Source organism: Triturus cristatus, chromosome 2_1 (assembly GCF_964204655.1).
Source record: "Triturus cristatus chromosome 2_1, aTriCri1.1, whole genome shotgun sequence".
Lineage (NCBI taxonomy): Eukaryota > Metazoa > Chordata > Amphibia > Caudata > Salamandridae > Triturus > Triturus cristatus.
Genome location: NC_140581.1, coordinates 162,659,498 through 162,803,676, shown reverse-complemented (window position 1 = coordinate 162,803,676; position 144,179 = coordinate 162,659,498).

Genomic DNA, 144,179 nt, shown 5'->3' with positions numbered 1-144,179 from the left:
GTGGCAGGTGCATTCTTCAAACCAAAGGGCATTACCACAAATTGATAATGAATGAATGAATGAATGAAGATGTTCTTATATAGCGCATGGCTACCCGGAGGCATCCCAGCGCTGCGGAGAGGGTCAAGGAGGAGATGGAATTAGGGGTATAGCCAGGTCTTAAGTTGTTTCCTAAATGACTGATGGTTGGCTTCCTTGCGGAGGGAGAGAGAGAGGGTGTTCCAAAGTCTCGGGGCATTGTAGGACAACAGGCGACCTCCTGATCGGGCCTTTCTGATTCTGGGGACTTCCGCTAAATGAAGTTGATAATGCCCACTAGGGGTAGAAAATGCAGTCTTTGGCTTTGTATCATCAGCTAGTCTGATCTGCCAGTAGCCAGCTGTCAAGTCAAGTGTGCTTAGAAACTTGGCTGAGGCCAAAATATCTATCAGCTCATCTGCCCTTGGGATGGGATAGGCATCAGTCCTAGTGACTTCATTGAGACCCCTGTAATCCACACAAAACCTCATCTCTCTCTTTCCAACTTTGGTGTGAGGTTTGGGCACAAGGACTACTGAACTAGCCCAAGGGTTATCTTAGGGTTCAATGACTCCCAAATCTAACATCTTTGGACTTCCGTCCTGATACAGTCCCTGACATAATCAGGGTGCCTGTAAATCTTGTTTTTAACAGGTAGACTGTTCCCAGTGTCCACTTCATGAGTGCACCAGGTAGTCTGACTTGGAGTCAGAGAAAACATATGTCTGAACTGGCTAAGAATGTTTCTGCAATCAGTTTGCTGCTGGACAGTGAGGCTGCCTGCCAAGGCTACACCATCTACTGATCCATCATCAGGGTTCTGAGAGAGCAGGTCAGGGAGTGGGTCACTTTCTTCCTCCTGTCCGTCATCAGTAGCCATGAGCAAGCCCATGTCTGCCCTGTCAACATATGGTTTTAGTCTGTTGACATGGAGTACCCTATGGGGACTCCTGGGGGTTCCAATGTCTACCAAGTAGGTAACCTCCCCTTTCTGTTCAACAATTGTATGGGGGCCACTCCATTTATCTTGGAGGGCTGCTGTGGCCACAGGCTCCAGCACCCACACATTCTGCCCTGGCTGGTAAACAGTCAGCACAGCCTTTTGGTCATGCCAGGCCTTTTGCAATTCCTGTCTAGCCTCAAGGTTTTTAGTTGCCTTTTTCATGTACTCTGCCATCCTGGAGCGGGGACCAAGTACATAGTCCACTATGTCATGTTTAGGGCATTTGAGAGGTAACTCCCATCCCTCCTTCAACAGACACAAAGGACCCCTAACAGGATGGCCACACAAAAGTTCAAAAGGGCTGTAACCAACCCCCTTTTGAGGCATCTCCCTGTAGGCAAATAAAAGGAAGGGCAAAAGGATGTCCCATCTGCGCCTAAGCTTTTCTGGGAGACCTTTGATCATGCCCTTTAAGGTTTTGTTGAAGCTTTCAACTAAACCATTGCATTGTGGGTGTTAGGGTGTGGTGAATTTATAATTCACTCCACACTCCTTCCACATTGCAGTTAAGTAACTTGACATGAAGTTTCAATCATTCAATCAATCAAGGAAATTTGTAGAGTGCACCACTCACCCGTGAGGGTCTCAAGGTGCTAGGGGAAGGGGGTGCTGCTACTGCTCGAATAGCCAGGTCTTTAGTAGCCTCCTGTAGGTCTTGAGTCTGCTGTAGGAGGATGGGGAGGGTGTTCCAGGTCTTGGCGGCAAGGTAGGAGAACGATATGCTGCCGGAGGTCGCTCTTTGGATGTGGGGGGACGGTAGCGAGGGCGTGGTCTGCTGAGCGGAGCTGGTGATTCGGGGTGTAGAAGGTGAGTCGTCTGTTGAGGTATGCTGGTCCGGTGTCGTGGAGTGCCTTGTGTGCATGGGTGAGGAGCTTGAAGGTGATCCTCTTGTTGACGGGCAGCCAGTACAGGTCTCTCAGGTGGGGGTGTGATGTGGCTGTGTCGAGGGATGTCGAGGATCTGGCGGGCAGAGGCGTTCTGTATGCGTTATAGTTTCAGCAGTTTGGCCGTGGCTCCCACGTAGAGGGCGTTTCCGTAGTCCAGCCTGCTGCGGATGAGGGCTTGGGTGACCGATCTTCTTGTGTCGGTGGGGATCCACATGTAGATCTTGCGGAGCATGCGGAGGGTGTTGAAGCAGGAGGATGAGGAGAGCATTGAGTCGAGGATGAACCCTAGGTTACTTGTGTGAATGGTCGGTGTTGGTGCTGTTCCCAGGGCGGTCAGCCACCAGGAGTCGTCCCAGGCTGAGGGGGTGGAGCCGAGGATGAGGACCTCCGTCTTGTCCGAGTTCAGCTTCAGGTGGCTGTTCTTCATCCATTCGGCGACGGCTTTCATTCCTTCGTGGAGGTTGGTTTTGGCAGTGAGGGGGTCCTTGGTGAGGGAGAGGATCAGCTGGGTGTCGTCAGTGTAGGAGATGATGTTGAGTAGGCCTGGGCGGTAAATTCCGTTCCGTTCGCGGAATTTGCGGAATTTGGGTAATTTCGCGTTCCGCGGAGAACGCGCAATTGCCCAAAATTCCGATTTCCGCGACTTCGCGAAATTTTTGCTTGTTCGCGTTCTCAAAATGCGTGTTCGCGAGATATTTCTCCCCGAGCACGCAAACAGCGATCGCGAACAGGAAAAAAGCATCGCGAACAAGCACTTCCGCGTGTTCGCGGAATTTCTGCGTGTTCGCGGAGATTTTTTACCGTTTCGCGGAGATTTGCGTAACGCAATTACGCAAATTCCGCCCACCCCTAATGTTGAGGTCGTGCAGTCTGGTGACGTGGACGAGCGGAGCCATGTAGATGTTGAACAATGTCGGGGTGAGGGATGATCCTTGGGGTACGTCACAGATGATCTTGGAGGCTTCGGAATGGAAAGGGGGGAGGCAGACACTCTGGGTTCTGCCGGAGAGGAAGGAGGTGGTCCATTCCAGAGCCTTGAATTGGATCCCTGCGTGGTGGAGGCGTGTGCGTAGGGTGCGGTGGCAGACCGTGTCGAAGGCGGCTGATAAGTCCAGGAGGAAGAGGGCCGCGGTTTTGCCGTTGTCCAGCAGGGCCCTGATGTCATCAGTGGCGGCGAGGGCAGTTTTGGTGCTGTGGTTGCTGCGGAACCCGGACTGGGATGGGTCCAGGATGTTGTTCTCCTCGAGGTAGCGGGTCAGCTGTTTGTTGACGGTTTTCTCAATGACCTACGCCTGGGAACGGGAGCAGTGAGATGGGCCAGAAGTTCTTGAGGTCTCTCAGATCTGCCTTGGGTTTCTTGTGCAAGGCGTTGATCTCGGCGTGCTTCCAGCTCTCCGGGAAGGTCGCAGTCTCGAAGGAGATGTTGATGGCCTTGCGGAGATGGGGTGCGATGGTGGCGCTGGCTTTGTTGAAGATGTGGTGTAGGCACAGGTCTGACGAGGAGCCGGAATGGATGGTGTTCATGATTTTGATGGTGTAGTCATCGTTGATGTTAGTCCAGGTGAGCAGGGGGTCTCTGTGGGTTGTGGCCGTGGGGTCTGAGGTGTTGTTGGCTGTGGGGGTGGTCAGATTGTCAAAACTGTTGTGGATGCCTGCGATCTTGCGATGGAAGAAGGTGGCAAGGGAGTTGCACAGATCTTGCGATGGTGGGATGTCGTTGGTGTTGGAGCTGGGGTTGGAGAGTTCCTTCACGATGTTGAAGAGCTCTTTGCTGTTGTGTGCGTTGTTGTCGAGGCGGTCCTTGAAGGAAGTCCTTTTGGTGGATCTGATGAGGTGATGGTGTTGGCGCATGGCGTTCTTGTGGGCTGCGTTATTCTCCGGTGTCTGTTCGCGGTGCCATTTCTTCTCTAGTTTTCGGCAGGTTTGTTTGGAGGTCAGGAGGTCCGCGGAGAACCAGCTGGCATTCTTGTTGGTGCATCTGTTGGAGGGTTTCTTGATCGGGGCGAGAGTGTTGGCGCAGTCGTTGATCCAACTCCTGAGGTTGCTGGCTGTGGCGTTGAAGTCGGCGGGTGGGTTTCAGGTGAGGGCGGTGTTGACCTGGACTTCCCTGATTTTGCTCCAGCTGCGGTGGGGGATCTGTTGGGTGCATTGGTGCATGGTGGGTTTCCAGAAGGTGAAGTGGATGCAGCGATGGTCGGTCCAGTGGAGTTCAGTGGTGTGGCTGAAGGAGACGTAGGAGCTTGCAGAGAAGAGGGGGTCGAGTGTGTGGCTGGTGGAGTGGGTGGGCGTTGAGATGAGCTGCCTGAGCCAGAGGTTGGCGAGGTTGTCGATCAGGGTGGTGGAGTTGGCGTCGTTGTTGTTTTCAAGGTTGAAGTTCAGGTTGGCCCCCATGTCAGATACTACCTCCTTAGGAAACCCACTCTTGAGAATATACCCAAGAGAGCCCTTGCCACCACAGGTGCTGTAGTGGTCCTAAGTGGAATGGCATGGTCCACCACCACCAGGATAAATCTGTGCCCAGATGATGTTTGAGGATCCATGGGACCAACTATATCAATCCCAACCCTCTCAAAGGGAGCCCCCACCACAGGTAGTGGTATCAGGGGGGCCTTTGTGGTTCCACCTGCCTTCCCACTGGCTTGACAGGTTACACAGGAGCGACAAAACTCCTTGGTGTCTTCAGACATGTGGGGCCAATGAAAGTGAGGAACAATTCTGTCCCAAGTCCTGTTTTGGCTCAAGTGTCCTGCTAGGGGAATATCAAGGGCTAGTGTCAATAGGAAGCCCCTAAACTTCAAAGGTATTACCCACCTCCTGGAAGCACCAGGCTTGGGGTCTCTACTCTCTGAATATAGGAGTCCATCAGCCCAATAAATGTTATGGGTACCATTAGCATTCCCAGCAGCCTCATCAGCAGCTTGCTTTCTGAGGGGTTCAAGAGAGGGGCAGCTTTTCTGCACCTGGCCCAGATCCGCCCTGGAAGGGTCCCCTGTCCCCAAGAACTCAACCTGGTCAGGTTCAAGCTCCTCTGGGACAGTTCCTTCTTCATGTCCCAGATCATCTCCCTCAGGAGGCTGATCTGTATTCTGAGTCAGGGGGAAGGCACTGCCTTAACCCTACTGCTCCTCCTCTTGGGAGGCACCTGGTCCATTTTTCCAGAATCCAGGGCCTGTTCAATTCTAGACATTTTAGCCTATGACCTGGTCACAGCAAATACATGTGCAGGGATCCCTACAATTTCTGCATGTGTCCTGAGCTCCACTTCAGCCCAAGCTGAAGTTTCCAGATCATTGCCAAGCAAGCATTTAACAGGGAAGTCTGCACTTACCACAACCTTTTTGAGGCCAGTTACCCCTCCCCAGAAGAAATTAACAGCTGCCAGGGAATGGTCTGTCCTGACATTGCTAGCATTGGTCACTTGGTACATTTCACCAAGTATAATCTGCCCAGGATCCACAAGATCTTTTGTCACCATTATGACTCTTGCTCCTGTGTCCCTGAATGCCAAAGCCTCTTTTCCATTAATCAAAGGCTGCTGTCTGTATTAGCCCAAGTTACTGGGACCTTCAAAGGAGGTCATGTCCATGCCTCCATCACAGATCAGGACAGCCTGAGCTGGAACTCTGACTAGGCCAGTGTCCATCTCAGAACCCAGGGTTAACCCTACTACACCCTTACTCTGAGAACTACCACTACCAATTGTAGCTGTACTAAGGGGAACAGTTGCCTTAGGGGCAATGGTGGCTGGAGTTGAGTCTTTGGACTTGGTGCAATCACTAGTCCAATGTGTTTTCTGTTTACATATCTTGCACCATGGTTTCTTTTGGCCTTTTCCTTTGTTAGATTGGGACTCCCCCCTGAAGAAGATTTTTTGGGGACCTTGTGAAGACTTCTGGTCATACTCTTTACCCTTCTCCCCACCCTTGTCAGAGTTCTTAGAATCTTGCTTCTTTGGGTCACCACTTTGGTTCTGAACCTTCTGCCTCACCCTGGTTCTGACCCATTTGTCTGCCTTCTTTCCCAATTCTTGGGGAGAGGTCAGATCAGAGTCCACCAGGTTCTGATGCAACAGCTGATTTTGACAATTATTAAGGATCTACTCCCTCATAATTAAGTTGTAAAATCCTTTGAAATCACACACCTTGCTGCCAAGCAACCAGCCCTCCAGAGCCTTAGTAGCACAATCTGCAAAGTCCACCCAGTCTTGATTCTGTGCCTTTTGGGTATCCCTGAACTTTACCCTATATTGTTCAGTGGTTAGGCCAAACCAATCAATCAGTGCACTCTTAAAGCTTTGGTAATCATCATCATCCTCTTCTCTTACAGCGAGGAGCTTGCCTCTGCCTTTGTCTACAAAGGAGAGCCACACGATTGCTGCCCACTGCTCCTGGTGGACCCTCTGTACTTTACAGGCTCTTTCCAGTGCAGTAATCCATTTGTGGATGTCATCCCCACTCTGGTAGGTAGGGCCAATCTTCTTTAGGTTTCTATGGTCATAAGACCTTTCCCTAACACTAGGGAAGTTGCTGCCACCATGGGACTCTAGCCCCATCTTTTTTCTAGCTCTCAGAAGCTCTAGGGATTCCCTGTCTAAAGCCAACTGCTGTTTTCTGATCCTAAGCTGAGCTTCTTCATACTGCACCAGTCTCTCTTTCCTCTCCTGGGAGGTTTCCCTCCTATGAGAGGAAACAGAGGTCCCTACAGATGTGTCAGAATGGACAGACTCCTGAGAAGGAGATATGGATCTTCTAGGCACACCACCAACTCTCCCTGGTGGAGTAAAGAGGGGGCCATTGTGGCCATCCTCCGCCTCTTCCAGGAGAGCTGGATTTCCCAGGTCAAGATCATTGTCATCTTCCTGATCAGCTTCAGAGGTCAGGTCATGGTTATCTTCATCCCTTGGCCTTACCTCATTCGCTGTCCCACCCACTCTGCCTACCCCTTCAGACCCTGTAGATCTTCTGAGATCATTCAACAGAAGTACCTCTATGAGGCGTTGGGTGTTTGCACTTTTACCTGTCTTCAGTCTCCTAGTACTACATAATTCTCTCAATTCCCAGAATGGGATGTTATCATACTTGGAGGGAAGAAGCTCACTGGATTCTGGCAGGGGCCCACTGTTTCCTGGCCTTGAAGACATCACTAGTGAGGTGTGGTGTATGCACTACCTACTCTAGTGTGGCCTACTAAATGCTCTTGAGTTGTAGAGTGTGCTAAGCACTTGACACACAACTCTAAGTTCAGTAGAACTTACTGTATTTTAAGCTTGTATTAAATGTACCTTAGGTACCTTTAGTGGTTTTCAGTTAGGCACTCACTTGAGATTATCTGGTAAAACAATAGCAAGCTGGAATCCCACACGCTGCACACCAATGTGAGAAGTTAGCCTGGTACATGCTGTCCACTAGTTATAGTGGGCACCTTGCACCAGTCCAAATAACCCCTTATTGATGATAGGTCAAAGACAACCTTTATTGAAAGCTATCCTAGTGATAGCTATGGAGAGCAACCTTCAGGCTAAGTCTTGAAGGAATGTAAAGCAGCTTGTTTTACCAGTCTATAATCTCTTGAGTGGCTAAATGAAAGGAGACCACACCAGGTATATATATAAAATATATGTATTTATTCCTAAACACACCCCTCTAGTCTCTTTATGAGGCTAGAGGCAAAAGCACATAAGTTACACTTCAAATATTACAGTAAAATAGCACAATCCACGTTAGGCCCTAGGGGCGGACCAAACCATATACTAAGAAAGTGGTATAAGAACCACGACTTAACTAGACACAAGGCCTAGAGCCTGTAGAATCGCTGGGACCCCAAGGAACCACCCAAGATAGAGTCACAGGGGACCCACGGGGGCCGTGTGCAGTGTGAGTACCCAGCCGCGAGCTCCCGTTAGCTGCAATGGGGAAAGTTGTGGTTAGATTTTTAATGTTAAAGGACACTTAGAAATGGACTAGGACCAAACCCTCTTGGACTTAGACAGTTCTAAGGTCAATACCCATGGGAGCACCGGAGTACTCGAGTTACCTCACCCAGGGAAGCCGGGTGCATAGGTGTCAAATGGTGTCGGGTCGCGTCGTCGTTTTCAATGGCAACTAGCGAAGAAGTGCTGCTGCCGGGAAGATGCGAAGTGTCCGAAGAGATCCAAGCCTGGATCAGAGATGTGAAGAACCTGAAAGCAGAGGGGACAGAGTCTGGGTCACTTGCCAGTGACCAGGGGCACGATAGACGAATGCCCACCGATATCAGGTGTTTCAGGTGAAAGAGGTGAAGCTTGACTCTTCAGCCACGAGGACCAGGAGGTGTTGAGGATGACCAGGAGCTGTATTTGAGCTGCTCCATGAAGGGTGTCGAGTGCTGCAGTGTCGGTGCCCGGATTGGACACAACAAGCCTTGGAAACAGCAACCCATGCAGAAAGGAGAAAGATGCTTTGGTGCGGACCAGCAAGGTCCTGGGGACTCCCCAAGCAATGGCGAGTCGGGACACATCAGGAGCAACCTGGGGAGCCCAATTGAAGTAAGAGTTGCCTTCACAGGGACCCACCAGTCGACGGACCATGTATCGCGAAGGTACCTTGTGCGGGAATGCAAAGAGCGGGTTCATGGAACACTCGTGGAGTGTACGCCCACAATCTTTGGTGCAAAAGGTGCTCGGGGTCTGGGCTACAACCAACCCAATGCACTGCCTCGAAAATAATCGGGAAACTGATGCACTTGCAAATGTGCACGGTGTCCAGGGGTTCCGGTTCCACGGTACCCACGAGGGTTACGGGTCTCAGCTTTGCTGGGGACTCGGGTCAGCCTCGGGGAAGTCTGGAAATCTACCTCTGGTGTTGCAAAGTCCTTGGTGTCCAGCGGGAGCTTCGGAGATGCAGACTGGACAGATGCGTCCTTGGTGCCTGCAAAGCAGGGGAGAAACTCCTTTACCCCAAGGGAGATTCTTCAGGCATCTGGCATTGAACAGATCGTCAAAGATCCAGGATTCAGTTGCAGAGTTTCATCCAGGAATATCTAAAGGTCTGGTTACAGAGGTTCCTTCTTTATACCCAAGGAAGGGGTTGGATTAACTCAGGGGACCCACTTATGGGAGGGTTTGGAAAGAGGGGTGTCTACACCCATTTCCTTTGTCCAGTTTTGCACCAGAGCAGGGGCTGGTAGCCCCTGCAACCGGTTTGAGCTGGACTATGCACAGGGACACCAAATGTGCCCCCAGTGCAGGACTTCAAAGCACTCTCAGAGTGCACCCACCCAGCCCCAATACACTAAAGCCTGTCTGCGAGGTGGTAACACCTTCCTGTGACAGGGAACCTATTGGCCAGGCCTCCCCTGCCGGAGTTTCGGGCAGCAGCAGGAGGCCAGACTTGTGTCTGTGGCTGCAGCATCCATTTTGTGATGCCAGGGCTCTTTTAAGCTGGTACCGGGTATACCGGTGCTGTCATGTCTTTCCCTCTAGAAGGGTGGGATCATACTCCCAGTTACTGGTGTGGGGGTATGATTCCAAGGTGTTTGACACCAAACACAACATGTTTCCGTGCAGCCAGTCCAAAGTTAGCATTTACCGTTTGGTTATAATGCACTTAAGAGTATATGGGCAGGCTGCTTCACAGACAACCCCGGAGAAGAGATTCCGAAGGCTGCAGAGGGGTTCTGCTCATGAATGGGCACCCTCTCACACAAAACCAAGCACCCTGCCTTCATAATTGATAATGCCTGCCATAGGGGTGACTGATAGGTTTATATGTGCAGTGATAGGTGAGATATAGTGAACCTATATCTCTGTAAGGGGTGCATGCACCACCTTACCCAGGCTGCAGTAGCAGACCTGTGGTGTCATTTTGGAGGGCTTTCCAGGGCTGGTATAATACATGCTGCAGCCCCTGGTAGGCCTCTGGGGTACCTAGGACCTGTGTACATAGCATACCATGTACTAGGGACTTATAAGGGCACCCCAGAATCCAATCTGTGGTGTACCTAAGGTACTAGGAATCCATTTAGAGTGGAAGCAGCTAGGCTGGGGTCCTTAATAGCAGGGCTCCAGCCAGACTAAAGTTGAAAAACAGTGTTACAGCAGCAAAAAGTGGGGGTAACCATAAGAAGGAGATCCTACTCCAAAAAGTGGGGGTAACCATAAGAAGGAGATCCTACTCTCCTACACCAGCTATATGCAAATCAGTCTTGACCCTGTGCCTCATGGGTACAGTCCAGCCTGAATTGCCAAGCCAGGTCTTCCATGGACCGGAAACAAGCATCCTGTGACCGGTTTTAGTGTAACACCCCTCATCAGCCAGGCTAGCTTGAATCCAGTGGCAAAGTGAGCACGGGACCCATGTCTGGGCATACCCTGCCAACTTAGGGCGAACAAAGCAAAAACAAGGAGATGATGGACAGAGCTCTGAAACTTTTCTGACACTCACCCCCAGTCACAGATCTGGGTTGACTCCATCATCGTTCTTTAGCTCACTTTACCTCCCCAGTTCAGACCCAGCTATATCCAAATCAGCCTTGACCCTGTGTCTCATGGGTACAATCCAGCCTCAATTGCCAAGCCAGGTCTTCCTTGGACCGGAAACAAGCATCCTGGGACCGGTTTCGGGGTAACACCTCATTTCAGCCAGGATAGCTTGAATCCAGTGGCAAAGTGAGCAAGGGACCCACGTCTGAGCATACCCTACCAACTTAGGGCGAACAAGACAAAAACAAGGAGATGATGGACGGAGTGCTGAATCTTTTCAGACACTCACCCCCAGTCACAGATCTGGGTCAAATCCATCATCGTTGTTTAGCTCACTTTGGCACCCCAGTTCAGACCCAGCTATATGCAAATCAGTCTTGACACTGTACCTCATGGGTATAGCCCAGCCTGAATTGCCAAGCCAGGTCTTCCCTGGACCAGAAACAAGCATCCTGAGACAGGTTTCGGTGTAACACCCCTCATCAGCCAGGCTAGCTTGAATTCAGTGGCAAAGTGAGCAAGGGACCCATGTCTGGGCATACCATGCCTACTTAGGGCGAACAAAGCAAAAACAAGGAGATGATAGACAGAGCGCTGAAACTTTTCTGACACTCACCCCCAGTCACAGATCTGGGTTGAATCCATCATCATTCTTTAGCTCCTTTTGCCACCCTAGTTCAGACCCAGCTACATCGAAATCTGTCTTGACCCTGTGCCTCAAGGTTACTGTCCAGCCTGAATTGCCAAGTCAGGTCTTCCCTGGACCAGAAACAAGCATCCTGGGACCAGTTTCGGGATAACACCCCATATCAGGCAGGTTAGCTTGAATCCAGTGGCAAAGTGAGCAAGGGACTTTCAATAGTGAAAAACGAATGACACAGTATTTCACTATCAGGACATGTTACACACACCAGTACATGTCCTGCCTCTCACAGACGCTGAACCCTGCCCACAGGGGTGACTCACATGTAATAAAAGGAAAGGTTAGGGTTTGGAAAGTGGGTGCTCTTGCCAAGTTGGCATGGCAGTAAAAACTGCGTGCAGACACTGCAGTGGCAGGTCTGAGAACCTTTCGAAAGGCTGCTCGTGTGGGTGGCACAATCAGTGCTGCAAGCCCACAAGCAACATTTGATTTACAGGTCCTGGCAATCTCAGTGCACTTTACGAGGGACTTACCTGTAAATCAAATATGCTGATCAAGGAAACACCAATCCATAATATAATTTACTATTGGAGCACTTGCACTTTAACACTGAACAGCAATGAAAAAGTGCGCGGAGACACTAAACCAGCAAAAACAGAGTCAAAACCAGGAGGCCAGAAAGCAAAAAGACAGGAGAAACACGCCAAAAGATGCCAGGTCTAACAGTTATTTTGACCCTTTCATGAATGGTTTGAAACAATCTACAGCCACTTTTTGAGTATGATTTCTGATTCTTTGCACTTTTAAGTTAAGAGGGCATGTCCTTCCTCCTGTAGTTCAGGGCCACTCCACATATAGTGTAGTGCGTTCTTTGTCTTCAGCTTCTGGGTAGTCTTTGTTGAATGTCTGTTGCACTGGCAGTTGGGTCTTTGCTTCCACGTTTATTTAGCATTATTGCCTGCAGGTGACTGAGCGGGCTGCCTCGGTGGTAGGTAGAATGGTGCTGACTGCTTCTACTTCTTGAATCTTTTTTTTGCTGCTCTAATATTTTCTAATACATTTCACTTGTTTCTGCATCTTTTTTTCAGCAAGATGTGTCTTTACCTGTTGCCTGCTCATTGGAATACACACACATTGTTGTGAACTCTACAAGGAAGAGAATGATATGGAGGTTATTGTTGTATTACTAAGTTGAATCCTCATTATGACTAGAAACAATATTTACGTCAACACATGATTTTCATATGTCCATTGGCCTGGTTAAGGAAAATATATTTGATCACACAGCTTATCCTTGTGATGTATTACTATTTCAGGGTTTAGTCAAGCTGTCTATGTAAGTTAGGTAGACAACCCTATGTGTTACATTTTGATGTCAATCACCAGCATGTCTCTTTCATTTATTCAAGAAAGATGCACATCATATAAAATCTTGTTTAAACTATATTGATCAGCGCATTTCTGATTCTGAAAAATGTAAAACTCAATAGGTTTCAATATTTGGCATTTTGCAATGTGTATTCTTATACTCTAGCGATTTTATTTGTTTGGGCTTGAGAAGGTGGCAGAAATGGGACAAACTATGCATGGGTTGTAATAGAGATACATTTGAATTAATTAAATGAATGGAAGACACCTTTTAGATTAAGAATAAAGATTAAAGAATAATTGTTGCATAACCAATGTTGCACAGAATAGTTTAAATCGTTAGCGTTTCGATCCCTTACAGACAATCATACGGGTCTTCATCAGGACAGGAGTAACCTTGGCAGCAACCTGACAATCCTACTTGTGGTCAATATCTCAAATCATCCATGAAATGTGGTTCTGATAACCTTGAGCTCTTCACTGCTAGATGCAAATATTCAAACAATAATAGAGAGGATCAGGAAAACGTAATGTGCTGGGCTCACTTTCAGTGCATCTGAATGGCTTCTCTCACTACGCGTGGCCTGCCGTATGATTGTCGGTAAGGTAACAATTTTAGATTTTACCCTTATTATTCATTGTCGGACTGTCTAAATCAGAATATTAACAATGTCGAATTCTGATGATGATCTATTGCACTTTGGTTTGACCCTCTTTGTATATATTGTAAATATCGTCTGCACTTCAATGTGTTGCATGCTTTTGATTCACTTGTTTGCACCTGCAAAGCACCGTCACTTGGAGCGCCTAGTTCATTTAAACTATTCTGTGCAATATTAGTTATGCGAAATGCAGATTAAGTTTTGAATCACAAGATAAATTCATGGTGATGTGATATATTACATATGAACAAATCTTCTGTTGTGGCCACCTGTATTACTGTAATATGTTTAACTCACATTTGCATGAGTTCTAGGGGAACATTTTCCTTCAATGGTTGCATTACCCGTGTTCCTTGGAATAGTGGGTGCCCCAGGTTTTATATGGATGGTACAACCTCTTGACAGCATAAGTCACTACAATAAGCAGCCGAAAAAAACAGCTTATCAGTCGGAGACTCCAGAGCAGAAAGATGTTCAGCTGGACCGGAGCTGAAGAGGCAAAAGGTAAGTATCTACTTGGAGGTACCATTTTATTTTAGAACTTATTTTTATTGGCATTTCTTATACAGCAATTTAAAACACAGACAGTGAAAACATCTACATACAGCATCTTCCTCCGAATCAACATGGCGCTTCAAGATATATCACTTCAGGAGTGCTTTGATCAATGATTAGCATGTTAATCACTGTGCTGCATTTCCGTGATCAGGTTAATGGTACCCAAAAATCTTAGTGTGCAATGACACATTCTATTACTAGATGTACTACTTGGAGGTACCACGACAAACAAATACATCAAGACAGCAGGGACAAAAGGGGAATATCCCAACCATGAGGGAACCTAAATGGGCAAAAACCAGAAATGTGGAGGCCCTCTATAACTGGGTGTGAAATGAGGGAAGTGGGGAGCCACAACAACCACGCAGCATATTGCCAGGCGTCTCCACTTTATGGTTTTGGCCTTAAATGCTCGCTTTGTCTAACCTCACCCGCTAGTGCTCCTGTAACCAGGAAATAAGTCTGTGAAGTCAAAACTCTACTGTACAGTCTGGTATTTGTGAGTTTCCACTTCTGAATTGTTCACCAGAGTTTCCAACCTGTGCCTACACTCTGTTGAAGTACTAGAATCCATTCATAAATAAATTAAAAACATGAATTCGAAAAAGCAGATAAGGAGTGGGAATGTTTCCAATTTTCTAAGAATACTGAAATGAGCAATGGTGATGTTGGCATCTTAAGTAAATGGAAGAAACAAACCTATTCATGGTGTTACAAACCACAAAGCCACAGTCAAATTGAGGTAAGAAAAATAATCATTAAAAAAAAAAATCTTTATCAAAAAACATCATTGCAGCCAAGACTGTTCAGGAGGATAAAGAATCTTTAAGTAAGTAAATTCTGCAAAGATGGCTAAAGCCTTGTGAGGCAACAATGGTCTGAAACGGGGCGATTGCTGTCCCCAGTGCTGTTTCCTTTATTGCTAGCATATGCTGTATCAGTTGTAAAAGTTCACTGATTCTTCCCCAAACTAGGAGTCAAATGAATTTTACTAATCCTTCATGCAGATACTAGCTCTTAAAAGACAAAACCTCTGCAGGAAGACCACAATATTTTTACAATCATCACTCAGTACCCGCTCAAAAATGTATTATTAGCTAAGGAGAGAATCAAAGTCCTGTGGGAAAATTCATCTTTCTGGGGCACATGTATAATTTGTAGTGGCCGCTGATCCAAAGGTAACAATTGCTCAGAGCTATTGCCATGTCTTCTTCACTATCATCCAATGGACCTTCATAGTCTTAGGCCAAAAGCATTTATTTTGGCAGCTAATACCAGGGAATATTTTAATCCAATACACATGCAGATGAAATCTTGTTAACTTACGGTGTGTTAAATAAGGAATAAGGCAAGCTAGTTTTTAGGAAATCTAAACGTATTGAAATACTTGATGCAAGAAATGACTTCCGATATGATTAGGAATCAGGAACCCTTTAGAGTTTAGAGCTTCTTACAAAAATGAGTATATGTCATGTGCATTTTAGAAATTGTGATCTCATCAAATTCATGTACTTGACGTCACCAGTCTGTGGACATGGGACAATGAAGTGTAGTCTTTATGGATTAGATCGTGAATCATTTGAGTATATCCTATTGAGGTGTCCTAGTTAGATTGACTACAAAAGGAAATAAATAGCACCATTTGCAATGGAAATATGCATTTCCTGCCCCACTCTATTGGAGCAAGTAGGTGTGTTGTCCTCGGTGTTGTCACCTTCGGCGTTGTCTCCTTCGGCGTTGGCTTGGTTGGTTGTTGTGAACTATGGGTCCTCTGGCATACGAGTTTCCCTGCTTTTAGAAAAAGTAGACTTAGTTTGCCTCCTCCTTTTTGAGGAACTGATCCGGGACTCTTGTTGGTATTGATGTCCTAGGACATGTCTTAGCACTACTCTGTAATAGTATGGATTGGCTGTTGTGCTGCCCTGGGACTTGGTTGAAACGTCTCGCTTTAGCATACCCCCACTTATTTAGTTGATCCTTGGCTGACCTTACTTTGACGCATCCACCCTAATGAAGGCTGTAATGGCATCAGCGTTATCACCTTGGCAAAAGAGTTGGTTTCTGTTCTTTTGCACAACCTCCTCTTTGTGCCTCTGCTTCCATTAAACACTATTCCTTCCCCTACACTCTTGTGTCCTAGATTCCCTGCCGCCCTTTCTCTTGGTGTTGTTTGTGCCAGGAATGGGGTTGGTGGAATGCTCCGGATGCCCATTCATGAGTGGGATTGCAGGAGTTGGGTCTCAGCTAGAGACAGGAATGTCAGTCCTGATGAATTGGATCCCTGACCCTCAGTTCTTTATCTCGACTGAGGCTGCCTAAAGGATGACAGTTCAAGCCATGCATGCTGTCACACTGATTCTCGACCATGCTCAATGTCATCTTGCTCATGGGGTGTTTACATTTTAAGTCCAATTATGGCCTTCATTCTGTTTCTGTTTTTTGTGGCTGTTCTCCCATCAGGTGTTGGAACAGCATCTCTGACACATGCACTTTCTTCAGTTTCGTATGATCTGGGTGCTCTTAAAGCTTCTCTGGTCGTAAAAACCGAGAGCAGCGTCAAAATGCTAGACTTTCCATACTGAAACAAGAAATGGATTCAAGTATTGCACCCTAGCAGAGGTCATTCTAGTGCAAACACACTTTCAATAAGTGACTTTTCTCACTCCGGTTCTTTATTTGGATATGCCACAATGGCCTACTCACCTTCTTGGACCTGGTAGCACATCCTTCTCCTTGGTCCTCCTCTCTTAGGATCTGTTGGGGGCGATGGAGGCACGTGAGGCCATCCCTTGGTCTTTGGCATGTCCATGTCTGCTGTGGCACACCTTTCATTCCCGGAAGTAGGACATCGTTTCAGTACCATCACAGCACATTGTGGACATATTCAGTGGCAAGATGGCTCAAAGCGATATAGTGCCCTTACAAGTGCTGTTGTTCATATAAGGACTACCCCTAAAGTCCTGTCCATCTCTTTTAATTCGAATGTTGTGGCTTCAAGCCTCTCCAACTTGATGGTAACTTATGTTATCCAGGATTCATCATTTGATGTATAATAATGATGGAGTTTTTGTCCAGTCTCACTGCCTTCATCCCTCTCCTCTATATCCTGTGATTAGAGTATTAGGTGCATGGCGAGCCTTCTTGTAAGCCATTGTGCACCTGACATCATCCTCCGTTCATTCCAAGCCCGGCATGTTCTGCATAGTGCCTAATTTAATGGGGAGACTACATGCATTTCACTTACTTTTGTTTTACTTCAAGATTAGGGCATTTGCATGGGTGCCCTCATTTGCTGTCCTTTAATCAGCTTTTGCTCTGTGCTATGGAATTCTCACTAATAAGCTGTTATCGAGATGTCTGGTTTTCAATCTCTCAACGTTAACTTTGTTTCCTTTTTCCCATGAGCTCCATTGGTTTTGTGCCTCCCTTGAACATTGTCAGCGTGGCCTCAGGTTCTGGTGGAGTGGCAGAGTCTTTGTCCTTCCAGTTCTTTTGCATGTGGGCCCTTCTCTTTGCTATATTCGCTTGAAGTACCTTAGCTTGGACACTCTGTTGGTGGCCTGTCTGTCCTGTGTGAGGCAGGGGGCTGTGAATGAGCTTTATATGCTGCACCGATGGTACATTCCTTTAAGTAAGGCTGCTATGGGTTTGACCATCAGCTTCTGAGTCTTGTGTTTGATCAAAGGTCAGCAGTTTTGTACTGGCACGACTGCTCAGCATTTCCCATTTTACTCACAAAGTTGGACTAAAAGGGTAGTGGTGCTACTGCAAACATGAAGGGTCCGATAGCAAAAAAGCTTTGACTAGTGCACTAACAGCGCCTGCATGGCTGATAAGGTAGTGCTTGTTACAAACACCTGTTACCAACATATTAAGAAAACACACTTGTGGATGAGGTCATGTTTGCCAAGAATGTCTACGTTTATGTGTTGCATTTCGTTGAGGTAGTGATGTGGGATGTTGTTTTTGTGCGGCTCTGTTTAGGTGCTGCAGTATTGCATTGAAGTACAGGTGTGTTTTGATGTGGTTGCTGTACTGCATTTTGTTGAATCTGATTTGTAGTGATGTGCCCAGTTATGTTTTTGGTGCTCTCTCATTACTTTAGAGAGGTTATCAAATCCTGATACATTCCCGGCCAAATGCAGCACATTCCTGTAAGGTTCCTGTGACAAACAAACTTAATTCTGTCTGTGGTGGTAAGTCAGCCCAAAACTGTGTCAGATACAAGTCTTAAATCAGCACTTTCAGTGCTCACTTTATGTGATATATAAGGGGAAACAACGGTTCCTGTGGACTCATAAAAAATGATTCAAGCAATATAATTTGCACAATCACAATAAAAAGAGGGTAGAATAATGTCAGAGGGCAAGGAACCACCAACACATTTGTACAATTATGACTTGTTTTATAAACACAAGACTTATTATATACATTGTTTAAATTTACAATAGAACAGATATGTGTCCCAAAGTGAAAAATGGAACCTAATCGTAAGTGACAGGGTGTATATTTATATACAAGGTTTCCATAAATCTTTGTAAACAGCAACTGTATATAATAATACGCACTGGGCAATGGTTCGCTCTTTCAGCTTGTCGACGGCGTTTCGACCCTCTATCAGTACGGGGTCTCCTCAGGGCTAGTGATGCAGGGACATCTATAATGAAATAATAAGAGCATAAGGCCCATGTACCGGCACAAATGCGAGAAATAAAAAAGGGAGGACATGGAGTGTGAATTACCTGGATTGCTTAATGCGCAGCCTTGTGAACTAGTGATGTGCCACAAGTGAGAAGTGAAAGGGTATTACTCACAAGAGGACCCGTCCGGGTACTGCCGGGGGGAAAAGGGAGAGAAGGAGAGTATGGTTAAGGGAAAGCGGTGAGACAGGGCAGGATATGTGATTGCACTTTGATTCAAAAGGTGCTCTTACCTCAGTGTGAGGAAAGGCTGGCAGTCAGTGGTACGGTTTGGCCGACCGGCACTTTACATCAACTCGCTATAGCCATAGCGGTATGGTTAATCCCTGGTAAGTTCTGGAAACAGTGACAATGCACTGTTTAGGTCTATGGATTTAATAAAAGGGGAGGTTGGTTTCTAGAGAAGGCGGTGAGCATAAGGTATTGCGCTCTTCAGTTATAGTTATTCTTACCTGGATGATATTCTGTGCGCGAAGAATCACAGCATCTGTATTCCCAAGCTGCGTGAGTCAGCTTCAAGGACAGTACAATGACAGTGATCGCTTTGGAAAACTGCTCCTTTATGCAGTGTTTCCCGCCTTTTTGCATTGAGAACTGACAGGCCTTGCTAGGGATAGTGGAAAACACCGTTCAATCCGTGCTCGGTATCCGTGAAGGATATTATTATTATTAAATTAATTTTATAAGGCGCACAGCTACCCCAGACAGGGTTTCCCGGCGCGAGTATTTTCTAGAATCTAGACTAGGTAACTAAGCCAATTGCTGGGTGAAAAGCCAGGTTTTAAGGTCGCGTCGAAACTTGAGATAGGAAGATTCGTGTTTCATGTGATTAGGAAGAGAGTTCCAGAATCTGCGTCCAAGGTATGAGAAAGAGCGTCCACCCATTCTAGCCAGTTTAATTCTAGGAAGTGCCAGGTTACCTAGACAGGAGGAGCGCAGGGCGCGAAGCGGAGTGTAAGGGTGAATCAGTTCCTGCAGGTATGTAGGTGCTAAGCCTTCCTTGATTTTAAAAATATGGCAGAGGGCCTTAAATTTAATTCGACTTCCAATGCAAAGCCGATGAAGGTTGTCAAAGAAAGGGGAGATGGAGGTTTTTCTTGGGACATGGCAAAGGAGACGGGCCGCAGAATTTTGGACCACCTGGAGCTTATTCAACAGTTCTTTGTTGCTCCCCAAATAGAGTACATTCCCATAGTCCAGGCGGGAGATGACAAGAGCCTGGACCACGGTTCTCTGAGTTGAAACGGGGAGCATCCAAATGATCTTTCAAAGCCATCTAAGTATAGAAAAACAGGTACCGGCGGTGCTGATTGTTTGTTGCCGCATAGAGAGTTGACTGTCAATGATGAACCCTAAGTTGCGAAATTGAGCAACTGGCTTGGGACAAGGACCCATTTCTTGGGGCCAGTGATGAGGGTTCCAAAGATGTTTATCTTTACCCAAAATGATGACTTCGGTGTTCTCCCCATTCAATTTCAGACAGTTAGCATTCATCGATTCCGAAACTTGACGTAAACCGTTCCGTAATGAGGATACAGGAGTGTCTTTAGAAGAGGATAAGGAGAAAATGATTTGAGTGTCATCTGCATAGGAGTATAATGTGAGACCTGCGTCCTAAACGATGGTAGCAAGGGGTCTCACATAGATGTTAAAAAGCACTGGGCTCAAGGTGGACCACTGGGGAACTCCATATGCAGATGAACGTGAGGTAGAAGAGGAGCTAGATGAAAAGACCTGAAAAGTACGATCGCTGAGGAAGGAGGACAGCCATAAAAGGGCAGATCCTTCCACTCCTGCTGACTGAAGGGATTTCAACGGGATGGAGTGAGACACAGTATCAAATGCGGCACTCAGATCTAATAAAATGAGTGCCATAGTCTCACCCTGATCCAAACAAGCACGTAATTTTTCAGTTACTCCTAGTAATGTAGTCTCTGTTGAGAAATATGTCCTGAAACCAGATTGGGAAGGATGTAGAAATTTAGCATTTTCAATATGGGTAGTTAACTGAAAATTAATATGTTTTTCCAAGATTTTGGAAAGTACAGGTAGAAGTGAAATGGGACGGTAATTGGCTGAAACCGAAGAGTCAGCATTGGGCTTTTTCAACAGGGGGACCACCATTGCGTGTTTCCAATCCGAAGGGACAGAGGATTCACGTAGAGAGGAATTGAGGAGCCCCTTAAAGATTCCCAATACAGCAGGAGAAAGTTGTTTCAAGATGTTAGCCGGTAAAGGATCCAAAGGGGAGCCTGACTTTACCCTGGTTAGGCAATTGGCAAAAGAATCATCATCGAGGAAGGGCCACTGTGAGATTTTTAATGTGCCAGGCGGATTCATGTGATTGTTATCTGGGCCCAGTTTATCAGGGGCATCAGGAACAGAACAATTTAAAGTACTATAAATTGTTTTTACCTTGGTGATGAAAAAATTAGCGATGTTATTACATCTAGTAGAATCAAGAACCGGAGGTAGAGGAAGAGTGTTTGCACCAGCCAGTTTTTTAACCATGCAAAACAAGGCTTGAGGGTGATTTAAAACATTATTGATGGTATTTAAGACATATGAGGCCCTTGCAGCCTTGCAAGCGGAATGGTATATGTGAAGGGCTGCCTTATAATCAGCTTTACAGCTGGAAGCATATGATTTGCGCCATTTCCTTTCCAGGGATTTGCACTTAGATTTCAGGATCCTCAAGTCATCGTTAAACCAGGGGACCGAAGGACGATGAGAGGAGCTGTTTTTTGATGTAAAAGGCAAACAGAGATTAATAGAAGAGGAAAGCCAATTGGAAACCGCCATATTCAAGGAATTGAGCGGGAGTTCTAAATCTGGGGAATTTGCTTCCAGGAGGCTATTTAACAAGTCTAGGTTTAACTTATGCCATGGTCTCTTATTCCCATTACTATAAGTGGATGAGGGGAAAGGGTTTCCAGAGACATTGAGTTGGAAGTGGACGGCATAATGATCTGTCCAATTTAGGGGAAGAGCAGGAGTATTACAGACTAGAGCAAAATTCGATAGAATAGGGTCCAGCAAGTGCCCTGCCTGATGTGTAGGTCCCTTATTATGAAGCATCAGACCAAGAGCTTCCAAATCAGCTAAAAAGTAGAGGGGTCTTCCAAATGAAGATTAAGATCACCCAAAGTTAAAAAGTTAGATGCTTGTAAAATAAAAGGGGCGATTACATCTGAAAACGAGGAGGACCATTGTCTCGCATAGCCAGGAGGGCGATAAATAAGCATTCCAGATATAGTCAATTGTGGAGAAATGGCAAGTTTGAATAATGCGGCCTCACAGCCTGAAAAAGTTTGAGGTTCGAACTTGCAAGAATACCTAGACTTAAAAATGATCCCTATCCCACCTCCTTGCTTCTGTCACTTCTTACCATAACATAGTCGGGGGGGAGGGCACAGGCAATGTCTGGGCCAGAACTGGTATTGAGCCAGGTTTCGGTAATGAACAAGGCATCCGGATTTTCTGACTGTAGAAAGTCATAAATATGCGCTTTGTTTTTAGGGAGGGAGCGAAAATTAAGGCTCCAGAAATGGAGAAGGTTACCTGCACCTGAAAGAGACTTTTCTTTTAGATTGGAAGAGGCGGAAGCTTTTAAAATAGCCTTCATCCGTTTTTTAGGACCACGGCCTAAAGCAAAGCGACAGTTGGGACGAACAAATCTCTGCAACTGAAGATTGGCTACGGAACAGCAGGGCAGGATCATGCCTCTTAAGGACCGTATCTCATCAGCTGTATAAGTTACAAAATTAGAGGTGGCAGGCTCTGGCAAAGTATATTTACTGGCCGCTGGACGCGCCTGGGCGCGGACGGGCGCAGACGGGCTTGCCTCTGGCACGCTTCCGGCGCGCCTATGGCGCGCCCGTTGCGCGCGCGCTGCGCGCTTGCATCCGGCTAGGTGCTAATCCCCGTGACGCTACCAGGAAGTAGAGTGAAGTCGAGTCGAGTTATGCCAGCGCCATCTTAAAATGGGGAAATGAGCAATAGAACAATAGTGCAAACAGCGATTGTGGGTTATAGCAGCCAGGGATAGGAACTAAAGAGTTTCAGTGTATACAGTTTTAAGGTGCGAGTATGCGGGGCAAAATACAAATCACATAGATACACAAATAAGTTATGAATGCTAAAATAACAATAAAATCGGCTTTAAAAGAAGGACCAGCAAGTAAATATATCAGCAAGTCACAATGACGGCGTCAGTGAGCAGATAGAGCAGTAGTTACCTACAGTAGCGCGCTTGCATCCGGCTATTGAAATAAGGGCCGGAGCAAGCTAATAGGTGCTAATCCCCGTGACGCTACCAGGAAGTAGAGTGAAGTCGAGTCGATTTATGCCAGCGCCATCTTAAAATGGGGAAATGAGCAATAGAACAATAGTGCAAACAGCGATTGTGGGTTATAGCAGCCAGGGATAGGAACTAAAGAGTTCCAGTGTATACAGTTTTAAGGTGCGAGTATGCGGGGCAAAATACAAATCACATAGATACACAAATACGTTATGAATGCTAAAATAACAATAAAATCGGCTTTAAAAGAAGGACCAGCAAGTAAATATATCAGCAAGTCACAACGACGGCGTCAGTGAGCAGATAGAGCAGTAGTTACCTAGAAAGTATAGAAAGGATAGAAAGTAAAGAAAGACCTCTGTGTTCTTGTGGCACAAGTGTAAATGCTGCGCTGCTGTTAAATGCAAGTGATATTGTGAGGCATGTAATATTGTGAGACATTAACTAAATTCTTATGCAAAGGGAACAGATACAGGAATTTTGATCATGATCAAGGACAGTATCATAATTATTAGTCATCATTTACAAAAATCATACTTTTGAGAGAACTTCATATTACATTACATATGATTTGGTATAAGTAAAACCATTTGTTAGGAATAGTGTGAGAGATAAAATTAAACAGTGAACATTAAAATACTTCATATTTCATACCAAAATGGCATTTCACCTTTGGTCTTGGATTAGTACACGAATAATCAATATTAAGTTCTTATTGGAGGGTGGTGACATACCCCCTCCATTCCTCAGCAGAGTTAAGACCATCATCTATTGAGTTGACCCTGTCAATCCAACGACACTCATTGCATTGTAGTATGTGTGTCACCTCCCCTCTCTGGTAGAGTGGCGACATCAATTACTTGCCATCTTAGTTCGTCTGCAGAGTGATTTTTCTCATTGTAGTGCGACACCAGAGGGGCATTGGGAACCGATCTACGTATGCGACTACGGTGTTGACTAATACGTGCTTTGACCTGTTGCTGCGTTTGTCCAATGTATGGGAGCCCGCAGGGACACCAAATACAGTACACTACGTTTCGTGTGTTACAGTTGGAAAAGGTTAATAGATCATGCTTCACATTGCCATGTTCAAATGTGGCAGTGTTAAACGTGAGATCACCGGAGACACAATTGACGCATTTGTGATGCCCTTTGATTTTGGGAAGGCCCCAAGTGCTGATAAGTGTATTGGTATTGTTAATCTTGATATTTGTGGCAGATCTGACAAGATGATCTTTGATATTTTTCCCTTTCTTGTATGCAAATAGTGGCGTCTCTATTGTGGGGTCAACACTTTGGATTATGTTCCAATTTTTTGTGATCAGGTTGCTCACTTGATTGGTGTGAGTGCCAAAGGTCGTAACGCATACAATCTTTTCAAGATTTGGTTTGTTTTTTGTTTTTAGCAGTTCCTCTCTAGGGCAATGCCAAGCCTGTTTACGTGACTTCTTAACTAGTCTATTTGGATAGCCTCTCTTGACTAGTTTCATTCTTAATATTTCAGCTTCTCGCATATAGTCAGCTTTATATGTGCAGTTACGCCGCACCCTCAAAAATTGGCCAAATGGTAAGCCATCTCTTAAGGCACGGGGGTGTTGGCTGCGATAAGATAGAAGGGTGTTTCTTTCAGTATTCTTTCTGTGGATGGAGGTGTAAAGTATGCCACTGTCATGGTTAATATTTAAGTCTAGAAATGCTATACTGGATTCATGTATCGTGGACGTGAATGAAAGATGAGTTTGGATAGTGTTGAGGTATGTGACAAAGTTATTAAATTCAGTTTCACTGCCTGCCCAGATCAGAAAGATATCGTCTATGTACCGCTTCCAACATTTAATGTTGGAGCGGTACACATTGTTGTCATTTAGGGCAAATTTGTGCTCAACATGGTCCATATAGATATTCGCCAGATTGGGAGCAAAAATTGCTCCCATACTGGTACCAGAGCACTGTTGATAATAGGTGCCACCTGATATGAAGTAGTTGCTCTCCAAAGCAATGCGCAATAGACTGATAATGAAACTGGTGGGTACCTGGGTAGGTCTAGATTTGCTGTCTAAGAGTTTTTCTATGACCTCAATACTTTCATTCTGGGGTATGTTAGGGGGTATGTTAGTGTATAAAGAGCTTATGTCCTGGGCAGCTAGCAAGTCAGTGCCAAAGTTAAAGGGCATACCGTCTACCAGATTGACCATGTACATAGTGTCTCTGACGTATGTGTCTTGTAACGGGACAAAGTCCTTGATAAAATGGTCAATGTACTTGCCGATAGGTTCTAAAATAGACCCACATCCTGACAGTATAGGATGACCAGGAGGACTTGTGGTGCTCTTATATATTTTTGGTAGTGCATAGAGCACTGGAGTTCTGGGGTTATCCGTGTTTAGAAATTCAAATTCTTTTTTAGAGATATATCCCTCGTCCCTGCCTTCACTGGTAACCTGTAAGATCGCATTTCGAATTTCTGTAAGGGGATTGGTGTTGAGCACCCTGTAGTGTTTCTTCTCACTTATTTGTTTGACGATTTCTGTCTCATAATCTTTCCGATTTTGTATGATGATTCCTCCGCCTTTATCGGCTGGTTTCAGTATTATGGAGTCATCATTTTTTAATTCTTTAAGAGCCTGTCTCTCTAGTAGTGTGATATTATAGGGGATAAATGTCCTTATAGATTTTATTCTGTCTATGCCTTGTATGACCAATTTCTCAAAGGTCAATAATTCTGGTGGCATCATCCATTAGTGGGGTAGAAGGTAGATGGTGGTCGAAGACCTGTCAGTGAGTCTCGTGTCATGGGTTCCTTATCCCTGAAGAACAATCTTAATCTAATTTTTTTAAAGAATTGAAAAATTTCTGATTTGAGGGTAAAGAAATTGGTTCTTTCAGTAATGACAAAGGAAAGGCCCTTGCTTAAGAGTGAGATTTCTGCTGAAGACATAGTATGCTGTGACAAATTAAAGATAGGGACAGTCTCCAATTGATTCACGTTTTCATTCAATAGGGTTGAGGACCCCATTGGTAATGTTTCCTGCGGGTTTGTCTTTCTCCTGTGTGCTGATACCAGGATTTGGTTTTGCCTTTGCCTCCCCGGTCTAAAAAAGGCTGACCTGGGTGATTGTTTACTCGACTGGGGCCTGCTTGTGTATCGGAGTCGTCTAGGCCTCCAGAAGATTCAGAAAAAGTAACTGGTTGGTTCCTCCTGAATCCACCCCACGTGTTTTGTCTGTTTTGATTGCCAATGGTGGTATAATAATCTTCCCTCAGGTATGGGTATGCTCTTTCTTTTGAGAAGTTTTTAATGTCTTTGGAGACTTTATCAGTCTTTTTCTTTAATTAAAAAAAGTTAAAGTCTTCAATAGTTTTGTTTAGTTTGTCTAGTAGGGCCTTCGCTTCTGCTATAGCGTCACCTCCAAGGAGTTCCTTCTCTAATTCTTTTATTTCTTTTAGTTCAGCCTTTGCGTGCTCTAATGCTGTTTCCACGCCTAACACCATCCAATGGCGAGAGCAGGTGGTAGAAATATTGCTGAATTTACCTTAAAACTTGGGGTCTTCTCTAAAAATACCTGGAAGGTTCCTGATCTGTAATCCCTTTGGGATAATGCCTGCTTTCAGGTATTCTGTCAGCATCCGAGCATGAAGCTCGGTTCTGACGTGCGTTTTTTTGGCCTTTTCTAATTTCTCAAGCAATTGTTGCCTGGGATTGGTATTTTTACTTGGTTGTGCTAAAAAAAGGGAAGGTCCACTTGTTATTTTAGCAATATAATCCTCTGTGTAAAGGGGAGCTTCGTCCTCTGACATTATAAACCTCAAGAAAAATGTAACCCTATTGTGTATAGGGTATGAAGGAAGATCCTGGTTAATGGATTATGTGATATGGCCATAGTGTTTTTTTTTGTTTCACCAGTTTTTATTGGCTTTATAACACCCACTCTTGCCTACATCCATACGTTGGTGAGGCAAGAATAAATCAAATACCAAAGATAAAAGCAATTCCACTAAGCCTGCCTTTCCCTTACTCTAGATGACAGACATGCAGTGCAAGTGTATTTGTCATGTATCATGGTTTCTGTCTTTTGTGAGTTGTGATGTCTCTAAATCAGGGTTCTCCAAAGACGGTCCTGGATCATCCGATCCATTCCAGATTTTTAGCATAGCCCCAATTTCATAAATGGCGGTATCTTAAAAATCTGGCATGGATCCGGCCATCCAGGACTGACTTTGGAGGTCCCTGTACTAAATAGTTCACCTCAGCGACAAGTTGACTAATCTGAATGTTTCAGTTGTGAGTACTCCTCTGGTATGAGGTGCATTCACAGCCACTCACGTTTCTGTATTTCCAGGAAAGAATTTTGGGATAAGCGGTGCCCACTCCATTGCATAGGCTTTCATTCAGTACTCTACTGAGAGTGTGATGTTTTCCATTGGAGATGTGTCCCAGAGCCTGGCTACCCATTCACTTTTTATAGGTACTGTTACTTTCCTCCACAAGGTTAGAATAGAGTAGACAGCGACACTCAGAACAATGGTCATTTGTATGTAAATGTATAGGTATTTATATAGTGCCGATCACCACTACGGGTATCTCAGCGCTGTACTCATACCGCTGAAGGAACCCTTCCTGGCTTTTCATGTGAGGTGTCCACTCCTGGGCACCCCCATGGTGAGGCCAGGCATCCCAGCGCTGTTGGGGCCGTTGTGGAGATTAAGCAAGCTATTGCCCAGAGTTGCAGCGTGGGACCCATGATTAGAATAGGCACTGAGGCGAGAATATCCAGTCCGCGGAATTTACAGCCCGAAACCCTGCCGCGACGGGAATCAAACCCTGGTCCCGGACCAGTGCTCTGCATCGAGGTCTGCCGCTCTAACCATTGAGCCACACTTCTCCACATTTGTTGACCTCTCATCGATTTGTGCAACATCCCCCCAGAAAATCTGAGACCAAATAGCACCGTTCATGAATCTCTCGGAACTTTCACCTGAAATGCTTTCTCTGTCTCTGTGACAATTGTAACTAACAATGTCCAAGTCGCTTTCAGAATTGCAAGGAATGCAATTATTTATAAATACCAGCGACGTATTGTGAGCTCAGTAAATACAAAAAAACAAGCAGTTTAAGCCAAGATTAACTACCATAGTGAATTTATACATGCAATGGATACATAACATTGAGTTGATTTTTGTTAATCAGTAATAAAAAGAAGAAGATGCGCTCTGTGTATATAGTGAACACACAGTGCTAGTAGTGAAAGTAGTGGCCCGAAAAAGTGATCATAGATAAAATATCAATAAAATGGCAAAGAGGCTACCTATAATTCAGTTGAAAGAGTCACCTAAAATTGATAAAGCTCAGAAGGCGCACGCGGCGCCGGAGAAGATGTCCACCTGAACTCGGAGCTCCACATCGCGACAGGAGCAACTGCGGCGTTTTTTGCCGCTCCAGCGCGATTTCTTAATGGAAACGGTGCGTTTTTGAAATCGGAAGTCCCCCTGAGTGGATTTCTTTAAGAAAAAGGCCTGTTTTTACTCCTTTTGGATGTTAATTTCTACAATCCCTGCAGCAGCTATACAGCCGCCATTTTGTTTATTCTAAGCATTGAATTCTTCGTATTTCTCCTCAAGCATGATGCCTTTTTTATTACTTTGACCTCAACATTATGCTACCTCTATTATCCTGAGGTCTTTCTTTGCTCATTTGGCTTGGTTGTGACTTTGCTATTCCTCAACAATAGCCTTCACGCGCCTACGCTCCACATTCTGGAATTTTCTGACTGGCTGTGAAGGTCTTTTGATGTTTTCTCTTAACTAGACAAAATTTCTCTCTTCCTTTGCCTTATAGGCAGGACTAAGAAGCTGCTTTTCACTAACAAGAAATACACCGCTCACGCTCCTGTCTCAGTCCCACCTCATACAACTTCTTCGTTTCACGATACAACTAAAATGGCACAGCCTGGTTCCTCCAAAACGGCGTATTTCGCCAACGTCTTCAATCAAAGCGCAGACTCCATCCTTTGCCAACAAATGCCTCAAACAGGATCCTCCTTCTCCACCAAAGACTAGCTTTCCAGCCTCTTTGGACATGGTTCTTGCAGAAATTCGCTCTCTATGCCTATTCATTGAGGAAACTAACTCTTGCTTACAAGTGTTGGACTCTAAATGAGCATCTATGTAATCCCACATTATTACAGTGGAACAACATGTTGAAGTCTTACAGTCTTTACCTACTAAAGTGTCTGCCTTGGAGAGAGAGGTCCTCACACTGAAAAAATCAGCAGAAAACCTTGAAAACAGGAACAGGAGCAATAATCTTCGTTTATATGGTCTTCTCAAGGGATTGGAGGGTAATGACCCCGTCAACTTCTTCAATAACTTTTTGATAAAGCTTCTCGACCTCCCTCCATCTACAAATTCGAACATCCAACGAGCACACTAGCTGGGTCCCCGCCTATCTTCGTCTCCGGCTCCTTCAAAACCGCGAGGTGTAATCTTTCTATTTTTGCAATTTACTGACCTGTTGCTAGTCTTAAATGCAGCCAAACACAAAAAACAACTTGCTTGGTTAGGCTCTAAGCTTTTTATTCCACAGGTTGTCTCCTCAGCAACAGCCAAGTGATGGAAAGAATTCCTTGAACTTTGTCCAGCCTTACGTATCCTCGGAGCACGCTATGGACATTTCATCCGTGTTTGTTCAAAGTTACATTCCAAAATAACACTTAAACTTTTGATGATCCAGTTGATCTGAAGAAATGTATTCACCTGCACTCCAATACGTCCATGGAAACTTCTGGTCCTTCTTCTTCTGCATCATCTTCCAGGCCTTGACTCACTCGTTTTATTTTCTTGATACTATGTTTTGAATCGTTTTGACTTACCTTGTTTATTTTTGCAGGTTCCTGTTAACATTTGTCTTATCACCTGTTCCTATTTTTCATTTCCTTTTTGCTTCTCCTATATTTCTGCTGGTGTTCCCTTATTAACATTTCTTTGAGTTCGTTTCCTACTTGTTCTTATGAATCCCTGTTGTGGTGCCTCCTCCCTGGTTCATGGTGTCATCTTCTCCTTCGTGTCGCCACTCCTCGTATGTTTGTCTTTGTGTCGCCTCAAAAGGTATGTATTGCAGTCGTCAATCATCCTGTATTCATTTCTATCCCCGTTTTGTACTAACTGATGATATGTACCGTCTTTCACTGTTCTTTTATTCATCCTCTTTCTTCTTCCTCCTATCCCTCTTCTTCTTCTTTTTCCCCCTTCCTACTTCGACTCTCTTTTTTCCTTTTTCCTCTTTTTTTTCTTGTTTCTTTTCTTTATCTTCTTATCTGAAACCCTCTCCCTTTTCCTTACTGTTCTGCTCTCCTATAGCTCTTGTCGTTGCTAATGTTTTTGCAATGGTTTCTCAATGTTTCACTGTTGTTAGCTCCATTGGTCCATATTTACTGAATATTCTCAAATTTAGGACTGACTATTACATTGTATGCACAATGGTTAATTATTTTATTTCCCTCCAGTTAAATTCAGAGTTACTACATGGGATATTTAGGGATTAGGTAACCCTATTAAAAGACAATGAGTACTGTCCCATTTAGCTAAGTTAAAAACTGACATTGCTCTACTCCAAGAATCTCATTTGTCCGATGCTGAAGCTTCTAAATTAAAGAAATGTTGGGTAGGCAATGTATTCTTTTCTCCGGCTTTGGGTAAGAAAAACGATGTTTTGATTCTTTGTCATAAAAAGTTTAATGTTTCAGTTGTTCATCAAGAAGCTGACTCAGATGTTCGCTGGGTCATTATTAAATTACTTATAGATAAAATACCGTTAGTTTTCTTTAATGTGTACGGTCCAGATAATACTTTCTGGTTGCAAATTTCTGATAAATTACTTTCGCTTCATGATGATTATATTATTTTTGGTGGTGACTGCAATCAAATTCATGACCCCATCTTAGATAGACATTCCCCAGTTAATTTGTAAATACTAAAATGCATTCACAATTCGCTTCTACCATACGTCGTAAATCCCTAGTCAATATCTGGAGACTTTGTCATCCAGATCTTTGAGAAAACAGTTATTTTTCACCCCCACACCAATCACAATCCCGTATTGATTATCTCTTTTTAAGTAAATCTTTAACTCAACATGTACTCCACTCTGAGATAGGTTCTACTTTAATATCAGACCATGCCCTGGTTTTTGTCGATTTTGACTTAATACCTTTTGTCCCATGTGCTGGCAGATGGCGTTTTAATAACTCATTACTTATGGATCCTAATTTCTCTAGCCATTTCAGTTCTTTCTGTTCTGAATTTTTCACTATTAATACAACTCCGGAGTCCTCTCCCACTATGCTTTGGGATTCTTTCAAAACAGCTGCAAGAGGCTTCATAATCAATTTTGTTTCTCAAAAGAAAAAAGGTTTTGAAAAGCAGTCAACTCAATTACTCGCTAAAATTAAAAAACTAGAATATGCTTATTATTAGTCTAACACTGAATCCTCTTTAAATGATCTTATTGCTGCTGAGATTACTTTTAATAAATTATTCACAGAGGCTGCTTCTTCTTATCTCCTAAAGAGTAGTTCCCGTTACCACGGATGTCAAAATAAAATGGGGAAATTATTGGCTAATTACTTAAAAACACGACGAGATAGAACTAGAAAATAATCTTTGCAAAATTCTACAGGAGATACTCTTTTTAAAGACAAAGATATACTAAATGAATTTGTCTCCTTCTACAAAAAATGTTATACTCCTGAGACCCAGCCACTTCAATCTGATTTATCCTCTTATTTTCCATCTATTAACTCTCCTCCTTCTCAGCATATTGATTTTGATTCACTAGAAACTGATATCACTCTGGCAGAAATTTCCCACGCTGTTTCGGTACTATGACGGGGTAAAACCCCTCGACCTGACGGATTTACTATTTAATTTTATGAACACTTCTCTAAACTTCTTCTTCCAAATCTTCTTCTTTTATTCAACTACTTTATTACAAACGGATCATCCCAGGGCACCTTTCAGGAAGCCATGATTTGTTTGATCTCAAAAGGTAATAGGGACCCTTCTTTATGTAAAAATTATTGTCCCATCTCTTTAGTTAATACAGACTATAAGATCTTTGCAAAAATCCTGGCCTTACGCATTGACCCCATCTTACCTGAACTCATTGGACTAGAACAATCCCGCTTTGTAAAAGGTCGGCTATCCTCTGACAATTCTAGAGACTTTTTTAACGTTCTTAGTAAGGCCTCTTCCCTAGATTACCCGCTCGCTGCTATTGCACTAAATGCTGAAAAAGCATTTGATAGGATTGGATGGGAATTTATGTTTCACGCTCTAAAATGGATAGGGTTTCCTCCCAAATTAATTTCCTTGATTTCTTTATTATACTCTGGTCCCACAGCTTCTATTTTTGGCAATGGTAAAATCTCAGATTACTTTTCTCTCTCTCTAGAGGGGTACGTCAGGGTTGTCCCCTATCATCTTTATTGTTTGTAGTAGCACTAGAACCTTTTTTTTTTTTAAACAATTTTTATTTTTCCAACAACACAGTATCGGTATACATCAGGCATCTTTACAGTGATTACATTCCCCCCAGTATAGCCGTAATTATTTATCCACACACATTTGAGCCTTAAATTGAACATTTTCACATTTCTGATCTGCGAACCATAATCTTCGGGGTATATTATTGAGCATACACATTTTAACTAGCACCAGCACTAAAGTTAGCCAACAAGCAATGAACTCCTTAAGTGCAAAGGGGAGAGGAAACGACCTCAGACGATAACTGGGCCAACAGTGCTTGTCTTTCGCGCCGTAGTTCTATCGTGGACAATATGCAAATGTCCCCTCTGTACCTGTTCCACCCCCCCCCCCCCCCATTTGTGATTCCATTTCTTAGGGCATCCCCGTCCCTTGAATACTGCTTTCTCTGCAATCATAGCTAAGTCCATATCTGTAGCCCAGTCTCGTAACAACGGGACACCATCCACACCCCACTTTTGTGCAATATTGCGTAGCAATTGTAAAGCCCATTGAGGCCCAATCTTGTTCAGCCCGGGAAAGGTCAGTTGCATGCCAAACATTAAGTAGGCAAAGCTTGGGAGATAGCTCAAGGAACTAATCACACGTTCTCTCTAGTTGACGGGTGACTGCGTTCCAGTAGTGCTGTATGTGTGGGCATTCCCATAAGATGTGGAAAAAAGTCCCTGTCTGGTTACAGTGGCGGAGACAAAGCAGGTCAGGGCGCCTCCCTATTCTATATACAAGTTTGGCATCGAAGTAGACACTATGGAGGATTTTCAACTGGATGAGCCGCAGCCGCATGGGAAAGGCGACCTCCCTGGGGGAGGCCAGTGCATCACGCCAGTCCTCGTCCACTATAGGACCCAAGTCAGTCTCACAACACCCTTTTAATATCTGCAGTGGATCTGCCCGATTGTTGACAAGTTTTTTATATGTGAGTGATATTGCCTTGCGGTCCATGGAATCTAGCAGCAACCTGTCCTCCAGGGGAGAAGAGTCAGGGAGAGGGACATCCTTCGGCAAGGCTGCTGAAATAGCATGTCTTATCTGTATATATCTAAATGCCTCTGATGGTGCTAGTTGATATTTTGTCTGGCGGTCACTAAATGAGGCTATCCTACCCTTCACCCACATGTCTCCCACTGTAGAAATGCCGATTGTATCCCATTTATTGAACCCCGGGCATCGACTAAGTTGACCCAGGATATCATGCTCCCATAACGGAGTCACCTTGGTTATGTGCTTATACCACCCCAGCTTTCTTGTAACTCTGTGCCAGGTTTCAACTGTACGGGCAGTGGGAGCAGTTAATTTAAGTTTGTGGGGATTTGTGTATAGAGCCCTATTGTATCCACCCGTTCCCATGAGCCATCGGTCCTTGCGAAAATTGGGATCATCATGGGGGCCAAACACCCAGCTGTTGACCGCTATCAACTGGGAAGCCTGGTGGTAAAGTCAGAGGTCTGGCAGTCCTATGCCCCCGTCGTACCACCCCATCGTAAGCTTGGACAATGCAATGGGCGGAGCTCGTTCTTCCCACAAGAGGCCACGCAGAACACCATCGATTTGGGCAAAGTAGAAATCCGCTATAGGGTTAGGAGTGTTTTGCAGCACGTAAAGAAAGCGTGGGAGCGCAAGCATCTTGAACAGGGTTGCACATCCCAGGAGGGTGAGAGGGAGAGAACACCAGTGACTTGAGGCGCTGAAGGGGGCCGATCAAGTTTTGTTCATAATAGAGGCTGACATCTGGGGTAATAAAGATGCCAAGATATCGAAACCCCTGTGTTGGGACCGGTACCTCATACCCCCTTGGACTGCTGGGGGGAGCACCCCACAGCGCATACATCTGGGACTTGGACCAGTTTATCTTGTATCCCGAATGGGAACCGAAAATATGAAAAATGTGCAACACACGGTGTATTGATCGCGCTGGTGCAGCTAGATATAAAAGAATATTGTCAGCGTATAACGAAATGCGGTCTTCATGGTCCGCTGTCCATTTAAGCCCCCGGATCTCGGGTTCACCCGTAACCCAGACAGCCAAGGGCTCCAATACCAGTGCGAATAATAAGGGGGACAAGGAGCACCCCTGCCTCATGCCCCGATGTAGAGTAAGAATGGCCGATTGATGGCTATTGATGACGACGTGTGTTGTGGGTTGAGTGTAGAGTAACCGAATCCATCGTATCAGCTTAGGCCCAAATCCCATACGAGCCAACACTGCGAACAGGAAGTCCCACTTGACGGTGTCGAACGCCAATACTGGCATCCTGAAAAAGAGCCCCGTGTACCCTCCATAGATTTCAGGCCGTATTTCTGCCCGGCATGAATCCGGATTGATCCGGATGAACTAAGTCAGTGACGTAGGGAAGGAGACGATTGGCCAAGAGTTTGGCCAAAATGTTGGCTTCGACTGTCAGGAGGGAGATCGGACAGTAGGATTTGCAATCCTCGACCGGGTTATTGGGTTTATGGACGACCACAATGGCAGCATTTTGGACATCTTCTGGGAGGAGTCCCAGCTCGAAGCATTCCTGGTAGAGGTTCAACAGGTGAGGGGCCAACAGCGTAGCCATGGGTTTAAAGAGCTCGATGGGAAGTCCATTGGCACCCATCGCCTTTCCAGAGCGGACACCATAAATAGCCTTTTGAATCTCAGGTACAGTAATATCTATCTCGAGCTTCTCCCTATCCTGTGGGAAGAGGCTGACCATCTCGATCGTGGCCAATAAGTCAGCGGACATTGGAGCTTGAGACGTCGGCGAATTAGTGCACACCTCCTCAAAATAAGATGCAAAGGTGTCAGCTATAGATTTAGGATCTGTGAGAAGTGTACCATCCGTGGCTGAGATTACTTGGACCCATCTCGAAGCCAGCTCTTTGCGCTCCAACCACGCCAGGAGTTTGCCCGTTCGCTCCCCTTGTTCGCAAACCCTGTGCCGAGAGGACAGGGAGCGCATTGTGGTCTCATCCAGAAGTAGTTGTTTATAGTCCATTCTCTTGATTTTCAGGCTATGTTGAGTGGCAAGGTCAGAGCCGCGCGCTACCGACTCCTCTAGAGCTACGATCTCCGCTTTAATCTCTACCACTCTCCTGGTTCTCTTGCTTCTATGTCCTACCACCAGGGAGAGTGCCCTGCCCTTTATCACCGCCCCAAACGCCCCCCCAGAGTGTCAAAGCCGAGTCAACTGTGCCCACATTTTCAGCAAAGTAGTGCTCAGTGCCTTTTCGCAAAGCATCCTTGATGTGTTGGATCTTTAGCGCCCATGGTTGTATAGTAATAGTACCGGGGTGTCTGTCCCATCGTATTGCAGAAAACGTAAGGACAGGAGAATGATCTGAGATCCCATGAGCCCGTGGTGCTTGTGAAGGCATGGATGTTTTGGGCATGCGTGAATATGTGATCGATATGAGATTGGCTACCGTGCGCCCCAGACTGGAACGTGAAGTGTGTGTTCAAGGGATTAAGCCACCTCCAGATATCAACTATCCCCAGGGCATTAGTGAACTCAAATAATTGTAAGCCCTTCGGTGGGTCCTCCCGAATCGCGAGACGGTCCCGTGTACCATCCATCGCTAAGTTAAAATCGCCTCCCGTAACCAAAATTCCCAAGGGCAGGTCTAACAGTAAGGCACCAATGTCTCGCAGTGTCATTTTCTGAAGCCCAGGGGGGGCATGCACAGAGACCAAGTTTAGAACGCGTCCCTCCCAGGAGCCCGTGACAGCCGAGTATCTGCCTTGTGTGTCGGTCCATGTATTTTGTATTATATACGGACAGTTCTTTCGGAGGAGAATCCCCACCCCCCTGGAGCCCGAGGTAAATCCAGAGTGGACTATAAGTAAATATCCTTTCCTATTCAAGGCTCCACAAGTAGATGCGTCTCCTGCAACATCACCACATCCAGTTCATGTCTTTTAATGTAGTGTAACACAATACCCCTTTTTATTTTTTCCCCAAGCATATTGACATTCCATGTCGCTAACCTAAGCTTGAAGTCGGTTGCCATCATGTGAGTTAGAGGAAAGAGTGCAAAGCAAGTTGTGTCTGCCAGTAGGAAGATCCCTCGTGTCCCTTTCCACCATATAGTCCTGTATTATGGACTGCCAGGAGCAAATGGTGTGGTGCTCAGTATAGTCATATTGTAGCCATATCGAGCTAGGGGGAACCCAGTATTGTCGTTTACCGATACAAAACATAGAAGAACAATGAACAAAAACACACAAATATCGATTACGAAATCCAAAGCCCACCCCTCCCCTCAACCCCCTAACTCAACCCTCCCTCCCCTCCCTGCATTGAAACACCTGCCACCCCCATCTTGCAGAGCACCTGTTGCCCCCCTTCAACATTAAAGGAACGTGGTACAACCCCACACCCTGGAGCAGCAATAAAGGAAAACAACGCCCACCCCGGCCCACCAACCCCAAAGCAGCTATAAAAAGCAAAGTCTCTGGTCCAGTTGCTATAACCTGATTTCACTATCAACTCTCTCGCAGCCAGAAAACTCTCCATCCATCGAGCCTCCTCCCACCCCCCCCTCTCACTGGCAATATACTTAACTGAGCAAATCAAGTAAGAAAACGTTCAGTCATTGGCAGTTCGTGCCCCAGGGTGTAGAGCAATTGGGAGCTTCCATCCCCCCTCAGTGGATTTTATACTTGCAGTTCTGAGCTAGTCACCCTTCTGGGCTTCGAGTTGTCGAGTCCTCTGGCGTAGGTGACCCCTGTCAGCGTCCATGACCGCTGGGGCCCCCTGCACTGACCGCTGATCCGCGGGACCGCTTGTTGACGGTTCTCCATCCCTCAAGCCAGTCCCACGCCTCCTCCGGCCTGGTGAAGAACCAAAGTTTTCCCTCCGATTCGATGCGCAGCTTGGCTGGAAATATCATTGCGTACTTAATTTCCTGCTCCCTAAGAGCTCGCTTCACTTCCAGGAAGCTGTGCCACTGTTTCTGAACCCGCAGAGTGAAGTCGGGAAAGAAGGTGACCCTGCTATTTTCGATGACAATTGGTGGGGCCGCCCTCGCTGTCTGAAGTATGGCATCCCTGTCTCGGTAGTTGAACACCCATGCCAGGAGAGGTCGAAGTGGTGCCCCAGGTCGCGGCCTACCACCAGGCACACGGTGGGCACGTTCAATTGAAAAATATTTATAAAGACCCCAAGGTTTGAGCTGCTGGAGGATCAAGCCTTCCACGAAGAGGTCGGCCGCCGGTCCCTCCGCCCGATCTGGTACGCCCAGGATGCGTACGTTACTGCATCACATGTGGCCTTCATAGTCATCAAGTTGCAGCGTTAGCGCCTCCTATGTGGTCCGGAGCTCAGATACTTGGCGCTTGAGAAGTTCAGAGTCAGTTTTTAGTTCCTCAGTGGTAACCTCCACAGCTCCAACACGTTCCGATATTTTCTGCATGTCTGCTGTCATCAGGGACACCTCTGTGGCCACCGTGGCTATACTGGCCTCAAGGGAGGTGCACACCGTCGTTATCGCTGACAGGATATCCTGTAGTGTGGGCTCTGGGTGCTCCCCAGGGTTCTTCAAATTAGACTGATCCCCCTCCTGGTTCCTTTGCCATGCAAATTTGTCAATTTTAGGTTGAACCACGTTGCGGCCGCTGCGGCCAGATGCCTTTTCATGCCGGAGAAGAAACGGAAGGGTGGGCCCTGCTGGCTACGCGCCGCCACCTGTTACGGGATTCCACCCCCACCGGCTTGTCGGTTTGTGCCTCTCAGGCACTCCCCCCCAGCTTTGTTTATCAAGGCACTTGTGGCGAAGTACAGACCAATGTGGGCAATGCAAGCGTGGAAAATGGACCCCTCCGTATAGCATGCACACAAAAAGTGGGCTCCGACCTCAGTTGTGTAATCTGAGTTGTTCAGGAGCTGAACAGCACTACTCCCCAGCACTCAGAGTCTGGTCCACCGCTATGGCACCTTTAATTACTTCAGGAATGAAAGTCCTCACGGTGTGTGCGTGGGCCCAGGGATATTAGGATAGGATCATTCCCCTGCGACCGGGAAATTCCCGCTAGACCCCCTGAAGATGCCTTTTTATAGGGAGCACGCACTCCCTGTAAAATCAGCGGGGTACCGCAGGCCACCGCAGTCTAGGATACCGGACTTATTGCATCCTGCAGAGGATCGCCGGCTATGGTGTGCGCAAACCCCAGCCACTTAGCGGAATTACAGTCTTAGTGCCGTAGCCCGCAACGGCGGGCGGTAGATTCTGATCCTGATCCAGCCGGTGAAGGTCACGGCCCACACACCACGCCGCGACCCCGGTGTAAATTTTTGCGCGTGCCCAGGAGAATATTGGGCATGCACCGCGACTCCGGCCCGTCCGCAGAGCAGGGCCCTTTTCTCTGCACAATCACCCCCATGAGCAACAAAACCTCTCCCTGAGGTTGGGCCGGGGATTATGAGTTGTCAGACGCAGAGTGGGGCGAAGGTGGCCGGGGCAGACTGAAGTTATACGGATATTACAGGAATGGCACAGCGGAGCACAGCTACCGTACGGCCATTTCCCTCGGCAGGTGGCCACGCCCCAATAGAACCTTTTTTAACTAAAATCAGACAGAATACTCTGATCACGGGTTTCCAACTATGTTCGCATCAAGTTAAAATGTCTGTTTACGCAGATGATATCCTTTTATACTGTTCTAACCCAGACGTTTCTCTTCCCCCTTTCCTACATCAAGTTGATACTTTCTCTCAGTTATCAGGATGTCGCCTCAATCGGGATAAATGTGAAGTTTTGCCCCTTAATGTTTTATGTCTTGAGCACTATTTTCTCCAGATGGGATTTTCCTGGCAACCCTCTAAATTAAAATACTTAGGACTATTGTTTTCCTCAACTATCTCAGAAACTTTAAAACTAAATTTTGATTACATTATCAAAACACTAAATGACACAATTACTAGATGGCACCCTCTTTTTCTCTCTTGGTGGGGTAGACTAGATTCGATTAAGATGATGCTTACCCCCCCTTATTCTATATTCTCTCTCTATGATTCCTGTACATATTCCAGGATATTATCTCAAGAAAAATTGACTCGCTTCTACTAAAGTTTCTTTGGAAAAACAAACCCTCTCGAATAGCTTTATCCTCTCTAAAAAAAGATAAACTTAATGGAGGCCTTAAATTTCCTGACTGTAAATTCTTTAATTATGCCTTCTCCCTAAAACAAGCCTCCCGCTGACTCTCTTCTGATTTCTCTACACATCCCCCAGTATGGTAATCCATTGAAAAATCTCTTACTTCCCCTTTTGACCTTCAATAGACTCTTGCTTTCACTACTAATACCTCCTCTTTGCGCTCTTCTGTTATCTCTCATACTCGTAAACTTTTAACTCCTCTCCTACCGTCTTCCTATCCTTCCTTCACTTCGTTATCTCAACAACCCATCTGGCATAATAAATTACTACGTATCAAAAATCACACTTTTTACTGGAAATCATGGAGATCCAAGGGTTTGATATGGATTTCTCAACGCCTGCTTAACAATAAACCTTTATCTTTTGCTGATCTCCAGTCTAAATTTTCTCTTCCTAATTCTTTCAAAAATCAATATGACCTTTTGCTTCCCTCTCTTCAGCAATATCTTCTAACACTCTCATCTCTCCCTAATCTTCCTATAACATGTCTACAATATTTCCCTTATTAGATACTTCCCCTTCTGCATCTCCTATTTACAAGTGCTTACTATTGCCCTCAAAATGGCTTAAATCAAAGACTGAGTTGGCATGGGAAAGGGATTTATCACAATGCTGGCCTGCTTCTATGTGGGATAAACTATAGTTAAAAATTCACAAAACTTCGAGGGCAGCTAATACTACCCAGACTCTTTATTTTGTTTATCAACGATTACTACACTCCCCAGCAACACTAGCTTCCTCCTCTCCTAATACTCCATCTATTTGTTGGTCCTGTCCCTTCACAAATGCTGATTTAAAACACATGCTATTTGACTGTCCTAATATCTATAAATTCTGGCAATCAATTTGGTCTCAAATTAACAAGATTTTTAAAGTTAATATTCCCTTTTGCCTACCTGATATTTTCTTAGGTTCCCTGTCACCTTATTGGCCACAATCACCATCAAATTTTAAGTTGTTAGATTTATTATTAGCTATAGCCTTACATTTAATAAATTCAAACTGGAAACATGCAGATAAAATGACTTTTAAAGCCTGGTGGAACACCATATGTTTCCATCAAAGACTCGTTACCAATTATGGCACCCCTATTTCTCTAGCAATTGAAAGAGATTTGCTGTGGCTCCCACTCACTACATATTTATCTAGGTCCACTTCTTCAAATATTTCAATGCTACTGTTGTAAATACACCAGATGATGTCCGTAAACTGCCACGATCATACCTTGTCTTTTTCTTAAAAATTTTAAGATGTTACTGTGTTTTACGTCTATGTAATTATATAACCATATATCTTTATTGCATATTTATTTGCATACAGTGTTAATCTTATAATTCGTTTCTCCTCAATCTTTCTATTGTAATAACTATATTATTTCTTCCCTTCCCTCTTTTCTTCTTTCCCTCTTGTCCCTTCTTGCATAAATTGTTTATTGTAACCATTGCATTTCCTGTTCCTTAATAGGATCTTAATAGTTAACTACGACCTATTTTACTTATCATATTGTTGTTCTTTTTCCTCTGGTTGTCAATAAACTCAAACTTGAAAAATTGATAAAGCTCAGAAGAATGTGTATTGTTAATGGCATTTCAACTCTGTCGAAATAACCAGTTCATTATCAGGGCCAAGTAAAATTTTCTGACCTCTTGGATCACCTCATTCCAGTATCTCCCCAGTTAGGGGGGTGCTATAGGAGGTGTTTTAACATATCAGTTGCCCTACACCCCCTCCAGCAGTGACCGGATTTAGTTTTGTTCCATATAACCACTTTCTGCTAGTGTGTTAAGAGTGCCCAGTGCCTAACAAGCAAGTGAGACAATCTTTTTGTTTCTAGGAGGTTTGAGAGCCTTCTAAAGTTACCGCCTGGTTTTCTCTGCCCTTCCACAAACATGGATCGCTGATCCTGTCATGACACATCTGTTCTCCCACCATACTTCGAATTCAAAACCACCTATGGAAGGGTTGAACACCTGAATTAAAGCCTATAGGTGTGCATGGTGCTGGAAACTAAGTAAAGCCTATCCATTTGTTTCCTGGTCCCAGATGGCTAGTGTGGCTCTAGTGACAGGAAAGGAATACAGGCCCCAACTCCGATGGGCACTTACCATCAATGGGACCTGTCACGCGGGATTGCCAACAATGATGTGGTCAATGAAACACCATTGCCTAATCATCTCTGTCTTTTTCCACTTCACCAGATACCCAGCTGTGCAGACTTATAGTATGCTCATAGATGAGGAGCTGCTAAGTCATCCCCTCGATATAGGTCTGTATACTGTTCTAGTTTCTAATTTCAATTTCTTTCCCTTCCGTACAACGTTGAGGATCAGGGATTGAACTGGTTAACGATTAAACAAGAGGGTCAGTGAGGTAGTTTGGAACAAATAAAGCATTTTCGGTAGGGTTCTCGCATTGAAGAGTGAAATCCAGCAGAGCCATGAGAATTGTTTCATGTGATGCTTTTGAAAATGGATGAGCGGTAGTTCACTATTGTCTGGGCAAGAAAGCGTTGTCTAAATACCATATTACGAAGGACTTGTTTCATGTGCATCCAGTCCACTCTGTCAAATGCCTTTTTGGCACCAATAGAGAGGAGAATGACATTACAGTGCTTCCTTTTTCATGTTCAATAATATGCAGCAATTTCTTGATGTTATCCCCTCAATGGTCACTTAGAATAAACACTGACTGGTCTGAGTTGACCAGTTGGTACATGCTTCCAGGTTACTTGTAATATCTGTGTATCTGTTTAGGACTGATATTACTCTGTACAAAAGGTGTTGGGTTGGATCTTTCACTGTGAGTCTAGGGCTGGTGAATGCCACAACATTGTATTAACAGCAGCCTTGCACCCATCTGGGGCAGTATCTTTTCCGATTTTAAGCTTGAAATTGCACACATATCTTCTGCTGTTATGGGTGCATTTAGGACATCTTTCCAGTGTAGTCTGATTTAGTATTAAAGTGGTTATTTACTTAGTTAGATGTTTGTAACTGTCTCGTTGCTAAAGAGGTTATGGTAGAATGCTCTTAAGATTTCTGTGATCTCTCTGTCATCTTGTGTTTCCTCCCTCCCAGGATTAACTAATCATTTGACTCTGTCTGCCTTAACTTTGACTTTAAGATGGGTGACAAGCAGTTTTCTGTTTTTGTTGTTGCCTTGTCTCGGTCTAGGGCTAATACCTGAGATGTGATCTTCACTATTTTATGACACATTTTGAGGGAGCCTGTTTACTTGTGTTCTCCCAGCTCCATTCTGACCGCTGATCTCTTTGTTATGTTAGGGATATTTTTATAGCGTGCGACTCACCTGGGGGCATCTCGGCGCTCTACATCGTTGTTCGCTGAGAGGGGAGAACGGGAGGAGGCATCTACGTCAGGTATTAGGGAGTCAGAAACAGAAAAGTTTTCAGTTTTTTCCTAAAAACAGTGAGGGAGGGGGATTTCCGGATGGCGATAGGAAGCGAGTTCCAATAACGCGGCGCGAGACAGGAGAAGGCCTTCGCCCCTGAGCGGGAGCGGCGGATTCTAGGAGTCTTCAGAAGTTCCATGGCATTGGACCATAAGTTAAGAATGGAGGTACTTTTTATTAGTTTGTTTGCCAAGTATTTGGGACCTATACCGTTCAAGGCTTTGTAGGTTAGACAACAGGTCTTAAAATGGGAATGCTTCCCGATTGGGAGCCAGTGGAGCTCTGATAGGACGGGGGCTGAAGGCGAGCCCGCCGGGCGATCAAGTATCATTCGGGCCGCAGTGTTCTGGATGACCTGTAGTTTTTTTAACAGGGATGGACTGAGTTCGGCGAGCATCGCATTGCCGTAATCGAGACAACAAATCATCATTGCCTGTACAAGCGTTCTTCGGTGCTTAATGGGAAGGTAGGGAAGAATCTTATGCAAAAGTCGCAAGCTATAATAACAGGAGCTGGTGATTGTAGCTACATGATCTTTCATCGAGAGGGCCTGATCTAGTGTAAACCCCAGGTTCTTCACTACTTGCTGAGGAACCGGGGCAGTTCCAAGTTCTTTCGGCCACCATTCCATAGACCAAGAAAGAGACGCTTTCCCTACCAATAAGATCTCTGTCTTGCTAGGGTTCAGCTGGAGAAAATTCTCAGTCATCCAGTTTGAAATAGAGGTCATTCCTGCTGCGAAGTGTAAATTTTCTGATGTGGCATTTGGGTCGATTTTAAAAATAAGCTGGGTATCGTCCGCGTATGAGATGATCTCAAACCCACAGGATTCAGCTATTTTGGCCAACGGGGACATGTAAAGATTGAACAAAGTAGGGCTGAGACATGAACCCTGAGGGACGCCTTTATCCAGGCCATGCTTATTTGATCTAAATGGACCTAGCATAATTGTTTGATTTCTGTCTGCCAGGAAGTTTCGAAGCCCTTTCAGGGCTTTGCCTTGGATGTCACAGGAGCTCAATCTCTCTAACAGCTTAGAGTGTGATATCGTATCGGAAGCTGCGGAGAGATCTAGGAGGACCAGAATGGCTGATCCTCCCGCATCCATTTCTAGGCTCAGTGAGTCAGTGACCGCAAGAATCACAGTTTCAGTGCTGAAGCCAGGACGGAAACCTGATTGCGATGGGTCTAAGTGCTCGTTTGATTCGAGATAATGGCTCAGCTGTTTGTTTATAGCTGCTTCGAGTGATTTGGCCAACAAGGGAAGTAGTGGTATGGGCTGATAGTTAGCAAGCGTGAGGGGATCTGCAGTCGTTTTTTTTAGAATAGGGCGAACATAGGCTTCCTTCCAGATGGGATGGATGTTGCCCGACTCTATGGAGCTGTTGAATATTGCTCGGACTTCTGAGGCACAGCATGGGGCAATGAGGGTCATGATTCTCGGAGGGCACAGGTCACTAGGAGACCCAGACTTATCTAATAATAGCAAGGTGTGGACTTCCGTAATGGTTAACGGTGCAAATTGTTTGAGCTTGCCCGAAGACTGTTGGTTAGGTTCGGCAAGGCTCGTCGGGGGAATTTTCATCTGAGTTAGTAAAGATGAGAAATTTGCGTAGATCAGATTGATTTTTTCCTCAAAGTGGGTTGCCAGAGAGTCACAGAGGTCTTGTGACTCCGTTTGAGGCAGTCTACACGCCTGAGGGTTGACAAAGTCTTTAACTATGTTAAAAAGGGTTTTTGAGGAGTTTGTAGCTTGGTCGATTTGTTTTAGTATAAACGATTTCCTTGCTGATTTAATATTCTGATGGTATTTTGACAATGAATGTTTGTAGGTGCTTCGGTCCATAGGACTTTGACTAGTTCTCCAGTGTCTCTCTAAGGCTTTGCACCTAGATTTTTCCATCCTGAGTTCTTCTGTATACCAGGGGGCTGATTTTCGTTGTTTGGAGGGGAAAAACTTTTTTATGGGGATTAGGGAGTCGAAGACTGTAGTTAGTTTGGTAGAGAAAGTCATCAACAACTCTGACGTGTCTGAGCCTGACGGTGGGGGCGCCTGAGGTAGGGCATTGTAGGTAGCCGCAAAGGCTTCTAGGGAAAGGTTATTCCAGGGTCTGCGGAATTGAGAGGAGCGAGGTTCGGATTCCAGTAAGATAGTAGAATGCTGTTGTCGGATAGTGAAAGGGACCATAAAATGATCCGACCATGTTAAAGGGAGGGGAGGGAGGTCGGTGAGATGGGCTATATTAGAAAAGATCAGGTCAAGAGCGTGGCCTGCTCTATGCGTGGGGGCGTTTCAGAGGAGGGAGAGGCCGATTTGTTTTAAACTATTTAGAAGATTATCCGTCTCAAGATTCTCAGAGGCCTCCCCGTGGAAGTTAAAGTCCCCAAGCAAGATAAAGTTGCTGGACGCTATTGTTTGCAGGGCTATCAACTCCACTAGTTCATTTGCGAAGTTGGTTCTAGGCCCCGGAGCCCGGTAAATCAGGGCCCCGTTCCTGATATCAGATGACGATCTGACCAACTTAAAAAAGCCTAATTCTAGAGTGGCCAAGCAGTGCGTGGCTGTCCACTGGACTTTTAGGTGATCTTTGAATGCAATTGCAATGCCACCCCCTGTTTTTCCCTGCCTGTCAGAATGGATGAATTTGTATCCGTCGGGAATAGCTAAGCTTATCTGGGGGTGGTTAGAGGAATTGAGCCATGTTTCTGTAAAGAAGCAAAGGTCTGGGGAGTATGAGTTGACCATGTCCCAGATTTCAATAGGGTGTTTGGCTAACGACCTGACGTTGCAAAGAATAAAAGTTGGGCTGGAGCGGTTTGCGTCTAGCGAGACGTTAGACTTAGGGCGTAATGAGTAGTTTAATTTACAGCTGAAAAAACACGACTTACATGACAACGGTCCCTCCAAGTTGAGCGGGAAAGATTCTAAACAGGTCTCCCGTGAAGTGGACTGTGGCATGTGTCGGAGTCTATAGTCCCTTAGTGCCTTTGAGGAGTAACTAAGTCGAGGTGGTATAGGTGGGGCATAGTTAGATTGGGCAGAGATTTCGGGCCTAGGGCTTGTATGGGCGCGGACGGGCGCAGACGGGCTTGCCTTGTGCACGCCTTCGGCGCGCCCACGGCGCGCGTCCGCTGCGCGTGCGCTGGGGGGTCGGCATTTTATTCCTATGGAGCTAACCACTAGACCGCCTCCCCCTTGTAGCCCCAAGATGGCGGCCGTCCCAAGGAGTAGTCCGGTCTTTCCCCCGGTGCCCAAAGAGTGCGGGTCCCACGAGGTGCTCCGGTTATGCGGTGAGTGTGCAAAATACAATTTCACCTTAAAAACTCACAATAGTTTAGCAGCAACAGACAGTTAAAACATTAGTAAAATCTGTACCAGCTTTAAAAAAACGTAGTTGTTCCCGGCTTCCGCCTCAGGAACGAAGTTCAGCACGTGCGCTGGGGGGGTCGGCGTTTTATTCCTATGGAGCTAACCACTAGACCGCCTCCCCCTTGTAGCCCCAAGATGGCGGCCGTTCCAAGGAGGAGTCCGGTCTTTCCTCCGGTGCCCAAAGAGTGCGGGTCCCACGAGGTGCTCCGGTTATGCGGTGAGTGTGCAAAATACAATTTACCTTAAAAACTCACAATAGTTTAGCAGCAACAGACAGTTAAAACATTAGTAAAATCTGTACCAGCTTTTCTTACTCTTTTGAGGAATGCTGCCATCGCAAATATTATATCTCTGAGAATCGCTTTTAGGGTGTTCAAAAGTATGGATGCTGTTGTAGTTGAGTTGTCATTCTTAGAGATACACTTACCTATCCTTTGCTTAATCTCTTCTCTTACTGCTGGATTGGCCATGAATGACTAACATGTTGAAGTTCAGGCCGAGCATTAGATGATGTAGAGTGTAATGTAATGTAGAGTGATGCAGAGTGTAATCAAAATACATGCATGGTCGGAGAGACTAATGTGACCAATAGAAGTCTTACCTATTCCGGTCATCATGCCAGTTACCATTAAAAAGTGATCTAATCATGCATTTGTTCTATGGCTGAGGAGTAGTAGGAATAGTCTACTTCCTCTCTGTGTTGTTACCTCCACAAGTTCGCTAGCCCAACCTCCCTAAGTCAATATTTAAAGCCTGTTGAGGCTGAAAAACTGCCATGCAGAGACGTAACACAGGCCCATGCAGCCCCCGAGCTGCAGGGGACCCCCTCAACACAATACTCGGGCCCAAGAAGTCCTGATTAAATCTGGAGTGGGGGCCCCTCCGTGTACGTGGCAGGGGGGCCCCCTCAACTTTCGTTACGCCACTGCTGCCACGGCATCTTTGGTGGGTCCTATCGTTGAGTCATCCATAACCAAGATGAGGTCACCATAGAATATTATCTCCCCCTCTGCAAATGTAAGGTTTGCAGAGGGGGAGGGGTTAGGGGTTTGAAAATGTAATTGGTGTCTGCATTTGGGATGCCATGGCTTTGAGATGCATTTGCACAGGTCTATTTGCATTTGAGGCCACCTAACTATGACTGTCTTGTCCTGTTTTTTAATCTGTAACTGAATGGTTCCTGTTGTGATACACATTTTATTGGAGGGCACACACGTGTTGTCACCTTGAGGCTCCTCCTCCTCCAAACCCCTTTTAAGCCCTAGTTGGGGTACTTTAAATATATAGCAGTTAAACACTTCCCTGTTCATGATTTTGGAACTGGCAGTGGGAGTAACAAGGAATCCTGTTGCATCTTTCCAGTTACCATCATTACCAGTTGAGGAATCTAAGTATGTCTCCTCTTGGGCGTCATCATCATCATCTGTCAGTCTGTATCTTGATTTTTTCTGTCTCTCAAACAGCTTAAAGTTGTGTTTTTTGATTTCTTTGTTTGGGGGTTGGGGAAGCCCTTTATTGCCCGAAGCCCTACTCTCCACTGCTGTTGAGTTTTTCCTTGCAGGGTGGATGCCTGTTTCTGAGAGGTTCAAGCCCCAGGACTGCTCTGCACTCCTCCAGGGGCCTAACATTGTGAGTTTCATGTGAATATAAGTCAGAAGAGGTGACCCCATTGGTGATCAATAACTTGTTGTGTATCTCTCTGTCTTTGGAGTGTTGGGGTAGCTGGATCATTATACAAATACAGTTTATGACCATTGTATGTGAAGCAGTTCAAGGACCTTGTCAATGCCATGATTGCCTCTTTATACTCAAAGAAATGAACATGTGTTTGTATGTCCAGGGACATCTCACATCTAATATTCACTGCAGCTACTTTGTTCTCTCTTAGTGAATAGCCGGGCACTTAGGCCAGTTCCTGAGATGGTGTGAATGTTTTTGCTTGTAAGCTCTGATATTGGGAGTTCTGCTTCTATCTATAGTCCCCTTAATTCTAATGTTCTTTCGCCGTGACTGATTTCGGAGATGTTCGTGCTTTAGCTGCGGTTCTTTACATTGATCATCTTAACCTTCACGAAGAAGACTTTTATGGTCTACATGGAGGACTTCCTTGGACATATCATCTAGAGTTTGCTTCAGGTCATTAATGCAGTCTCCAAGGTCATGATGTGTTTTTGGCTGTCTCTTAGGTATTCTTTAAGATTGATTATTAGGGTGCCAATCTCCTCTTTGATCTTTCTCCAGAATTGCTGCAGATACTTGTTAGTGGCCCTAGAGAACCAGCTTGTGAAATGACGCACTCTTTGACTCTCTCACCATCGGAGGGCACTATCTGTCAGAATCCTCTCTCATTTCTTGTTCTCACTACCTTGGACACTTGCGGCACCTGCCGATGCCCATAACCAATCACAGACAGCTCATATATGGACCAAAACTGCACTTTTAAGCCTGGCAGCCGGATGGCTAAAAAACAGCTGAAATTTTAAGAAAGGGTGCGTTTCATCCGTACCCAGCTGCTGCACTGTTTGAATGCGAACGATGCTTTATCTTAATCATTTTTGTCTTCAAACTCAACCATCTTTCATCCTTATTCATCAAATCATCCATATTCCACGTTGTCCAAATCTTATATGTTCATAAAATCAATCCAGAGACAGTACCATTGCGCTAAATATTTTATTTTCGCTTTTTCAAATACTTTCTGTTGCCGATCCAGGCTTTAACATAAGTATGTGCGACCAATCATATTTAATCAGGACTCACAATGATACCCAACGCATTTCGAACCTGTACGGTTCTTCGTCAGGGGTCACTGAAAAAGATTAAAAAGAACTTGCTTAACCAACCACTCCCACACAGACCTTATTTCAAAACCTCCAATTACTCATTTCCCCTCTTCCCCATACCAGATGTCGCCTTACAGTTCCAACCCTCCAGCACTTAACGAAAAAACACAATCCTTATTTAAAGCATAACGTGCACATTACTTAAACACTTACTTATGCCTAACTGTAATTACCCAAAAATCCCCACCCATAATCATAAATACACAAAATGAAACGTTTTAGAAACAAACCCCAATTACCTTATGGAAGCCGTATTCAGCATTGTGACCTTTACGTAACGCCATTCCTTTCCAAAGAGTCATCTTGTGCGACCTAAAAGACAGCTGAGGCATTTCAGTAAAGGTAGATTGTGACATCTAAACAGGGGTGTGTAAAAGGATGCCTGTTGAGAAGCTGACTTCCTGAAGTGAGGATAGCATAAACTTCTGTGGCCTGTGCCTAGACAGGATTAGCTGGACATGGTGAGGTTGGATGGAGTGATGGTGGATACATCAGACCCAGATGGAGGGCCTGCGGGAGCAAGGTATGGTGAACACCCATTGTCGGAAGGTGGCTTTCTTACCAGCAGTGGCGAAGTGTTGAGCTACATGGGAGAGGCATGACTGGAACACCTGTCTTGCTGTTCCTTCTGCCATTAGCCACTCCCGCCCTGCCACTTCACCTTTGACAGGCAACAGGCTGCTTGAGGTGTGATTATGCAATAAGTAGCCTAGCCCTGCTATAATCCTGCAGGTGAGTGCAGTGATTTATCATTTTCCAACTGGCTGAAGAGATTGAGGTACTCCACAGGGGGCTGGGCACATGAGAGCCTGACAAATCAGTTATATTTGCACAGTGTGAATGACCATTAAACCTTCTGGGATTTAGGCTTTGGCCAGCCTTTGGCATCATGTACATGGTATGCTGCAGAAAAGCAAGTTCATCTTGTGCATTATGGCTCCTTTACTTTTTTATTACCAACTGTGGCACATCGACAACTCTCCTGCAGGGGGAATGGTCTGCATGTGACCCCATCCACTAGTGTTATGGGCTGAAGGCAGGACTCAACATGTTGGAAATTGCACTGACAAACCACTCTGTGACATCAGCTCGGATACATGACCTTTGGCGTATGACTTTCACCACACATGTCATTCATCTTGCCTTACCTGGCTGCACAGTGTACTGCTCTGCACTGCCTTGCCATAGACTACTCCTAGCCTATCTATTAGTGTGCATCCCTGGTGCTGTAGGTCAGCCTCCCTGCTTGTTGACTCTATTGGTGTCTATGCTCTCACTTTGGTCTGTTTCTGACCAATCACTCTTAAGTAGGGGTGGGCAGAATTTGCGAAATTCACTTTAGCAAACTATCGCGAAAATGTTAAAAATCTCCGCAAACACGCGGAAATATCGCGAAGATGCAGAAGTTTTTTTCCCGCCCGTTCGCGGTATTTTCTGCATGATCGCGGCTCGCCAACTTACCCATGCGGTTGCTCACGGGCGCGAGAGCTCAATCATCTCATACTCTCATCTCATACTCTCGCGGTGCTTGATCGCAAGCAGAAAGACGTGATCGCGCGACGAATGACGTGATCGCGTGACAAATGACGTTAATGCGGGCGCTAACTGTCGCGAGACAGCGCAAATGGCTACCAACAATCCAACATCTCGTGGAGAATGCGACCGGATCGGGAAAACTTGTCGACGAACGTGGGGATTCAGGTAAGGCGATCGCGCGCACACGAGAATGTGTATTTTTACAGCGCGAGCAAGAAAAAAAATTCCGGTAAGATGGGGATTGCAGAAACTTTGACATTTTCGCACTCTCCGCGGAACGCAAAAATGTCAAATTATCGCAATTTCCGCGAGAACGGAACAGAATTTTAGCCCAGGCCTACTCTTAAGTCGGCCAACTTGACATACGGCATGTTGGCTAGATTGGTACAAAGCAGCCGAAGCTTAACTTTAACCACGTTGTGGTTCAGGAGAAAACCGGGGGCTGCTGCTGCTGCGACACGGATTCATTCCTTCCATCAGACCCCAACCAAGATGACAGCATGAAATCCTTGATGCGCACCATGCAGGAAAATCTCCAGATTGGGAGCTATGGAACAGCGAGTATTCTATGCAGAACACAACATCAACATGAAAGGGGAAACCCTTCTCAATATGGAAAAATTCCTCAATTTTAAGCGAACAAAAATGAATTCTTAGAGACAATGTTCGTGTAAAACAATATCTGTATACTGGGCATTTATGAGTCAGCGAAGACTTGTAAACTGGAACACTACATGCAGTTCCAGATGGATCCTGTGCTTGGACAGGATGCCTTCTTGAGAGCTTCTTGAGCTTCTAGAGCTTTTGCACCAAGGTCACCTGGCATGCTGGCATTTTAATCATTGCAAGACTGATGAACTTTGGAGTTGGAGACACATCTGTAAGGCTTGCACAAGAGAAACACATTTTTTGATATGATTGCTACCAGATTTTACTCTTCCCTAATCTTACGCTAGCAGCGCAAGAGGTGAAGAGGAAATGTATCCCTGTTCCAAATCAGCTACTCTAAGAAGGCATCCAGTATGCCATGCTCTACCCATCTCGCCTGCAGAGAACAAAGCAGGGAAAATTCATGTGTTCTCAATTCAACAGCGAGTATCAGAATTGCTAAGGAAGTGCATAAAATACGACCTCACTGCCATGATCAGTGATGCCTTTATTTGTAGCAGACCTAGAGTGAGATCCCTATGGGGTCGATGCTGTTATTTTTGATGTGTTGTAGATCAGTTATCCCCCCTGTGGTTGACTTTACTCTCCCATATACCTTTTCTTTATGACATTCTGGAGCCCTCCAATAACTCAATCTCTGGTAGAATTATCGATTAAAATGTTTTATTAGTCGTGAAAGGTTAACCTTTTTCCTCCAAACCCTTCTACTACCTTTGGTTACCTACTAGCAGAGGTTGCTATATGTTTTTCTTTTTCATTGATAACCAGGTGGGCTTTTTGTGTTGTATTGCTGGTTAGCAAATTTTGGACTCCACGTCCTAGTGGAACTGGGCTGCCACTGTGAATGGGCCTTGGAATGGGAGTTGTTTTTTCCTGTTTCTTTTTGATTACTCAATATTACACCACTAAATTGACGTGATTCCTTCCTTTTTTTAATTTTTCCAATATTTTGGGATGACAGGCATTTGGGGTACCATCCTGCATGCTCATGATTGATACACTTTACACTTTGTAAACTTGTAGTTGTAGCCAATCATTCCATATCCCTCTTTACATAGCATCTTAGGAAACTCAGCAACACACATGACATGACAGGTGCTATCATATCTGTAAATCGGCATACAAATCGTACAGGAGGTGAGCTTCAGCAAGCAGCCAGAAAATGTGTTTGCTACTAGATGGGCTCTGCATCACATTACCTCATCAAGCCCTTCATACGCATTTGGGGTTGTGGTTCTGATTAAGAAGGGGATTTAGTTTACTCTTCTAGGCACCCAATCATATGACCATGGTAGACACACAAAACTTTGAGGCAGGTTGGGGGGGATCCTCATCATTGCTGCACACTGTTATAGTCCCAACACAGATTGCCTGAGACTTTTCAGTACCCTTTGGGATAAGATAGTTGTCTCTGGGCCTCAAATTCATATATGAGTGGGTGATGTTGAAAAGAAATTTAGACAAATCAACCAGTGTGGGGGAGGAGAGGCAGATCAAATTCTAAATCAGATTTTACAGCTACAATCGCTGACCATGGGTTGGTGCTTGGCGGCATTGGTATCCTGTTTCCAGAGAAGGTACCAATCTTTCAGCCATTCACAATATGTGGCTCCATTTAGATTTTTGGCTGGTTACTCCTGATGTCAGCATCTGGGTCAAGGGAGTGAAACAACTGGTGCAGACTCTCTCAGACCACTCCCCGGTCCTCCTTCTGCTTGATATTCCTGGGCTTATCACCAGATATGGGCAGTGGTGGCTGAGTGCAGAGGCTTGTATGTACATGCTACTTTGTAATAAGCTTAAAAAAGAAATAATTAAATACCTTGAGTTCAATGTGTGCATGGTGCAGTGTATGGGATGGTCTGTGAGGCATTGAAGGTGATGGTTAGAGGCAAATGTATAGCGAAACAGGCTGAGGTGTTGAAGTCACTTATGACACACACATCCCACTTGGAACATGAAAATGAGGACCTGTAACTGCTGCTCTCACAGGAACCCCCACACCAGTATTGAACCACATATGAGATAAGGTTTATGGATACATAGAGGTATCTGATAGGGAACAACTAATCCGGCACCATATGCACGGGTGCATGCATAGTTGTGAGGTTGAACAACCTGGCAAATTGCTAACAGACGTGATTACACATCCATGGGGTGCAAATAACTTAGCTGAAACCAGAGACCCCTCTAGAATTTTACATCATGCAATGCAACATATTCTCAATATTTTCTTTACATACTTTGCAGATATTTACCCTTTGCTGGGCACATGCTCCCCTGAACATTTCTCTGACTACCTTGATAATACTGCCCTGCATCAGTGACCCAGATTGTCAATTCCTGGCTGAATCTTTCACAATTGTCATAATAAAAGAAGTCATCAATGGTCTTCCGTCAGGCCATACCCTGGCGTCTGATGAATTGCCAGCTGAGTTTTACATGAGATTTGCAGGAAGTATGACTCTATCTTCTTACAGTCTTTGAGGATGCCAAGGAACAACGTATCCTCCTGTTGACACTTGGTGAGGCTATCTTAATAACTTTACTGAAACCCAGGAAGCCAGCCACTAACAGTGAGTCTTATTGACCGCTCTCACTCCTTACCCCTCAGACAGGATCCTATCAAAACCTATCCCCAGTCGCCTAATCCACCTGCCATCAGACTTGGTGCAGCCAGACCAGTCTGTGAGGTCCCAGGTAGGTCAATTACGTATAATATGTGCACCCTATTCACCCTCAGTCATGGTCTGGAGCCCAGTCTGGATGATGCAGCTATCTTTCTGGATGTTTCAAAGGCCTTTGACTCCCTGGAGTGGGAATGCTGGAGCAAACCCAAATCTTCCCTCTTACTGACAACACAGGTTGATTCACTTCAGACTTCTCAATGATATGGTGTGAGGTCTCACTGAATTATCTTGGAGCGCTGGTCAACCATGATATTAATTTAGTCATTAAGGCCAAATATGGGTGGCTATAAACAAATTAACCAAGCAAATAACCTGATTGTCATCTCTTCCGCTGTCACTCGCAAGATGGATCACCATGATGAAAACGATTGATTTATTTTTTCGTGAATATACCTATCTTTCTCAATACATCCTTCTTCTGTGCACTCAGATCTAAGATGATTGAACTAGTGTGGGAAACCGAGAATCAAGCGGGATATTTAGCATTGTCTCCTGGGAATAGGTCCCTGCTAATGACTTCGACACACACAGAGCTTAGTATAACACGTCTTTATTCTTCTATGTGTAACCGAAAACTCAACATTCTAAACCTGCAATAACTTCACTATGCTCTAACACTTACATCACAGATCTACAGAGTCCATCCAGAGCCAGAAGCGTTATGTCATTGCTAACTCACACAACTCTACATCTCCCCCTCTGTTTAATAATAAATGTAATTTTTTTACAACTATATACAATTATAACTCTTCCATGAGCCTTTGTGGCACTCTGATCACACGTCCTGACCATGTCTTCGGAAACTAGGGACAGACAGTTGAAGAGTGCAGAAACAACAGCAGCCCGGAGCTCTTCAATTGTCCTTTCTCTACATTAACATTAGTGCCTGACAAGCGATGAGCCGCATGTCAGATATGTGAGGAATCTAACATAATGAACTTCCCAGGACATTGGGCACTGACCATATGTCCTTTGCTGGTCACAACATGAAATAGCTCAGGAATGAAGGGATCATCAGATTTCCATTTTCTTGGCTGACAGACAAGCACTCAATCTCCTCTAGTGAACTTAATGTCTTTTGCATGTCAGTACTTGTCTGCATAGGCCTTCATTTTTCTTTTACGATCCAAGTCCTTTATTCAGGTTTGTTCCTCAGCACTTGATCTTCTATTGGTCCATTAAGGTAACTTGGTTGTCATGGCTCTCCCGAACATCAAGGTTGCAGGGCTTTCACCTTCGGTTGAGTGAGGGGGTGGAGAGTAAGCTGGAAGAGTAGAATTTAAGACAGTTTTAAGGTCGAGTTTTTTCAATACAGCACACTGAACAGCTTTCTTGAGAGCACTCAAGAACCGTTTGACAACGCTGTTGGCCTGTGGCTAAAGAGATGTGATATTCTGATGCTTCACATTAAGATGACTGAGAAAGTCTCTGAATTCAGGACTGTTGAAAAGTGGGCCATTGTCAGATTTTAAGATCGCAGGAGAACTCTGTGTCGCAAAGATGCCGTCTAATGGAGAAACAGCTGTAAGGCTTGCATAAGAGAAACACATGTTTTCATATGTTTGCTACCAGTTTTTACTCTTTATTGATCTTACGCTAGCAGTGCAAGAGGTGAAGAGGAAATGTATCCCTGTTCAAAATCGGCTACTCTAGGAAGGCATCCAGTATGCCATGCTCTACCCATCTCGCCTGCAGATAACATAGCAGGGAAAAATTCATGTGTTCTCAACTCAACAGTGAGTATCAGAATTCCTAAGGAACTGCATAAAACAAGACCTCACTGCCATGATCGGTGATACCTTTATTTGTAGCAGACCTAGAGGGAGATCCCTATGGGGTCCATGCTGTTATTATTGATGTGTTGTAGATCAGTTATCCCCCCTGTGGTTGACTTTCCTCTCCCATGTGCCTTTTCTTTATGACATTCTGGTGCCCTCCAATAATTCTCTCTCTGGTAGTATTATCTATTAAATATTGTTCATAGTAGTGAAAGGTTAACCTTTTTTGTCCAAACCCTTCTGTTACCTTTGGAGAAAGGTTACCCACTAGCAGAGGTTGCTATATGTTTTTCTTTTTTACCCCATTGATAACCAGGTGGGCTTTTTGTGTTGTATTCCTGGTTACCAAATTTTGGACTCCACGCCCTGGTGAAACTGGGCTGCCACTGTGGATGGGCCTTGGGAGAGGAGTTGTTTTTTCTTATTTTTTTTTGAGTACTCAATATTGCATCACTGAATGGATGTGATTCCTTCCTTTTTCTTGTTTCTCCAATATTTTGGGATCACAGTCATTTGGTGTACCATCCTGCATGCTCATGATTCATACACATTACACTTTGTAAACTTGTAGGTGTAGCCAATCATTCCATATCCCTCTTTACATAGAATCTGAGGAGACTCAGCAACAAGAACATGACATGACAGGTGCTATCATACCTGTAAATCCGCATAAAAGTCGTACAGGGGCTGAGCTTCACCAAGCAGCCAGAAAATGTGGGAAGAAGGGGATTTAGTTTAGTCTTCTAGGCACCCGATCATATGACTATGGTAGATACACAATACTTTGAGGCAGGTTGGGGTGGGGCATCCTCATCATTGCTGCACACTGTTATAATCCCAACACAGATTGCCTGAGACTTTTCAGTACCCTTTGGGATAAGATAGTTGCCTCTGGGCTTCAAATTCTTGTATGAGTGGGTGATGTTGAAAAGAAATTTAGACAAATCAACCAGGGTGGGGGAGGAGGAGCAGATCAAATTCTAAATCAAATTTTACAGCTACAATCGCTGACCACGGGTTGGTGCTTGGCGGCATAGGTATCCTGTCTCCGGAGAAGGCACCAATCTTTCAGCCATTCACAATATGTGGCTCCATTTATTTTTTTGGCTGCTAACTCCTGACGTCAGCTTCTGGGTCAAGGAAGTGAAGCAACTGGTGCTGAATCTCTCAGACCACTCCCCGGTCCTCCTTCTGCTTGATATTCCTGTGCTTACCACCAGATATGGACAGTTGCGGCTGAGTACAGAGGCTCGTATGGACATGCTATTTTGTAATCTTAAAAAAGAAATAATTAAATACTTTGAGTTCAATGTATGCATGGTGCAGTATATGAGGTGGTCTGTGAGGCTCTGAAGGTGATGGTTAGAGGCAAATGTATAGCGAAGCTGACTGAGGTGTTGAAGGATAGGGTAGGATGGGATAGGATAAAAGTTTATAGAGCGCCTGAAAGCCGGGGCGTCTTGGTGCTAAAGTGAGAAGAAGAGAGGTAAAACAGCAGTAGTGCCGTCCGATTTATGCCCTGGGGAACAGCCATGTTTTTATTAGCTTCCTGAACATTATCCTGTTTGGTTGGAGTCTCACCGTGGTAGGCAGTTGGTTCCACAGTCTAACTGCACAGTGCGATAGACTATTTACACCCCATCTGGCTCTACAGACTTTAGTGGCACAGATGAGACCAGTGTTAGCTGATCTGAGACTTGTCGTGGGAATATACCAATGACATTTTTTTCGAAGATCAGCCGCCCCTCCACCATATAGTGTCTTGTGAGCTAAGCATAAACCCTTGAAGTCACTTATGACAAACATATCCCACTTGGAACATGAAAACGAGGACCTATAATTGCTGCTCTCACAGGAACCCCCACATCAGTATTGAACCACATATGAGATAAGGTTTCTGGATACATAGAGGTATCTGATAGGAAACAACTAATCCGGCAAAATATGCACGGGTCCATGCATAGTGGTGAGGTTGAACAACCTGGTAAATTGCTCGCAGACGTCAGTCTCAGTCAGAAAACTTTATTTCGGCGAAAATGCCATAAAAGTAGAAACATCACATTTTATAAAAGAATACAGATTTATACATGAAGGCAATAATTTTAAAACCTTAGATAAAACAATAATTTAAGACAATATATGTTCATAAAAAAGAATGATGTTTGTGATAAAAATACAATAAAAGGAACATAGCTTGCATAAGAGAGAAAAACATTACAGTGCTAGGTGTTTTCTAATTATCCACATTGTGAACAAATATTTAGCAGTTACTGTGGCGAATAAGGGGGAAGTATCATATTTCATTACCCTGTGCAAGTCTCTAAAGTTACTTACACCCAGATTTTTTGCTAATTGGATGATCCATTTTCTACGTGGATTTATGTAAGCCTTGCAAAAGAATAATACATGGACCTCTGATTCCTCATACAATCCACACCCTGGGCAGAGTCGGGTTATAGAACCTTCCCATTTGTTTGTCCTGCAGAATAGGGGAAGAGATCCATGTCTAAACTGTATATAAAGTTTCTTAGCAAGCAATGGTTGGATCAAATCCAAGGCTGGCTCAAAGCAATAGCTTATTTTCATTTCAAGGAATACAGAAGTCAGGTTGGTGCTAGACTCTAGACATAGTAGTTGTGTCAAGTTGTTTTCCTCTATCGCTTTGGCCAGCAATTTGTTTGGTATGGAAGCACAAGATTCCTCTGGGTAAGCCCATAGTTCTTCCCGATGAATTTCGCCTAGGGACTTTTTGATATATGCAAGCCACGGGATGGTACCAGCCCTCGGGAGTATCATAATTGATTTTAGTTCCTCTCTAAAATGTTTAAGTTCTGGGGTTCTCCACAATCGCCGCCAGTACATGACCGGGCGCGACGCAACCAGATCTACTATTGGCTGGATGCCAAGGTCCATCCTAAGGGGCTGAAGGGGAGTGCTCTTGGGTAATACTAAGAGTTGTCTCATAAAATGGTTTTCTGACTTTTCTAACAGCTGATCTGGACTATGGCCCCAAAGATCAGCGCCATAAAGCGCCACACCTCTTGCCTGAACCTTGGAAACCTCTAAGAGTGGATTAATTAGCTTTAGCGGGCTATCTCTATACATCTTCAGGATTCCCCCAGAAACTTGGGCCAGTTTCAAATTGGCCTTTGAGATCTGAGCTCCCCAATCCATTTTATTACTTAATGTTAACCCCAAATAATCAAAAACAGTTACTCGCTCCAACGGCAAATTGTCCAATTTTGGAATAGGACAATTTGTAGTGTCCGCATGCAGAACCATGTATTTGGTCTTATTGACGTTAATGACCAGATTCCTATTTCTGCAGAAAGTAGCAAAACCCTCCAAGACTCGTTCCATCCCCATGGCGGTCTTGGACAGGAGAAGAGTATCATCTGCAAACATGAGTGCGGGTATTTTCCTGCCAGCTAGCCTAGGTGCATCTATATCATTTAAAGCTAGCAGTTCTTCCACAAGGCCGTTTAGAAAGAGAGAAAAGAGGGTAGGTGCGAGCACGCAGCCCTGTCTCACACCTCTTTCAACAGGGAAGGGGGATGTTAGTTCACCGTTTTGGCCATACCTTACCCTGGCAAAAGTATCTTTATGTAGTGTTTCCATAAGGTAACATAGGTATGGGGGGACACCCATTCCCTTCAGAAGGTCCCACAACTGACGTCGGTCTACCATATCAAAGGCAGACTTTAGGTCAACAAAGGAAAGGTAGAGGCTGCCTCCTTCCAGTTTAATAGATTTCCAGTAGATCATCTGTAGTCTGAACAGTTGATCTATTGTTGCCTTTTTTGCTCTAAAGCCCACCTGTAATGGGGTCAGGATGTTAAGCTCTTCCATCCATGTTTGAAGCCTCCCCAATAATAGACGTGCAAAGATCTTCTGTGCCACGTCTATTAGGCTAATCGGCCTATAGTTTGCCGGATCCAGGAGCGAACCCTTTTTGTGTATCGGAATGATCTCGGCACCGGCCCAAGTATGGGGCAGTGGCATTCCTATAAGAATAGAATTAAAAAGGTTTTGTAAATAGGGAGCCCATACAGCCTGTTCACTCTTGTACAGGTCACCCGGTATCCTATCTAATCCAGGGGCTTTGTTTGGGAGGACTTTGTTCAGGGCCAGTTTAACCTCTTCTAATGAGCATAAGTGACTATCATCCGTAAGTAATGGAGGGGCTAGTCTGGGTGGGGATTCAGGGGTTTCCAGGGTTATTGGATTACTGGCATAAAGCTCTTGATAGTGCCGGCGCCATACCTCCTCACCTAAATTGGGTTGGATTGCTACTTGGGAGGCGGAGGACCCCGATTTAACCAAGTTCCAAAATGCCCTGGAATCCTTTTTCCTTAATGTAATGGAGATTTCCTCCCATCTATCATACTCCCATTCCTTTTTTGTGTCTATAGTCACTTTCTTGTAATGGGCCCTCGCCTCCTTAATCAATACCTTATTCCCCCCTTTTAAGTTTGCTAGCAGTGATGACTTTGCCTCTCTATAGGTTTTGGTAAACCATAAAGATCGCTCTCTCAGAATCTGTGGTTTACTCCTTATTCCCCGATAAAAGTACCCCTCTAAGATTATACAAAGCTCTGTGTGGCAAGAGCCTATATTGCCCTGGTCTAAAGGGTCAATTCCCACAACAGCATGATCCAATGCCCGCTCAAAGAGCGGGTAAATGTCCCTGTACATATCTCCTAGCTCTGATTGTGATTGGGCAATTTTTTCCCATCTAATTCTCCGACCTCCGCATGATGTGACCAGATGAGATAGATGGTTAACATCCCTAGCAGACGTGATTACACATCCATGGGGAGCTAATAACTTAGCTGAAACCAGAGAACCCTCTAGAACTTTACATCATGCAATGCAACAGATTCTCAATATTTTCTTTACATACTTTGCAGATATTTACTCCTTGCTGGGCACACGCTCCCCTGAACATTTCTCTGACTACCTTGATAATACTGCCCTGCATCAGTGACCCAGATTGTCAATTCCTGGCTGAATCTTTCACAATTGACATAATAAAGGTAGTCATCAATGGTCTGCCGTCAGGCCATACCCTGGCGTCTGATGAATTGCCAGCTGAGTTTTACAAGAGATTTGCAGGAAGTATGGCTCTTTATCTCCTTACACTCTTTGAGGATGCCAAGGAACACCATATCCTCTTGCTGACACTTGGTGAGGCTATCTTAATAACTTTACTGAAACCCAGGAAGCCAGCCACTAACTGTGAGTCTTATTGACCGCTCTCACTCCTTAACCCTGAGACAAGTTTCTAGAAAAACCTATCCCCAGTCGCTTAATTCACCTGCTATCAGACTTAGTGCAGCCAGACCAGTCAGTGAGGTCCCAAGTAGGTCAATCACGTATAATATGTGCACCCTATTCACCCTCATTCATGGTCTGGAGTCCAGCCTGGATGATGCAGCTATCTTTCTAGATGTTTCAAAGGCCTTTGACTCCCTGGAGTGGGAATGCTGGAGCAAATCCCAAATGTTCCCTCTTACTGACAACACAGGTTGATTCACTTCAGACTTCTCACTGATATGGTGTGAGGTTTCACTGAATTCTCTTGGAGTGCTGGTCAACCATGATATTAATTTAGTCATTAAGGCGAAATATGGGTGGCTATATACAAATTAACCAAGCAAATAACCTGATTGTCATCTCTTCCTCTGTCACTCGCAAGATGGATCACCATGATGAAAATGATTGTTTTATTTCTTTGTGAATATCCCTACCTTTCTCAATACATCCTTCTTCTGTGCACTCAGATCTAAGATGATTGAACTAGTGTGGGCAACCGAGAATCAAGCGGGAGATGTAGCATCGTCTCCTGGGCATAGGTCCCTGTTAATGACTACGACACACAGAGAGCTTAGTATAACACGTCTTTATTCTTCTATGTGTAACCGAAAACTCAATATTCTAAACCTGCAATAACTTCACTATGCTCTAACACTTACGTCACAGATCTACAGAGTCCATCCAGAACCAAAAGTGTTCTGTCATAGCTAACTCACACAGCTCTACATCTCCCCCTTTGTTTAATAAAAAATATAATTTTTTTACAAATATATACAATTATAACTCTTCCATGAGCCTTTGTGGTGTTCTGATCACACGTCCCAACCATGTCTTTGGAAACTAGGGGCAGACAGTTGAAGAGTGCAGGAACAACAGCAGCCAGGAGGTCTTCAATTGTCCTTTCTCTACATTAACATCAGTGCCTGACAAGCGATGCGCCACATGTCAGATATGTGAGGAATCTTACGAAATGAACTTTCCGGGACCTTGGGCAGTCACCATATGTCCTTTGCTGGTCACAACTTGAAATAGCTCAGCATCGAAGGGAGCATCAGATTTCCATTTTCTTGGCTGATGGACAAGCACTCAATCTCCTCTAATAGCTTAATGTCTTTCGCATGTCACTACTTGTCAGCATAGGCCTTCATTTTTCTTTTACGATCCAAGTCCTTTATTCAGGTTTGTTCCTCAGTACTTGATCTTCTGTTGGTCTATTAAGGTAACTTGGTCATCATGGCTCTCCCGAACATCAAGGTTGCAGGGCTTTCACCTTCAGTTGAGTGAGGGGGTGGAGAGTAAGCTGGAAGAGTAGAATTTAAGACAGTTTTAAGGTCAAGTTTTTTCAATACAGCACACTGAACAGCTTTCTTGAGAGCACTCAAGAACCGTTTGACAACACTGTTGGCCTGTGGCTAAAGAGATGTGTTCTTCTGATGCTTCACATTAAGATGACTGAGAAAGTCTCTGAATTCAGGACTGTTGAAAAGTGGGCCATTGTCAGATTTTAAGATCGCAGGAGAACTCTGTGTCGCAAAGATGCCGCCTAATCTCTCTTTTTTGAGTCTTTCTTGAGTGATAGATGAGAGATCCTCTGTCCATGGAAAACATGACTATTCATCAACAATTACCATCAGGTGATGTCCATTTTCAAGAGGCCAAAGAAGTCAATGGCAATTATTTCCCATACATGCTTTGGCAACTCTGAAACGTTCAAGGTGTGTTGAGTGGTTTTCGATGAAAGTCAGTTGCATACATGACATGCCTTCAATTCTCTTTCAAGTCTCTCATCAAGATGAGGAAACCAGACTTGGTCTCGGAGAGAGCACATTTTGTGGCAACAATTCCATGATGTCCTTCATGGGCCTCTTCAATTTTCTGTTTTCACAGACTCCCCGGAACAACAATTCTCAAACCTCTCAGGATAATCTCTTCTGGCATCACAGACAGTTCAACTTTGATATTTTTAAACTTATGGTATTCACTGTCACTGGTAAGAGGTCGAGTGTGCTGGTTCTAAGACTGATGTGTAATAATGTCTTTTAGTTTTACATTTCACTATCTTGACTCATGGCAGTAACAATTTGTTCTAATGAAATGGCAGCTGGTTTGTCTGATTTCACAATGAAATTTATGTAGGCTTCAGTCATCTTGGAAGGGGTAGCATGGCACTATAGAGGCACTCGTGAGAAGTAGTCGGCAGGGTTTTGATCTTTAACTGGACAGTGCATTATTGTGTAGTTGTATTCCTGTAATTGTAGACCCCAACGTTCAATGCGAGGAGGCATCTTTGCCTTTGGATTGCCAAAGGTGGTCAACAATGCTTGATGATCTATCACAAGATTGGAAGGCTTTCCATATAAAAATATGTGGAAATGTTCACAAGCCCACACCACTGCTAAACTTTCTTACTCAGGTTGTGAATAAGCACGTTCAGTTTGGGACAAACCTCTGCTGGCATATATCACAATATATCTATAGCATTTTTGTGTCTGCTCTGCTCATGTGTAAGGATTGCACCTAACCCAAAGGGCCTAGCGTCAACAACTACCTTGTTATGAAGCTTTGGACCAAAGTATGCCATTTCAGTAGCATTCCGAATAGCTTGTTTGATTCTTTTGAAGCTTTGCTCACATTCATGTGACCAATGAAATGAGACATTATTTTTCATCAAATCTCTTAATGGAGCACATATGGTGGCAAAGTCTCGTATATATCTAGAAAAGTAGCTGGCCATGCCAAGGAATGAACGTAACATGGAAACATTTTGTGGGGGACTGGCAGTTTACAACGCTTGCACTTTCACTGGATTGGAGGTCATAACCCCATCAGAAAAGATCTGGCCAAATAATTTTAGCTTTGTCTTATGGAACTCAGAATTTATCAGCATTTGCAACTAAACTACATACTTGCATAAGAGCTTTAGCATGCTCTTTCTGTGTAGCTCCGAAAGCCAATATGTCATCAGTATATTTAAACGCATTCATGACAGGTAGTATGATATTTATTTATTTATTTGCACAGTTTTATATAGCACTGGCTAGACCCGGAGGTATCAGAGCGCTTCTCATAAGAATCAGCGAGTTACAGGTTACATAATTACATAGCCAAGTATTGACATAGGAGAAAAAAACATGAGATTACACAATAACATGAGTTATTAGCGCGTACACACGTCTTCAGGAGAGTGAAAGGTAGTGGGGTAATGGTAAACAGGGGTAAGAAATGCTGGTGGAAGACACGAGAAAAACAATGTCCGATGTCCGACTGGGTAGGTGATGGCCAAGGGGTGAACCAGAGCCAAACTCCTCTATAGCTGCATAGGACAGCTCCACCGGGTATTGGCCAAGGTTGCTTGGGCACCGCGGAAGTACAGACAGTTATGGTGAAAGACGAGGAAAACAATGTTCGATGCCCGGCTGGGTAGGTGATGGCTGAAGGGTGAACCAAAGCCAAATTCCTCTACAGCTGAATCGGACAGCTCCACCGGGTATCTGCCAAGGTTGCTCGGGCACCGCGTTAAGTACCGACAGTTATGGTATCCGCCCAGGGGGCATTCTCGAAGTTCCATTGAGAGCACCGGTCACGGAGTTACTGGGAAGTGCTGCCTGCCTCATCCTCCAGCTCGCACCCAGGTCAGGAGTGGTGAGAGGAGGGGTGGAAGGGACAGTTTCAAAGTCTGTAGATCTTCCCCACTGCAAGGCATTAATTACACAGGAGGCCATTAGACACACAGGCGTCAGGCGAATCGCTGATTTGGCTGTCTGGGATCCCGCTAGCATGATGGAGCAAGAGCTGAGAAGGAATACTGCACAGGTAAGAACTGAACACCAAATGTGCTAGTCACCATCTTGTGATCAGTCTGCACTCGGTTGTAATCAGTTGCGTTTGCCAGCACAGATCATAGATGAGTCACTGGGCAGTTGTAGATTGTAGTAGTCGAAGTTACAATTACAATAGAGCAGGGGTATCCAACGCAGAGCGCTGGTAAGTTGGTGCACCGCCTTACACATAGCACATATTGCAGCGAGAAAAGATCAGACGTGACATGATCGGAGAAAATTACCGCTGCCATTTTGGAGTCAGGCAGGGACAGGCAGTATTGCAGTGCCGAACACCGTGTATGTGAGTGACAAGCAACGGACCAAAAAACAAGGTGTACCTTGAGCAGAGGGGTGTGAACGGCTTCCTTCATAAGTAGTAGCCGCTCGGTACAGGCAATATAAGTACTCCTAGGCTGGAGATGCCATGATCGGTGCGCACGCCATTTTGAAGCCAATGCCGACAATCCCTTCTCTTATATGGATTTTACAAAGCGAGCAGAAAATGTCTCTATTCGTCACTGCACAATAACTGAATTGCAGGCGCTGCTATTAGAAATCCACAATATGTGGTAAAAAGATATTGAATCTGTAAATAAGAATCTCTGCTGCCATGGGCCGCACTGGTCGTCTTAAACCGCCGCCGTCTTGAAGTCAGGCATGGATGATTATTGCCTCCACTGTGCCTCCCGGGGAGGGCCTCTCCGAAGTTCCCTCAGCTTTCACCTCCCTCGCATTGCATCCCTTGCCGTCGTGTCACCCTCTAGTGTGTGTTCTTTGAGCCCAGCAATTAACTTTCCACTGCCGGCTTTGTGGGAGCAGGGCGTCTCCATTACCCGCAATACCGCCGTGTAGCTTACCGGCCTTTCCCTCGCCTCAACGGAGGCCACGTCTGTGATGCCGGAGAGGAGGTCGGGCTTCCGCTAGTCTTCTCGAGGCCCCTCGCTCCTGTTCACTGTATCACAAGTTGCCGCAGCCTCGGGAATGCTCCCCGTGTGCGACTCCGGTCCCACCCTCCCGATCCTAGTTGTTCACCGCTCGACCCGACTGTCCGGTGTCATCCGATGTTTTCTGCAAGGAACTCACACTACTGCTGGTACTGCTTGTGTTCTTATGGCCGTTTACCGCATGCCCATGTCATTAGAATGCTTGTGGGTTGTTTCCCCTGTGGTTTTTGTTTTTCTATATGTCGAATGTCGAATGATATCTTGAAACAGCTCTGCAGCTGATGACACACCAAATCTTAGTCTTTTGTATCAGAACAGACCAATATGTGTAGAACAGTTTGTAATGTCCCTGCAGCTCTCCTCAAGTTCCAACTGAATATTCAAATCAAGGCGAGAGAAGACCTTGCCACCATTGAATTGTGTTGTAATGTTGGCAATGTGCGGATCTGGATGTCGTTCTGGTTCAATTGCCTTGTTTACTTGACGCATACCAACGAAGATGCATACAACTCCTTCACTGACATTTTTAGGCACTACCACTATTGGAGAAACTATTTGCGTTGGACCAGTGGAACAATCAATGATATCATGTTTGAGTAAGGATTGAAGTTCTTTTTCAACAGCTTCCTGTGGATGAAATGCAATTTGGCTGTGTCTTTGAGCAATAGGACTTGCATCCTCATTAATGTGTAATTTTACTTACATAGTCTTGAGTTTTATCAACCAATGAAACAATGAAAAGAACTGACTTAATATTTTGTGATGAGCATTCTTGTTATGGTTCACTGATATCAGTCCAATATCAGCAGCTGTGCTGAAGCTGAGTAAACAAGCACTTGACGCCGTTCCTTGAAGTACATGAATGGGTGCTTGTACTTTTGTTTTCTTGTATTTTATCGTCGCTACAAATAAACCTTGAATTTTTAATGGCATAGATGCAGCCCATAGTATCACTGTAGATTTTGATGGCGTAAGTTGTGCCAATGGAGATAGTTCACTGTATTTCTCCTCAGGCATATTGTTTATCGACGTACCACTGTCAATAATAAAAGGTATTGAGCAACCATTTACTTTTAGTGTTATTTTCGGACAATGTTTGAATGACTTTGTGCCTTACTGTGTCAACTTTTCTTTGTCCTGCATTTCTCTTCGCATGCGGCCAGTCCAACATGGACAGGTTTTTCTGAGATTGACATCAACATTGCACAACCATCTTCTTCACTTTCACTTGACATTGAAAATTAAAAACTGTTTGAAGAAGATTTAGATAATGATCAACTTTGTTTGGTGTTGACTTGCCTCAATTGGTGTGATCGCTTGGTCATGTGGGCATGCGCCGAATGTCGCCTTTGGAAAGCTCTGGTGGCCATTTTGTTTTTGCGCCATGTTCACTTTTTCCTTCGCCTTGCAAACCATTACAAAATGGTTCTCCTTCCCACAGCTCCTGCAGATCTGTCCACAGGCGGGATGTTTACCTTTGTGAGGAAATGAAAATCCACACCAGAAGCACAACTTCTTTTTAGGTCGAGCCTAGTGTTGCAGCGCATGCACTGCTCACTTTGCGAGGCATGCAGTATTCAGTATAGCATGAAAGCTTCATGGAAGCTCCGCTCACTCTCCACTCATATTTTTCATTGGGTTGTGTCTTAAATGCTGCCTTCTGATTGGTTGTAGGCTTGTTAGTCCCTCCTTATGACGGCTATGTCGTCATTTGTGTCCTACCATGGCTACTGGCCCCTTTACTGCACAGACTACTTTCTTCCCGTGCCCCCCCGCAGTTCGATGCCTTCTTGCCCGACTTTGCAAATGCTTGTTGGGTCGAGACAACGCTGCTCTGGTGTTATTTTCCTGTTTTGTTTTCCCCGATCCCTTTGTTCCCGCCCCCTCCTGTTGTCCGTGTTTTCCGTCCTCTACCTCCCGTTTTCCTGTAAGGCATCATAACACCGTGCTTTCTCTCTCTCTAGCCCATCTTTTATGGTAACCATGCAAAGGGCAGCAGTACGGAAAAAGAGCCAAAGGAGTGGTTGGCAGTGCACTCATGTGACCTGCACATGCTGCTCTCGCAGGCTTGGAGTCGGCTGACTGAGCTAGTAGCGGTTACTGCTCACAGGCTGCTACAATGTTTCAATTTGGGAGATTTATTTCCTCCGCTGTGCGCTCTCAGACCTGACTTCACGTCGAGGTAGTGCCCAATGGCTGCTTCCGAGACATCAGCCCATTGTGTGATACAGGCTGGCACCACGGGGACTGGTGTCACGTTCTGCTAGTGCTCACCGCCCACTGTCAATTTGGTCGGCTGCTAGTGCTACTCGTTTTGCGACAATTTCAAATCCTGCACAGCGTGGCTGTGCCTGTCTGCTTGCACCGGCTGCTACGTTGCTCAGGTGCAGTAAGTTTAAAATCATGATTGATCCTGGCGCCACAAATTCAGTAATTGCTGAGGGTCAGGTAGACCAAGTGACGGTGCAGTGGCCACCAGGACTCTGTCACTGCCTGTACTCACCAAGGAGTCGCGTGGGAAACCCAAATTCTCGTGATTCGCGGTCTTGCCTGAGCCTGCCCTCGTAAGTTCTATGTTGAAGTAAGTGAGTCTCCAGTCATTGCTTAATGGCTGCAGTGCACCATAGTGTGTGGTGTTAAATAATTCCTTTAACGGCCGCACGTGAGCAGGCAGCTGTCTGCAGTCAGTGGGTATCAGGCGTGTTACAGTACTGTAGCTCAGAGGCCCTGGCATAGCTGCAGGTGAGGTTGCAAGCCGTGGGCAGTGAGCAAGTGTAAGACTGTGTACAGCATGGGGGCATGTTGTGCCACATAGTGTAACATCAAACGACATCTTAGCGCAGTCTGATGAATGTAATGTGATGCAGCAAAAGACTGTAAGGAATATGTTCTGTCTTCTGCCTCTGTCGTCACTGTGCTACCACCATTTCCAGCCGTGAAATTACACCTGGTGTGCCTGAACGGCATATTAAACAAACTATCTAGTCGTCCAGGCCTGTAACGACAGAAAATATCCCTATCTTTCAAACGCTAACTATCCCTCTGTGAAAGACACGCTTATACTGACGTACCATGGTGCACTGCAAACATGCTTCACTTGCGGCGTGCTTTCAGTGTTGTTAAGGTCACAGACTTCATTGAGCCAGTGCGTGCGCGCACATTTTCAAGCGCTTCAAGTTTGCCAAGTGCTGCCTGGGCCCAGTGCATGCTGATCAGATTTCATCTGATATCTGCAATGTTAATTGTAGCACCAGCCCCCCGGACATCATGGTTTCACCACCGTCCCGAATGTATGATGTTACAATGCATGCCCTTACAATGCAGTTTCTACATCACAATATCCTTTACAACGCATACATTTACATCGCATGCACTACAACACATTTTTTCAAATTACATGTACAACGCATTCCATTACATCGCATTATAGGTAAGTGTTGGATAGTATAGCAGTAAAAATTACTATTCTAACTCCAGGGGGTGCAATGATAGGGTAAGTGTTGGATAGTGTAGGGGTAAAAATTACTATTCTAACTCCAGGGGGTGCAACAGTAGGGTAAATGTTGGATGGTGTAGGGGTACTATGCGTTGTAATGGTATGCATTGTAATAACATGCGATGTAATGCCTGCATTGTAGTGACATGCGTTGTAGTGACATGCAATGTAATGACTGCGTTGTAGTGACATGTTATGTTATTTTCATTTATACAGCGCACAGCTACTCGGAAGTGTCCCGGCGTTATAGACTGCTGGGGAACCCGTCCGGGCTATCCCTGTGAGATGGTCCCTTTCTGGGTATCTCCAAGGTGAAACCAGGCATCCCCGGCGTCTGTGGGGGGCCGTTGTAGAGATGAGGCAAGCTTAATGCCCAGAGTTGCCGAGTGTGTTCCTGGTTAGAGTAGGTACCGAGGCGAGAATTATCGAGTCCGTTTTAACCCTGGTCCACGACCCTGCCGCGTCGGGAATTGAACCCTGGTCCCTGGCTGATTCTCTGCTTAAGGATCTGCCACCTCTAACCAGTGAGCCACACCTCTCCACGTGCGTTGTAAAGGATGTTGCGATATAATGACTGCGTTGTAAATGTAGAGCGATGTAATGACTGAGTTGTAAAGGTTGTTTCTCCACCCCTACAGCTCTCTGTTGTGGCTGGCGCGGGCTGATGCAAATGCGCTCTTGTCAGCTCAGGTGAGACAGAACTGCACTCGGCAAGAGGGACACTCATGGCCTCCTGCCCTACTGGAACTTCAGCAGCCGCTTCATGTGTAGTGTCGGCACTGCCACTGAAAGGCTTCTCGTCCGTGCAGGCTGAGCAGAAGCACGATGTTTTAAAATTCCTGCCCAACCAAGATTTGCTTCTGCCGCCTGCCGAAGAATAATTCGACCTCTATGACGTCTTGAACAGTGCTCCTCTCCCCCTGGTCATGGGGATTAACTGGTGGCTATGCCACTCATGGTGAGACTGAGAGCGGTCCTGTGTGTCTAAATGCAGGGCACAGTACTGAAAGCGTGCCACACCATGACCTCTCACCCTTACTACAAGGTGCAAATGGGCCAGGCTTCTCTTGTCTCCAGCACATCACAACACTATCGGTCAGATCACCGGTCTGCAGTGAGTGACCCCACAGACTCCAGCTACAGCAACCAGGCTGAGCAGCAGGAATTATTTAACCAGCCCTCAGTGACTCTGTAGGTAAGTGAAATATAAATTGACGATGAATCATGCTCCTGCTGCAGAGATCAGATTTGTCCGTGCAACGTTTGACGCTCCAGTAGCACAGAGAGAGAGGGTTAACATGCCTGCTACAACTAACGTTATTCTGCACATCACAGAACAGTATTTTTATGTGGGTAGCTCAGGGGGTTACTGCTTTTGTCACATAGATTGTTTTAATACTTGCAATTCATACATTTCAATCCTAATCTACAGTGATCTTAAAACTGTTATCAAAGACTTCAGCTGCATGTAAAGTGCATAGTATGACCAGAGTCGTCATGGCTGAGCTGGCCCATACCGTGGTGATGCTTGTTCTGTTACTCACACTAGTGCCAAAGTACTTGCATCCTAATTTTATTTAATTGTTACAGCTCTGCTCACAGTTCTATACTGACTGTGCTCAGCAGTCTAGAACTTTGGCTCTTTGTTAGTTGAGGTCTGGAGTCTGCAGCTGTGGTGCACTTCTTCACAAGCTCTTTTACTTCAATAAACCAGTTAAATCTTACCGGCAATTTGGTATTCATTTATCACTACGAGGCCCTCCTGTGCAGTCAGTGCCCTTCCACTTCTGGTACTTGCCACAGTTTTAGGATCTTCTTAGGGTTTCTCGTTGCTCAAATGGGTGTAATTTCTGATATTTATATGTTTCGCTCATCTTCCTGGCTGGATTTTGCTTGCGAGAAAGTGTCATTCATATTTGTTGAATGTCACTCATAAATACACTGAATGTATGAAAATGTCACACATAAGCAATCTGAAACCTTGACAGCTATGTTCTGGCTGGTGCTCTGGAGGTGCCCCGCTAACGTCACGGCAGGGTAGGTGTGGGAACCAGCTGCGGGGGCTGTCTACTGTGGTCGGCTCGAGGAGGGCTTTTGCGATGTGACCAGTCTACAGGAGGAGCTGCGAGACGCAGACCATATTGCATTTGCAGGGGGCACTCTGAAGCGTCCCCTGTATGAGTTGCAGGAGGTCCCGTGGGGATCCCCGGGAGCAGTGTGCAGGCGGCCTTATACTTATAGCTTCAAACAGCTGGAGGAGGCACTGAGGTGTGTGCCCTGCTTCGAACCAGGCTCCCTACGCCTTGGAATGTAGCCGATCCGTACTGTACAGGTAGGCTGTCGAGCATCCTCCACCGTATGTTATCTTACTGAGAGAGAAAAGAGGGCTGGAGTGGGTTTTATTGTTTGTTTTTCTCCCCTTCTTTTTAGCACATCTTTGGTACGATTTGAAAAGAAAGGGTGGGAGCAGCAAGGATGTGACCATTAAACAGAAAACTTATTTTTTCCCAAGACAAAGAGCAGCAGACATAGCCGTCAAGTAGCGTGTTGTCTGCAAGGGGATTTCCAGTTGTAGTCCAGCCGTCTTTTATAGGAGCCATCACCGAGTGCAAGTCATCACACTCTAGTTCAGAGGTCTTCAAACTTTTGGATGCCGAGACCCCCCCGTCACCATTTTCAGGTGTAAGGACCCCCTCCTGACAAAAATTTCTAAACCTGTATGCAGGGCTACTAGAATTATGAGGCAGATGAGGACCAAATTACGCCACAGGCTTGACTAAATTGTGTGGGAAGAAAATGTAAATAATGTTATGTTATGCTGCGTATTTTGGGATAGCATTGCTTCATTATTTTGACATTTTTTACACACAGTAACACTGACGAAAGATTTCACCCCATCAGTACCAGTTTATAACCAAAATACAGCAATCAACATCAGAACGATGTCTAGTCAACCTTTGTGAAGGGCATTCCACTCTGCAGGAATGCGTGCTGCCACATTAGATGCTCATCTGGCCCTGGCTGGGAGCAGCAGAGGTCCCTTAAAACCCTGGCGGTCTTGTGCAGAGTTAAGCAGTTTACCCATGCAGCTTTCCTCTCACCCCCTCCCTTCCAACCCTCTTCTCTCATCTCCCAACCCTGGATCGCTCTCTCACTTTGCAGGCCATTTTTTCTTTCACCCCTGTTGACAACTTCTGAACTCTCCCCATGCAACCTCTCAATTCACCTTTAATCACCTCTTGCCATACTGTCTTTTCACTGCCCTCATCTCTAACAGACTCTCGCATTTATCTCATGGCCTCTCTGGCCCGTCACCTCCCGTGCCCCTCAGCACTTTTCATTCACCTCAAATCTCGCCATTCAAATGTTTGTCTATTTGTATATTACACTTCTCCAGTTCCCCATTCATCTTTCACATCTCCCCTTTGTTCTTCCACACCTTCTTGAACCAAAGTCTTTCTCCCCTGTTACCTCAGCACCAGTGCCTAATTTGAGCAGGTGGTTTCCGGTGCTCCTCTGCCACACTGGCACTATGACAGACTTCCACATAGTGGCTCTGCTTGTGTAATTTAGAGATGAGCAGATAAAATCCTGACACCCATGCCATTATTATAGCTTTGGGGGCTTGAAATAGTCTGAATAGTCACACTTGTACAAGTGTTATGGTTGGTAGTTTCATAGGTATTGTCATTGGCTGCGCAGGCAAGCCAATGGGTGGGTGGTTGAGATTGCAGTGGCCTACTGGTGAGGGCCCTGGCATACGTTTTATTACAAATTAACACTGCTCACCACCCACCCCAGTACTCCCTCTCTTCCCCTATTGCTGCTGTCCCTCACCCAGGTCGCATCAAATTATCTTTTTAGGTCACAGATCATCTCTCAGCTATCTTCTCATACAGTTTAACAGTAGCCCTCACCTTTCACACACAGTCACTTCCTGCGTGTCCACACTTCCTTTCGGCACTTCACATTTCTCCTCATCCCTGACCTCTTCAATCGAATTCTCTCACTCCCTTGCTGTCCTCTCTCATCTCTCCTCACCGAGCATACGGGTCGGACCTGTCTGCTCCTCTCGGCCTGTTCCAATCTGCTTATTGTTCCCTATTTCAGGAAGGCACACATTTTCGGTCTTGCTGTTGTGGTGCAGGCCGCACAGTTATGGAACGTGCACCCTCCTTTGCTTCGCTCCACCAAGAATCGATTATCCCTTAGGAAGATATAAAAACCTGGCTCTATGCTCTGTAGGTTACCCCATTTGGATGGTTCTCCTTCCCCTTCTGTATGTTTCTCATTTGCCTCAGGCAGCAGATGGTTATTAGCCTCAGGAACCTTTTGGTAACAGTAGCGGACTACAAATGTAAATAATAATAATAGGCAGAAGCAGGGGAGCCACTAGACCCGAACTTCGGGGGGGGGTGGGCTTAACACTCTCAGCCAGGGCTGTCCCTAGCACAGGTCGCACATGGTGCAACAGTCTTTTTTGGTGCCCCCCCATTTCCTCCTTCTCCATGAATTCCCTCACCACCACTCACCAACAATGCGCCTCATCTCTCTATAATACCTTTCTGACAAACATTTCATTTTTTTTATAGCACTATTCATAATTTACTCATAATCAGTTCTGTGATCTGCATGATACATGTTCTTTGTAGCAGGCACATTAACCCTCTGCACTGTGTGGATGACAAGACTGCCCATGTGAGTGCACGGTGAGTGATGCAACAGTGTGAGAGTAGGGTAAGAGGAGTGACTGCAGGATGAGTGAGGTGACCATATGAATTTTGGTGCGGATGTAAGTGCAGAGTGGGATGAATTAATGCATGGTTAGTGATGGGCTTGTTTGAGTGAGTTGCAGATTGAGCAAGAGGTGGACAGGTGAGTGAAGTGTCACATGAGTGCAGGGTGGGTTGTGTGCTTGTGTGACTGCAGGGAGAGGTATAGGGTGAACAGCGCAAGTGGATTGTGAGTGCAGAGTGTTCACTGTGAGTGCAGGGTGAGCGGGTGAATGGTGTGAGTGCATGGTGATCAGTGTGAGTGCATTGTGATCGCTGTGAGTGCAGGGTGAGCGTGAAAGTGAAGGGTGAGAATAAGGAGTGAGTTGTCTGAATACAGGGTGCATTCACAGACACTTGAAGTAACTCAGCATGTTATTGACGGCGGAGTAGGACTTAAGATATAAGTTAAACGAATGCTATTATGGCATAATTCAGGGATCGAGTGTGGAGGAAATAAATAATATGCTGATCCTGCAAGAAAATTTCAGTCCTATGGTTAGGGTTGCCAGCTCATTATTTTGATCGCCCAGACGGTACAAAAATAAGCAGTCACCTAAAGCCGTATTTCAGCATTTATCTGTGCATACTTAGAACAGCAAATAGAAATAGAAATCACTTTTAATTGTGCTCTATGGCTACCTCAAATATCCATGACTGATAATTAAAGAGAACAAAGACAGAAAAGTCACATAACAAATGAATACTTACTTTTTATCAATAACTCTATTTAGTGTCAAGAGGAGGTCTTTGCAGGCTCTTTAAACAACACACAGCTGGCATTTTTCTTTTGGCAACCTTACTTTTTATTCCTTTTCATGAAATGCATTATCCAATTATTCCAGGACTTCATCTACATCTAAATCTAAATCTGCATATTCATCAAACTCCAGCTCTGGTCCAGGCAGCACAACAAGTTTTGATCCCAGAGCAGGAGTGGGCAGTAAGCATGGATTCATGGCTCTTCCAATGCCGCAGATTAACAAACGGTTCCCTAAGCCTACATACCCAGCACCTCCACAGGACCAAATTCTCACGAGTTGGAGTGCCGAGATGAATGGTACTTGTATATAATGTTGTTATAAGATAAATTATTCTTCTAATAGAATTTGGCAAAAGTGAAAAACAATTTGTGAACAGAAAAAACCGTTGAAGATGTATAAATGTTTTTTCTGTTATTGGTTAATTTAATTTGTTGTTTAACTGTGGCATTCTTAACTTCCTGGAGTTTTATTCACAACTGCGTGTGATAGAACTGTTTAAATGTAAGGAATAGGCAGAGTGGGATGCCCATGGGGTGCTGGAACCAGAAAAAAACACTAAGTCTCGGTAACAAGTTAACAAAGGCATGTAAATATGCAAGTGGTCTTTAACGACCTGTCAAAAAGTTGGGCGTGCCGGTGATAAGACTCCAGACACTGTCCAGTCGAGCCCACAGCTGCAGCAGCCCGGGCTGAGACACACAACATGGAGGAGGGGGGCTGAAGCCCTTGTAGTTCTATGGCCTACAAAGCAACACCAAAGGAAATGATGGACGGAGTGTTGAACATTGCAAGCACTCACCCCCAGTCAACTGATCTGGGTTTAATCCATCACCGTTCTTTAGCCCACTCTGCCACCCCATTTCAGACATGGCCATATGCAAATCAGTCTGACCCTGTGCCTCGTGGGAACAGTCCAGCCCGAACTTCCAAGCCATGTCTTCCCTGGACCGGAAACAAGCTTCCTAGAACCGGTTTCTGGCATTTCAGCCGTCTTCAGCCAGGCTTGCTTGAATCCAGTGGCAAAGTGAGCAAGGGACTCACGTCTGAGCATACCCTGCCAACTTATGGCGAACAAAGCAAAACCAAAGGAAATGATGGACGGAGTGTTGAACATTGCAAGCACTCAACCCCAGTCAACTGATCTGGGTTTAATCCATCACCGTTCTTTAGCCCACTCTGCCACCCCAGTTCAGACATGGCCATATGCAAATCAGTCTGGCCCTGTGCCTCATGGGAACAGTCCAGCCCGAACTGCCAAGCCATGTCTTCCCTGGACCGGAAACAAGCTTACTAGTACCGGTTTCTGGCATTTCAGCCGTCTACAGCCAGGCTTGCTTGAATCCAGTGGCAAAGTGAGCAAGAGACTCACGTCTGAGCATACCCTGCCATCTTCTGGCGAACAAAGCAAAACCAAAGGAAATGATGGATGGAATGTTGAACATTGCAAGCACCCACCCCCAGTCTACTGATCTGGGTTTAATCCATCACCGTTCTTTAGCCCACTCTGCCACCCCAGTTCAGACATGACCATATGCAAATCAGTCTGACCCTGTGCTTCATGGGAAAAGTCCAGCCCGAACTGCCAAGCCATGTCTTCCCTGGACCGGAAACAAGCTTCCTAGGACCGGTTTCTGGCATTTCAGCCATCTTCAGCCAGGCTTGCTTGAATCCAGTGGCAAAGTGAGCAAGGGACTCACGTCTGAGCATATCCTGCCAACTTATGGCGAACAAAGCAAAACCAAAGGAAATCATGGACAGAGTGTTGAACATTGCAAGCACTCACCCCCAGTCAACTGATCTGTGTTTAATCCATCACTGTTCTTTAGCCCACTCTGCCACCGCAGTTCAGACATGGCCATATGCAAATCAGTCTGACCCTGTGCCTCATAGGAACAGTCCAGCCCGAACTGCCAAGCAATGTCTTCCCTGGACCAGAAACAAGCTTCCTAGGACCGGTTTCTGGCATTTCAGCCGTCTTCAGCCAGGCTTGCTTGAATCCAGTGGCAAGGGCAGAAGTGTGCCTGGGAATGCGCGACCCCCTTTGTATCACTCCACGCCCCACCCTGGGGGTCGCGCCCCACAGTTTGAAGACCCCTGCTCTCGTTTGAGATGAAAACTGCTGGACTCGAAGCACCCAACTCGAGTTTTATCACAATATATTATCGCTTTGTGCGATGCAATTGGTATTTTATTCATTCTGTTTAGCACTCCGCATTTCATTCATATAAACTCATGTTTCACCGATATGCACGTTTGTGTCCATTTATCTTGTTAACCGGCTACAGTGCACACTTCTCGACTTGTAGAGGCTTGCTAAAGTAGTCTTGACCGCGGTTTCCTTGCAGGGGCCCTTGAACAAGGAAAGGAATTGGCCCTCTTCCCCGCCTGCTGTTTGAACTATAAAATACAGTTATCCTCAGGGTTGAGAGACCCCTCTGAACTCTCTGGCCCCGGTGCCACTGCAGCTGCTGCACCACTGGAAGCTACCACGTCCCTGAGCCTGATCCGGTTTGACATTTCCTGCTGCGGCTGGAGGAGGCTGGACAACCAGTACCATGGCAACGACCTGACTCTATCCTGGCCTGACTGAGAGCCATGGTGGTGCAGCTCCTTCGTAGATCCTCTCTCTCAGCATTGCTACAATCCTGCACTACGGGTTAAAACTTTATCAGTCCCAGCCCTGCAAGACAGACTAGAAAAACATTTTCATCCAATGCAAATGAACAGCTCTTCAGAAAAGGTATGTGGTTGCTGGGGGGCTGATTTTTAATATTTTGCCTTTGACAAATGGAAAATAGCAGCCGGGGAGAGGGTGGGTGTAGGGGCATTCCTACCAAATACGCTGTCTATTCTGTATATGGGTTATTCTTTTGCAAAGGTATCAGGTCACTTATTTAAGAAGAAAAAAAGTGTTCTCAATTTGTATTTTAATAATCTACCCCTATAGTTATAAATGGCATCTTGTTCCTGCAGGCACTTGTTTTAGATGAGAGTAGTTCAAAGCTATGTGCAGTGCAGTTGAAACTCCCTATCTGCGCTGTTGATGTAAATCATTTTTGTGCCAACTCCGCATATTGTCATCAACATAGTCTGAATGTGACACATTCTGTGCACAAATTACAAGGGGACTTGTGTCATAAATGATGCAATAAGCCAGTAGGGACTTGAATTGGTAGCTGTGGGAGCAACTTCACCCTGACAATGCTTTTTACAAGTGTCCTGCCGCCAGCATGTAACTATCTTTCTCTAACTCTTTCACTCTCTATTTCATACACCCACTGTTCCCTCTACATTTCACTTATGTATGCAAATAACTCAAAATAGCTCTATATACCATCTCAGTCTCCCTTTCTATCACTTTCACACTCGCACTCTCTCACATAAGTAAAACACATTTCCGTTACAACGCCAATAGCTCTAACTCTAAAAAAAAAAAGAGAGACCTATTGCATTGCAAATGCTTGTTATGTGGAGACATCACTCTGTGTCTAGCTGCCTTGTGCTTTGGCTTACTTTTCATATTCATGACTGACTCAATCTGGACACCTTTGACCTCCATGTCAGCAGCTTGTCAATTTGCACGCACCTCAGCTCTGGTAGCCACGAGAACTCACTCCAGACTAAGAGTTTCTCTCAGCATTCGTTGTCTGAATGAAACTGACAGGCATCTGTCAATAACTACGAGACGTATAGCTTCCTCATCATTAAATTCATTGAACTTACAGTGTTTGATGAGCGGATCCAGTCTATCAGCAAATTAATCAATGGTTTTACTAAATTTCTGTTGTTTTGGACTGAAAATGTATCTTTTGTGATCTACATTTGGCATTAGATGAACTTGAGATTCAAGGCTGCTTTGATTTGACAGTATGTAAATTTGTCAACTCGCTGCATTTTCTTTATGACTTCTTTAACAACTTCACCAGCAAGATTCCTAAGGTATTTGATCATCTTCATGTTATCAGCTTCTATCGCATCAATGAAATTGTCAAATGTCTCAATCCAAGCAGTCCATTTGTCACCAAGATTTAGCTTTTTGGCGGTATCAAATGATGGTGGTGTTTTGAAGAAGGCGGTGTCATTGTAACCATTTATGAGATTGGCTGACACTGAGAGTGGAGTTCTCTAAGACTGCCTGCTGTCAGCGAGGACCTGCTTCATGTCTACCATCGCTAGGACCCTGTGCTTAGCTGACCTCTGGGTCATCTTTGACAGTCTGTGTAACCTTAACCCCCCTTTTGGTATCCATTAGAGCCTTTCACATTTATGGAGACCTTTGGAGTTGTTCTTAGCCACCACCCAACAGCATTGGTGGTGTGCCGCTTTGTGTATGGATGGCTCTGTAAGCAAAACCCCAGGCACTTCCACTGGGGCTACCCCACCCAACGCTGTGGTATGATGGCTCTCATTATTCAGTTCTGGTAAGCAGATAACTGTTTCTTGTATTTGATATGCTTTGCCTTTAGACATCTCTTTGTACTGACTGACACCTGATTGATCTGTGCCTCGCAGCACTTCTGATCTCAGCATTATCTTGCAATTTGCTATCGCGATTGGCTGCTCTTTCAAAACCTGGTTGTACCCACCTTTAGCATTGTCACTCTGTATGATGCAAAGCTGTATGTTGTGTAGTAGCACAGTACCTCTCTTTACAGCCTCACCAGCAAGTTCTTGGTCAACAATGTGAAGACTTTCCAGTGAAGCTTTCATTATCTGCAACTGCTTTACACAGGCTGAAGTTGTGCTTTGACTTCACATGTGCCAAATGTCGATTCAGCACTTCTACTGAGGCACACGTGGCAGCAGTTTGTTGGACCACTGCAAACTCTCTGGGAGAGCACTGTCGATCTTTGGGTTACTGAATCCCTATCTCATTACCAGTAGTAGCGTCCTCCCCAGCCTGGATCCCTGCTAATGACTACACCACATACGGAGCTTAGTATAATACGTCTTTATTCTTCTGCGTGTAACTGCAAACTCAACATTCTAAACCTGCATTCACTTCACTATGCTCTAATACTTATGTAACAGTTCTACGGAGTCCTTAAGGAGCCAAAAGATTTCCATCATTGCAAACTCGCACAACACTACAGGAGACACTGACATTACCCTTCTATTGTAGCAGGTTCAAGGGGCCAGACTCTAATTTACTTCCATCCCCATAACTTCCTCATACTGCTGTTAAATCAGATAACACTGCCTCTCTGCCACTGCAGTCACTGTGGAGTTCATTGCCCCATTGGCAGTTAAAAAAATACACACACAGTAGAGTACACTGTGTGTGCATCAGACACCCTCTGGGAGGGAGCAGGCTGTATATAATGTATTCCCTTGAGCTCTCTGTATTGTTTTACCTGAGACTCCCCGGTCACACATGAAGCAAGGGCAATCTCTCAAAGGTGCTTATTTGGCCCTATGGCATGGGGTACTTTATTCAAAAACAGTAGCTTCAGGACTTTGGTGGACATAAGGGAAAACTTCTCCCTTTGCCCTTCTCTGGATATATTCTTATACTATTGCATTCATTGTGCCTGTGGCTTTGCGATTCTGTCATTTCCCTGTTACTTTTAAAGTCCTTGATAAATTCTTAGCAAGGTTTTCCATGAAGCTGTTTGTTGCTCTGTAATGTAGTTCGGTACTAGATGAAGACCCTATTGCTGCCTACCCAGCCAGAGCTAGTGGAGGTTCTGTTCCACAGAGACTAGCCTCCTCACCTGAGCATCAATCTTTGTAGTATACATTTCAAATTCATGCACAGTGTGTATTATACCCCTTTAAAGCTTTGGAAATTTGGTCTTTGGGCAACATCAAACTGTGGCAGATGTTGCGCACCAAAAGAAGAATTCTTACATCTGGCCTGGCCATGTGGCCCTGTTATTAATTTTTGGGTTTAGGTTGTCACTGCCTTCTCAGAAATGATTGGCTTTGTGGATCCACTAAACCCTAAAATTACCATCCTGGGCAGGAGGACGGGACTCCCTACTCAACAGAACAAATTGTGGCTCCTTCCCTATTGTTGGCTAAAATAATGGTGGCGTGCTGTTGGGCAGAGGCACAGTTCCCAAATTCAAATCATGGTTGGAATTCTGTAATGACCAATTTATACTATACTGAGACCTTTTCCTCACTTCCTCTAGGCCTAGAGACATATGGTCACCGTTAAATTCTCATTTGCTCAATGTCTAGGTATGAGCTAACCATCTGTATTGCTTTAACTTGTGGTACCTTACTATCCTCACAAATTTAGCCAGAGCTGCTGTCACACACATCCCTTTTCATCTCATTGGTGACGACTATCATTGGTCCTCGGACTCCTACAACACAAGGTGGATGTTATGTTATTTAAATTTATAGGGCGCACAGTTACCCCGAGGGGTTTCTCGGTGCCAGCCTGGTAGGTACAGAAAAATTAAAATGAAATTACAGATTAAACAGCCATGTTTTCAAACTTCTGCAGAATCTCCCATAAACGGTTTCCTCTCGTAGAGAAATAGGGAGAGAGTTGCATAGGGAAGGTCCTAGGTGAGAGAAGGATTGACCGTGCATAAGAGTGAGTTTGATTCTGATTGTGAATGTAGACTGTGCAGCAGAGCGCAGAGGACGTGGAGGTATATAAAGTTGAGCTAAAGATTGCAAATATTGCGGAGACCAACCAATTTTAATTTTGAACATATAGCTCAATGCTTTGAATTTGATTCGATTCTTCACCTTTAGCCAATGAAGATCACGGAGAAAGCCAGAGATTGACACAGTCTTCGGAACATGACAGAGCAGCCTAGCAGCCACATTTTGTACCACCTGCAGTCTTTGTATCATAGCTTTGTTGGAGCCCAAATAAAGGACATTACCGTAGTCCAGCCTTGTTGTAAGCAGGGCATGGACTACTGTTCCCTGAGCAGAGAGGGGTATCATTCACAGTGCACCTTCTTACTGTTATATGCACCTCAGTACACATCCTTATTGGTTGACCCCCAGTTGTATAATGATGTTTGATGAAATGGGATATTTTAAGTCAGACCTGTAATGTAATGTTTCTGTGCATTCTCATTGATCTCTGTTCATCTTTGTTAATAAAGTCAATAAATAAAGGGGAAAAAATAATTATTGCAGGTCCTCTTGTGAGACAGTGGTTGCTAAGCATGTATGTGCCGGTCTTTCAGTTAAAGATCTATTGGAGCCCTTATCTGCTTTGTCTTCTTCCCCCTTTTGTTTGCTAGCATTTCATTTATGAAGGGGTGTCTGTGCTCTCTGTTGCTTGCCATGGTCAGTTGTGTTGAGGATAATGGGATAAACAGTTCTAGTGCTCTACTATTCCCTTAAGGTGTGGTCCTCAAAAGGACTGCAGTTTGTTAGGCTGGTGGGATACTGACTCTCTAATCTGCTACATCAGCTAATCTTGTGATAGATAGTGTCATGCACAGCCTGGCTTCTGCTGTGCTTTGTAGGGCTACAAGTCACCTCCATGCCACCATCAGTTCCTCTGTCTGTGTGGGTATTTCAAATAAGCAATATAGCACTATGACAACTTACTCCTAGGTGAGGTTTATCAAAGGTTCCCCCTTACTGGTTATATAGCCACTTGGCTCACAGGGCAACAAAAGTTATGTTTCTGGGGGAATGCACACTCGCTGTTATGGTGCAGTAAGTTTCCTCTGTGGTCTCCCATGGGCTCTCTTCCCCTTCTCAATCTTTCTCCAGGAGGCCCAGTTCTCTCTTCACATGGACCCAAGTAAACCGCCTTAGTCCTCGCTCAACAATGCAATATGGGGGGGGGGGCTGCTTATCAGTCTCCTCAGCCGGGGCTTGTGCTGCAGTAGGCTGTAGGCCCCCTCCTCCTCCCACTGTTTTGGGCAGACCCACTTTTCTCTTTATGCATGGTCCCAAGGAAGACGGCTTGCCACCGCCAGCTCCCAGTTATTTATTCCTTGGAGGGCTGCATCTACCTTGGAAGCCTGCATTTGTTCAAACCTCGTTTTTATGAGGGTTTGATAGTGGACATCCCACCTGCAAGCGGTCAAAGGAATGGTTACATAAAACTACAGCCTTTAATTCCAACTCAAAGTGAGCTTTCAGTAATTTATTCAGAGGGGGGAAGTAATGCTGTTTGGAGAGTGCATGGGTTAAAAGGCTGTGCTCTTCCGTCCCTTGCTGCTTTGAGCTTTGACACACACTTTACACAGGGCGCTGTGATTGGTCCTGTCACCACTTGAGTCCCTCTCACCAGTTTACTATAAGACTGCCTCTCCCCAGCTGTCTTGCATTCACTGTGCAGGCTGGCCCTTGCTCCTTTCCTGCCAGGTTGCTTTGGTTTACTTTGGCTTGACAGGGTCATCTGCCTGTGCTCCTTCTAGACTTGCTCCTTGATATTGAATGGGCCTCTCCTGAAAGGGCGCCAGGAGATTCCTCTACACTAGCTGTGGCTTGCTTGTTTTCATGGTGCGACGCTAAGTGCCAGACCAGGCCTTCATGTTCTGGGGCAATGGACTCCTTCTTTCTCTCTCTGCTAGAGTTGTGCCAGTGCCCGGACATATCGCTGAGTAGTCGCTGTGTCTGGGGCGAGAGAGGCGTGAAGTGTGGCATCTTCCAATTAATTAAATGAAAGGAGCAAAGCTCACAGATTCACATCCTCTCCATTAACACACTAACCATGTATCCTGGAAGTATTTTAAGTATTGGCATATGCATGGTTGTCATTTAGGGGTCACCAGGGGTCGCAACTGGGCCTACTGGACTTCAGCTTGCGACCGCTGGCAGGTTTTCTATGACCCCTATTTTTATTAAATTATCTTGCAATGCTGAAAAAGGGTGCACATATAACCAGGTTTTGCCTTTCGCTTTAATTTATTGTCTTGTTTTCAGACAAAGGGGGGGCTGTATTTTGAGTGAGGGCTCTTTTGTACATACATACATGCATTCATACATACACACACACACATATATATATATATATATATATATATATATATATATATATATATATATATATATATATATATATATATATATTACCTACTGGCGGTCGCCAGTAGGTAGTTATAGTTAGGACCCCTTTTCCATAGGAAATCCGCAACATTCTATTTTGAATAACTTTGGCGCCGGTCGATGAATCCTCGCGAATTTCTCAAAATAGGTGGGGCGCTACGCTCCGCTCCTACCCTGAAAGTCTCGGGGGGATACGTCAAGCGGGGGCTGAGATAAAAGGGGGGTCCCAAAACGCGTTTTTCCCATGCATTTTTCCATAGGACCTTTAGAACGAGCTACAGCCCGAACGGCTGAACAGAATTACTAGAAATTTGGCAGAGAGGTAGTCCCTATGTCAAGGAAGTGCCTTTTGTAGGTTTGGTGTAAATCTGTTCAGTAGATTCTGAGAAAATAGCCTTTAAATCAATATATATATCTGAGCCCGCTTACGGTACGCTTACCGTACGCGTACGGTAAGCTTACGGTAAGCGTACGGTAGAAAAAAAAATAAAAAAATAAATGAAATTCAGATTTAAGTGTTTAGATATTAGGGGGCTCTAAAAAGAGCCGTTGTGTTTATGAAATGATTTTTTAGTGGTACCTACAAGTAAGTACCGATGCAGAGTCTAAGGTTCAAGAGGAAGACTCTGTTCCCTTTATCATTGAAGTGCACACCATCTCCTCTATAAATGTCTTGCATGTCAAAACGCAAGTTGTTGTGGTAAATGGCACCCATACCATAGTCACGGAGGAAAGCAGAAACAGATTTGTTGACGTGCTTTCTTGCTTTGTCAATCTGCGGACAGAAATGATTGGACCAGTTCCATTTTTGCCTTTGGCATATGTTGGAAAACACAAAGGCAGTTTTAGGGAAAAGTGAAAACAGTTGTGCAAAGGTGTCCTTCATAAGCATTTCCAGACCTACCCCAGTCAAAGTGCCTAGGTCATTGCCACCACAGTGCACTATTATGAGGTCAGGGTGTTGGATTTGCATGAAGGATTTCACCAATGGCATCAATTGGTGCCACTTTAACCCTCTCTGACCAATCCATTTAATGTCTACATTTGGCAAAGCAAGGTCTCTCACCATATCTGTTTTCTCTGCAAACTTTTCACTCCAGAAGACATAGCTGTGCCCTACAATCCACACTGTGAACATCTTCAAAGGAGAACTGGATGCACTCAGGAGGTGTCTTTCAGTAGAATGGCAATATGAAAAGAAAGACAGTTTGGAAATGGAGGCATACATATTTTTTTCAAAACAAGAAGAACTGATTGGCTGTTTCATACCATTCTAGAATAAAAACTAGGCTGTATGTGTAAACTAATAGAAGCATGTTTTGTATTGGTACAAAAAAATGTGTTACCAAAGAACAGTACTATGGATTTGCTGTTAGGTTTGAAAAGTCAAGCACTCTTGCTCTGTGGAATTGAAACATTGTGTGGCAAACTTCTGACCTAACTCCACACAGCAGTGTTCCATGAGCTGTTGCTATGGTAGCAGGCAGAAGTCAAGTTGGGGGAAGGGTACTAGGCAGAAGTCAAGTTGGGGGCAGGGTACTTTTGGAAAAGGGTTGGTTTTCAACCAATAGAAATGTGTGATTACATTTGAAAAAAAGGGGGAAGCACTGAGATTTGAAACTTACATGTATATGTGTGGAAAAATAGAGGGAAAGTTTGCCATTATCTGGTTCTGCTGAGAGGAGAGAGGTGAACACAACAGAGATCCTGGCTCTGATAATCTGCTGTTTGAGTGTCACATTTCTTTCACAACTAACTAATTTTAAAGGTGAGTTTAGAGTTTGAGAGGGGATGTATGTGGTAACTTAAGAAATGAATAATAGAAATGGAAATTCTTTTTGTTGTAGTTGCGTTTATCATTTTCTGTTTTGGGAGAAATTTAAATGTGAGGAACATGTAAAATAATATGGAGTATGTTTTCACAATAAATTAAGGTGTACTGGAAAAAAAAAGAATAGTTTAAGGGTTTGAGGTTGGACTCAGTAATGCAAATACATTCAGCATCACTAAGGCTGGTTGCCCTTGCTGGAGTGTAGGCAGCCACCCAGGTTACACATGGAGGTGGTCTGAAAAAGAAGTTTGGACATGTGCATTTAAGAAAATCGAAAAAAGTGGTTTCATAATGTGTCAGTCTGTAAAAGTGATTTTCACTTGCCCAAAAAAAAAAGAGCAGTAAGTGTGCTTTCAAATTGGCAAAGAAATTTCGTTTTGGGACTAATGTGAAAACATGACTCTGTGTGCAGAGAGGAATTATAGGCAGAGATTTATTGCGTATTGCTCTGGTGATTTCACAGTTGCATTAGATGGAAAGGGGGAGCGATTTTTTGGGGGAAGAAGCAGACTCTTAGCACACACCCATGTGCTTGCCATGTATAATCATGCACAGTATTTACAAGCGAGTGGGGTTTTCAGGTTTCAGTCTGTAATGCAAATACATTCAGCATCACTAAGGCTGGTTGCCCTTGCTGGAGTGTAGGCAGCCACCCAGGTTACACATGGAGGTGGTCTGAAAAAGAAGTTTGGACATGTGCATTTAAGAAAATCGAAAAAAGTGGTTTCATAATGTGTCAGTCTGTAAAAGTGATTTTCACTTGCCCAAAAAAAAAAGAGCAGTAAGTGTGCTTTCAAATTGGCAAAGAAATTTCGTTTTGGGACTAATGTGAAAACATGACTCTGTGTGCAGAGAGGAATTATAGGCAGAGATTTATTGCGTATTGCTCTGGTGATTTCACAGTTGCATTAGATGGAAAGGGGGAGCGATTTTTTGGGGGAAGAAGCAGACTCTTAGCACACACCCATGTGCTTGCCATGTATAATCATGCACAGTATTTACAAGCTAGTGGGGTTTTCAGGTTTCAGTCTGTAATGCAAATACATTCAGCATCACTAAGGCTGGTTGCCCTTGCTGGAGTGTAGGCAGCCACCCAGGTTACACATGGAGGTGGTCTGAAAAAGAAGTTTGGACATGTGCATTTAAGAAAATCGAAAAAAGTGGTTTCATAATGTGACAGTCTGTAAAAGTGATTTTCACTTGCCCCAAAAAAAAAGAGCAGTAAGTGTGCTTTCAAATTGGCAAAGAAATTTCGTTTTGGGACTAATGTGAAAACATGACTCTGTGTGCAGAGAGGAATTATAGGCAGAGATTTATTGCGTATTGCTCTGGTGATTTCACAGTTGCATTAGATGGAAAGGGGGAGCGATTTTTTGGGGGAAGAAGCAGACTCTTAGCACACACCCATGTGCTTGCCATGTATAATCATGCACAGTATTTACAAGCGAGTGGGGTTTTCAGGTTTCAGTCTGTAATGCAAATACATTCAGCATCACTAAGGCTGGTTGCCCTTGCTGGAGTGTAGGCAGCCACCCAGGTTACACATGGAGGTGGTCTGAAAAAGAAGTTTGGACATGTGCATTTAAGAAAATCGAAAAAAGTGGTTTCATAATGTGTCAGTCTGTAAAAGTGATTTTCACTTGCCCAAAAAAAAAAGAGCAGTAAGTGTGCTTTCAAATTGGCAAAGAAATTTCGTTTTGGGACTAATGTGAAAACATGACTCTGTGTGCAGAGAGGAATTATAGGCAGAGATTTATTGCGTATTGCTCTGGTGATTTCACAGTTGCATTAGATGGAAAGGGGGAGCGATTTTTTGGGGGAAGAAGCAGACTCTTAGCACACACCCATGTGCTTGCCATGTATAATCATGCACAGTATTTACAAGCGAGTGGGGTTTTCAGGTTTCAGTCTGTAATGCAAATACATTCAGCATCACTAAGGCTGGTTGCCCTTGCTGGAGTGTAGGCAGCCACCCAGGTTACACATGGAGGTGGTCTGAAAAAGAAGTTTGGACATGTGCATTTAAGAAAATCGAAAAAAGTGGTTTCATAATGTGACAGTCTGTAAAAGTGATTTTCACTTGCCCAAAAAAAAAGAGCAGTAAGTGTGCTTTCAAATTGGCAAAGAAATTTCGTTTTGGGACTAATGTGAAAACATGACTCTGTGTGCAGAGAGGAATTATAGGCAGAGATTTATTGCGTATTGCTCTGGTGATTTCACAGTTGCATTAGATGGAAAGGGGGAGCGATTTTTTGGGGGAAGAAGCAGACTCTTAGCACACACCCATGTGCTTGCCATGTATAATCATGCACAGTATTTACAAGCGAGTGGGGTTTTCAGGTTTCAGTCTGTAATGCAAATACATTCAGCATCACTAAGGCTGGTTGCCCTTGCTGGAGTGTAGCAGTCTGGACATGGGCTTTTTAAAAAATCTGAAAAGTGGTTTCATAATGTGACAGTTTGTAAAAGTGATTTTCACTTGCCCAAAAAAAAGAGCAGTTAGTGTGCATTCAAATTGGCAAAGAAATTTCGTTTTGTGACTATTGTGAAGATAAATGTAGTAATATATTTAAATAAAATAAAGGAATTTTTTTTTAGTTTTTTTCAGGTATTGCTGAAGAGCAGTGAACAAAATTAAAGATGCCTACAAAATCCAGAGTTCAAAAAACGCAAAAAAAAAACTATATTTGAAGACAACTAGAGGATCAAAGTTAGTAGAAGATGCTGATGTTGGAAGGAAGAAAAAATCTTCTGGTAAGCAAAAAAAAGATTTTCTAAGGAATATATTCAAAAAAAGGAAAAATGTACAAAATGTCTGTACAGGAAAGAATGATTTCAAACAAAAAGGACAAGAAAAAATTGAGAATTTAGTTAATGCAAATATACCTTCTGCAACTCAAAAGTTAAACTTAAACAGAAAAACAGCGTTTAAAGAGATACGTAGAAAAATGTTTCAGAGAAGAGTTATGTCCAATTTGATAAAGGATGTGAAGAAATATAAGCAAAAGGCTAAGTTTTTTAAGAGAAAAAAAGAAATTGAAGCCATTGCAGCAAAGGCATTAGAATTAAAAAGGAAACTATTCATTTTAATTTTGAATAGGATGCGTACATTAGACAAAATGGTTAATGTACTGAAATCACATAGCAAAAGGAAAAGAGTAGTGAACAGAACAAACTTTTGTAAAGTGTTTTTAGGAAAGTGGATGCATAGTTCAAGTAGTGAACCTTTTTTTAATGAAGAGAGCTATTTTCAAAGTAATAGTTTGCTGCATGCAGTTGACACCAGAGGTCGTTCATACGAAGTAAAAAATGGTTGCATAATGGAGAAGGAGATAATGGTTCCAAGAGATGAGGTACAAGTGATGGCAGATGAGGCAATGGGGAGACGTCCTAAAGCCCCAGTGTACACTTGGAATTGTAGTAGTATTTGCACTGTGCGTCAGGAATCTATTGACAAATTTCGAGAGTTTCTAAGAGAATATAGTAAAAAAAGTGTAAAACAGAAGATTAAGGTGCTTCAAAGTCTGGATCCATGCAGAGTGAGAGAGAATACTGGTTTGCAGGGTCATTCTCTGGCTTGTCTATCTAGAAAAGTGTGCAATAGTGTTTTCCATCATTTTAGGATGCTGGCTGTTCATCATACTGAAATGAGAAAGTTTGTGAGACGGTTGTATTTTGCCAAAAGTCCAGCAATAAAGTTAAATGAATTGAATAGGGCTCTGTTCCGAGGAACGGTATCAGATGTAGAGAAGGTTGTTGATGAAATTCAGTTTTGTTACTTTGGTCCTGAACAAAACAGTGCAGAGAAGGACACAGTAAATGAGGAAGAAGTGGAAGAGAATGTAGAACCCTCTGTAAGTAACACATTTAATGATCACATAACAAAATTTGCAATAGTCTCTAATGAAAGACCAAATTTTACTTGTATTTGTTGCCGCAGAACTCATTATAGAAAACAAACTAGGAATGTTGATCTCTACAGAAAGAGTGAAAATGAAGATAATTATAAGTGGAAGGATTTTGCCACATATATATTTCTAGAAAACTGTTTTGAATTGGGAGAAGATGTGTACTGTATTATAAATTGTTTTAAAAATATTAATACTTTTTTCTTTTTTTTCAGATTGATATAGAAAATTTTCGAAAACTAGAACCATTTTTAAAACTATTTTTTAAAAAAACAAATGAATAAATATTTTTTTGAGTGAGTATGGTAAGTCAATAATAATAATTGTAGTCTCTCAAGGACCTTGTAATGTGATAATTGATTTTTAGTGTTTTTTTTAAAAAATAAAAAAAAAGTTTTTAAAAACATATGTAAAAAAAAGATGAAAGATAAGGTTGGCTCTTAAAAGAACCGTTGTGTTCATGCAGGGACAGAGGAAAGAAAGCATGGAAAAATTAGTCTCTGTGACAAGTGTGCTGATCTATTTTGTTGTTCACTAGGGAAACACTGGTCTCCCTATGACAAATTAGATCATGACAAGAGGCACATCGAATATCAACCCTCAGAAAACGAGGGTTAATTTCCAGAGGGCCAGCAGAAGGAGATGCTCCCCCCACAGATGAAGGGCTCACCTGACCTGCAGAAGAAGGAGTCAGCCCTGCAGATGATGGTCCAGGCTGAGCTGCTGTGGATGTACTTGCTTGTCTTTCTGAAGAGTTACCTCCAAAAAGATGACCATGTGTCCTTCTGTGTACATCCTGGAGGTGTCTCTTCATGGTGTGATTCCCAAAGGAATACTTCCTGTCAGGATTACCTCTAGAAAGTACACGCTGACACAGCCTGCAAGTTACTAAGGGTGCATTCACCTTTTGCTGGCCTTCAGGAAAAGTAAAATAATCCCATACATAAGAGGGCTTTTGTTTCCTCGATCTCTGCCTCAAGACAGTGCTGCTAGTGCTAGCCGCACTCTCAGAAGAGCTCTGCTGTTCTGCCATCGTATCCCAAAGACAAACCAGCTCCTTCTCCCAACGGATCACAAGCAGAAATGAGGGGAATGGGTGTGGTGTAGGAGAGTTCTAGAACTGAAAGTAGTTTCAACCAATCAAAAGTTGTGTTTCATGATCACATGACCTACCGTACGCTTACGGTACGCTTACGGTACGCTTACGGCAAAAGTGCGCATGCGCATAAAAAAGACACGCGCTTGCGCGCATGCGCATAACAGTCACTACCCGACACTTCCGCGTAACGTGCGCGTGTAGCGTACATGCGTACGCGTCCCACGCGGAGGACGCGCGGCTACGCAAATTGCGTAACTATACGTAAACAGCGTAGATAAATTACGGACGTCGCGTAAACCGTACGCTTACCGTAAGCTTACGGTACGCGTACTAAAAAAAAATTTAAAAAAAAAGGAAAAAATGTATTGCTAATACATTTTACATGTTTATTTTATAAAATATATTAAAAAAAACATATTATAGAATTTTAAAAATTTAACCATAGTCTTTAAAAAAGGATAGAAAATTAAAATAAAAATATGTTTAAAAAAATAGAAGAAAAAAAACAAAATTAGCATTTAAAAAACCTTGCAAATTCACTGAAAAAACCATGGGTTTCACACACGTTATAGTTAGGACTTAGCATTTAAAAAACCTTAGAAATTCAGTGAAAAAACCATAGGTTTCACACACGTTATAGTTAGGATTTAGCATTTAAAAAACCTTAGAAATTCAGTGAAAAAAACCATAGGTTTCACACATGTTATAGTTAACTGGACATTTTACTCGTAAAAAACCATTGAAATTGCCCCGTTATAGTTAGTTCAGCTAACTATAACTCGCGCGCCCGCAATGCACTGCTGATGACGTCACATATTACATCACTCATGACATGGTCAGTGACATCACTCATGACATCACTGATGACATCTCAAATGACATCACTGATGACATCACTGATGACATCATCCTTGTGATAGAGTGGCAGACCTCCTCTTCCCCTAATATAACCTTTGATACACACAATCAAAAATAGAAATTAAAATTTTAAAAACAATGGACATACCAATATCAGTTACAACAACCTATACAGTAATTCTAAGATCCAAATACACATCCACTCATTCACCAACAGTCCTATACAGTCACTCATACATGTACTCACTCATCATATGTACTCATACACGTATACATCCTGTTACACAATGCCACTCATCCATAGAGGTACTCACACACATAGTTAGTCATGCTAATAAAGAATCAAACATACATTTACTTGCATATACAGTTATACACACACCACCACACTTACTTCTACGGAAACTTACACATACTTAGTCTTTTAAACAATCACTTATAGAAACACATACTTATTCATACAGGAACTCTTTCAATCTCTCACTCTCACATATACTCACATATATACACCAATAGTCACATATACTAGTTTAAAACATATGTAGTTACACATAAAGACACTATTGAGACAGTCATTCACTCACTAACACACCCATACATACACTCATCCACCCATACAGTCCTGCACACATGCTGTCTTCAACACATACAAACAATGAGTCACTCATTCATGCACCCATGCACTACGTAATACCCCTCACCGAACCAGACACTCACACTCATACTGATACTCAAAAAACCAACTAATAACCTATTTAGACACTCATGTAGCTACACACCAACCCATGCAGCCACTTATACACAAAGTGAGAGACTGATACAGATATTTACATATTTAAACATTACTCACTAAGCCATGTATTCACTAAGATACACTTAATCAGTCAGTAATACAATCAATTTTTCAAAAACAATTCATCCATTTAGACACTTATATACCCATTTATTCTTCCATCGACCTTGAGATATACATATATAAAACATATTTAATTTTCAGAAAAACACACATTCACTGGATGATGTCATCAGTGATGTCATCAGTGATGTCATTTGAGATGTCATCAGTGATGTCATGAGTGATGTCACTGACCATGTCATGAGTGATGTAATATGTGACGTCATCAGCAGTGCATTGCGGGCGCGCGAGTTATAGTTAGCTGAACTAACTATAACGGGGCAATTTCAATGGTTTTTTACGAGTAAAATGTCCAGTTAACTATAACATGTGTGAAACCTATGGTTTTTTTCACTGAATTTCTAAGGTTTTTTAAATGCTAATTCCTAACTATAACGTGTGTGAAACCTATGGTTTTTTCACTGAATTTCTAAGGTTTTTTAAATGCTAAGTCCTAACTATAACGTGTGTGAAACCCATGGGTTTTTCAGTGAATATATATATATATAACTAAGGTTTAATTTGACCAATGGGCACAATATGTAATGAAGCATATAGTCATGGCATTTTATATTCTGTCATTGTCTCTTCGACATTTAGTAATGGCTGCCAAAGCTGTATGCAGTATGAGACAAATCTTTGTCTGTTGCTTATTTTCCAGTATTTCTGGTTACATCAAGCTGATACACTGTGTATATTTACTTTTGCATATGCTGATGTCACTAACACAGCATGTAACCATATATTTAAGTGTGTATATATGTATAAACTGGCAACCTTTTGACATTCAGTAATGGCCGCCAACGTTACAGACACCACTAGACAAACGTTTGTCTGTCGTTTATTTTCCCAGCTATGTATACACCTCCCTTTTGTTGTACACTTCGTGTGATCAAGTCAGTTTCACTGACGAAACGCGTAACGAGTGACTAAATAAACAGTCTATTCTCCTTCCCGAGTGCGAGTCCTTCTGTGAAGAAGACGCTGTGTGTTCATTAAATTACCGGGAGACCTGCTCGGTTTTTACTCGCCACCTGCCCATGGGACACGGATTCCAGGAAACAAGGTCATTTTTTGGTGAATATTACGGAGGAATCCAGCGGCCGGCCGCCTCGACTTCGTGGAAAGATTGCAGTTTGTGGTCCGAGACTGCGCGGTTTTCTACAGCCTTCAGGAGGTGAGTGTCTCTTTTTCCCTAACGGGGAGCGTATGCGAGGTGGGTGGCGGATAGCGTTTGGGAGCAAGCGTGCCCTGCCCCTCTTACCCGCATTTGCTTTAGGAGACACTCTCCGTTCCCCCTGTTCATGTCATCTGGGCTGCATCGGATGTGCACGCTATTCTAGATCTACGTTGCAGATCACAAGCCTAACCTATTAAACAACATGAAGCATGGGATACAGCAACAATGATGATGATTATTATTAATTAATATAGCGAGACATAAAAACCGCCAAAATCTTGAGAACCACTTGGATATTGCATCCTAGTATATTGCGGCAGCAGGAACCTCCAAACAAGTGGAGGGGGAGGGAGAACGACAGTGTTGTGCAAAGTGCTTTTATTTGAATGTAATACGCATGACCACTTCATGTTAGTGGCCAATTGTCTCACTGAACCAGTTGAACACCGGCATGGATACGGAAGCAGAACGACGAGCAGCAGCGATAACTCTGCTAGCAGGTACTCCTGGTGTAGGGAGTAGTCTCTCAAGACCAATACAACCTATGGACACTTCTCTGAACGTAAAATTGAAACGCTTGGAAAAACTTAAAAAATCAGAAACTGCAAAGTGGTGGGAAGCCATTTCTCTACAGGACTTTGTAGACAAACAAATGGTCCCGAGGGGTTTAAGAATTTACATCATGCCCTCATATGAGTCTCAGAATCCTCGCATGTTGCAGGACTGGCAAGAAAATTCAGCAAATAGCTCTAGAAATATGCTGAACATACTTATAAAATACGCATGGGAAGACCGTGAACTGATTCTGTCTGAGATCAGTACTATTGAAACAGATCTTTCTAAATGTAGTGAACAAGACATGATACAGAAATTCATGGCAGACCTTAAACCCAAACTCCAACAACATGAAGAGGACATAAAAAACCGTAAGCAGAGAAAACTCCACAGAGACTGTGTGGACTACGAATCCGGACGGATATTAACGTACAGTCATAAATATGATCACTTGTACAATGACTTACCACCCAACATTGAACCGACACAACCAGTGGAGAATGAAGTGGTCTCCTCAATTCCAGAAACAAATGGATCGGATACAGATATTTCAGTCTCCACTACAAGTTCATCATTGGAGAGACCACCCACCGCCCGAACAGCTACTTTTTTAGACGAGTTTCGGGTCTTACGAAAAGGCCGACAAGTACCAAGAGCGAATACACAGTCACCACCGAGAAGAGGAAGAACACCACGTGGCAGAGGCCGTGGAAGAGGAAGAGGGAGGGGAGGAGCAAACAAAGACGCAAAAGAAGAAAACAAAGGGAATCAAAACAACACAAAGGAGCTCATGGGAAACAAGATGCGTGGCTCAAGAAACAGGAAATAATGGATCCGGACATGGTAAATAAAACCATTATTAATTTAAGTGACAAACAACTGACAATGTTCGAAAAAAGTACTTTATGCCTAGGTTTGACTTTCTGCCCTACGGAAATTTTTAACTATGCGGATACACGTATTGATTTGTACAGATTTATTCGCAAAGTCAAACTGAGGAAATGGCATTTTCTTTACAAACGGGATCAGACCAACCAAGGCTGTGTAAATGAAGAGGTTGGTCGTCCTCTGTATAATCTGAATGTTGCAGATGCAGATATCCTGCGTGATATGCAGGTTCTAGCCAATGAGACACCGGTAAGCATTTCCAGCGAAGCAGTAGAGCTAGACATTCCCACTGACTCGGCGGTGTCCACCAAATTCAAACCCCGGTCCATTTTTTATCCCAACCTTCCCCATGATAACATAGATACATTCCATGAAATGGTGACACAGTCTTTATTAAAATTTAAACACCAAAAAAATAAAACTAGAAATGTACAGTTCAATCTATCTATTGAACAAAAAGAATTCTTGAAAACACTTAGTGAGGACCCCAACATTGTTGTACGCCCCGCTGATAAGGGGGGCAATATTGTTCTGTGGTCAAAACAAATGTATATGGAGGAAGCACAAAAGCAGCTTAGTGATACCAGATTCTATATGCAATCAAACATTGACATGTACAATGCCAGTATTTTTGATATCTGGGCCAAACTTAAACTCTGGGAGGAAAAGGGTTATATCTCATGGGAAGAGTATTGCTACTTAAAACGTGATTACCCAAGATTATCTGTTTTATATCTTCTCCCCAAAGTTCACAAGAACTCGAAAACACCCCCTGGAAGACCGATTGTGTCATCTATAGGCAGCACTTTTGAGCATGTATCGAAATATGTTGATCATTTCTTGCGTGAATATGTTGTAGAACTCCCTTCCTATGTTAAGGACAGCAAAGATTTTTTACTCAAGCTTAATAATATCAAATGGGAACCGAATGACCTCATGCTCACACTGGATGTGAATTCTTTGTATAGTATTATTGATCATACACAAGGGATGCAAGCATGCGAATACTATCTGAACAAAAGACCGATTGAATTTCTTGAACACACGAACATGGTACTCCAAATGATGCATTTATGTCTTACCAACAACATTTTTATGTTTGACGGCATCATTTATAAACAGATCCTTGGTACAGCAATGGGGACTTGTTTTGCCCCAAGTTTTGCCAATTTATTTATGGGCAAATGGGAGGAGGACATCAGGAAAGACAACACACTCAATGATTCTTTCAGTAAAGTCAAAATCTGGTTACGATATATAGATGACCTTTTTGTTATTTGGACTGACACTGAACAAACTGCTATTGAGTTTTTAGATAAACTCAACAACAATGATCGTAACATCTCCCTGACCAGTAGTATGAGTAAGCACTCAGTGGAGTTCTTAGACCTACTGATCAAACCCCAAGGAGACAGACTACATACAAGTCTGTTTCGCAAAGCTACAGCGGGTAATACACTTCTTCACGCTCTTAGCAGCCACCCAGAACCACTTAAATGGAGTATTCCATATGGTGAATTGCTAAGAGCGAGGAGAAATTGTAGTACTAATGACGCATTCCATCGTGAGAAGGAAATCATGGTCAAAAGATTCAGGGAAAGAGGTTACCCTCAATGGGTCCTTAACAAAGCCATTACTAAAGTTAACTCTATAGACCATGCTCAAACATTAAATACGGACACTACAGAAATTTCCACAGAAGGAATCAACAGGGTGATACTCACTTTTAGTGGTAACTCAGAACCAATTCACAAAATACTAACTAGTAATTGGAAGATTCTACAAAGTGACCCTATTATTGGCCATACTTTTGAAAGTAGACCTAGAATAAGCTACAGGAGAGGTCGTAGCTTAAGAGATCTTCTGGTACACAGTGATGTAACTTCCAGAACTCCAGGTAATGTACAGAACCTCACTGGCTTTTATCCCTGCGGCCACTGCAAGGCATGCCGTAACAGCCATATGACCAAAACTGTGAATATTCCTGGCCAAACCAAACCCAGAATGATTAACCAATTTCTAACCTGTAGCACGTCCTTTTGTATCTATGTATTGATATGCCCATGCAAACTATGGTATGTGGGGAGCACTACATGTATGGCTAAGAAACGAGTGTTAGAGCATATGCGGGCCATTAATAAGAAAGATACCAACTATCCCATTGCAAGACACTTTGACCTTTTCCATCTATCCAACAGCTCCCTGCTTAGTTACTTCATCCTTGAACAAATCCACCTTGGCCCAAGAGGGGGTAACAGAACTTTACTACTCCGAAAACGTGAGTCCAAATGGATAATGATATTGGAAACTAAGTTCCCTAAGGGACACAATTTGGATGAAGAACTGAGTGTACACCTACATGAAGAATAATTACTGTCTCATACGTGCCTTCTGTTTTCCGTCAGAAAGTAACCCCCCATTGGGGTTAGATATATCCTATTGCTGGTTGTTCAAATATGAATGTTTTTAGCCATTTATAGGTACTATGACCTAATAGTACTAATATGTGCAATTTTAACTTATGTTTTTTTAGGAAGTTGGGCATAATTTCCCTTCTCTTCTTTTTCTTTCTTTTTTTGTTGCACAGGAGGAAAGGAAGGGTCGCCATCTCTTCGGATTATTCTCATCCGTACCGGTTACCCTACCCTTTTCTTCCCGGTTCTGGGGGCACAGTAAGGAAAGAATTTTATTATTATATTCTTTCTTTGTAATTTTCTTGTTTTTTGATGAGCTTATGATTTATTTGAGCACTGATTTTGCATAAGAGGTGGTACAGTGCTGATGGTTTTTAGAATTGTGTCTGATTTGAGAGGCAACTGACATTGCAACAAGCAAAAGCTCAATGTGCATAATATAAAAGGGGCACTATGCCGTATATATTTCTCTTCAAACATTGATATGTATTCAAATTGAATTTCTGGGGTTATTTGACTTCTTAAATAAGATAATGTAATATATATAGAAATATACAGTATGTCATGTGACCACCCACGCTCCCCAATATGGGACATGTTTCTATGCACCGTTTACATTGCCTCTATTTATTTGCCGAGGAGTAATGCAGTGCACTAGCGAGCACATACTATTTGTGTATGTAAATATAATGCTTGCAAAATTGAAGTTATTATGTGACAGCGTGTTAAATGCATGGCACTATGCAAATCATAAGGTTCATAACCAGCTAGTTTCAGCCCATTATGTAGATACACTTGTGTACATTGATTTTGACCACTAAGGTTTAATTTGACCAATGGGCACAATATGTAATGAAGCATATAGTCATGGCATTTTATATTCTGTCATTGTCTCTTCGACATTTAGTAATGGCTGCCAAAGCTGTATGCAGTATGAGACAAATCTTTGTCTGTTGCTTATTTTCCAGTATTTCTGATTACATCAAGCTGATACACTGTGTATATTTACTTTTGCATATGCTGATGTCACTAACACAGCATGTAACCATATATTTAAGTGTGTATATATGTATAAACTGGCAACCTTTTGACATTCAGTAATGGCCGCCAACGTTACAGACACCACTAGACAAACGTTTGTCTGTCGTTTATTTTCCCAGCTATGTATACACCTCCCTTTTGTTGTACACTTCGTGTGATCAAGTCAGTTTCACTGACGAAACGCGTAACGAGTGACTAAATAAACAGTCTATTCTCCTTCCCGAATGCGAGTCCTTCTGTGAAGAAGACGCTGTGTGTTCATTAAATTACCGGGAGACCTGCTCGGTTTTTACTCGCCACCTGCCCATGGGACACGGATTCCAGGAAACAAGGTCATTTTTTGGTGAATATATATATATATATATATATATATATATATATATACATATATATATATATATATATATTACCTACTGGCGGTCGCCAGTAGGTAGTTATAGTTAGGACCACGTTTCCATAGGAAATCCGCAACATTCTATTTTGAATAACTTTGGCGCCGGTCGACGAATCCTCGCGAATTTTTCAAAATAGGTGGGGCGCTACGCTCCGCTCCTACCCTGAAAGTCTCGGGGGGATTCGTCAAGCGGGGGCTGAGATAAAAGGGGGGTCCCAAAACGCGTTTTTCCCATGCATTTTTCCATAGGACCTTTAGACAGGGCTACAGCCCGAACGGCTGAACAGAATTACTAGAAATTTGGCAGAGAGGTAGTCCTCAGGTCAAGGAAGTGCCTTTTGTAGGTTTGGTGTAAATCTGTTCAGTAGATTCTGAGAAAATAGCCTTTAAATCAATATATATATCTGAGCCAGCTTACGGTGCGCTTACGGTACGCTTACCGTACGCGTACGGTGGCGTGCGCGAGCGCGATTCTGATTGGCTCTTAGATCTTAGTAAACATTCGAATCGGCCGAAACCAGGAAGCGGCGGCCGCCATTTTCTCTCTCGCACTGAGAGTGATGTTGAAATATAAAGCACAAAAACATGTAAAGGGGCTGTTTAGACAGCTCCCACACACATAGCCATGTTGAGGGAGTCCCCAAAGATCCCCCAATGCCAAAAACGGAATTTTTATTTTTTCGCTAATTTCGCCGATTACGCTTACCGTACGCGTACGGAAAAAAAGTATAAAAAAAACAAAATTATCCACACTCTCCCCACCCCGTGAAGGCCACCAATTGTGCATGGCTTAATACATGTGAGATAAACTATAATATTTTTTTAAAAAAAAATATAAAAAAAAATTATCCACACTCTCTCCACCCCGTGTGCAAATGGTGCCCGAAGGGCACCATTTGTGCATGGCTTATAAAAATTACGAAAAATTAAAATATTACCTTTCAAAACGAAGTGCATCATATGTCCTCCATGTGCGCACGGTGCGCGAAGCGCATCGTGCGTACATGGCCCATCTAGCGTAATGTGCCCACCGTGCGTGCACAGCACTAACTGCGTAAAGTGAGTGCAGTTATAGTTGCCTGCACTAACCATAACGTGGAATTTCATTGGTTTTTTACGAGTGAAATGTACAGCTAACTATAACTTGTGTGAAACCTATGGTTTTTTCAGTGAATATATATATATATATGTATGTGTATATATATATATATATATATATTCACATATATATTCACTTAAAAAACCATAGGTTTCACACATGTTATAGTTAGGTGGATAATTCACTCGTAAAAAACCAATGAAATTCCCCCGTTATAGTTACTTCAGATAACTATAACTCGCGCGCCCGCAATCCTCTGCTCATGACGTCACATATTACATTACTCATGACATGGTCAGTGGCATCACTCTGGACATCACTGATGACATCATCCTTGTGATAGTGTGGAAATATGGATTTTTCTGGTCAGTTATGTCCCCTATCTTGGACCCCAACGGTTCTATGTGCATGTTACAAGTACATGTATGTTCCCTCCAGTTCCAGTTATGAAGACGCAAACACATGTGCGTCCACCGTCAACATGTCCTCTGTCAGATCCGCCATGAATAGGCCGGATATTCCATTCCTAAGTATGAAAGGCCACCGGTTTTATATGGTTCACTTATGCCATTTTACAGTCCAGGCAAGTAGGCCCTGATTCTGTCATCAAACTCTTCTTGCCTTCTGCCTCTGAAAACTCCAGTCTGAGCCTGCATCCGTGACCATGAACTTTGTCTCATTCTCTGCGCGGCTCACGAAGCCTGACATCAGCCTATTCTCTGCCAAGAACTGTATTTCACCTTCGAGTTATCTGCTTCACTCCTTAGCCGATGCATTCCTGTCTAGTAGTTTAAGTAAACATTCTTCCAGCTACCGAGCAAAAGGCCCGGCTTCTCTGTCTTTATGCAAGTAATTCATAGTCCTGTTACCATGGAATATTCCTACCCCCTCGCATTTAGTATAGACACTTAGACGCTTGTACACGCACGCACAGTCAGTATAGAATAGATTCTGCACGAGAGACCTTCTTTTGTGGATAACATAGTTCTTTAAACATAGGATGTTAGATATGATTTGGGATTAGGTTGACTTGACCCCCCAGACTTTTCGTCTCCACATGTAGAGCTAAATGTCAAGTCCCCTTCACCCCCTAGTTGCACGTCAATCACACGTCATGCTGCTGCGCGCGCATCTATGCCAAGTATTATCTTATAGATCCACCTATATATGACATCGTAACCAATTATGTTCCTTTTTACTCCTTATTACACCCATTTTCGGTTACGCATATGAATCGTCATTTTCCTTATCAATTGTTACGCCTACTGCATTCGCTTCATTGTAATGTATGTTCTATAAAAATCATTTCTTGTCAATAAAGTATGTACTTCACTTCCTGAACCTCCGTGGTGATGGAACTTGGAGCAACCGATTATAATCGATCATTGGAATAAAGCCCATTCCGAACCTCTAATACCACGGATTCTGCCTCTTATTTTACTGAGCTATTTTATTATGTTTCTGTATCAAATTAAGTCCCGGTAATGAATTTTATTTACCACATGAATGGCGCCCGAACAGGGACACTTTCTCATCTCACGCGCCGGCGGTGAGTTGCAGGCCCGGTCTCCTGCCACAGCTGGACGGACAATAACGCGTACCAGCAGGATTTCCTGTATCTCCCTCCGGTCAAGCGGGGGCGACTGAGGCTGCGATCAACACCCAGACGAGGCGGTGAGAAGTGCGAAGTATCCCGACCAGAGCCTAGCTGAGAGAGCAAGATCCGAGGTATACAGAGGCCCACCAGTTCGAAGTCGAGTCCAGTTTCCGACGAGTCGAGTCGAGTCCAGTCCGGTCCAAGTTCAGTTTCCGAGGCCTTCCGTTTCCGAAGCTACCCGGTGAGTACCATTACTGGGGAGGCATTTCTGACGTGCACATAGGTTGTGCCGGTCAAGACGGGTTTGGGTACACAAATCCGGTCTGCACTGTTTTAGCAGTGTATATGTACTGTTTAGCAGTATATCAAGTATTCCGAAGTATCTAGTTATTGTCAAAAAATTATGCTTGGTGATTAGTTATGCAGACGATCATCATTGGTGGTTATTTTAAAGGTTAAAAAAATGTTTAATGTTTAATGTTTGATGTGTTAAACGTCCTGCATATTGTGGTATGAATGGTTGTTCATTATTGTGCTTTTGTACTAAGTGTGTTCAAGATTAAGTATCGGATCAGTTCTCAATATGCCGCTCTTTTCAAAACTAAGACAGATCACTACAAGAAAAGGGGTACTCGAAGAAGCCGTTCCTATTCCTCCTAGGGACACTCCAGGGTACTTCATGTATCATAAACATGGCTTAGACGCTATATTATTTCTTGATTTATGGGTAGACTACACCAAGGAATTACCAGAAAGTCAGAGGTGGCCCACAGCGGGAACCTGGGATGCAGAGTGCATCATGAAAGTAGAAGAAGAGTTATGGAAAAGGAAAGTCAGACAGTCACAGAAAGACGCCGTTGAGTTATGGCGTAAAGAATCTCATAGACGTACAGAAAAAGCACTCCGACAGGAAGAAAAGAATAAAGAGAGTTCAAATAAAGTTCGAGAAAATTTATTAATTGAAGAAGGTATCCGAGTGAAATCAGAACAAGTAGACAGACAAAGAAATGCCCTTATGAATGGTATGTATCCCCTTCTAGCCGAAGGATTACCTAAGGCTACTCCAGAGATACCGAAAGACTTGCCACCCCCATTATTCCCAATAAAGGCACATCCTAAGGGGCATCCTAGAACTGCGGAAGATGTCTTTCTCTCCTCATATTTAGACGACGCAGCTCCCGAATATGCTAATTCCGCCCCACATAGACCGCATACCAGGGAGGTTCAACGCCAAGATCCAGTACCCGTATCCCTACAGCAACAGATCGTGTCACAAGTTCCGGCAAGCACATCTGTTTCTACATCTGTTCCTACAGCTGCTTCTATAGCTGTGTCCACACCTATAGTTGCTGTGTCACGTTCAACGAATCCTTTCACACCCGACACCCCAGATGGGGCTACGGGAGGTGCTACCAATATTTTTTCTACGCCACCCAGAATAAATAAACTTACTTTTCAAGAGTCAGCACATTCACGTACCCCCAAACTCATAAATGCCCGTACGCTTAAGGAACTTCTTATAGATTTTAGATATGACCCTGTGCCCGGCAAAGAGGACGAAATGATCATGGCATCATTGCGTATCAGACGAGCCGCAGTGTATTTAGGGAAGTTACCAGGAATGACTGCGCATCTAGATAAAATATATCATTTTGTCCAAACAGGGCGAGATTCAGAATGTATTAACAGAGCTATGGAATACCAGAAAGTGGAGATACAGGGGGAACTGTTACGTTTCCTCATAAATTGTGTGATCAGAAATGAAGACCGACCGGGGGTAGACCCGGAAGCAATGCAAATTCTTACCAGATGGAGCCAGAATATATCAGAAGGTAGACATGATAAACAAAATTGTATAATAGCCATGTGCCGAAAGATCCGTAAAGAAATAGAACGCCTACACGAAGAAAGATTAGCGGTAGACGAGCTCGAACAAAACGAGGAGGAAGGGTCAGGACTGCCCGCAGGACAGTCAGACACCATAGCCTATGTAGGTAGAGGAAGATCTTGTAATAGTAATAGATGTCCTATTGACCCGATACGTCCGATATGTCCAGATAATAACAGGAATTTCCAAATATCTATAATTAACATCAGGTCTAACGAGCATTCGTTCCAAGCCGCCGACAAACTACTCCGAGAACGAAGGGGTTATCATTTCCTCGATTCTATGGATGAACAAGATTTAGCTAGGGCAGCTGTCCATTGGGTGGACAGTCCCGGAAAATATAGTGATGATACAGTAGCACGTACATTTTTGAATCTCACCCCAGATGAACAGCGGTTAGCTGGGATTTATATGATTCAACAACTCATTATACTATATCAGAGTCAGCATTCGGACCCTGGTCCCTTACCTGACATATTGACTGAATTGCTTATGAATAGATGGAGAGGTTCAGGTACTAAATTAATTAAAGAAATTCTAGAATCAAGAAAGCAGTATATTCTTTTTGTATGTTCAGACCGTGTCTCATTGCCCATCAAGGAAAGAACCACGTATTACATGGATAGACAGAATCCCTTACGAGAAGTGCACCCAATAAAGGGCGAGGACAACGAGTTTAAGCGCGTATTTGTATATACGCCCATATCGAAAATAGAATTGTTAGAAATGAAGAAAGTGGTACCAAGTCATGACAAAGATCCAGCGGGTTTTCACCGAGAAATTAAAGACATGTTACTCATGGGAGAGTATACCTATCCCGACATTATGACAATATTAAAGGTATTGATGCCTGCTGGCATTTATGAGAAACTCAGGGAAAAGGAGTGGGAGGTAGGAGACCAAAAGATAGAATGGTCAGTATTAGAAGCGGAAGAAAAGGCCCGAACTGCAGGAGCAGGACTTGGGGATAAAACTAAAGCACTACCAGGTTTATTAGTACAGGTACTGCCACGTTTATTAACTACGAAAAAGGAAGATTGGGGTACAATTTCAGCCTGTAAGCAGAAGCAAGATGAAGACACTAGTGATTACTATGCCCGATTTGAAAAATGTTTTGGTATAAATAGTGGCCTAAAAGCAAGTAGCGAATCATACCCACATCTGTTTGTAACAAAATTAGTAGAAAATGCTCTGCCCCAAGTAAAGAATAGAGTATTAAAATTCGAGAGTACCTGGCAAGGTAACACTCCATCACAAATGTTACAAATGTTACAGTACCATCACAATAGAATTAGAGAGGAACAAGAACATGAACACAGACGCATGAAAGACACGAAAATGAAAATGCTAGTTTCTCAGACAGTTCCAGCTGAAGGACATAAAAAGGGTATGACACATTCCGGTGATTCAGCAGGACCTGTAAAAGGGACATGCAATTATTGTAAGAAACCAGGTCATTACGTACACGATTGTCCAGTTTTGAAACATAATATCACCATAGGTAAAACACAAGAAAGACCACGGCCACCTAGACAGGACCAGAATGAACAAGGAGCTCCGCAGCATGCACAGTCCATGCCAGCTTCACAACAGTCTATACAGTTTGTGCCAGCTGCACCAGCGCTGCCTGTTGCTGCCACACAAACCACGACACGACAACTGTACCAGACCGCACAGTACGACTATCCTGATTATCAACGATACGCATGAACAAGCCTAGAGAGGGAAGTTGACTTACCCCTTATCGAGATCCCTGTAGATCAAGAAGGACCTTATGTACATAGTGAATTATTAGGCCAAGATAGAAAATTTTTACTCGATACAGGGGCAAGTCGAACAACAATAAAACGTAGTGAAGTTCCAGGGGCACCCCTCTCAGGCTCACAGAATATTTCCCTTGGTTTTTCAGGAAAACCTATTGTTAATGAAGTGTCACAGCCTCTTCCACTTACGATAGGACCTTTGACCCGAACTACAGATTTATTGCTTACTAAATCATGTCCAGAAAATCTGTTAGGAATAAAAACACTGAAAGCCCTAGGAGCTATAATATGTTGTTCTCCGGAAGGAGTAAGGTTGTTTTTACGTGATTTTAAAGGCCACTATGTGTCTAGAGACATGGATCCCCGACTGCAGACTTTACCTACACATCTATGGGCACAAGGCCCTACTGATGTTGGTTGCATGAATATTACACCATATCGAGTCACATTAAAGGCAGGAGTGGTGCTACCACGAATGCGACAATACAAGTTACCACCAGATGCTGTAGTGGCTTTACTACAAATCATTGACGAGCTCATTACCCAAGGAGTAGTTGTGGAAACAGACTCCAATGTATGTAATTCACCGATAATTCCGATTCTTAAACGAACAGATCCAAAGGCCCCGCCAGTATATCGATTGGTTATTGATCTGCGCGAATTAAACAAATGCATTGTGCCACAATTTCCTGTGGTCCCAGATATCTCGTCATTACTGACAGCTATTGATTCCGAAGCGACATTCTTTACTGTAATCGATCTCAAGAATGCCTTTTTCAGCGTCCCAATAGATCCGGAAAGCCAATATTTGTTCGGATTTAGTTTAAATGGGCGTAGCTTTAAATTCTCACGCGCACCTCAAGGATTTACAGAAAGCCCCAGCATCTATAGCCAAGCACTGAAACGAGAACTCGACAGTATCCACATGCCAGTTAACACTGCTCTGCTTCAATACGTCGATGATCTGCTGATCACCGCGAGAAGCGAACCGGAATGTGAAAAAGCATCACTGACAGTTTTACAATTTCTAGCCGAAAAGGGGCACAAGGTGTCCCCTTCTAAGCTGCAATTCTGTGTCCAGCGAGTTATTTATCTTGGACACTCGCTGTCCAAGGAGGGAAGGCAGCTTACACCCGACCGCATTCAGTTAATAGCTAACATGCCAATACCCAAGACACAAAAGGAGGTGCGGGCTTTCATAGGCCTCACTTCATATTGCAGGCAGTGGATCCCTCAGTATGCATTTCTAGCAAAACCACTCATTCAGTTGACAACACAGGAGGCAGCCACATCGACTGTTCTCCCTTGGACTCAGGAACATACACAAGCTTTTGAAAGCCTAAAGAAAGCTTTATGTCAAGCACCTGTTTTAGCAACGCCATGTTACAGAAAACAGTTTACACTCTTTGTTACAGAACGCGAAGGTACTGCCTTGTCAGTACTCACACAGGAACAAGCAGGAGCACACAAACCATGTGCTTATTTTTCTAGTACATTAGATCTCGTAGCCCAGGCTTTGCCTACATGCCTAAAATCAGTGGCAGCGACAGCTTTAGCAATCAGACAAAGCGACGCCATAGTGTTAGGACATCCATTGACAGTTCAAGTACCACATGCAGTAGAGGTTCTTGTAAATAGAACGCAAACACAACACTTGACTATAGCGCGACTTACAGGGTACGAACTTACATTGTTTCAGCCACATATAGAAATCAGACGCTGTAACACATTGAATCCTGCCACACTTTTGCCAGTAACCGGAACAGATCCACTAGCCCATGACTGTATTGAAGTTATTACAATAACGACGAAACCTAGACAAGACTTAACCGATGTCCCATTGTCAGACCCAGACCTGACATTGTATGTAGATGGTTCATGTATGAGAACAAATACAGGAGAGTTAGTGGCTGCTTACGCAGTCACAACAGATACTGAAGTAATTGAAACTGATCGCATAAATATCTTGTCAGCTCAAGCCGCAGAGCTTATCGCTCTGACACAAGCCTGTATTCAAGCCACAAATAAAAAAGTCAACATATACACTGATTCACGTTATGCATTCGGAGTTGTACATGACTTCGGCGTGCTATGGCGAGAGAGAGGTTATTTAACTTCCCACGGTGCCCACATTCAGCACGGACCCCTCATTCATGCCTTATTAGATGCAATACATCTACCCGCTGCCATAGCAATTATGAAATGTAAGGCCCATACGAAGGTTACTGATATCATTTCTCAAGGCAATGATCTAGCCGACAGAACAGCTAAACAGACTGCTCAAACTCAAACATCCGACATGACAAAGACAATAGTCCCGATGCCGACACATTGTATGACAGTTAAAGATCCTACCCTTGACGTAATTGACATACAGACACATGCTACACCAGACGAAATAAAGAAATGGACTGAATTAGGAGGGATCCAAACGGACCAAGGATGGATGATGAAGGAAAAGTCTGTGTGGTTCCTTCCTGATTCAATGGTCCAAGTTATAATTAACACTATACATAGTCCAGCACATCTAGGAGAAAAAGCTATGCTAGACAGCATTCAACGCATTTGGTTCAATAAACATTTGCGAGCAGCAGCCAAACAAAAGGTCCGTACCTGTATGATCTGTTGCCAGTTCAACCCAGGAAAAAGCGTTCCCGTAGAACAAGGTGGATTTCATCCTCCTAATCACCCTTTTGAAGTACTCCAGATGGATTATATCCAGATGGAACGATGTCGAGGATTCAAATATGTTCTCGTAGTTGTCTGCGCTCTGTCCCGTTGGACGGAGGCATACCCGGTTTCAGATTACACTGCCCCGACTACTGCCAAACAGTTAGTTCGAGAATTCTTCCCACGATACGGTTTACCACGTGTTGTTCACTCAGATAACGGCCAGCCGTTCTCATCCGAATTAATGAAACATGTTTCACTTCTGTTAGGTTATCAGTGGAAATTCCACTGTGTCCGACACCCCGAAGCAGCAGGTCTCGTAGAAAGACATAATCAGATACTGAAAATCAGATTGTCCAAAATATGCAGAGAGAAAGGTGTCGACTGGGTAGTAGCGTTACCAGTTGCACTCTTTTACATGAGAATGGTAGCACACTCTCGAACAGGGCTATCCCCGTATGAGGTGATCTTCGGCAGACCACCAAATATGTGGGGGACGCCTATACCACGCAAAATAACTGATATTGACTGTAATATGCTGACAGATTACTTGGCTTCCTTGATGTCTGCACTACAATCTTGTCGTTCACAGGTAGCTGCAGCCTTTCCCGACAATACTGAGGTGAAACCCCATGACGTAGTTCCGGGGGACCTTGTGCTTGTGAGAAATTTCGACCGAAAGACTCAGCTGGAGCCCAGGTGGAAGACACCCCAGTTGGTCCTGCTGACCACAAGGACAGCCGTGAAGATCGAGGGCAGGAAAGGATGGGTGCATTCAAGTCATATCAAGAAATTTCATGGACTTCCTTCAGATGTAAACAGCCCACCTCGTGTGTCCTCACCCATTGACTCAAAACTACCTTTGGCTGAAGCCACCAGTAAGGAACTCTATAAACTAAAATTAAGGCCTAGGCCGTCGGACGATTTGATTGTTTAAGTCCTCTCCTAGGTGAAGCGGTTGAATCTGTCTCCGACATGTATCGCCTAGACCTGAATCATGGACAGTCGCGAAAAATGATGAAACGACAGGCGTATTGTAAATCACTGCGTAGCCATTGCATAGTGACATTATTAATCTTGTTTTTCTTAAGTCTTTTAATAATTACTGCAAGTATATTGTTGCACATATATTACCCTATTGCCAGAAATGTTTACAATGTTACTGCCGAACATTCTTTTAGTGACTTACCCCCGCATGAATTGTCTTATAGACTTGCGCTGCGCAATAACACTTTCATTAGTATGTTACATCATTCCCATCAGACTAGTAATGCAACTAATTGTTGGGTGTGTGGCCGGCTCCCTCCCTATCAGAATTATGAAGGAGTCCTGCCTTTCTTCCCACATCCGTTTACACATAATGGCTCCTGTGGAGCGTGGTTTAGTTTAATCAATTCCATAGACTCAGATACAGCCGTTTACCAAGACCATTGGGTATGGGGAAATCTGAACCTAGTCTTATTCAAAGTCTGTTACCCTGACAAGGAGGGTCGCCCCAAAGGAACAGGAACTGATCTAGAAAATGAAGTATATGGATTAGGTAACTTTACACCTAATCTCATGATTCTAAATGTCAAATCCGAAGTTGAACTAGTTTTACCAACCATGTCAGTATTCCCAGCGAAGGGTGAATTGTGTGTAAGAAAGGTTGGTTCCATACATATGGGCCATAGTAAATGCACTACTACAGTAGAATTCAGTGATCAAGGCAAATCTTCATTTAGAGCTTCTCGCCACTCCTACTTTATATGTGGTCAGACTGCATATATGCGTCTACCTCTAGATTGGGATGGTACCTGCTACATTGCATTCCTTTTGCCACCTGTTTTCCTAGCTCCTCCTGATTATTATAGGAATATTCATTTAGTACACAACAGAGAGCGGAGAGATCTCCCAATTGTCGATTATACTGAGACGGCATGGGACAAGTACGTAGATTTTAATAAAGGCATCTTTCCCTATATAGGTACTGTTACTAATAGTAAGCTGATACGTAGATTAACTAGAACCCTTGAAGCAGTAGTGAATGAAACTATTTCCGCCTTAGGCAATTTAACAGAAGAGCAGTCTGCTATGCGGATTGTTGTGCTTCAAAATCGTCTTGTCCTTGATGTCATCCTGGCTGATAGGGGCGGAGCTTGTAGGGTCATCGGATCAAGCTGCTGCGTATTCATACCAGAAAATTCGCCATCTGTATATAAAGCCATAACTCGCCTTCATAAGATTGTAAGCCAGATACACCAGAACCCAGGCACTTGGACTTGGTCCAGTTGGTTTTGGAGTGTGATATCAGCCTGGGGATGGAGAGTTCTATCCTTCCTAGGTATTGGCCTTCTCATACTATTCAGTTGCTGTCTATGTCTACAATGTGGACCAGCGATCTGTGGCCTGTGTGCCACATCGTGTATTCCACCACCAAGATCTCATTCGTCACGGAAGAAGAAAGAAGAACAAATGATGTTATATGAACAGATCAATGGATTGATGAAGATTGATATCTCTTAACGGGCAAGTAGGGGACAAGGAGGGAATGTGGAAATATGGATTTTTCTGGTCAGTTATGTCCCCTATCTTGGACCCCAACGGTTCTATGTGCATGTTACAAGTACATGTATGTTCCCTCCAGTTCCAGTTATGAAGACGCAAACACATGTGCGTCCACCGTCAACATGTCCTCTGTCAGATCCGCCATGAATAGGCCGGATATTCCATTCCTAAGTATGAAAGGCCACCGGTTTTATATGGTTCACTTATGCCATTTTACAGTCCAGGCAAGTAGGCCCTGATTCTGTCATCAAACTCTTCTTGCCTTCTGCCTCTGAAAACTCCAGTCTGAGCCTGCATCCGTGACCATGAACTTTGTCTCATTCTCTGCGCGGCTCACGAAGCCTGACATCAGCCTATTCTCTGCCAAGAACTGTATTTCACCTTCGAGTTATCTGCTTCACTCCTTAGCCGATGCATTCCTGTCTAGTAGTTTAAGTAAACATTCTTCCAGCTACCGAGCAAAAGGCCCGGCTTCTCTGTCTTTATGCAAGTAATTCATAGTCCTGTTACCATGGAATATTCCTACCCCCTCGCATTTAGTATAGACACTTAGACGCTTGTACACGCACGCACAGTCAGTATAGAATAGATTCTGCACGAGAGACCTTCTTTTGTGGATAACATAGTTCTTTAAACATAGGATGTTAGATATGATTTGGGATTAGGTTGACTTGACCCCCCAGACTTTTCGTCTCCACATGTAGAGCTAAATGTCAAGTCCCCTTCACCCCCTAGTTGCACGTCAATCACACGTCATGCTGCTGCGCGCGCATCTATGCCAAGTATTATCTTATAGATCCACCTATATATGACATCGTAACCAATTATGTTCCTTTTTACTCCTTATTACACCCATTTTCGGTTACGCATATGAATCGTCATTTTCCTTATCAATTGTTACGCCTACTGCATTCGCTTCATTGTAATGTATGTTCTATAAAAATCATTTCTTGTCAATAAAGTATGTACTTCACTTCCTGAACCTCCGTGGTGATGGAACTTGGAGCAACCGATTATAATCGATCATTGGAATAAAGCCCATTCCGAACCTCTAATACCACGGATTCTGCCTCTTATTTTACTGAGCTATTTTATTATGTTTCTGTATCAAATTAAGTCCCGGTAATGAATTTTATTTACCACAATAGAGTGGCGGTCGCGCGAGTTATAGTTATCTGAAGTAACTATAACAGGGAAATTTCTTTTTTTTTTTTTACGAGTGAAATATCCACCTAACTAGAACATGTGTGAAACCTATGGTTTTTTAAGTGAATTTGCAAGGTTTTTTAAATGCTAATTCCTAACTATAACGTGTGTGAAACCTATGGTTTTTTCAGTGAATTTGTAAGGTTGTTTAAATGCTAAGTTATGTATGTATTATTATTTTTTTTCTATATTTATTTTTCAATAAACTACGTATTAAAATGTTTTTTTTTTAATTGTTTTTCACCGTGCGCGCACAGTGCGAGCACCCTTGCGATTTAAAAACAAAAAATTGTATGTTTATTTCTGCCTTCGGGGTCCTTCAGGGACCCCCTGACAGAGGCTAGGGGGTCAGGAACTCTCTACTCTGCCCCCTTTTCACGTTCGCCACCTTCCTTTTCCATTCTCGCACTGAAAACAAACAAAATGGCGGCCGATACTTCCTGATTTCGACCGATTCGAACGTTGACTGACATGTAACAACCAATCAGAATTACGCTTGCGCATGTTAGGGTGCGCGCACGGTGCGCGCACGGTGCGTGCATGGTGCGCGGCTATAGATATGTATGTGCTTTTTACTGCAATTTTCTCTGGAACTACTGAAGAGATTGACTCCATATATGCAAAAGGCACATTCCTGAGATGAGCACTACCTCTCTGCCAAATTTCAAGTAATTCTGTTCAGCCGTTCGGGCTGTACCTTCGACTAAAGGTCCTATGGGAAAATGCATGGGGAAAACGTGTTTTGGGACCCCCCTTTTTTCTCGGCCCCCGCTTGATGAATCCCCCCGAGACTTTCAGCATAGGAGCTGAGCGGAGTGCCCCATTAGTTTTGAAAACTTCGCGAAGATTCGTCAACCGGCGCCAAAGTTATTCAAAATAGAATTTTGAGATTTCCTATGGAAACACGGTCCTAACTATAACTATCTACTGGCGACCGCCAGTAGATAATATATATATAGGGCTCCTGGTTTTATGGTATTTATTTTTTCAACATTTCCGTCTGTATTTATCCATATTTATTTTTTCCTCAGTTTTTCTGTATTTATCCATTTTTATTTTGTGTTTTCTTTATAAATGAAGCTGTGATGTGTATTTTTCCACATGTATTTAACTAATAAATATATACTCACATTTGACTGTCCAAAAGGGTTTAGCAGTATACAGCACAATAGTGTTATCTGAAAACACCTGCATTGCAGAATAGCATAAATAACTGTAGTTCTGCACTTAATTTAGCTTAATTAGGAATTCTATTATCTTTTTTCATCTCTCCCACCCCTCAATCTGTACACCTACTGACCTGGCACTCATGACTGACAGTAGAAAAAATCATCCAAAGAAGGCCTATTTTCTGTATTTTTCTGTATTTCAAAATAAATACAGACAGGAAAATGAATAGTTTTCTGTCTGTATTTATCTGTAAAAATCAGTAAAAACGGAAAACTGGGAACCATATATATATATATTACCTACTGGCAGTCGCCAGTAGGTAGTTATAGTTAGGACCTATTTTCCATAGGAAATCCGCAACATTCTATTTGGAATAACGTTGGCACCGATTGACGAAACTTCGCGAAATTTTCTAAACTTTTGGCAAGCTTCTATCCTGAAAATTTCACGGTGATTCGTCAAGCAGGGGCCGAGAAAAAAGGGGGTCCCAAAATGCGTTTTCCCCAGGATTCTGGAGGTAGAGTCAGACCGACTGGAGGGCCAAAACGCATCTCAACAAGGCACCTGCACTAAAAGGTAGCCTCTACCTTTAGGCGCACGCTTGGGCACGCACGCACCCACCCAAACAGCTTTACGCATTACTGTACCTAGGTAACTTCACGCAGATTCCAAGCACACCACTGCCTTTCTCTGAGGCAAAGCAGAAATGCCTCGGAGAAACGCAGTGGTGGTTTCGAATTCGGGGGCGTGTTTTCCTCTTCTCTCCTCTTGCCATTGGCTGGAGGAGATAATTAGAAAAGTTGGAAAAAACACGCCTCCGAATCCGAAAAGGACGGGGCCTGTTCGGAGTGACGGACCTCTTCTCCAATGGCTGGCCAGCATTCAAGAGGCCAGCCAATGGAGAACAGGGGAGAAGAGGGGCGGGTTCAAGCCCCTCTTCTCCAAGTCATTAAATCTCGGACCGAGACTGCGCAAGCACAGCCTTCGAGCCGAGACCTAAAAAGGAACAAAATGAGGGGGTTCATTTTGCCATAGAAAGTATGATTAGTGCTGCAGAAAGAAAAATTTTGAGTGACTTCTCAAATCCTCTTCTATTTCATTTAAAAATTCTGACATGCAGACTGAAACATGCACTTTGAATACCAGCAGCAGACTTCCCTGGTGAGCAGTAGCTTTACTACAGTGATCTAATGAGCAACTAGAGAGCTAACATTCAGAATTTATGGCAAATGTGTGACACATCTGAATGCCTTCTTGATGGAACCAAAATAAAAAACTGAAAGTATTTCCTACTGAGGAGACGGCAGTAAATGAGGAAATTAGGAAACTTCATAACAAATAAATCTACAAAGATGGTCACCAGAGACAAAAGAGCCGAAATGTAGCCCAAATATCACCCAGATGTAGCCCAAGTATAACCCAATGACAGAATGTCCCAGAGTGTTCTAACGAACAACTAGAGCGCTAACAGTCTTACTTATGACAAAAGTATGGCACACCTGAAGCCATCTTGATTGGAATAAAGTAGTAACACTTAAAACATTTAATTTACAAAGGAACAAAATGAGGGGGTTCATTTTGCCATAGAAATTATGATTAGTGCTGCAGAAAGAAAAATTAGGGCACATTTTGACTTCTTAAATCCTCTTCTATTTCATAAAATAATTCTGACATGCAGACTGAAACATGCACTTTGAATACCAGCACCAGACTTCCCTGGTGAGCAGTAGCTTTACTACAGTGATCTAATGAGCAACTAGAGTGCTAACATTCAGAATTTATGGCAAATGTGTGACACATCTGAATGTCTTCTTGATGGAACCAAAGTAAAAAACTGAAAGTATTTCCTACTGAGGAGCCTGCAGTAAATGAGGAAATTAGGAAACTTCATAACAAATAAATCTCCCAAGATGGTCACCAGAGACAAAAGAGCCGAAATGTAGCCCAAATATCACCCAGATGTAGCCCAAGTATAACCCAATGACAGAATGTCCCAGAGTGTTCTAACGAACAACTAGAGCGCTAACAGTCTTACTTATGACAAAAGTATGGCACACCTGAAGCCATCTTGATTGGAATAAAGTAGTAACACTTAAAACATTTAATTTACAAAGGAACAAAATGAGGGGGTTCATTTTGCCATAGAAATTATGATTAGTGCTGCAGAAAGAAAAATTAGGGCACATTTTGACTTCTTAAATCCTCTTCTATTTCATAAAATAATTCTGACATGCAGACTGAAACATGCACTTTGAATACCAGCACCAGACTTCCCTGGTGAGCAGTAGCTTTACTACAGTGATCTAATGAGCAACTAGAGTGCTAACATTCAGAATTTATGGCAAATGTGTGACACATCTGAATGTCTTCTTGATGGAACCAAAGTAAAAAACTGAAAGTATTTCCTACTGAGGAGACTGCAGTAAATGAGGAAATTAGGAAACTTCATAACAAATAAATCTCCCAAGATGGCCACCAGAGACAAAAGAGCCCAAATGTAGCCCGAACATCACCCAGATGTAGCTCAAGTATAGCCCAATGACAGAATGTCCCAGAGTGTTCTAACGAATAACTAGAGTGCTAACAGTCTTACTTATGACAAAAGTATGGCACACCTGAAGCCATCTTGATTGGAATAAAGTGGTAACACTTAAAACATTTAATTTACAAAGGAACAAAATGAGGGGGTTCATTTTGCCTTATAAATTATGATTAGTGCTGCAGAAAGAAAAATTAGGGCACATTTTGACTTCTCAAATCCTCTACTATTTCATAAAAAAATTCTGACATGCAGACTGAAACATGCACTTTGAATACCAGCAGCAGACTTCCCTGGTGAGCAGTAGCTTTACTACAGTGATCTAATGAGCAACTAGAGTGCTAACATTCAGAATTTATGGCAAATGTGTGACACATCTGAATGCCTTCTTGATGGAACCAAAGTAAAAAACTGAAAGTATTTCCTACTGAGGAGACGGCAGTAAATGAGGAAATTAGGAAACTTCATAACAAATAAATCTACAAAGATGGCCACCTGAGACAAAAGAGCCGAAATGTAGCCCAAATATCACCCAGATGTAGCCCGAGTATAGCCCAATGACAGAATGTCCCAGAGTGTTCTTAAGAACAACTAGAGCGCTTACTGTCTTACTTAGGACAAACGTATGGCACACCTGAAGCCATTTTGATTGGAATAAACTGGTAACACTTAAAACGTTTAATTTAAAAAGGAACACAATGAGGGGGTTCATTTTGCCATAGAAAGTATGATTAGTGCTGAAGAAAGAAAAATTAGGGCACATTTTGAGTGACTTCTGAAATCCTCTTCTATTTCATAAAAAAATTCTGATATGCAGACTGAAACATGCACTTTTAATACCTGCAGCAAACTTCCGTGGTGAGCAGTAGCTTTACTACAGTGATCTGATGAGCAACTAGAGTGCTAACATTCAGAATTTATGGCAAATGTGTGACATAACTGAATACCTTCTTGATGGAATCAAAGTAAAAAACTGAAAGCATTTCCTACTGAGGAGACTGCAGTAAAGGAGGAAATTAGGAAACGTCATAACAAATAAATCTCCCAAGATGGCCACCAGAGACAAAAGAGCCCAAATGCAGCACAAATATCACCCAGATGTAGCCCACATGTAGCCCAATGACAGAAGTGTGCAAAACACTTATTTTTGTGTATTTGCAGCTTTATATAGTGCAGACTGGTCAGGTATTGGAGTGCTTTATATGAGCATTGGTTACATCACACAAGATCAAATTCATTTTGGTTGTAGACATGGGGAGACTAAGTGATTTGACCAGAATCACAGAATGTCGAGCTGAAGCAGAAACTCCAACCTGGTTCTCCAGTTGCAAAGTCTGCAGCTCTGGAAGTAACACCACATCAAGTGGTCAAATGGATAAAAAAACATAAATATTACAAATAATTTAAAAGTTCTTTGTCGCTATTTGAAAACTCAGAAAATATGTCCTCATTTTAGTCTTTTAGAGCACTAACCATAATTATGATGCAAAGAAGACCCTCTCATATATGTAATTTCTAAAGGAAATGCTCTAGGTATTACAGTTTTGATTACATCAAGATGACGTCAGGCGTTCCACACTTTTGTAATAAATATAGAATGTTAGCAATCTAGTTGTTCATTGGGATACTGTTGAGAGGCAGAGGCCAGGGGCACGGACTCTGAAAATTGAAGGCAGGTAGGAGAGTGCAGAGGCAACAATTTGACCACACTGGGCAGGCAGGAAGGGCAGTGGCAGCACAACAGACTATGGAGGGCAGTGAAAAGGGGGGCAGGGGCAACAAACCAACAATATAGGACTGGCAAGAGAGGCTGTGGCAATATAATAGACCATTGTGGGCAGAAGGAAGAGGCAGTGGTAGTACAACCATACATGCCAACAGACCCGTTTCAGCCAGGAAACGTCCAATGTTTTTAAGCTCAAATGGGCTTTATTTGATCTGTCTCCTGTCTACAATCTCCTCTTTTTCAATGTATCTCAAAGGGGAAACTCAATACCCCATTTTTTTTTCAAAATCTCCCTCTTACCAAGTTCAAAATGTTCGCAAGTATGGTACTTTGGATCATGGTAGGCTGGAGGAATTGTGGTAGGGACATGGACTCGGATAACAGAAGACAGGAGGGACATGGAGAGGTGCACCAAACTGACCCTACAGGGCAGGCATCAGGGTTTGCAGCAGCACAATTCACCACACAGGGCATGCGGGATGGGAGTGCAGCACAACAATCCATAGAAAGCAATAGGGAGGGGACAGGACCATGCACATGGACAACAGAGAACAGAGGGGAAAGAGGCAATGGTAGCTAGCTGACCATAATGGACAGACAGGAGAGAAAACTGAAGCATAACAGACCATAAAGGGCAGGAGGGACGGATCAGGGGCATTACAATGGAACAGATAAGCCAGGAGGGAGGGAATAGGGGTCTGCACATGGAAACAGAGGGCTGGGGGCAAGGGGGCAGGGCAGGAGCAGCAAGATGACCATGGAGGTCAGGCAGGATGGGCACTAGAAACAAGACACACCATGGAGAGCAACAATGAAACTATGATGGCATACACACAGACCATGGAGGGAAGGTGGGAGGAGGCCAGGGGCAGCACAGAAGACCATGCATGGCAAGCGGGAGGATTAGTGGCAGCACAATGGCTATGATGAGCAAGAAGGAGGGTGCAGGGGCATGCACAAAGGACCATGGAGGATAGAAGGGAGGGTCAGGACCTGGGCACAGACAAGAGAGTTCAGGGGAAGGGGCCTCGCAGCAGACCACGTGGGGCAGGCAGGAGGAGCAGTTGCAGCACAACAGACCAGGGAGGGCAGAAGGGTGTGGCAGTAAAATGGACCATGAAGGACAGGGCGGAAGGGGATAGGGGCACGGCATGTGGACAGGCAGGGTAGAGGTGGCAGGGACAGGTTACAGTCATCTGACAATGCTAGGCAGGTGGGAGGGAAGTGGCAGCTCAACAGAACACTCAAGAGTTGATAGGAGTGGCAGGTCCATGGAACATGGTGGGCAAAAAGGATGGAGCAGGGGCATACACAAAGACATCAGAGGGCAGGGGGAAGGAGTATATGGGCAGCAAGCTTAGCACAGAGGCTAAGCAGAAGGTCAATGATGGGCCATGGAATTGGGCAATGGAGGGCAGGAGGAGTGGACTGGTACATCATGCTAAATGGAGGGCAGTGGCAGCACATCAGACCATGCATGGCAGGACGGAAGAGGCTAGTCCATGGATTTAGACAACAGAGGATAGGGAGGAGGTGGATGGGGCAGCAAGCTAACTGTTCAGAGAAGGTGGGCATTAGGAACTTTATTGTTTTTAAAATGTGTGTCTGTGCGAATTACTTAAAATATGAACAAGTATGCAGCATAATCTCACTTTTATTCAGGAAGAAGAGGACGTTTGTGACTGTGACTTCAGGCTCACTTGGCAGAAACACCCCCTGACCCTCCACCACCCATCGCAAAATGTAATGCCCGTGAAAAGGGTAGGTGGACGCAGTGTTATATAGAACAAAGTCCTGAGTGCACGATTGAAAATGAAAACTAGATATAGTATATGGTATAAACTATGCACCAAAAAGTGTGATTTAAGATGAACCGGGGCGTGAAATATAATATGCAATACATTGTGTGCAATGACAGATTCATTGGAGAGCGCGAGATAGCACAGGTACTAGCGCGTGCTATGCGATATGCACCTTGGAGTGTAATATGCACAGGGCAGTGTTGTATAACCTAACTAGTCTCTAAAGTTGTAATATAAAATATGTGCTGGGGAATGTAACGTTGCATATGCACTGTGACAAAGATATGGATCCCAGATTGTAATATGTATGGCATAGCACTGTGCGTTATAACATAGGCATCGAGGAAGGCACGTTAGATGGGGCAATATAACCCGTGCGAAGGCAAGTGTGACATGACATATTCACGGAGTGGTGTTACAGTGCACATGGGCTAGAGAGTGTCATAGCATATGCGCTAGCTGGTGGAATACAACACAGAGGTGTGTGTCACTCGGCGGGCACTGGTGGGTGTAACACAGCATTGGGCTCAGCCAGGAGCATGCTGTGACTCTCAAGTGAGGTTCGTCTCCTTTCCAGAGAGTAAAATAAAAAGTATTACACATCCGGCGGTGGATGGGTGTTTTATTAACCGTGAGGGGGGTTTCTTGCATAGTTTGGTCGAATTTTTGTCGAATCCCCTTTGAATGGCTTGGTGTGCGTGTGTATTAAGTGTGCCCGTCAATAGCTACCCATGTTTGTATAAATTAACGACAAGGGTTTCTACTTGGAGAGTACCCACCGGCGGGGGCGCCGGGATTATGCACGGTAGGGCGTCAGACATGTCAGAGCTTCACTAGCGGTGTAAATACATTCCACGTGGATTCATTGTATGCATAATCACCTTTTAATGAATATCACGCTAATCGTCATGGTGATAGGTACATACGGTTTGTCCAACATGTCCTAGGTGTTTCTATAAATATATATTTTTTAAAAATAATAAAAAACAAAGGCTGGCCCGGGGGATGGGGTCCACGGGGCCATAAGTTGCCTGAGGATGGGGTCAACGCAGCCCCCCTCCTAAAGAATTTTAAAAAAAAAAGTCCATGACCCGGGGCTTGGGGTTCCCGGGGTCGATTATGGCCTTGGTAGGGGGGCCACGCGGCCCCCTTCCAAATTAATTTTTTTCAAATAAAAAAATTAGGGTGCGGGCCCTGGGGGATGGGGTCCCCAGGGCCAATAAATTAGAAAAAGAAGGGGGGCCACACAGCCCTCCTTCTTAAAAAAATTAAATAAATAAAAGACTGGGATCGTGCCGGAGGCCACGCACCCTCCTTGCAGCACTCTGCAAATGCGCCCCCTGGCCAGTTGTAAGTTGGGGAATTAATTCCCCTTCAATACTGAGGGTCCCTGAGGGCCACATAGCCCAACAGGTATCTCCAGTATGCGCCAGGGAGCTGCGTTGCAGACAGGTGTTCTGGGGCCATGCCCCTTTTTACACCTCTATGCAACGCAGCTCTGTGGTGCGTACTGGAGGTACCTAGTGGGCTAGTTTGACCCTAGGGACCCTTAGGATTCAACGGGACTTAATCTCTCAATTTAGAACGGCCACAGGGCGTGTTTACACAGTGGTGAAGGGGGGGACGGGGCCTGAGGTGACGTGTGCAAACATGCCCTGTGGCGCGTTTTAAGTTGGGGAAATAATTCCCTTTCAATCCTGAGGGACCCTGGGGGCCAACTAGCCCACCAGGTGCTTCCAGTAAGCGCCACTGCTCTGCGTTGCAGAGAGGTGGTGCAGGCCGTGCCCCTTTTTACACCTCTCTGCAATGGCGCTTACTGGACGTACCTAGTGGGCTGTTTTGCCTCTAGGGACCCTCAGGATTCAAGGGGACTTAATCTCCCAACTTAAAACGGCCACAGGCCATGTTTACACAGTGGGGAAGGGAGGGGACGGGGCCTGTGGCGCTTACTGGAGGTACCTAGTGGGCTAGTTGGACGTATGTAGTTACTCATTAAGTTGGGGAAATAATTCCCTTTCAATCCTGAGGGACCCTGGGGGCCAACTAGCCCACCAGGTGCTTCCAGTAAGTGCCACTGCTCTGCGTTGCAGAGAGGTGGTGCAGGCCGTGCCCCTTTTTACACCTCTCTGCAATGGCGCTTACTGGACGTACCTAGTGGGCTATTTTGCCTCTAGGGACCCTCAGGATTCAAGGGGACTTAATCTCCCAACTTAAAACGGCCACAGGCCGTGTTTACACAGTGGGGAAGGGAGGGGACGGGGCCTGTGGCGCTTACTGGAGGTACCTAGTGGGCTAGTTGGACCCTAGGGACCCTCAGGATTCAAATGAACTTAATCTCCCAACTAAAAACAGCCACAGGCCGTGTTTACACAGTGGTAAAGGGAGGGGACGGGGGCTGAGTTAACGTGTGCAAACACGCCCTGTGGCGCGTTTTAAGTTGGGGAAATAATTCCCCTTCAATCCGGAGGGACCCTGGGGGCCAACTAGCCCACCAGGTGCTTCCAGTAAGCACCACTGCACTGCGTTGCAGAGAGGTGGTCTAGGCCGTGCCCCTTTTTACATCTCTCTGCAACACAGCTCTGTGGCGCTTACTGGAGGTACCTAGTGGTCTAGTTGGACCCTAGGGACCCTCAGGATTCAAGGGGACATAATCTCCCAACTTAAAATGGCCACAGGGCGTGTTTACACAGTGGGGAAGGGAGGGGAACGGGGCCTGAGGTGACGTGTGCAAACACACCCTGTGGCGCGTTTTAAGAGGTAGTTTTAATCCCCTGCCCTATTATATACTAGGGGCTTACAGAGGAGGTCATGGTAATCACAGGGGGACCCCAACGCATAGTGTTCCCTAGTGTATGTAGGTGTTTTCACTGTATTCTGAATGTCTTTTAACATAGCACTGGCTGTAGTACTGGTTAGTCAGACTCAGTAAACACCAGTATCCGTCTGAAAAAGTTGAGGGTACAGGATGATTTTGCAACAAGGCTTCTTTCTGCTCTTCTGTTTTTTCTTTCTGCACGTTATCCTTCTTCCTGCACTTTTCTTCGTCTTTGAGGACTTCTGTTGCTTCTTTCTGCCTTTCTTTTTTTTCCTTCTGTGTGTATTTTCTTCTTTCTTCACATGTCCTATCTCTGTAGGCATAGTGAGAAATTAGCATTTAAAAAAACCTTTGAAATTCACTGAAAAAACCACAGGTTTCAGGCACGTTATAGTTAGGAATTAGCATTTAAAAAACCTTAGAAATTCACTGAAAAAACCATAGGTTTAAGGGGCGTTATAGTTAGCTGGACTTTTCACTCGTACAAAACCATTGAAATTCCCCCGTTATAGTTAGCTCAGCTAACTATAACTCGCGTGCCCGCAATGCACTGCTGATGATCTCACATATTTCATCACTCATGACATGGTCAGTGACATCACTCATGAGATCACTGATGACATCTCAAATGACATCACTGATGACATCACTGATGACATCATCCTTGTGATAGAGTGGCAGACCTCCTCTATCCCTAATATAACCTTTGATACACACATTCAAAAATAGAAACTAAAATTTTCAAAACGATGGACATACCAATACCAGTTACAACAACCTATTCAGTAATTCTAAGATCCACAGACACATCCACACATACACCAACAGTCCTATACAGTCACTCATACATGTACTCACTCATCATATGTACTCATACACCTATAAATCCTGTTACACAACACCACTCATCCATAGAGTTACTCACACACATAGTCACTCATGATAATAAAGAATCAAACATCCATTTACTTGCATATACAGTTATACACACACCACCAAACTTACTTCTACAGAAACTTACACATACTTAGTCTTTTAAACAATCACTTATAGAAACACATACTTATTCATACAGGAACTCTTCCAATCTCTCACTCTCACATATACTCACTTATATACACCAATAGTCACATATACTAGTTTAAAACGTATGTAGTTACTCATAAAGACACAATTGAGACAGTCATTCACTCACTAACACACCCTTGCACACACTCATCCACCCATTCAGTCCTGCACACATGCTGTCTTCAACACATACCAACAGTGAGTCACTCATTCATGCACCTATGCACTATGTAATACCCCCACCGAACCATACAGACACTCATACTGATACTCAAAAAACCAACTAATATCCTATATAGACACTCATGTAGCTACTCACCAACCCATGCAGCCACTTATACACAAAGTGAGAGACTGATACAGATATTTACATATTTAAACATTACTCACTAACCCATGTATTCACTAAGATACACTTAATCAGTCAGTTATACAATCAATTTTTCAAAAAAAATCATCCATTTAGACACTTATATACCCATTTATTCTTCCATCGACCTTGAGATATACATATATAAAACATATGTAATTTTCAGAAAAACACATATTCACTGGATGATGTCATCAGTGATGTCATCAGTAATGTCATTTGAGATTTCATGAGTGATGTCATGAGTGATGTCACTGACCATGTCATGAGTGATGTAATATGTGACATCATCAGCAGTGCATTGCGGGCGCGCGAGTTATAGTTAGCTGAACTAACTACAACGGGGGAATTTCAATAGTTTTGTACGAGTGAAATGTCCAGCTAACTATAACGCCCTTGAAACCTATGTTTTTTTCAGTGAATATATATATATATATATATATAAATTCACTGAAAAAACCATAGGTTTCACACATGTTATAGTTAGCGGAAATTTTACTGATAAAAAACCAATGAAATTCCCCCGTTATAGTTACTGCAGGCAACTATAACTCACGCGACCGCAATCCTCTGCTGATGCTAATACTGTATTTAGACACTTATTTGCCCATGTCTTCTTCCATACATTTTTAGCTATACATATATTACAAATATTTTTTTTTCATAAAGACACATATGTCATCAGCAGAAGATTGCGGTCGCGTGAGTTATAGTTGCCTGCAGTAACTATAACGGGGGAATTTCATTGGTTTTTTATCAGTAAAATTTCCGCTAACTATAACATGTGTGAAACCTATGGTTTTTTCAGTGAATTTGCAAGGTTTTTTAAATGCTAATTCCTAACTATAACGTGTGTGAAACCTATGGTTTTTTCAGTGAATTTGTACGTTTTTTTAAATGCTAAGTTACTTTACGCCATTCGTGGCGTGCGCGCCCACTTAACGCAGTTCGTTCTGTGCGCGCACAGTGAGCACGCGGTGCGCTTCGCGCACCGCGCGCCCACTTTACGCAGTTAGTGCCATGCACGCACGGTGGGCACGCGGTGCGCTACGCGCACCGCGTGCCCACGTTACGCTAGATGGGCCATGTACGCACGATGCACTTCGCGCACCGTGCGCACATGGAGGACATATGATGCACTTCGTTTTGAAAGGTAATATTTTAATTTTTCGTATATTTTATAAGCCATGCACAAATGGTGCCCTTCGGGCACCATTTGCACACGGGTGGAGAGAGTGTGGATAATTTTATTTTTTATTTTTATTTTTTAAAAATTTTAGTTTTTTTCAGCTGTGATAATCCATGCACAATTGGTGGCCTTCGGCCACCAATTGCACACGGTGTGCAGAGAGTGTGGATGATGTTTTTTTTAAAAATTATTTTTTACCGTACGCGTACGGTAAGCGTAATCGGCGAAATTACCGGAAAAATAAAAATTCCGTTTTTGGCCTTGGAGGATCTTTGGGGACTCCCTCAACATGCCTATGTGTGTGGGAGCTTTCTAAACAGCCCCTTTACATGTTTTTGGGCTTTAAATTTTAAAAATCGCTCTCAGTGCGAGAGAGAAAATGGCGGCCGCAGCTTCCTGGTTTCGGCCGATTCGAATGTTTACTAAGATCTAAGAGCCAATCAGAATCGCGCTCGCGCACGCCACCGTACGCGTACGGTAAGCGTACCGTTAGCGCACCGTAAGCTGGCTCAGATATATATATTGATTTAAAGGCTATTTTCTCAGAATCTACTGAACAGATTTACACCAAACCTACAAAAGGCACTTCCTTGACACGAGGACTACCTCTCTGCCAAATTTCTAGTAATTCTGTTCAGCCGTTCGGGCTGTAGCCCTGTCTAAAGGTCCTATGGAAAAATGCATGGGAAAAACGCGTTTTGGGACCCCCCTTTTATCTCAGCCCCTGCTTGACGAATCCCCCCGAGACTTTCAGGGTAGGAGCGGAGCGTAGCGCCCCACCTATTGTGGTAAATAATTTAATTACCGGTACTTAATTTGATGCGGAAAATTAATAAGAATAGCTCAGTAAAATAAGAGGCAGAATCCGTGGTATTAGAGGTTCGGAACGGGCTTTATTCCAATAACAATTCGAATTGTGGACTTCATATTCCATCACCACGGAGGTTCAGGAAGTGAAGGACTCTACTTTATTGACAGGTAATCATTTTTATAGAAGAGGCATTACAGTGAAACAGATGCAGGAGGCGTAACAGTTGATAACAGAGATAAAGACATACATGCGTAACTAAAATGGGTGTAACTAGGCGTAACTAAAGAACGTCATTAGGTATGATGTCACAAATGGGTGGTTCCATGAAAGAATTTCGCAATGTCAGCAAAAATACTTGGCAGAGATGCGCGCGCAGCAGCATGACGTGTGATTTGACGTGCAACTAGAGGGAGAAAGGGACTTGACATTTAGCTCTACATGTGGAGACAAAAGTCTGGGGGGTCAAGTCAACCTAATCCCAAATCATATCTAACATCCTATGTTTAAAGAACTATGTTATCCAAAAGGAAAGGTCTCTCGAACAAAATCTATTCTATACTGACTGTGAGTGCGTGTACAAGCGTCTAAGTGTCTACATGAGATACAAGGGCAGAAATCTTCCATAGTAACAGGGCTATGAATTACTTGCATAAAGACAGAGAAGCCGGGCCCTTTTCTCGGTAGCTGGAAGAATGTTTACTTAAGTTACTAGACAGGAATGCATCGGATGAGGAGCGGAGCAGAGCAGATAATCTTGAAGGTGAAATATAGTTTTTGGCAGGCAGACAGGCCGAGTCAGGCACCGTTAGCCGCGCAGGGAGTAGGACAAAGTTCATGGATACAGATGCGAGCTCAGACTGGAGCTTTCAGAAGCAGAAGGCAGGAAAAGGCTTAATGGCAGAATCAGGGCCTACTCGCCTGAACTGTAAAATGGGATAAATGAACCATATAAAGCCGGTGGCCTTTCATACTTAGGAATAGAATATCCGGCCCATTCATGGCGGATCTGAAAGAGGACATGTTGACGGTGGACGCACATGTGTTTGCGTCTTCATAACTGGAACTGGAGGGAACATACATGTACTTGTGACTTATACATGAAACCGTTGGGGTCCAAGATAGGGGACATAACTGATCATAAAAATCCATATTTCCACATTCCCTCCTTGTCCCCTACTGGCCCTTAGGAGATATCAATCTTCATCAATCCGTCGATCTGTTCATATAGCATCATTTGTTCTTCTTTCTTCTTCCGGGATGAATGAAATCTTGGTGGTGGAATACACGATGTGGCACACAGACCACAAATCGCTGGTCCACATTGTAGGCATAAGCAGCAACTGAATAGTATGAGAAAGCCAATACCTAGGAAGGATAGGACCCTCCATCCCCAGGCTGACAATACACTCCAAAACCAACCGGACCAAGTCCAGGTGCCTGGATTCTGGTGTATCTGGCTTACAATCTTATGAAGGCGAGTTATGGCTTTATATACAGATGGCGAATTTTCTGGTATGAAAATGCAACAACTTGATCCGATGACCCTACAAGCTCCGCCCCTATCGGCCAGGATGACGTCAAGGACAAGACGATTTTGAAGGACAACAATCCGCATAGCAGACTGCTCTTCTGTTAAATTGCCTAAGGCGGAAATAGTTTCGTTCACTACTGCTTCAAGGGTTCTGGTTAATCTACGTATCAACTTACTATTAGTGACTGTACCTATATAGGGGAAGAAACCTTTATTGAAATCTGTGTATTTTTCCCATGCCGTCTCAGTGTAATCGACGATTGGGAGATCTCTCTGCTGTCTATGGTGTACTAAATGAGTATTTCTGTGATAATCAGGAGGGGCTAGGAAAACAGGTGGCAAAAGGAATCCGATGTAACAGGTACCATCCCAATCTAGAGGCAAACGTATATATGCAGTCTGACCACATACGAAGTAGGAATGGCGAGAAGCTCTAAATGTAGACTTGCCTTGATCACTGAATTCTATTACAGTGGTGCATCTACTATGGCCCATGTGTATGGAACCATTCTTTCTTACACACAATTCACCTTTAACTGGAAATACTGACATAGCGGGCAAAATTGGTGCAGCTTCGGATTCAACATTCAGGATCATGAGATTAAGCGTGAAATTACCTAATCCGTATACTTCATTTTCTAGATCAGTTCCTGTTCTTTTGGGAAGTCCCTCCTTGTTAGGGTAGCAGACTTTGAGTAAAACTAAGTTCAGGTTTCCCCATACCCAGTTGTCTTGATAAACTGCAGAATTCGAATCTAGGGAATTAATCAAACTAAACCATGCTCCACAGGAGCCATTGTGTGTGAACGGATATGGAAAGAGAGGCAGAATTCCCTTATAGTTCTGATAGGGAGGGAGTCGGCCACATATCCAACAATTTGTGGCATTGCTGGTTTGATGGGAATGATGTAACATACTAATAAAAGTGTTATTGCGCAGCGCAAATCTATAGGACAACTCATGCGGGGGTAATTCACTAAAAGAATGTTCAGCAGTAACATTGTAAACATGTTTAGAAATAGGATAATATATGTGCAACAATATACTTGCAGCGATTATTAAAAGACTTAAGAAAAACAAAATTAATAACGTCACTGTGCAATGACTACGCAGTGATTTACAGTACGCATGTTTTTTCAACTGCATTTTTCGGTTTCTTTCTCTATTCAGGTCTAGGGGATACATGTCAGAGACAAATTCGACCGATTCACCTTGGAGAGGACTTAAACAATCAAATTGTCTGACTTATTAGACCGTAATTTTAGTTTGTATAGTTCCTTATCGCTTTGTTCAACCAAAGGAAGCTTTGAGTCAATCGGTGAAGACACGCGAGGTATAACGTTTACATCAGACGGTAGTCCATGAAATTTCTTGATATGACTTGAATGTAGCCATCCTTTGCGACCTTTGATCTTCACGGCTGTCCTCGTGGTGAGTAGTACAAGTTGAGGCAATTTCCACCTAGGATCCAGCTGAGTCTTCCGGTCAAAATTCCGCACTAACACCAGGTCCCCGGGAACTACGTCATGGGGTTTCACCTCGGTGTTGTCGGGAAAGGCTGCAGCTACCTGTGAACGACAAGATTGTAGTGCAGACATCAAGGAAGCCAGGTAATCTGTCAGCATATTACAGTCAACATCAGTTATTTTGCGTGGTATAGGCGTCCCCCACATATTTGGTGGTCTGCCAAAGATCACCTCATAAGGGGATAGTCCTGTTCGAGAGTGCGCTACCATTCTCATGTAAAAGAGTGCAACTGGTAAGGCTACTACCCAATCGACACCTTTCTCCCTACATATTTTGGACAATCTAATTTTCAGAGTTTGATTATGTCGTTCCACGAGACCTGCTGCCTCGGGGTGTCGGACACAGTGAAATTTCCATTGATAGCCTAACAAAAGTGAAACGTGTTTCATTAGTTCGGATGAGAACGGCTGGCTGTTATCTGAGTAGACAACACGTGGTAAACCGTACCGTGGGAAGAATTCTCGAACCAACTGTTTGGCAGTAGTCGGGGCAGTGTAATCTGAAACCGGGTATGCCTCTGTCCAACGGGAAAGAGCACAGACAACTACAAGAACATATTTGAATCCTCGACATCGTTCCATTTGGATATAATCCATCTGGAGGACTTCAAAAGGGTGATCAGGAGGCTGAAATCCACCCTGTTCTACGGGAATGCTTTTACCTGGGTTAAACTGACAACAGATCATACAGGTACGAACTTTTTGTTTAGCTGCTGCTCGTAAATGTTTGTTGAACCAAATGTGTTGAATGCTGTCTAGCATAGCTTTTTCTCCTAGGTGCGCTGGACTATGTATTGTATTAATGATAACTTGAACCATAGAGTCAGGAAGGAACCATACAGATTTTTCCTTCGTCATCCATCCTTGATCCGTTTGGATCCCTCCTAATTCAGTCCATTTCTTTATTTCATCTGGTGTAGCATGTGTCTGTATGTCAATTACGTCAAGAGCGGGATCTTTAACCGTCATGCAATGTGTTGGTGTCGGAACTATTGTCTTTGTCATGTCAGATGTGTGAGTTTGAGCAGTCTGTTTAGCTGTTCTGTCAGCTAGATCATTGCCTTGGGAAATGATATCAGTAACTTTCGTATGAGCTTTACATTTCATAATTGATATTGCAGTGGGTAGATGTATTGCATCTAATAAGGCATGAATGAGGGGTCCGTGCTGAATGTGGGCACCGTGAGAAGTTAAATAACCTCTCTCTCGCCACAGCACGCCGAAGTCATGTACAACTCCGAATGCATAACGTGAATCAGTGTATATGTTGACTTTCTTATTTGTGGCTTGAATACAGGCTTGTGTCAGAGCGATGAGCTCTGCTGCTTGAGCTGACAAAGTGTTAATACAATTTGTTTCAATGACTTCAGTGTCTGTTGTGACTGCGTAAGCGGCCACTAACTCTCCTGTACTTGTTCTCATACATGACCCATCTACATACAACGTCAGGTCTGGATCTGACAATGGGACGTCTGTCAAGTCTTGTCTAGGTTTCGTCGTGATAGTAATAACTTCAATATAATCATGTGCTAGTGGGTCTGTTCCGTTTACTGGCAAAAGTGTGGCAGGATTTAATGTACTACAACGTCTGATTTCTATGTGTGGCTGAAACAATGTTAATTCGTAACCGGTAAGTCTTGCTATAGTCAAGTGTTGTGTTTGTGTGCGGTTCAAGAGAACCTCTACTGCATGTGGTACTTGTACTGTCAATTGATGTCCTAACACTATGGCATCGCTTTGTCTGATTGCTAAAGCTGTCGCTGCCACTGATTTCAGGCACGCAGGCAGAGCCTGAGCTACGGGATCTAATGTACTAGAAAAATAAGCACATGGTTTGTGTGATCCTGCTTGTTCCTGTGTGAGTACTGACAAGGCAGTACCTTCGCGTTCTGTAACAAAGAGCGTAAAATGTTTATTGTAACATGGTGTTGCTAAAACAGGTGCTTGGCATAAAGCTTTCTTTAGGCTTTCAAAAGCTTGTGTATGTTCCTGAGTCCAAGGGAGGACAGTCGATGTGGCTGCCTCCTGTGTTGTCAACTGAATGAGTGGTTTTGCTAGAAATGCATACTGAGGGATCCACTGCCTACAATATGAAGTGAGGCCTATAAAAGCCCGTACCTCCTTTTGTGTCTTGGGTATTGGCATGTTAGCAATTAACTGGATGCGATCGGGTGTAAGCTGTCTTCCCTCCTTGGACAGCGAGTGCCCAAGGTAAACAACTCGCTGGACACAGAATTGCAGCTTAGAAGGGGACACCTTGTGCCCCTTTTCGGCCAAAAATTGTAAAACCGTCAGTGAGGCTTTTTCACATTCAGGTTCGCTTCTAGCGGTGATCAGCAGATCATCGACATATTGAAGCAGGGCAGTGTTGACTGGCATGTGGATACTGTCAAGTTCTCGTTTCAGTGCTTGGCTATAGATGCTGGGGCTTTCTGTGAATCCTTGAGGTGCGCGTGTGAATTTAAAGCTTCGTCCATTTAAACTAAATCCGAACAAGTATTGGCTTTCCGGATCTATTGGGACGCTGAAAAAGGCATTCTTGAGATCAATTACAGTAAAGAATGTTGCTTCGGAATCAATGGCTGTCAGCAATGAAGAAATGTCCGGGACTACGGGGTATTGTGGTACAATACATTTATTTAATTCGCGCAGATCAATAACCAATCGATATACTGGCGGGGCTTTTGGATCAGTTCGTTTAAGAATCGGAATTATCGGGGAATTACATACATTGGAGTCGGTTTCCACAACCACTCCTTGGGTAATAAGCTCATCAATGATTTGCAGTAAAGCCACTACAGCATCTGGGGGTAACTTGTATTGTCGCATTCGTGGTAGTACCACTCCTGTCTTTAGTGTGACTCGATATGGTGTAATGTTCATGCAACCAACATCTGTAGGGCCTTGTGCCCATAAATGTGTGGGTAAAGTCTGCAGTCGGTGATCCATGTCTCGGGACACATAGTGCCCTTTGAAATCACGTAAAAACAATCTTACTCCTTCCGGAGAACAACATATTATAGCTCCTAGAGCTTTCAATGTTTTTATACCTAACAGGTTTTCTGGACATGATTTAGTAAGCAATAAATCTGTAGTTTGTGTCAAGGGACCAATCGTAAGTGGAAGAGGCTGTGATACTTTGTTAATGATAGGTTTTCCTGAAAAACCAAGGGAAATATTCTGTGAGCCTGAGAGGGGTGCCCCTGGAACTTCACTACGTTTTATGGTTGTTCGGCTTGCCCCTGTATCAAGTAAAAAATTTCTATCTTGGCCTAATAGTTCACTGTGTACATAAGGTCCTTCTTGATCTACAGGGACCTCGATAAGGGGTAAGCCAACTTCCCTCTCTAGGCTGTTTCATGAGTATCGTTGATAATCAGGATAGTCATAATGTGCGGTCTGGTACATCTGTCGTGTCGTTGTTTGTGTGGCAGCAATAGGCTGCGGTGGTGGAGCTGGCATAGACTGTTGCGGAGCTGGCATGGACTGTGCATGCTGCGGGGCTCCTTGTTGGTTCTGATCCTGTCTAAGTGGCCGTGGTCTTTCTTTTGTATTACCTATGGCGATATTATGTTTTAAAACTGGACAATCGTGTACATAATGACCTGGCTGTTTACAATAGTTGCATGTCCCTTTTACAGAACCTGCTGAAACACTGGACTGTGTCATACCCTTTTTATGACCGTCAGCTGGAACTGTCTGGGAAACTAGCATTTTCATTTTCGTGTCTTTCATGCGTCTTTGTTCATGTTCTTGTTCCTCTCTAATTCTATTGTGATGGTACTGTAGCATTTGTAACATTTGTGACGGAGTGTTACCTTGCCAGGTACTCTCGAATTTCAATACTCTATTCTTAACTTGGGGCAAGGCATTTTCAACTAATTTTGTCACAAACAGATGTGGATACGATTCGCTACTTGCTTTTATTCCACTATTTATACCAAAACATTTTTCGAATCGGGCATAGAAATCACTAGTGTCTTCATCTTGCTTTTGTTTACAGGCTGAGATTGCACCCCAGTCTTCCTTTTTCGTAGTCAATAAACGTGGCAGTACCTGTACTAATAAACCTGGTAGTATTTTGGTCTTTTCCCCAAGCCCTAAACCTGGACCTCGAGCTGTTTCTTCGTTTTCTAATGCTGTCCAATCTATCTTTTGGTCTCCCACCTCCCAATCCTTTTCCTTGAGTTTTTCGTAAATGCCCGCAGGCATTAATACCTTTAATATTTTCATAATGTCGGGATAGGTATACTCTCCCATGAGCAACATGTCTTTAATTTCACGGTGGAAACCCGCTGGGTCTTTGTCATGACTGGGTACCACTTTCTTCATTTCTAATAGTTCCATTTTAGATATGGGTGTGTATACAAACACACGTTTAAACTGATTGTCATCACCTTTTATCGGGTGTACTTCGCGTAAGGGATTCTGTCTATCCATATAATATGTCGTTCTTCCCTTGATGGGCAGTGAGACATGTTCGGGGCATACAAAAAGAATGTACTGCTTTCTGGATTCTAGTATTTCTCTAATTAACTCAGTACCTGAACCTCTCCATTTATTCGTGAGTAATTCAGTCAATATATCAGGTAAGGGACCAGGATCGGAGTGTTGGCTTTTATATAATATAAGGAGTTGTTGAATCATGTAGATACCAGCTAAACGCTGTTCATCTGGGGTGAGGTTCAAAAACGTGTGCGCTAGTGTATCATCACTATATTTTCCGGGACTGTCAACCCAGTGAACGGCTGACCTGGCTAATTCTTGTTCGTCCATAGAATCGAGTATATGATAACCCCTTCGTTCTCGGAGTAATTTGTCAGCGGCTTGGAACGAATGTTCGGGGGACCTTATATTTATTATAGGGGTTTGGAAATTTCTGTTATTATCTGGACGTATCGGACGTATCGTATCAGTAAAGCATCTAGTATTATTACAAGATCTTCCTCTACCTACATAGGCCATGGTTTCCAACTGTCCTGTGGGCAGTTCTAATTCTTCCTCCTCCTCGTTTTGTTCAGGCTGTTCTACCGCTAATCTTTCTTCGTGTATTCGTTCTACTTCTTTGCGGATCTTTCGGCACATAGCTACTATACTTAATAGTTTATCATGTCTCCCCTCTGATATATTCCGACTCCATGTGGTAAGAATTCGCATTTCTTCCGGATTTACCCCTGGTCGGTCTTGATTTCTGATCACACAATTTATGAGGAAACGTAACAGTTCCCCCTGTATCTCCACTTTCTGGTACTCCATGGCTCTATTAATACTTTCAGAATCTCGCCCTGACTGGACAAAGTGATATATATTTTCTAAATGTGTAGTCATTCCTGGTAGCCTCCCTAAATATATTGCAGCTCGTCGGATACGTAATGATGCCAGCAGCATTTCGTCCTCTTTGCCGGGCACAGGGTCATATCTACAATCTACTAGAAGTTCCTTAAGCATGTCGGGAGTTACTAGTTTGGGCGTACGTTGGTGGGCTAATTCTTGAAAGGAAAGTTTATTTACTATGGGTGGCGTGGAAAAAATGCTTGTTGTACCTCCTGTAGCACCGCCTGGGGTGCTGGATGTGAAAGGATTCGTTGAACGTGATATAGCAACCATAGGTGTGGGTACAGCTGTAGAAACAGATGTGCTTGCCGGAACTTGTGTCGGAGTTTGTTGTTGCGGAGGTACAGACGGAGGGTCTTGGCGTTGAACCCCCTCGGCAGGCGGTCTATGTAGTGCTGTATTAGCATACTCGGGAGCTGCGTCGTCTAAATAGGAGGAAAGGAAAACATCTTCTGCGGTTCTGGGATGCCCTTTGGGATGTGTTTTTATCGGAAACAATGGGGGTGGCAAGTCTTTTGGTATCTCCGGAGTAGCCTTAGGTAACCCTTCGGCCAGAAGAGGATACATACCATTCATAAGGGCATTTCTTTGTCTGTCTACTTGTTCTGATTTAGCTCGGGTACCTTCTTCAATTAATAGATTTTCTCGGACTTTATTTGAATTCTCCTTACTTTTCTCTTCCTGTCTGAGTGCTTTTTCTGTACGTCTATATGATTCTTTACGCCATAGTTCAATGGCATCTTTCTGTGATTGTCTAGCTTTCTTTTTCCATAATTCTTCCTCTACTTTCATGATGCAATCTGCATCCCAGGTCCCAGCTGCGGGCCACCTCTGACTTTCTGGTAATTCCTTGGTGTAGTCTACCCATAAATCAAGAAATAATATGGCGTCTAGGCCATGTTTATGATACATGAAGTACCCTGGAGTGTCCCTAGGAGGAATGGGAACAGCTTCTTCGAGTACCCCTTTTCTAGTTTTGATCTGTCTTAATTTCGAAAAGAGCGGCATATTTGAGAACTGATCTGATACCTAATTTTGAACACGTTTAATACAACAAAACACAATAATGAACAGTCATTCACACCACAATATGCAGAACGTATTTAAAACATTTAACATTTAACATTTAATGAACAACAATGATGGCCATTTAGGGAACTAGTCACTAAGCATAATACTCGACACTAACTAGGTAATTCTGAATTATATGCTAGACATACTAGATATACTGCTGAACAGTACAGATACACTGCTGAAACAGTGCAGACCGGATTTGTGTACCCAAACCCGTCTTGACCGGCACAACCTATGTGCACGTCAGAACGCCTCCCCGGCAATGGTACTCACCGGGTAGCTCGGAACGGAAGGCCTCGGAACTGAACTGAACTGGACTTGGACCGGACTGGACTCGACTCGAAACTTCGGAACTTCGGAACCTGGTGGGCCTCTGTATACCTCGGATCTTGCTCTCTCAGCTAGGCTCTGGTCGGGATACTTCGCACTTCTCACCGCCTCGTCTGGGTGTTGATCGCAGCCTCAGTTACCCCCGCTCGGCAGGAGGGAGATACAGGAAATCCTGTGGGTACGCGTTGTTGTCCGTCCAGCTGTGGCAGGAGACCGGGCCTGCAACGCACCTCCGGCGCGTGAGATGAGAAAGTGTCCCTATTCGGGCGCCATATATGTGGTAAATAATTTAATTACCGGTACTTAATTTGATGCGGAAAATTAATAAGAATAGCTCAGTAAAATAAGAGGCAGAATCCGTGGTATTAGAGGTTCGGAACGGGCTTTATTCCAATAACAATTCGAATTGTGGACTTCATATTCCATCACCACGGAGGTTCAGGAAGTGAAGGACTCTACTTTATTGACAGGTAATCATTTTTATAGAAGAGGCATTACAGTGAAACAGATGCAGGAGGCGTAACAGTTGATAACAGAGATAAAGACATACATGCGTAACTAAAATGGGTGTAACTAGGCGTAACTAAAGAACTTCATTAGGTATGATGTCACAAATGGGTGGTTCCATGAAAGAATTTCGCAATGTCAGCAAAAATACTTGGCAGAGATGCGCGCGCAGCAGCATGACGTGTGATTTGACGTGCAACTAGAGGGAGAAAGGGACTTGACATTTAGCTCTACATGTGGAGACAAAAGTCTGGGGGGTCAAGTCAACCTAATCCCAAATCATATCTAACATCCTATGTTTAAAGAACTATGTTATCCAAAAGGAAAGGTCTCTCGAACAAAATCTATTCTATACTGACTGTGAGTGCGTGTACAAGCGTCTAAGTGTCTACATGAGATACAAGGGCAGAAATCTTCCATAGTAACAGGGCTATGAATTACTTGCATAAAGACAGAGAAGCCGGGCCCTTTTCTCGGTAGCTGGAAGAATGTTTACTTAAGTTACTAGACAGGAATGCATCGGATGAGGAGCGGAGCAGAGCAGATAATCTTGAAGGTGAAATATAGTTTTTGGCAGGCAGACAGGCCGAGTCAGGCACCGTTAGCCGCGCAGGGAGTAGGACAAAGTTCATGGATACAGATGCGAGCTCAGACTGGAGCTTTCAGAAGCAGAAGGCAGGAAAAGGCTTAATGGCAGAATCAGGGCCTACTCGCCTGAACTGTAAAATGGGATAAATGAACCATATAAAGCCGGTGGCCTTTCATACTTAGGAATAGAATATCCGGCCCATTCATGGCGGATCTGAAAGAGGACATGTTGACGGTGGACGCACATGTGTTTGCGTCTTCATAACTGGAACTGGAGGGAACATACATGTACTTGTGACTTATACATGAAACCGTTGGGGTCCAAGATAGGGGACATAACTGATCATAAAAATCCATATTTCCACATTCCCTCCTTGTCCCCTACTGGCCCTTAGGAGATATCAATCTTCATCAATCCGTCGATCTGTTCATATAGCATCATTTGTTCTTCTTTCTTCTTCCGGGATGAATGAAATCTTGGTGGTGGAATACACGATGTGGCACACAGACCACAAATCGCTGGTCCACATTGTAGGCATAAGCAGCAACTGAATAGTATGAGAAAGCCAATACCTAGGAAGGATAGGACCCTCCATCCCCAGGCTGACAATACACTCCAAAACCAACCGGACCAAGTCCAGGTGCCTGGATTCTGGTGTATCTGGCTTACAATCTTATGAAGGCGAGTTATGGCTTTATATACAGATGGCGAATTTTCTGGTATGAAAATGCAACAACTTGATCCGATGACCCTACAAGCTCCGCCCCTATCGGCCAGGATGACGTCAAGGACAAGACGATTTTGAAGGACAACAATCCGCATAGCAGACTGCTCTTCTGTTAAATTGCCTAAGGCGGAAATAGTTTCGTTCACTACTGCTTCAAGGGTTCTGGTTAATCTACGTATCAACTTACTATTAGTGACTGTACCTATATAGGGGAAGAAACCTTTATTGAAATCTGTGTATTTTTCCCATGCCGTCTCAGTGTAATCGACGATTGGGAGATCTCTCTGCTGTCTATGGTGTACTAAATGAGTATTTCTGTGATAATCAGGAGGGGCTAGGAAAACAGGTGGCAAAAGGAATCCGATGTAACAGGTACCATCCCAATCTAGAGGCAAACGTATATATGCAGTCTGACCACATACGAAGTAGGAATGGCGAGAAGCTCTAAATGTAGACTTGCCTTGATCACTGAATTCTATTACAGTGGTGCATCTACTATGGCCCATGTGTATGGAACCATTCTTTCTTACACACAATTCACCTTTAACTGGAAATACTGACATAGCGGGCAAAATTGGTGCAGCTTCGGATTCAACATTCAGGATCATGAGATTAAGCGTGAAATTACCTAATCCGTATACTTCATTTTCTAGATCAGTTCCTGTTCTTTTGGGAAGTCCCTCCTTGTTAGGGTAGCAGACTTTGAGTAAAACTAAGTTCAGGTTTCCCCATACCCAGTTGTCTTGATAAACTGCAGAATTCGAATCTAGGGAATTAATCAAACTAAACCATGCTCCACAGGAGCCATTGTGTGTGAACGGATATGGAAAGAGAGGCAGAATTCCCTTATAGTTCTGATAGGGAGGGAGTCGGCCACATATCCAACAATTTGTGGCATTGCTGGTTTGATGGGAATGATGTAACATACTAATAAAAGTGTTATTGCGCAGCGCAAATCTATAGGACAACTCATGCGGGGGTAATTCACTAAAAGAATGTTCAGCAGTAACATTGTAAACATGTTTAGAAATAGGATAATATATGTGCAACAATATACTTGCAGCGATTATTAAAAGACTTAAGAAAAACAAAATTAATAACGTCACTGTGCAATGACTACGCAGTGATTTACAGTACGCATGTTTTTTCAACTGCATTTTTCGGTTTCTTTCTCTATTCAGGTCTAGGGGATACATGTCAGAGACAAATTCGACCGATTCACCTTGGAGAGGACTTAAACAATCAAATTGTCTGACTTATTAGACCGTAATTTTAGTTTGTATAGTTCCTTATCGCTTTGTTCAACCAAAGGAAGCTTTGAGTCAATCGGTGAAGACACGCGAGGTATAACGTTTACATCAGACGGTAGTCCATGAAATTTCTTGATATGACTTGAATGTAGCCATCCTTTGCGACCTTCGATCTTCACGGCTGTCCTCGTGGTGAGTAGTACAAGTTGAGGCGATTTCCACCTAGGATCCAGCTGAGTCTTCCGGTCAAAATTCCGCACTAACACCAGGTCCCCGGGAACTACGTCATGGGGTTTCACCTCGGTGTTGTCGGGAAAGGCTGCAGCTACCTGTGAACGACAAGATTGTAGTGCAGACATCAAGGAAGCCAGGTAATCTGTCAGCATATTACAGTCAACATCAGTTATTTTGCGTGGTATAGGCGTCCCCCACATATTTGGTGGTCTGCCAAAGATCACCTCATAAGGGGATAGTCCTGTTCGAGAGTGCGCTACCATTCTCATGTAAAAGAGTGCAACTGGTAAGGCTACTACCCAATCGACACCTTTCTCCCTACATATTTTGGACAATCTAATTTTCAGAGTTTGATTATGTCGTTCCACGAGACCTGCTGCCTCGGGGTGTCGGACACAGTGAAATTTCCATTGATAGCCTAACAAAAGTGAAACGTGTTTCATTAGTTCGGATGAGAACGGCTGGCTGTTATCTGAGTAGACAACACGTGGTAAACCGTACCGTGGGAAGAATTCTCGAACCAACTGTTTGGCAGTAGTCGGGGCAGTGTAATCTGAAACCGGGTATGCCTCTGTCCAACGGGAAAGAGCACAGACAACTACAAGAACATATTTGAATCCTCGACATCGTTCCATTTGGATATAATCCATCTGGAGGACTTCAAAAGGGTGATCAGGAGGCTGAAATCCACCCTGTTCTACGGGAATGCTTTTACCTGGGTTAAACTGACAACAGATCATACAGGTACGAACTTTTTGTTTAGCTGCTGCTCGTAAATGTTTGTTGAACCAAATGTGTTGAATGCTGTCTAGCATAGCTTTTTCTCCTAGGTGCGCTGGACTATGTATTGTATTAATGATAACTTGAACCATAGAGTCAGGAAGGAACCATACAGATTTTTCCTTCGTCATCCATCCTTGATCCGTTTGGATCCCTCCTAATTCAGTCCATTTCTTTATTTCATCTGGTGTAGCATGTGTCTGTATGTCAATTACGTCAAGAGCGGGATCTTTAACCGTCATGCAATGTGTTGGTGTCGGAACTATTGTCTTTGTCATGTCAGATGTGTGAGTTTGAGCAGTCTGTTTAGCTGTTCTGTCAGCTAGATCATTGCCTTGGGAAATGATATCAGTAACTTTCGTATGAGCTTTACATTTCATAATTGATATTGCAGTGGGTAGATGTATTGCATCTAATAAGGCATGAATGAGGGGTCCGTGCTGAATGTGGGCACCGTGAGAAGTTAAATAACCTCTCTCTCGCCACAGCACGCCGAAGTCATGTACAACTCCGAATGCATAACGTGAATCAGTGTATATGTTGACTTTCTTATTTGTGGCTTGAATACAGGCTTGTGTCAGAGCGATGAGCTCTGCTGCTTGAGCTGACAAAGTGTTAATACAATTTGTTTCAATGACTTCAGTGTCTGTTGTGACTGCGTAAGCGGCCACTAACTCTCCTGTACTTGTTCTCATACATGACCCATCTACATACAACGTCAGGTCTGGATCTGACAATGGGACGTCTGTCAAGTCTTGTCTAGGTTTCGTCGTGATAGTAATAACTTCAATATAATCATGTGCTAGTGGGTCTGTTCCGTTTACTGGCAAAAGTGTGGCAGGATTTAATGTACTACAACGTCTGATTTCTATGTGTGGCTGAAACAATGTTAATTCGTAACCGGTAAGTCTTGCTATAGTCAAGTGTTGTGTTTGTGTGCGGTTCAAGAGAACCTCTACTGCATGTGGTACTTGTACTGTCAATTGATGTCCTAACACTATGGCATCGCTTTGTCTGATTGCTAAAGCTGTCGCTGCCACTGATTTCAGGCACGCAGGCAGAGCCTGAGCTACGGGATCTAATGTACTAGAAAAATAAGCACATGGTTTGTGTGATCCTGCTTGTTCCTGTGTGAGTACTGACAAGGCAGTACCTTCGCGTTCTGTAACAAAGAGCGTAAAATGTTTATTGTAACATGGTGTTGCTAAAACAGGTGCTTGGCATAAAGCTTTCTTTAGGCTTTCAAAAGCTTGTGTATGTTCCTGAGTCCAAGGGAGGACAGTCGATGTGGCTGCCTCCTGTGTTGTCAACTGAATGAGTGGTTTTGCTAGAAATGCATACTGAGGGATCCACTGCCTACAATATGAAGTGAGGCCTATAAAAGCCCGTACCTCCTTTTGTGTCTTGGGTATTGGCATGTTAGCAATTAACTGGATGCGATCGGGTGTAAGCTGTCTTCCCTCCTTGGACAGCGAGTGCCCAAGGTAAACAACTCGCTGGACACAGAATTGCAGCTTAGAAGGGGACACCTTGTGCCCCTTTTCGGCCAAAAATTGTAAAACCGTCAGTGAGGCTTTTTCACATTCAGGTTCGCTTCTAGCGGTGATCAGCAGATCATCGACATATTGAAGCAGGGCAGTGTTGACTGTGTCGTACTTTGATATTCGGAACCGCGTAGGGGACAGGGCCCTACCTCTGTCTATCTTGGTATTAGCGAACCGCAAATGGTAAATGCGGCACGTACGAGTGTTTTATGTGCCGTTCTAGCTATGAATGCACTGTGTACACGTTATTCTGCTCAACTACGCGGGTTCCATTTTGGAAGCAGTGGCCATCTTGTCATTGCCCTCACATAGGCTATGATGGAGTTAATACGGGCCTCACAGTACATGGGCTTTCCCTCTGACTTCTCTGTGACCTGGGCAGCTGGCTCTGCTGCCCCGGGTCAAACCGGTCTCACGAGCTCCCCTTCCTCCGTCCACCTGTGATTCGTATCAGGGCTTGACCCGTCATAAAACCCTTTCATTCTACACAATCCCCCGGCTAATCTCTTCCACACCTGCTTGTTCTTGCTTTATGACTTGTTTCCCAAAACAGGAGATGCTCATGTTTATTGGGGGGTCTATTTACTTCAAACATGGGATCTGAACCTTCCTGTGTAAATCATTATGGGCTGGCCGAACTGGAATGTGGGATGGTCATCATGACTCTGCTTTTTCGTTTGTAATGTATGCCTTTATATGACCATATCGTAAACCAAGGAATGTGTGCCTGGAGCATGATATTTTGTACTTAAGGAGAAGTCCGTTCCTATGATTTTCAGCAGTCTCCTGAGAACATACACGCTGTTGTACTTCTAGGATACCTGTCATTGGTCTGCAGCCAATAAACGATTCTTTGACTTCACCCAGAAGACTCTGTGTTTCTGTAGGTCCGGAACAGGGTGAAACCCAGAAGTCATAGGGTGTGTGCCCCTGCACCGCTGGGACTAAAATACCCAGTACTTCAATTTGGCGCCCAACTCGGGCCGATTTCAGCGGTACCAGTCCAAGCCAGAGGTTCGTGAGGAGCTTCGTGTGGAAATTCCGGAGGAAGGCCGCCACTTCATCGACCCCTGCATGTCGACGTGGTCCGAAAGTCTTTTCTGCGAGGTTCTCCGCGTCCCGACGGCTACGAAGGACTGCTGCCCTGATTAATCGACCTGTTTTGGACCCTTGACGAGTTTGAGAGAGCGAAACAATCGAGAGAGTCTTCTGGTGACGTCATCGATCAGCAATATTCAGTTAAGTATAAGTGGAGCGTCTCCCATTTGTTTTGGTATCCCTCGGGATCGTTTGGTTTGATTTGGTAATTGGTGATTTGGTGTTTGCAAACCCCAAAGCCAGAGGACTCGTGTATTCACGAGAATATCGTAATCGATAATCCTCTGACGTTTGGATCTAGACTAGTGAGCGAAGATGCCTGGTTCTGGACTATTTGGTAGAATATTCTGTTTGGGTTGTGGAAAAGATTTCCAGCTAGAGGAATCATGTCCGGTTCCTCCGGTTGGAACTCCAACTTATGAGCTCTATGTGAAACATGGCGTAGGCCCCATTGCATATAACGAAGTGTGGATCCACTACACCAGGAAAGACGGTGTTTTAAAATGGCCCCAAAATGGTAGTTTTGATACCGATATTTTAGATAATCTGGAAATTAAATTGTTTAAGAAGAAAGCCCGGCCGGCGATGTTTGGCTCTTTCCGCTTATGGCGAAAGGAAGCCAAACAGAAGGAAATTAAGCTAGCGAAAAAGAATAAGAGAGAGAGAGGTATGTCAGTAATGCAAGCAGCTGTACAATTTAAAGACAATGAAGAGGAGCAAATGAATGAGCAATTGCACAGGCAGCGTAAGTTAGGGATTGACAAATGTTACCCAGCTTTGCCACATTCTAAGCAGGATGAGTCAGAAGAAAAGGAGAAAGATCCCCTGATGTCCCATTTGTTGAGTTCGCCACCCCCGTATGCTCAAACTGCCACGGCGCCTCCCCAGCTTGTAAATATGCCACCTCCAGTGCATATACTGCAAGCCTTGCCGCAACCGCCAGTTGCTTTGCAACCAGTTCCTATTCCTGTAGCGCAGTCCTCTCAAGCGCCTCCGGTAGTGCTTCCAACTGCCCCCGCACTTCCTGCGACTTTGCTTAATCCAGTAACTGCCTCCCCTAACACTCTTCCTTCTACCACTCCAGTACCTGTCTCTACATCCTCTTTTCTTCCCTCTGTTTTTCCCCCTGTTCTCGCCTCAGCTTCTCCTTCAGCGCGACAGCGTTTAGCTAATGTGGTTACTACATTAATGTCGCCTCTCTTTGGGTCATCTGGTGCAACTCCTGGTGTACAGCGTAAGCAGTTGCGCAGCCAATTGCCTAACCCCGATGAGAAAAAGGTAATAGATCACATGGCGCGTAGATGGATCGTTTTTCCTTCACTGTATGATGTGGAATCGGTTGTTAACACTTTCCATCAATGGGATGCCCCGAAACAGAGATATGTATTTGAGAAAATGTGCGAAATTCTCTGTGAAGAATTGGAGGATAGTGGTAGAAATCCGAACCCGCAGGAATTGTGTAGAGTGAGGTTCGATTTTGGAACTGGTATAATTGTGGACCGCGAAGTAGATAAAGCAGTTGCGGTTGTATTGTCCTTAAGGAATGACGATTGCCAACAGTCATTGTTTGAACAAGAGGTCCTTGTGGGGAAAAAGGCAAAAGCGCGACAATACCCTATGAGAGAAGTTCCCCCGGTATGGAAGGAAGCAGTTGCAGCTGTCGGCAATAACCCCGCTGTGCCAGCGCATTTCCAACGTGTTTGGGTGCATGTTCCATGGAAGCGCTCTGAGGTGTTAGCACTTAAGCAGACATTGCCTGATCCCCGTAAAAACCCAGCAGGTTATTATAAAGAGTTGTCACAGACGGCAGGGTCATGCATTATGAATCTGGCCGACATAGACATGTTGTTTGGTAATGTTGTTCCACAGCCTCTATGGGGATCAATTCGTAATGTAGATCACGATGCAGAACTAGGGGATACATGGGCTAACATTATTGCTGCTGATGCTAGACAAACGGGTGGTGCGAAACCAGAACCTTTAGTAGCTGAATTGCCTGGTAGAATCATCACGTATATGAAGACACTAATGCCTGCGATGCGCGTAAATTGGGACAAGTTATCTGCATGTAAGCAGAAGAAAGATGAGACAGTGTCAGACTTCTTTACTAGGTTTGAGGAAACGTTTATTGACCACAGTGGACAAGATATGAGTACTGAGGGTGGCCAACGGTTGTTTGTGGATAAGTTTGTGTAGAATTTACTTCCTGACCTGTGTAAAAAGTTGAAAGATTCAGAGAGTTCTTGGGCCGTTTCCTCTTCAGCGCAAATACTGGCTACTGCACAGTATTATGAAAACAGAGATAAAGACGAGAAAGATAGAACGGAGAAGAAAACGAAGGAACTAAAGACAAAGGTCCTTTTACAGCAGGCCTATCCGCCACGTGGAGGTGGTAATAATTATAGACAACCCCAAGGTGTCTATCACCAACCCCAACAATTTCAGAACAATCAGCAAATGAATGGGTATTATCACCCACGTGTCCCTGTAGGTCCCAACCAATGTTCATACTGCAAAGAGGAAGGTCATTTTAAATATAGTTGCCCTAAATTAATGCAACGGAACGGTAATACGTATGGCGCCAGAGGTAGAGGTGGTCAGCAAGCTCCTAGAGGCAGAGGGCGTGGAAGTGTTCCCCAAAACGCGCGTCCTCTTCCGCCTCAAAG